The sequence below is a fragment of the Amphiura filiformis genome, chromosome 3 (genome assembly GCF_039555335.1).
Source record: "Amphiura filiformis chromosome 3, Afil_fr2py, whole genome shotgun sequence".
NCBI lineage: Eukaryota > Metazoa > Echinodermata > Ophiuroidea > Amphilepidida > Amphiuridae > Amphiura > Amphiura filiformis.
Window position 1 is genome coordinate 64931639 of NC_092630.1, and position 138815 is coordinate 65070453.

At 37.1% G+C, this 138815-nt stretch overlaps 3 protein-coding genes across 4 annotated transcripts in view; 1 reads left to right on the forward strand and 2 right to left on the reverse strand.

Moving 5' to 3' along the window:
• Positions 1 to 398, reverse strand: part of LOC140148974 (A disintegrin and metalloproteinase with thrombospondin motifs 9-like) — a 226981-nt gene extending 226583 nt beyond the window's left edge. For both annotated transcript variants that reach the window (XM_072171087.1, XM_072171086.1), the window contains exon 1: positions 49 to 398. In XM_072171087.1, coding sequence (XP_072027188.1) covers positions 49 to 175 — 127 coding nt within the window. In that variant the 5' untranslated portion in view covers positions 176 to 398. The remainder of the gene's footprint in view (positions 1 to 48) is intronic.
• A 36893-nt stretch (positions 399 to 37291) lies between these two features.
• Positions 37292 to 46428, reverse strand: LOC140148963 (ribosome-recycling factor, mitochondrial-like). Its single transcript, XM_072171075.1, has 6 exons — positions 46298 to 46428; positions 44431 to 44655; positions 42949 to 43098; positions 42559 to 42677; positions 39498 to 39589; positions 37292 to 37869 (listed from the first exon to the last, which is right to left on the reverse strand). The coding sequence occupies exons 2-6, from the start codon at positions 44648 to 44650 to the stop codon at positions 37629 to 37631; spliced, it is 822 nt and encodes a 273-aa protein (XP_072027176.1). The 5' UTR covers positions 44651 to 44655; positions 46298 to 46428; the 3' UTR covers positions 37292 to 37628.
• A 58-nt stretch (positions 46429 to 46486) lies between these two features.
• LOC140148961 (deoxynucleotidyltransferase terminal-interacting protein 2-like) lies at positions 46487 to 115246 on the forward strand. The gene is made up of 6 exons (XM_072171074.1): positions 46487 to 46989; positions 48260 to 48392; positions 48724 to 48813; positions 49903 to 50067; positions 50449 to 50558; positions 113073 to 115246. The coding sequence occupies exons 1-6, from the start codon at positions 46490 to 46492 to the stop codon at positions 113158 to 113160; spliced, it is 1086 nt and encodes a 361-aa protein (XP_072027175.1). The 5' UTR covers positions 46487 to 46489; the 3' UTR covers positions 113161 to 115246.
• Positions 115247 to 138815: the final 23569 nt, after the last annotated feature.

Consider the following 138815-nt stretch of genomic DNA (forward strand, 5'->3'; position numbering starts at 1 on the left):
ATAACTAATTACACACAAGAATTATTAAATGAAGACATAATAATTTACCTTGATTCTGTCTCATTGAGTCCTGACCAGCGGCCTCGCCACACGGGGCCAAATGGGGCGAATAGAGCACAAAGCTGGCTGCGAAGAGTAGCCACGGCCACGTTATACACAAAGTACTGGAACACATGATGATAAGTTTTCTAGATCTAATATTCCTATAAATGTTATAACAAGATACAAGGCATACTCCGGTATTTTCAGTGAAGATGTTCCACAAAACTGAATGGCCCAAACAACTGAATCAGCTGTGCCGGTTCGGCTGACAGCCAAAATATTCAAGTTGTGGCTCCACTCCAAGTTTTCACTCCCCAATCCAACCGGCCAGTAGTAATTCCCAGCTCCCGGAATACCGGCAGAGTGCACAGTGCAATTTAGACTTATTCACAGTACAGTGCAATGCAATGCATAGACCCGGCTTGTAATTGGCTGCATAGCTGGAGTTCAGAACTTTTGACAGTCTAGATCGAAAGAGGGCTTCAGCGTTGTCGTAAAGTCAGTGGCTGGATAAATAACTTTACCATGCATGCATGTTTTATATAGGCCTATCATGTTTACCATGTTTACAGAACAGGCCTACTTGAGTTGTGAGTCAGGGCCTTTCATTTGCAGCTATTTGAAGATTATATGGAAGAATCCGGGGAAGAATCTCTTTCTTCTTTGATTTTAGGCAGATGATGACATGAACCCAAGTACCCAACATTACAAAATGATCCCAACTTTTAGACAACTTCATGTTTTTATTTTCCTTCTTTCTTTCTTTTCTTTTCTTTTCTTTTCTTTTCTTTCTTTCTTTCTTTCTTTCTTTCTTTCTTTCTTTCTTTCTTTCTTTCTTTCTTTCTTTCTTTCTTTCTTTCTTTCTTTCTTTCTTTCTTTCTTTCTTTCTTTCTTTCTTTCTTTCTTTCTTTCTTTCTTTCTTTCTTTCTTTCTTTCTTTCTTTCTTTCTTTCTTTCTTTCTTTCTTTCTTTCTTTCTTTCTTTCTTTCTTTCTTTCTTTCTTTCTTTCTTTCTTTCTTTCTTTCTTTCTTTCTTTCTTTCTTTCTTTCTTTCTTTCTTTCTTTCTTTCTTTCTTTCTTTCTTTCTTTCTTTCTTTCTTTCTTTTCTTTCTTTCTTTCTTTCTTTCTTTCTTTCTTTCTTTCTTTCTTTCTTTCTTTCTTTCTTTCTTTCTTTCTTTCTTTCTTTCTTTCTTTCTTTCTTTCTTTCTTTCTTTCTTTCTTTCTTTCTTTCTTTCTTTCTTTCTTTCTTTCTTTCTTTCTTTCTTTCTTTCTTTCTTTCTTTCTTTCTTTCTTTCTTTCTTTCTTTCTTTCTTTCTTTCTTTCTTTCTTTCTTTCTTTCTTTCTTTCTTTCTTTCTTTCTTTCTTTCTTTCTTTCTTTCTTTCTTTCTTTCTTTCTTTCTTTCTTTCTTTCTTTCTTTCTTTCTTTCTTTCTTTCTTTCTTTCTTTCTTTCTTTCTTTCTTTCTTTCTTTCTTTCTTTCTTTCTTTCTTTCTTTCTTTCTTTCTTTCTTTCTTTTTTTCTCTTTCTTTCTTTCTTTCTTTCTTTCTTTCTTTTTTTCTTTCTTTCTTTCTTTCTTTCTTTCTTTCTTTTTCTTTCTTTCTTTCTTTCTTTCTTTCTTTCTTTCTTTCTTTCTAATCAGTGGCGGCGCCAGAAATTTTTTTCGGGGGAATTGGGGGGGGGCAAAGTGAATTTCTTTCTTTCTTTCTTTCTTTCTTTCTTTCTTTCTTTCTTTCTTTCTTTCTTTCTTTCTTTCTTTCTTTCTTTCTTTCTTTCTTTCTTTCTTTCTTTCTTTCTTTCTTTTTCTTTCTTTCTTTCTTTCTTTCTTTCTTTCTTTCTTTCTTTCTTTCTTTCTTTCTTTCTTTCTTTCTTTTTTTTCTTTCTTTCTTTTTTTCTTTCTTTCTTTCATTCTTTCTTTCTTTCTTTCTTTCTTTCTTTCTTTCTTTCTTTCTTTCTTTCTTTCTTTCTTTCTTTCTTTCTTTCTTTCTTTCTTTCTTTCTTTCTTTCTTTTTTCTTTCTTTCTTTCTTTTTTCTTTCTTTCTTTCTTTCTTTCTTTCTTTCTTTCTTTCTTTCTTTCTTTCTTTCTTTCTTTCTTTCTTTCTTTCTTTCTTTCTTTCTTTCTTTCTTTCTTTCTTTCTTTCTTTCTTTCTTTCTTTCTTTCTTTCTTTCTTTCTTTCTTTCTTTCTTTCTTTCTTTCTCTCTTTCTTTCTTTCTTTCTTTCTTTCTTTCTTTCTTTCTTTCTAATCAGTGGCGGCGCCAGAAATTTTTTTCAGGGGAATTGGGGGGCAAAGTGAATTTCAGGGGGGCTTTCTTTCTTTCTTTCTTTCTTCCTATTTTCTTTCTTTCTTTTAATTTCCATTTTTAATATAAACAAAACCACATTTATAATAACTCAGTGTGAACTTTTCATGGGGTTAGGGGTTGAACCCCACTGAATTGATCCCCCAAAACCACCCCCTAATTAACGTAAAACACACGATTTTACCCCTGTTTTAGGCAAAAATAGTGTAAAATTGAAAATTGGCCTGGTAAACACAAAAAATCACCTTCAAGTTTTGGGCTAAAATATTGTACAATTGAAAATATTTTTTCGCTTCACGCGCAATTGATGTTTGTGGCTCAAAATCACAAGTTGCATGTAGGCCTAATTTGTGCAAAAACGACTTGGTTTGGTGTAAAGTGACTTGGTTTGGTGTAAAGTGATTGGTTTGGTGTAAAGTGGCGACTTGGTTTGGTGTAAATATAAAAGCAATTAAATATTATAAGAATTAATTTTAAGATAGACCTAATATATAGAGAGAGAATATGCTTGTAAATAGGCCCCCTATTACACATCTATAAACACAGAGATATGCAAATTATAAATTATTAAAGCCATCATGTACGATTTCCATCAAATTTGGCTTTGCTCTCCCTCCATGAATATAGGCCAACACACAAGTTTTATAAGTAAAACACGGTCTGTGGCCGAATTAACTTGTACAACAAAAAAAATTCGGAGTAGCCTATTAGTTCCAACTTTTGTAACGATATTCATTTTCAGTTCTAGGTTCTAGTAAATGTCCAATATTGCAATACTTTTAAAACATATTCTTTGTAAATACACATAAAATAGTGCAGTGACTTATAGGAAGATTTTCAACGGGGGGGAGCTGCTGATGGGTACAGTATTCAAGTCCCGCACCAACATTATATTGAGGGACATGCGGCCCCCTGGATGAAGCTCCCGGTTCCCGGTTACTAGTAAAAGTGAACTAAAAATATATGTTTTCTATAAAATGTTCACGAAACGATTGGTATTTTTTGAAACCCGTCCCTACATGCACTTCTCAGAAATGTTGATATCATTCTGTGATTACACCACTAAATCGGGTCCAATGCTATCTGACTGAAGAAATAAGAACTAGTGTTTCCATTCGCTGACCATACCATTAAGGTGATTATAGGCCTACACCCCTTGATAAATTTGTGAATATTTTTGTATTTTTCTCAACTGTACACACTGGTACCGGTAACAAAAGGGGCAAGGAATCTACTGGATTTTCAGCAGGGGCGTAGCCAGCTTTCTTGGTCAGGGGGGGGGGCAAAATACAATTTTGGGGGCACAGGCGAAAAAAATTGCAGCTTCATCATACAATATACATAGAGACTGTATGTCTTCGAGCTTCCCGAAAAGGGCCTTATTGGGATGATGTGCGCGAGTAGCGCGAAAAAATGGTATTTTACACTATTTTCGCCCATTATCCGGCTAAAACAGGGCTTTATTGTTACAATGTGCGCGCGTACCGCGGAAAATTTTTGTATTTTACACTATTTTGGCCTGAATTTTTGCTAGAAAAGGGCTCCTTGCCCTTTTCTTTTCCTTTGCCCTCCGTGATTTTCTTTCATTTTTTTTGTCAGAGGGCACTTTTTCTTTCATTTTTTTGTCTGGGGGCACTCCGCCCCCTGCCCCCCCCTGCTGGCTACGCTACTGATTTTCAGTGACTCAAGACAAGCGCGCGGTATACGTTATTTATTTATGATAAGAAAAGAGGTACGTATCGCTAGAATGTAGGCTACCTCATTTCTTAACCTACATAATGTGTCTTGAATCATTGAAATTTCAGTGAAGTAATTGGAATCCATTCTTTTTTGAGAAAAATACAAAATTTGTCACAAAATTTATCAGGGGGTGTAGTACCACCTTAAACGGGCAAAAAAGTTTGGAAATGACTACTATAAATGCGCCCATTTTTTTGGTGATAGTTGTGCTTTGTGCATGCTTTTCTCGTCATCTGAGCATAAAAAGATGAAAGATATTACAATTCTGATATTTTAGGAAGGATTTTTTTGATTCCATGCACCAAATGATGTCAGAACATATCGATGCACGACTGCGACAAATCGAGCATCTCAACTATACCCACAAAAATGCTGGTTTTAGAGTAAAATATATCATAAACTTTTGGCAAAATGGTGTTTTGAATGAAAGATGACGTTAACCATGCGAAAATTACGATTTCTTGTGTACCTTTTAATTAACACAAAAAAGAATATGAACTTGATTTAGTGGTGTGATACCTTCTGTTTTGAAATAGTGATAGGCCTACAACTGGACGTCAGATGTAGAATGGTTAATAACCTTTTCCTGAAAAAGTACTACAAATATAAAAACAACGATATGGCTAAACGCCTAACGTGTTTAAAAAAGTGTTTAACACTTCAAGGGGTGGTGTAGGGCCAGGGGTAAAGATAACTTATATAGGGGCAAATTTGGATGAAAATTGTGATGAAAATGGCCAAAATGCATGGCTGAAGTACAAAAAGGCAGGTCTACAAATCTTAAATATCTGGCCGGCCAGCATCACACATGGACATGGAGATGGGGAAAAGAGAGGGACACTTCTCGGGGGGGGGGGGGGGGCGTTATCCCTTCCCCCGGCCACGCCACCGGCTCTACCGGAATAAATGGCTATGATTCGCTTTGGCTGACATTTCCCCATATTTTGGTAAGGTTGGTCTCGTGCTGGCATCAATTAAATCATAGACCATCTAAAAATCCATGCTTTCATGTAATAGAGGGCGCTATATCAAACTAACAGGGACCAGTCTGATTTATATAAATTTTCTAATATCAATTGCCATACAATTCTTTGGGATTCAATTCTGGGTTTCAACAACCTTGCAATAATTATTTAGCAATTCTATGTTATAGGGGCTATACTGTTATTTTTTATCATTTGGGAGATTAAGGCACTCTGAATAAATCATATAAATTTATGGTGTCAAATGAAAGAGAAATATCAGTAAGGAATAATAATAAAAATAATAACACACCTCGGAATACATGAGTCAATATTCATATTTTAGGTCCTTTTCATATCTCGAAATATGCCAAGAAGGTATGACCATCCTTCAAGTGGAGTAACACTTCTCATAAGACCTGGGTCAATATTCATATTTTATGTCCTGTTTATATATCAAAATGACGAGAAGGTATGACCCTCGAGTGGTGTCAAATGAAAGAGAAAGAAGTAAAGAACGTACCGGGTATTTAAACAAAAATTCCCCACCGGGGTGACACTCCTCATAAGACCTGGGCCATTATTCCTATCTTGTGTCCTTTTTATATCTCCCAAATCTCAAGAAGGTATACGGTAACCCCTCGAGTGGTGTCAAATGAAAGAAAAAAAGTAAACAATATAATGCTGGGGCATGTTGGTTACAGATGTCCAGATAATACGATTCTAAGATTTGACCCCAGATGACCTTTGACCTGACCCGTGCATGATGTTCCTTAATGTTCCCCTGATCTTGATGTTTGTTGTCACCAAGTTGGAGCCATGTACTTCTTACAGCTGTCCAGAAAATGAAATTCTAAGATTTGACCCCATATAACCGTTGACATGCCCCTGAAACAGTGTTCCAAAATGTTTTCTTGATCATTATAAGTTTGTTGTCACCAAGTTTGAGCCCCGTACCCTTTACAAATGTCCAGGAAATGCTTTTCTACAGCTTGACCTCTGCATGACCTTTGACCTGACCCTACCAAATGTTCCCCTGGTCATAAGATTTGTTCTCGCCGAGTTTGAGCCCCATACACCTTACAGATGTCCATATAATGCAATTGTAAGATTTTACCCCCTTAATGACCTTTGACCCCAATTCCCCAAGGCATTGGGTAAAGCCAATGCATATGTGCAAGTGACGTCATTGTGAAGCATTTTAAAGGTATTTGATTATATACCGTACCAGAAATACCCCTTTAATTACTTTTAACCCCAATTCTGTTTACTCCCTATGGGCACTGGATATAGGCGATACATTTGTGCAAGTTACATAATTGCAGGGTGTAACATGTAGGAGGAGAAGCATTTTAAAGTTTGTTTCCAGAAGAAGAAGAAAGAATGCAGAATCGGATAGCATTACAGTACCTAGCTGGGGATGTACCCCCTCCCAGCAAGGTAAAAAAGTGAATAGGCCTATACTAAAAAATTTATATGACACTCATAGACTGGAGCTGACTGGTTCTATTTTGGACAAATCGTGTTATAGCGGCAAGTTTGCGTAAAAGATGGCAAACAGCTAATTTTGTTGATTTGGGTATATGATGAATTAGAAACAGCTGCTACCAAGCAATATTTTGAGACCGTAACCCTCAAAAATACACCCAATGACCCCATAAGATCGTACAGGGGTCAAACAATTATTTTATTCCAATAACTCTTTCAAAAATGTCAAATAGTGCGTCTGGCCCCCGGGGATCCCAGAAATGTAATTTTTGTGCGTATCGTAGAGAAGTTACGGGGCACAAAAGGTCGATTGATTTGCTTCTTGTGTGTGGGTTAAAAGTCAAAGTTGCTCCAATTTTTCGTAAAGGTTGACGCAAATTGTTCGCCTAGCTTAGATGTTTCAGAAAAAGAATAGTTTGCACTATCTGCGATGTCCAGTTAGCATGTTATACAGTAAAGAGTCAAAGATATGTAGGATTGCATATGATGCAATAGAATTTGCATTTATTTATCATCTATCTTCAGTCTGAACTTGACATCGCAGATAGTAAATACTATTCTTCTTCTGACTCCCTTGAACTTGAGGAACAGTTTGCATCCATTTTTACAAAAACCGGAGCAACTTTAATCATAGGCCTTCAATCGTAGCCGATTTTGTAATGCGCGCATAGCAGCCGGGCGTATTAGGATTTTTTCGCTATCTACTGAAGATAGCATTAAGAATCTCATCCCGATTCATCACATCTTTCTGCTCTGGGAGTAATGTTTTAAATTATTTTCTCTAAATTTTCACTTCATCACGTAGCGGCTAATTTTGTCTTTCTAGTACATTAATCCCGATTAGAGAGTTGAAAGCAAAATTACGAACTCAACACTTTCCGCATCTACATGTTTCTTTGTTTTTACCTCTTTTATAATAGCGCCGCATTAGGCCGAATGCCGATTTTTTTTTAATGCGCGCAAAGCCGGGCGCGTTTTAGGATTTTGTTCGCTATCTTCTGAAGATAGCATTTAGAATCTCATCCCGATTCATCACATCTTTCTACTCTGGAAGTAATGTTTTACATTATTTTCTCTAAATTTTCACTTCATCACGTAATTTTGTCATTAGTCCCGATTAGAAAGTTTAAAGCGATATTACAGACTCATTAGTTACTCTCCTTTTACCTTTTTTTGTAATAGCAATGCCGATTTTTAAATGCGCGCACAGCAGCCGAGCGTTTTGGATTTTTTCGCTATCTACTGAAGATAGCATTTAGAATCTCATCCCGATTCATCACATCTTTCTACTCTAGAAGTAATGTTTTACATTATTTTCTCTAAATGTTCACTTCATCACGTCTTTCTAGTACAAACCGGTAAGTCATGATCAGAAAGTTTAAAGCGATATTATAGACTCATAACGTTCTGCATCTACATGTTGCTGCTTATGTAAATCTACTGAAGATAGCATTACATTTATAATCTCATCACGTCTTTCTAGTACATTTTTCCTGATCAGAAATTTTAAAGTGATATTATAGACGCATCACTTGCCGCATCTACATGTTTCTGTTTTTACCTTTTTTTTTACTAATAGGAATGCCGATTTTTTAATGCGCGCAGAGCAACCGGGGCGTTTTAGGATTTTTTCGCTAAGTACTGAAGATAGCATTTAGAATCTCATCCCGATCATGCCATGCCGATTCATCACATCTTTCTGCTCTAGAAGTAATGTTTTACATTATTTTCTCTTAATTTTCACTTCATCACGAAGCCGCTATTTTGGTTCTTTCTAGTACATCAATCCCGATCAGAAAGTTTAAAACGATATTACAGACTCATCACTTTCCGCATCTACATGTTGCTCTGTTTTTACCTCTCTTTTTTTCTAATAAAAATGCTGATTTTTTAATGCGCGCAAAGCAGCCGGGGGCGTTTTAAGATTGTTTTTTTTCGCTATCTACTGAAGATAGCATTTAGAATCTCATCCCGATTCATCACATCTTTCAACTCTAGAAGTAATTTTTTACATTATTTTCTCTAAATTTTCACTTCACCACGTCTTTCTAGTACATTTTTAGTCCTGATCAGAAAGTTTAAAGCGATATTTATAGACTCATCACTTTCCGCATCTATGTTGCTATCTATTGACGATAGCATTACATTTAGAATCTCATCACGTCTTTCTAGTTTGTCCTGATCAGAAAGTTTAAAGCGATATTAATTATAGACTCATCACTTTCCGCATATACCGGGTATACATGTTTCTATATTTTTCAAATAGGAATGCCGATTTTTTAATGCGCGCAGAGCAGCCGGGCGTTTTAGGATTTTTTCGCTATCTACTAAAGATAGCCTTTAGAATCTCAACCCGATTCATCACATCTTTCTACTCTCTGAGAAGTAATGTTTTACATTATTTTGTCTAAAGTTTCACTTCATCACGTAGCGGTTTTTTTGGTCTTTTTAGTACATCATTCTCGATCAGAAAGTTTAAAACGATATCACAGACTCGTCACTTTCCGCATCTACATGTTTCTCTGTTTTTGTCTCTTTTTTTTTTTTTTTATCTAAAAGGAATGCTGATTTTTGAATGCGCGCAGAGCAGCCGGTGCGTTTAAGGATATTTTTTCGCTATCTATACTGAAGATAGCATTTATAATCTCATCCCGATTCATCACATTTTTCTACTCTAGAAGTAATGTTTTACATTATTTTCTCTAAATGTTCACTTCATCACATCTTTCTAGTACACTTATAGTCCTGATCAGAAAGTTTAAAAGGATATTATAGACGCGTCACTTTCCGCATCTACATATTGCTATCTTTTGAAGATAGCATACTGAAGATAGCATTTAGAATCTCATCCCGATTCATCACTGATTTCTACTATGGAAGTAATGTTTTACATTATTTTCTCTAAATTTTCACTTCATCACGTCTTTCTAGTACATTAGTCCTGATCAGAAAGTTTAAAGCGATATTATAGACTCATCACTTTCCGCATCTACAAGTTTCTATCTACTGAAGATAGCATTTAAAACCTCATCCCGATTCCTCACATCTTTCTACTCTAGAAGTAATGTTTTACATTATTTTCTCTCAATTTTCACTTTATCACGTTGCGGCTAATTTTGTCTTTCAAGTACATTGGTCTCCATTAGAAAGTTTAAAGCGATATTACAGACTCATCACTTTTCGCCTCTACATGTTTCTCTGTTTTTATCTCTTTTTTTTTCTAATAAGAATGCTGATTTTTTTTAATGCGCGCAGAGCAGCCGGGGCGTTTTAGGATTTTTTCGCTATCCACTGAAGTAAAGTTTTACATTATTTTCTCTAAATGTTCACTTCATCACATCTTTCTAGTACACTTATAGTCCTGATCAGAAAGTTTAAAAGGATATTATAGACGCGTCACTTTCCGCATCTACATATTGCTATCTTTTGAAGATAGCATACTGAAGATAGCATTTAAAATCTCATCCCGATTCAGCACATCTTTCTACTCTAGAAGTAATGTTTTACATTATTTTCTCTCAATTTTCACTTTATCACGTTGCGGCTAATTTTGTCTTTCAAGTACATTGGTCTCCATTAGAAAGTTTAAAGCGATATTACAGACTCATCACTTTTCGCCTCTACATGTTTCTCTGTTTTTATCTCTTTTTTTTCTAATAAGAATGCTGATTTTTTTTAATGCGCGCAGAGCAGCCAGGGCGTTTTAGGATTTTTTCGCTATCCACTGAAGATAGCATTTAGAATATCATCCCGATTCGTCACATCTATCTACTGAAGATAGCATTTAGAATCTCATCCCGATTCATCACATCTTTTTACTCTAGAAGTAATGTTTTTCATAATTTTCTCTTAATTTCCACTTCATCACGTAGCGGCTATTTTGTTCTTTCTAAACATCAATCCCGATCAGAAAGTTTAAAATGATATTAGAGACTCGTAACTTTCCGCATCTACATGTTTCTCTTTTTTTACCTCTTTTTTCTGATAGGAATCCTGATTTTTGAAGGCGCGCTATCTACTGAAGATATAGCATTTAGAATCTCATCCCGATTCATCACATATTTCTACTCTAGAAGTATAATGTTTTACCTTATTTTCTCTGAATTTTCACTTCATCACGTCTTTCTAGTACATTAGTCCTGATCAGAAAGTTTAAAGTGATATTATAGACTCATCACTTTCCCCATCTACAAGTTTCTATCTACTGAAGATAGCATTTAAAATCTCATCCCGATTCATCACATATTTCTACTCTAGAAGTATACATTTTCACTTCATCACGATGCGGCTAATTTTGTCTTTCTCATACATTTATAGTCCCGATTAGAAAGTTTTTAGCGATATTACAGACTCATTACTTTCCGCATCTACATGTATGTTTCTCTGTTTTTGCCTCTTTTTTTCTGATAGGAAACCTGATTTTTGAAGGCGCGCAGAGCAGCCGGGCGTCTAATGATTTTTTTTTCGCTATCTACTGAAGATAGCATTTGGAATCTCATCCCGATTCCTCACATATTTTTACTCTGGAAGTAATGATTTACATCATTTTCTCTAAATTTTCACTTCATCACGTTGCGGCTAATTTTGTCTTTCTAGTACATTAGTCCCGATTAGAAAGTTTAAAACGATATTAGAGACTCGTAACTTTCCGCATCTACATGTTTCTCTGTTTTTACCTCTTTTTTCTGATAGGAATCCTGATTTTTGAAGGCGCGCTATCTACTGAAGATAGCATTTAGAATCTCATCCCGATTCATCACATATTTCTACTCTAGAAGTATAATGCTTTACATTATTTTCTCTGAATTTTCACTTCATCACGTCTTTCTAGTACATAAGTCCTGATCAGAAAGTTTAAAGCGATATTATAGACTCATCACTTTCCGCATCTACAAGTTTCTATCTACTGAAGATAGCATTTAAAATTTCATCCCGATTCATCACATATTTCTACTCTAGAAGTAATGCTTTACATTATTTTCTCTAAATTTTCACTTCATCACGTCTTTCTAGTACATTAGTCCTGATCAGAAAGTTTAAAGTGATATTATAGACTCATCACTTTCCCCATCTACAAGTTTCTATCTACTGAAGATAGCATTTAAAATCTCATCCCGATTCATTACATCTTTCTACTCTAGAAGTAATGTTTTATATTATTTTCTCTAAATGTTCACTTCATCACGATGCGGCTAATTTTGTCTTTCTAATATATTAGTCCCGATTAGAAAGTTTTAAGCGATATTACAGACTCATCATGCACTTTCCGCATCTACATGTTTCTCTGTATTTACCTGCTTTTTTCTAATAGCAATGCCGATTTTTTAATGCGCGCATAGCAGCCGGGCGTTTTAGGATGTTTTTGCTATCTACTGAAGATAGCATTTAGAATCTCATCCCGATTCATCACACATTTTTACTTTGGAAGAATGATTTACATCATTTTGTCTAAATTTTCACTTCATCACGTTGCGGCTAATTTTGTCTTTCTAGTATGCATTAGTCCCGATCAGAAAGTTTAAAGCGATATTACAGACTCCTCACTTTCCGCCTCTACATGTTTTTCTGTTTTTATCTCTTTTTTCCTAATATAATAAGAATGCTGATTTTTGAAGGCGCGCAGAGCAGCCGGGCGTTTTTGGATTTTTTCGCTATCTACTGAAGATAGCATTTAGAATCTCATCCCGATTCATCACATATTTCTGCTCTAGAAGTAATGCTTTACATTATTTTCTCTAAATTTTCACTTCATCATGTCTTTCTAGTACATTAGTCCTGATCAGAAAGTTTAAAGCGATATTATAGACTCATCACTTTCCCCATCTACAAGTTTCTATCTACTGAAGATAGCATTTAAAATCTCATCCCGATTCCTCACACCTTTCTACTCTCGAAGTAATGTTTTACATTATTTTCTCTACATTTTCACTTCATCACGATGCGGATAATTTTGTCTTTCTAATATATTAGTCCCGATTAGAAAGTTTAAAGCGATATTACAGACTCACCACTTTCCGCATCTACATGTTTCTCTGTTTTTACCTGTTTTTTTCTCTAATAGCAATGCCGATTGGTTTTAATGCATGCGCTCATAGCAGCCGGGGCATTTTAGGATTTTGTTGCTATCTACTGAAGATAGCATTTAGAATCTCATCCCGATTCATCACATCTTTCCAGAGTTGTAACGAGTCAAGTAATTTCATGGTCGAGTCGAGTCATTTCTTGCAATATCTCGAGTCGAGTCGAGTCAAATGACTCGAGTCACTGTACAATCTCTATGGGGAATATTTGAAAATCCGAGTCGAGTCATTTCATTTTTGAAAAGTCGAGTCTCGAGTCATGACTCGTTACAAGTCTGCATCTTAGAAAGTTTTAAGAGATATTACAGACTCATCACTTTCCGCATCTACATGTTTCTCTGTATTTACCTGCTTTTTTCTAATAGCAATGCCGATTTTTTAATGCGCGCATTTTGCTATCTACTGAAGATAGCATTTAGAATCTCATCCCGATTCATCACACATTTTTACTTTGGAAGTAATGATTTACATCATTTTGTCTAAATTTTCACTTCATCACGTTACGGCCAATTTTGTCTTTCTAGTACATTAGTCCCGATTAGAAAGTTTAAAGCGATATTACAGACTCCTCACTTTCCGCCTCTACATGTTTTTCTGTTTTTATCTCTTTTTCCCTAATAAGAATGCTGATTTTTGAAGGCGCGCAGAGCAGCCGGGGCGTTTTTGGATTTTTCGCTATCTACTGAAGATAGCATTTAGAATCTCATCCCGATTCATCACATATTTCTGCTCCAGAAGTAATGCTTTACATTATTTTCTCTAAATTTTCACTTCATCACGTCTTTCTAGTACATTAGTCCTGATCAGAAAGTTTAAATCAATCAATCAATCAATCCCTGAAACTTATATAGCGCCTAAAACCAAGAAAACTTGCACTAAGGCGCTGGACACATACTAAAGATCATCAAATGCAAACAAATGAAAAGAAATACATACATAATATCAATTCAAAATATACACAATTACAAAGAAAGTTAATGCTTATACGCAATTCCAAACAGGTGATGTTTAACCAGTTTCTTAAAAATGACAATGGATTCTGCATTTCTGATGTGTTTGGGCAGTTTGTTCCAGATGCGGGGTCCATAGCAAGAGAAAGACCTGTCCGCGAATGTTGAATGTTGAGTTCTTTGTTCAATGAATAGTGTTGCTGATGTTGTGGAGCGAAGGCGTCTGCGACCAGTTTGTTCATGAAGCATATCAGAAATGTAATCCGGAGTTTGTTTGTGAGAAGATTTGTAAACGAGGACCAGGATTTTAAAATCAACTCGTTGCTTAATGGGTAACCAGTGCATGTCAATGAGATAATTTGTGATGGAGTCATACTTGCGTTTCCTGGTAATTAGGCGTGCAGCAGTGCGCTGGATATTTTGAAGACGCTTGAAAAGTGTTTCGCTGATGCCGACAAGTAAACTATTACAATAGTCGAGCCTTGAGGTGACAAGAGTGTGAATGGCGAGTTTGGTAGATTCGGTGGTTAGCATTTTACGAGCACGTCCAATGTTAATCAGCTGGAAATTGGCAGATTTTGCAATATTAGCCACCTGCGCAGACATAGTCATGCTGCGGTCAAACATGACCCCAGGTTCTTTACGGGATTACCCAGAACAGGGATATCAATGCCAGCGATATTCACAGATGAAAGATTGAACTTGGCAAGCTGAGCGTGGAAACCAAACACAATGACTTCGGTTTTTTCGGCATTGAGTTTCAAGAAATTATGAGACATCCATGTCTGAACCTCGTTAACACATTGCTCAAGTGTTGCCACAGCACTTTTCACACCGTCAGCTGATGTAGGACAGATGGAAACATATATCTGAGTGTCGTCAGCGTATATGTGTAGTTTCATGCCATACTTGCGAATGACCGAGCCAATGGGGAGAATGTAAATTAAAAATAGGAGCGGTCCGAGTACCGACCCCTGTGGCACGCCATAGCGGAGGAACTGTAGGTTGGAGAAAGTTCCATTAATGCACACGCGTTGCGTCCTATTTGACAAATATGACTTGAACCAGTCAAAAGTAACATTATTGATACCGAGGATGTCTCGGAGTCTTGTGAGTAACACCATATGATCAATGGTGTCGAATGCACTACTGAGATCGAGCAGCAGAAGTATGGTGACACCTTGCATTTCCATAGCCCACAAGATATCATTGTGGACCTTAATCAAAGCTGTTTCTGTGCTGTGAAACTGTTTGTATGCTGACTGAAGGGGCTCGTGAAGGTGGTGTTTGGACATATGATCAGTCAACTGTTTTGCAATTACACGCTCAAGCACTTTGGAAATGTAAGGAAGGTTACTCACAGGACGGTAGTGTTTAAGTATATTGTGGTCCAGATTGTGTTTCTTGAGCAAAGGTATTACGATAGCAGATTTCAGAGGATCTGGGACCACACCTTCCTCTAAGGACATGTTAATGATGGATGTTATTGCTGGCATAAGAGCATCCAACTGTTGCTTGACCAACCAAGAAGGGAGAGGGTCAAGCAGACAAGAAGGGCATGGAGATTTGATAATTATCTCCTTAACGTGAGCTTCGGACACAGTGGTGAAATTGTTCCACAGTAAGTTCCTCTGCAGCTGATTGGAATTTGCAGCATCTGACCCACCAGATGGTAAATTAGATCTGATAGTCACAATCTTAGACATGACGAAGTCCGCAAATTGGTTTACTAAGACACCAGGACAGTCATGATCAGGAAACTTAGAAGGTTGCTTATTGTGAAGGATGTCACCGATGATTGAGAACATAGTCTTGAAATCATTGCCACAGTCCACAATATTGTTGTTATAGAAAGTGCATTTGGCAAGATAGAGAGAACTGTTGTATTTATTTCGGATTGCTTTGAAGATCTCAAAGTCAACAGTTAAGCCACTTACAATCCACTTTCGTTCAGCCCTTCTTCGATCTCTTTTCATCTGGTGTAGAGAATCCGAAAACCAGGGCTGTTGAATTCTGGGCATCACAGATCGTGTACGGGGTGGTGCATGTTGGTCTAACAAACAGGAAAGTGTTTCATTATACTGGTTAACAGCGTCAGTGACATTGGAAGCAGGAGAGGTAGATAAATCAGATGTGACAATGTCCTCTTTGAAAGCGACCGGGTCAATTGATCTGAATTTCCTGGCTGTTATTAGTTTCTGGGGTGGTTTGGCTTATCAAGGTGCAGGATACAGGAAATGAGCGCATGATCTGATATTAAGTCATGGACGTGAGTGGATCTTACTAGATTGTCCATTTCGCGAGAAATGACAACATCAAGAGTGTGGCCACATCGGTGAGTGGGGCCAACAACAGACTGGATCAGACCCAGACTGTCAGTTAAGTCAACAAATCTCCTCGTATCATGGTCGTCACTCACATCAAGATGAAGGTTCAGGTCTCCAACAAGCACCAATTCGCCCTTGGAGATGGCATAGTCTTGAAGAAATGGTGAAAACTCCTCAAAGAACATTCCAGCAGTAAGACGATTTACGGGGACGGTAGGGTCTATAAATGGTAACCAGAGTGAAACATCTCGATCCACTGGTAAACACGATGTCACAGTACTCAAAACTCTTAATGCGACGATTGCTATTGTCAGATTTAGAAGCAACATTTAAGCCTTTCTTGAACACTACAGCGACCCCTCCATGGGGATCACCCCCTCCTCGGGGTACATTAAATATATCATAGCCAGGTGGAGTAAGTGTGGATACATAAAAGTCATCAGATTCATCACCAGCCATCCAGGTCTCTGTGAGAGCAAATATATCAATGTCATGCTCAACAAGCAAGTCAGTGACGATAACCTTAGTTGATTTAGTTTTGACAGACTGGCAGTTAAGGGAAAAGAGAGACAATCCATTTGAAGATTGAAGATGTATCTATAGGCCTTGATAGTTTATGCCTATACTTTTTGCCACCTTTCTTTCCTCTTCTTGTGGGTGTAAATCTTGAGATTCCCAATGAGAAAATAGTGTCAAACACAGGCTTTGGAAGTGAATGATGAAACACTTTCATTGATTGATAGGAGAAAGTCTCTTGAGTAAGCCATTGAGTTAATAGGTACTTGAGTAGATTGATCCATGATCCATGGGTGATCATTAGCAAGTTCTGTCCAAACAAGTAGTGATGCTATTATATGTAGGCAAATCCAAGCTCCAATACATACCAACACATGCATAGTGTTTAATGATGGTACAGATCAAATACACAGTGATGAAAAATCCAAAATGAAAAATTAAATATTTGAAGCGTGATCACCCAAAACACAACACAAATATAGGTCCATAAAGTCTCTGATGAAACTGAAGCAAGATGATATAACTTTCAAGCAGTGTATGTGTCTTGTGCCTGTTTAAATGATGGTAAAAGACAGAGCACATGAGAGTGCAGCCTCACAGCGCACATCATCAAATCAAACTTAAATCGATATTATCACTTTCCGCATCTACAAGTTTCTATCTACTCATTACAACAAGTTAACATGGGCAAGAGGACAAACTATAATTAGCTGATACCCCAATGCTTAATTTACATATAGCCAATCATAGTGCACTGCTGTTTCAGTAGTAATGAATAAACAACAGTTGTTGGTTGAGCTATCACGCATTGACCTGATGTGACCCCATGCGAGTAATCAATTTCGTATGTAAATGAGATAGAGAGGATCGCAAAGCGCATGCACATCTATCAGACTGCTGTGGCAACGCACAAGCAAATGAGGAGAAACTACAATCATTATTTGGGGAGGGTGATGTAATTCGTGATGCCCTCGTCCCACGCATGTTATTGCAAAAACGCAAATAAATGGAATATTTTTCTTCTTTAATATCTGTTCGTAAATTGTAAAGGCCTACGGAAAAGAAAACCAATAAACAGCATTTCCAAAATACAAAAACTAGGCCTATAAAACCCCGGTATAAAACATCAAGTCCGGCCATTAATAACATTGTATCGTGTATTTACAGTAAATGAATATTTTATTTAGTTTATATTCACAGATTTTATTTCAACGTAATATTTCCCAAATTTTAAAACCTAATTTTGGAATACTGATAATAATTCATTAGTCCTAAAGTAAGTCACGATGCACGGAAAAAGAGAATAAAAACCAGGAAAAAATCGCTTTAAACTATCAGTGAATATTATAGTACCATTAAAAATTGCACGAAAAGCGATATAAAAGAAACCCCAATTGAAAATGCGTTCACCCAGATCCCATTGTGTATATAATGACGTCATGCCATTCATAACGTAACTATCACGCCCTGCACGGTGGGTCATTAGCATGTTATTTGATGGAATGTTTGAGATCGAAAGATGCCTATGAATATTGGACAGGTACCTATGGTAAAAATATGTCGAATGCCTTGATATTTGGCTCGAATGTGCTTTAGGGTCGACAGGAACTATTGGGCGTGTTACTATGACTATAGAGTACATGAGTGACACATAAATCGACTCTGGCCGCTGAGGTCTTGCTTCATCGATGGGTAGTTCTCATAGCATGTGTTTTCAATGGAACTTGACCGGAACAGAGGGTGGCGAGTTGTAAAAGTTATAGGTTTCGAAGCAATGGGTACATGCATATTTTTTTCACAAAAGAATACATGTTTGGTATTGATGGTTAGAGGAAATATTGAATTTACATAGGAAACAGTTACTTTATCAAAATTTTTTTTTTTTTGGAACAGGAGATTCTCAAAAACGGGGTACATGCATTTAGCCCATACCAAGCTATGCATGAAATACGGCGTGTTATTGACAATGTGTTTTGCATTGAAGGATGTCCATTTACTTGTTGTAATGTGAAGATAGCATTTAAAATCTCATCCCGATTCATCACATATTTCTACTCTAGAAGTAATGCTTTACATTATTTTCTCTAAATTTTCACTTCATCACGTCTTTCTAGTACATTAGTCCTGATCAGAAAGTTTAAAGCGATATTATAGACTCATCACTTTCAGCATCTACACACTTAAAACTACGGGGTCAAAAAATGACCCAAACGGGGTCATTTTTGACCCCAGCATAGTTATCAACTAAACACCATACCACTAACGGGGTCATTTTGACCCCATTGGTCGGGGTCATTGCAATGACTACGTATTTGGGTCAAATAGTAACCCCATTGGGGTCAAAATATTACCACATTTTGGGGTCAAATGAAATGACCCTTCAAAAGGGTTGCCTTATTGGGTTACTTAATGACCTCATTTCGGGGTCAAATGAAATGACCCATTTGAAAGGGTTGTTTTATAGGGTTACTCAATAACCACATTTAGGGGTTGTTTGGATTTTTTTAGTAGGCCTATGGTCATGCTGGTCCCACCAGGACATAAGTGTGTTTCTGCACAGAGAAAGCATTACATAAACAGCAAACTGCAAAATGCATCTGTGTATCACACTCACACACAGTCAGTTATCGCCTATGACAGTTCACGTATTATAAGCTTACATGATATAAGCTTATAACAACTGCAACCAAGACACCAGCTACGACAGCATGAAATTGGAATGAATCTGCGTGCATAGACAAGGGTCTATGCATCCTTGCAGTCTCACTTTTCAACTAACTTTTCATATTCCATCATGCAGACAAGCACACACGACAATCCGCTGAGCTGCACAATCAGAACAAATATGGCGCTGATGTGACCATGTGAGCCGATGCACACCGTGTGTGCAAATAGTTCCGAAATGCAAGTCATTATAAAGTTGACAAATTGGGTAACTTCGGTCAAAAAATTAGTTTTATTTATTAATCAACAAACATTAATTGCAGCTCATGTTTAAACTCATTTATGATTGAGATTTTCAAAGCGGAAGATTGAAACTGATATCAATGCGCGACGGTATCGGCAAAATGACCACTAAGTTTTTGACCACGTTCGTCGTGGCTAAAATGACCTCGTGAATGTGGTCAAATTAAAACAGTACAACCCCCTTGAAGGTTCAAAACAACCCCAAACGTGGTCAATTCAAAATGACCACGGAAAATATAACCCCGTAGTTTTTAGTGTGTACAAGTTTCCATCTGCTGAAGATAGCATTTAAAATCTCATCCCGATTCCTCACATCTTTCTACTCTAGAAGTAATGTTTTACATTATTTTCTCTAAATTTTCACTTCATCACGATGCGGCTAATTTTGTCTTTCTCATACATTAGTCCCGATTAGAAAGTTTAAAGCGATATTACAGACTCATTACTTTCCGCATCTACATGTTTCTCTGTTTGTACCTGTTTTTTTTCTAATAGCAATGCCGATTTGTTTTAATGCGCTCATAGCAGCCGGGGCATTTTAGGATTTTATTACAGACTCGTCACTTTCCGCATCTACATGTTTCTCTGTTTTTACCTCTTTTTTCTGATAGGAATCCTGATCTTTGAAGGCGCACAGAGCAGCCGGGGCGTCTAATGATTTTTTGTTCGCTATCTACTGAAGATAGCATTTATAATCTCATCCCGATTCATCACGTATTTTTACTCTGGAAGTAATGATTTACATCATTTTCTCTAAATTTTCACTTCATCACGTTGCGGCTAATTTTGTCTTTCTAGTACATTAGTCCCGATTGAAAGTTTAAAGCGATATTACAGACTCATCACTTTCCGCCTCTACATGTTTTTCTGTTTTTATCTCTTTTTTTTTTCCTTATATGAATGCTGATTTTTGAATGCGCGCAGAGCAGCCGGGGCGTTTTTGGTTTTTTTCGCTATCTACTGAAGATATAGCATTTAGAATCTCATCCCGATTCATCACATCTTTTTACTCTAGAAGTAATGTTTTACATTATTTTCTCTTAATTTCCACTTCATCACGTAGCGGCTATTTTGTTCTTTCTAGTACATCAATCCCGATCAGAAAGTTTAAAACGATATTACAGACTCATCACTTTCCGCATCTACATGTTTCTCTGTTTTTACCTCTTTTGTTCTGATAGGAATCCTGATTTTTGAAGGCGCGCAGAGCAGCCAGGGCGTCTAATGATTTTTTTCGCTATCTACTGAAGATAGCATTTAGAATCTCATCCCGATTCATCACATATTTCTACTCTAGAAGTAATGCTTTACATCATTTTCTCTAAATTTTCACTTCATCACGTTGCGGCTAATTTTGTCATCATTAGTCCCGATTAGAAAGTTTTAAGCGATATTACAGACTCATTACTATCCGCATCTAGGCCTACATGTTTCTCTGTTTTACCTCTTTTTTCTAATATATGAATTATGAATGCTGATTTTATTAATGCGCGCAGAGCAGCCGGAGGTGTTTTAGGATTCTTTTTTGCTATCGACTGAAGATAGCATTTAGAATCTCATCCCGATTCATCACATATTTCTACTCTAGAAGTAATGCTTTACATTATTTTCTCTAAATTTTCACTTCATCACGTCTTTCTAGTACATTAGTCCTGATCAGAAAGTTTAAAGCGATATTATAGACTCATCACTTTTCGCATCTACAAGTTTCTATCTGCTGAAGATAGCATTTAAAATCTCATCCCGATTCATCACATATTTCTACTCTAGAAGTAATGCTTTACATTATTTTCTCTCAATTTTCACTTTATCACGATACGGCTAATTTTGTCTTACATATTAGAAAGTTTTAAGCGATATTACAGACTCATTACTTTCCGCATCTACATGTTTCTCTGTTTTACCTTTTTTTCTAATATATGAATGGTGATTTTTTTTAAATGCGTGCAGAGCAGCCGGAGGTATTTTAGGATTCTTTTTGCTATCTACTGAAGATAGCATTTAGAATCTCATCCCGATTCATCACATATTTCTACTCTAGAAGTAATGCTTTTACAATATTTTCTCTAAATTTTCACTTCATCACGTCTTTCTAGTACATTCGTCCTGATCAGAAAGTTTAAAGCGATATTATAGACTCATCACTTTCCGCATCTACAAGTTTCTATCTACTGAAGATAGCATTTAAAATCTCATCCCGATTCAGCACATCTTTCTACTCTAGAAGTAATGTTTTACATTATTTTCTCTCAACACTTTATCACGATGCGGCTAATTTTGTCTTTTCAATACATTAGTCCCAATTAGAAAGTTTTAAGCGATATTACAGACTCACCACTTTCCGCATCTACATGTTTCTCTGTTTTTACCTGTTTTTTCCCCTAAAAGTAATGCCGATTTGTTTTAATGCGCTCATAGCAGCCGGGCGTTTTAGGATTTTGTCGCTATCTACTGAAGATAGCATTTAGAATCTCATCCCGATTCATCACATCTTTCTATATACTCTAAAAGTAATGTTTTACATTATGTTCTCTACATTTTGACTTCATCACGTCTTTCTAGTACATTCGTCCTGATCAGAAAGTTTAAAGCGATATTATAGACTCATCACTTTCCGCATCTACATGTTTCTATCTACTGAAGATAGCATTATATTTGGAATCTCATCCCGATTCATCACGTCTTTCTACTCTAGAAGTAATGTTTTAGCAGCTAATTTTGTCTTTCTAGTACATTAGTCCTGATCAGAAAGTTTAAAGCGATATTATAGACTCATCACTTTCCCCATCTACAAGTTTCTATCTACTGAAGATAGCATTTAAAATCTCATCCCGATTCATCACATATTTCTACTATAGAAGTAATGCTTTACATTATTTTCTCTAAATTTTCACTTCATCAGGTCTTTCTAGTACATTAGTCCTGATCAGAAAGTTTAAAGCGATATTATAGACTCATCACTTTCCGCATCTACATGTTTCTCTGTTTGTACCTGTTTTTTTTTCTAAAAGTAATGCCGATTTGTTTTAATGCGCTCATAGCAGCCGGGGCATTTTAGGATTTTGTCGCTATCTACTGAAGATAGCATTTAGAATCTCATCCCGATTCATCACATCTTTCTATACTCTAAAAGTAATGTTTTACATTATTTTCTCTACATTTTGACTTCATCACGTCTTTCTAGTACATTAGTCCTGATCAGAAAGTTTAAGGTGATATTATAGACTCATCACTTTCCGCATCTACAAGATTCTATCTACTGAAGATAGCATTTAAAATCTCATCCCGATTCATCACATATTTCTACTCTAGAAGTAATGCTTTACCTTATTTTCTCTGAATTTTCACTTCATCACGTCTTTCTAGTACATTAGTCCTGATCAGAAAGTTTAAGGTGATATTATAGACTCATCACTTTCCGCATCTACAAGATTCTATCTACTGAAGATAGCATTTAAAATCTCATCACGATTCAGCACATCTTTCTACTCTAGAAGTAATGTTTTATATTATTTTCTCTAACTTTCCACTTCATCACGTATAGCGGCTATTTTGTTCTTCGTACATCAATCCCGATCAGAAAGTTTAAAGCGATATTACAGATTCATCACTTTCCGCATCTACATGTTTCTCTGTTTTTACCTCCTTTTTTTCTAATAGCGATGCCGATTTTTAAATTTTTAATGCGTACAGAGCAGCCGGTGGCGTTTTAGGATTTGTTCGCTATCTACTGAAGATAGCATTTAGATTCTCATCCCGATTCATCACATCTTTCTACTCTGGAAGTAATGTTTTACATTATTTTCTCAAAATTTTCACTTCATCACGTAGCGGCTATTTCTTTCTATGACATCAATCCCGATCAGAAAGTTTAAAGCGATATTACAGACTCATTACTTTCCGCATCTACATGTTTCTCTGTTTGTACCTGTTTTTTTTCTAATAGCAATGCCGATTTGTTTTAATGCGCTCATAGCAGCCGGGCATTTTAGGATTTTATTACAGACTCGTCACTTTCCGCATCTACATGTTTCTCTGTTTTTACCTCTTTTTTCTGATAGGAATCCTGATCTTTGAAGGCGCACAGAGCAGCCGGGGCGTCTAATGATTTTTTGTTCGCTATCTACTGAAGATAGCATTTATAATCTCATCCCGATTCATCACGTATTTTTACTCTGGAAGTAATGATTTACATCATTTTCTCTAAATTTTCACTTCATCACGTTGCGGCTAATTTTGTCTTTCTAGTACATTAGTCCCGATTGAAAGTTTAAAGCGATATTACAGACTCATCACTTTCCGCCTCTACATGTTTTTCTGTTTTTATCTCTTTTTTTTTTCCTTATATGAATGCTGATTTTTGAATGTTCGTCCAGGTGATCGGGGGCTTTTTTGATTTTTTTTTCTATCTACTGAAGATATAGCATTTAGAATCTCATCCCGATTCATCACATCTTTTTACTCTAGAAGTAATGTTTTACATTATTTTCTCTTAATTTCCACTTCATCACGTAGCGGCTATTTTGTTCTTTCTAGTACATCAATCCCGATCAGAAAGTTTAAAACGATATTACAGACTCATCACTTTCCGCATCTACATGTTTCTCTGTTTTTACCTCTTTTGTTCTGATAGGAATCCTGATTTTTGAAGGCGCGCAGAGCAGCCGGGGCGTCTAATGATTTTTTTTCGCTATCTACTGAAGATAGCATTTAGAATCTCATCCCGATTCATCACATATTTTTACTCTGGAAGTAATGATTTACATCATTTTCTCTAAATTTTCACTTCATCACGTTGCGGCTAATTTTGTCATCATTAGTCCCGATTAGAAAGTTTTAAGCGATATTACAGACTCATTACTATCCGCATCTAGGCCTACATGTTTCTCTGTTTTACCTCTTTTTTCTAATATATGAATTATGAATGCTGATTTTATTAATGCGCGCAGAGCAGCCGGAGGTGTTTTAGGATTCTTTTTGCTATCGACTGAAGATAGCATTTAGAATCTCATCCCGATTCATCACATATTTCTACTCTAGAAGTAATGCTTTACATTATTTTCTCTAAATTTTCACTTCATCACGTCTTTCTAGTACATTAGTCCTGATCAGAAAGTTTAAAGCGATATTATAGACTCATCACTTTTCGCATCTACAAGTTTCTATCTGCTGAAGATAGCATTTAAAATCTCATCCCGATTCATCACATATTTCTACTCTAGAAGTAATGCTTTACATTATTTTCTCTACATTTTCACTTCATCACGTCTTTCTAGTACATTAGTCCTGATCAGAAAGTTTAAAGCGATATTATAGACTCATCACTTTTCGCATCTACAAGTTTCTATCTGCTGAAGATAGCATTTAAAATCTCATCCCGATTCATCACATATTTCTACTCTAGAAGTAATGCTTTACATTATTTTCTCTCAATTTTCACTTTATCACGATACGGCTAATTTTGTCTTACATATTAGAAAGTTTTAAGCGATATTACAGACTCATTACTTTCCGCATCTACATGTTTCTCTGTTTTACCTTTTTTTCTAATATATGAATGGTGATTTTTTTTTAATGCGTGCAGAGCAGCCGGAGGTATTTTAGGATTCTTTTTTGCTATCTACTGAAGATAGCATTTAGAATCTCATCCCGATTCATCACATATTTCTACTCTAGAAGTAATGCTTTACAATATTTTCTCTAAATTTTCACTTCATCACGTCTTTCTAGTACATTCGTCCTGATCAGAAAGTTTAAAGCGATATTATAGACTCATCACTTTCCGCATCTACAAGTTTCTATCTACTGAAGATAGCATTTAAAATCTCATCCCGATTCAGCACATCTTTCTACTCTAGAAGTAATGTTTTACATTATTTTCTCTCAATTTTCACTTTATCACGATGCGGCTAATTTTGTCTTTTCAATACATTAGTCCCAATTAGAAAGTTTTAAGCGATATTACAGACTCACCACTTTCCGCATCTACATGTTTCTCTGTTTTTACCTGTTTTTTCCCCTAAAAGTAATGCCGATTTGTTTTAATGCGCTCATAGCAGCCGGGCGTTTTAGGATTTTGTCGCTATCTACTGAAGATAGCATTTAGAATCTCATCCCGATTCATCACATCTTTCTATATACTCTAAAAGTAATGTTTTACATTATGTTCTCTACATTTTGACTTCATCACGTCTTTCTAGTACATTCGTCCTGATCAGAAAGTTTAAAGCGATATTATAGACTCGTCACTTTCCGCATCTACATGTTTCTATCTACTGAAGATAGCATTATATTTGGAATCTCATCCCGATTCATCACGTCTTTCTACTCTAGAAGTAATGTTTTAGCAGCTAATTTTGTCTTTCTAGTACATTAGTCCTGATCAGAAAGTTTAAAGCGATATTATAGACTCATCACTTTCCCCATCTACAAGTTTCTATCTACTGAAGATAGCATTTAAAATCTCATCCCGATTCATCACATATTTCTACTATAGAAGTAATGCTTTACATTATTTTCTCTAAATTTTCACTTCATCAGGTCTTTCTAGTACATTAGTCCTGATCAGAAAGTTTAAAGCGATATTATAGACTCATCACTTTCCGCATCTACATGTTTCTCTGTTTGTACCTGTTTTTTTTTCTAAAAGTAATGCCGATTTGTTTTAATGCGCTCATAGCAGCCGGGGCATTTTAGGATTTTGTCGCTATCTACTGAAGATAGCATTTAGAATCTCATCCCGATTCATCACATCTTTCTATACTCTAAAAGTAATGTTTTACATTATTTTCTCTACATTTTGACTTCATCACGTCTTTCTAGTACATTAGTCCTGATCAGAAAGTTTAAGGTGATATTATAGACTCATCACTTTCCGCATCTACAAGATTCTATCTACTGAAGATAGCATTTAAAATCTCATCCCGATTCATCACATATTTCTACTCTAGAAGTAATGCTTTACCTTATTTTCTCTGAATTTTCACTTCATCACGTCTTTCTAGTACATTAGTCCTGATCAGAAAGTTTAAAGCGATATTATAGACTCATCACTTTCCCCATCTACAAGTTTCTATCTACTGAAGATAGCATTTAAAATCTCATCCCGATTCATCACATATTTCTACTATAGAAGTAATGCTTTACATTATTTTCTCTAAATTTTCACTTCATCAGGTCTTTCTAGTACATTAGTCCTGATCAGAAAGTTTAAAGCGATATTATAGACTCATCACTTTCCGCATCTACATGTTTCTCTGTTTGTACCTGTTTTTTTTTCTAAAAGTAATGCCGATTTGTTTTAACTAGCGGGATACCCGCGCTTCGCGCGGGTCCCCGCCAGATGAGTAAATGGGAGCGTTCACTATAACAGGAAAAATTACTGAACAGGTAGAATCATTGAAAAGGTGCATTTTTATTTATCTAAATCTGTCTCTTCTAACATTTTCTTTTTTAGGTTCCTCTGCTTAGCTTGTGATTTTCCGTTTCCATGTTATTTAATTTAACCCAGTTCCCATTATTTCCTAAATCTGTTCTTTCTTACATTTCCCTTTTAGCATCTTTTTTATTTGCTGCTTGTGATTTCCCGTTTCCATGTTTTTTATTTAATTCTGTTCTCGTTATTTTAGCTTCTTTTTTTCTTACATTTCCTGAATAGTTTCTTTCTTCTTTGTTTCGTTCCCGTTTCATTTAGTTACTTTAACCCGTTGGTCTAATTACTCGTACCTCTTTGTCCTCATTTTAATTTAATTTTTTCTTTATAGTACCGCTTCATCCCGTGTCCCGACCATGTACCTTTTTGTCCTTTATTATTTTTTCTTCTTTCCCTATTATCATGTCCACTGGTCTCTGGCTCGCAAATCGTGTGGCTCTGCGCCGTTTACGCGCGCATTGGCGTAATGCGCATTACGCACGCGACGCCGACGCGCTGCCGGCCAGCTGCAGTGACGCGTAGGCTGGTGACCGATTTTCATAACAAAAACCCCGTTTTTACCCATATTTTCACTGTTTTTGCAGCCAATTCTTGACCGTTTTCAACCAAATAAAGTTTAAACACGTCCCCGTATATTCCTCGATCTCCCGTATGAATTTGGCGACATTTGGATCGAAACTGACGGAGCCTTTATAGGCATACATAGATAGATACATAGATACATAGATACATACAACATTCCCTATTTATAGTAAGACTAGCGGGATACCCGCGCTTCGCGCAGGTCCCCGCTAGATGAGTAAATGGGAGCGTTCACTATAACAGGAAGAATTACTGAACAGGTAGAATCATTGAAAAGGTACATTTTATTTATCTAAATCTGTCTCTTCTTACATTTTCTTTTTTTAGTTTCTTCTGCTTAGCTTGTGATTTTCCGTTTCCATATTATTTATATATTTATTTATTTATTTATTTATTTATTTATTTATTTATTTATTTATTTATTTATTTATTTATTTATTTATTTATTTATTTAATTATGTTCTCATTATTTTAGCTTCTTTTTTTCATACATTTCCTGATTAGTTTCTTTCCTTCTTTGTTTCGTTCCCGTTTCATTTAGTTACTTTAACCCGTTGGCCTATTAGGCCTACTCATACCTTTTTTGTCCTCATTTTAATTTAATTTTTCTTTATAGTACCGCTTCATGGTGTTTATACAACAAACATCTTTTTCTCGTATTTATTACGTCCTCTCATAGCGTGTCTGCGGACGTGTTTACCCGTTATCATAATCCCGTGACCCGTCCATGTATACCTTTTTGTCCTTTATTTTTCCTTCTTTCCGTATTATCATGTCCACTGGTCTCTGGCTCACAGCCGCGTGGTTCTGCGCCGTTTACGCGCCCATTGGCGTAGTGCGCATTACGCACGAGGCGCCGACGCGCTGCCGGCCAGCTGCAGTGACTCGTAGGCTGACAACCGATTTTCATAACAAAAAACCCGTTTTTACCCATATTTTCACTGTTTTTGCAGCCAATTCTTGACCGTTTTCAACCAAATAAAGTTTAAACACGTTCCCGTATATTCATCGATCTCCCGTATGAATTTGGCGACATTTGGATCGAAACTGACGGAGCCTTTATAGGCATACATAGATAGATACATAGATACATAGATACATACAACATTTCCCTATTTATAGTAAGACTAGCGGGACACCCGCGCTACGCGCGGGTCCCCGCTAGATGAGTAAATGGGAGCGTTCACTAAAACAGGAGGAATTACTGAACAGGTAGAATCATTGAAAAGGTAAATTTTATTTATCTGAACCTGACCCTCTTTAAGCCTACGTTTCCATTTTAACTTCTTTCTTTCTTTTTAGTTTTTTCTACATGGGCCAATTTTGTTCCATTTAAAAAAAAATTCTGCTGCTAAGCTTCCGATTTTCCGTTACCATGCATGTTTTTATATTTATTCAACCCCGTTCCCGTTATTTTCTAAATCTGTCCTTTCTTACATTTCCATTTTAGCTTCTATTTTATTTGCTGCATAGCTTGTGATTTTCCGTTTTCATGTTATTTATTTAATTCTGTCCTCAGTTTAATAGCTTTTTTATTTAAACTTCCTGATTTAATTATAGCTTTTTTTTCCCTTACATTTCCTGAAGAGTTTCTTTCTTTCCTTCTTTAGCCTATTTTATTCATTTTGTGACTAAGTATAACCCACATACTCGTACAGCCTGTTTGTCCTCATTTTGTTTTCTTTTTTATTTATAGTAGGCCTACCTCTTCATGTTGTTTGTACTTTTTAACACACATCTGTTTCCCGTATTTATTACGCTACGGTCGTTCACCCGTAATATCATTCATTACGTGACTCTGCGTCGTTTACGCGTGCCATGGCGTAGTGCTGCGTTACCCGCGCGGTATCGCTGCGCTACGCGAGCGGATTGGCATTAGATACGCCCGTGCGACGCGCAGGCCTAGCTTAGTAACTGACTGCTTTTTTTGTTTACCTTGGATAGCAACGGACCACATTTTCACTGATTTTGAGGCCAATTCTTGACCGTTTTCAACCAAATAAAGTTTAAACACGTTCCCGTATATTTATCGATCTCCCGTATGAATTTGGCGACATTTGGATCCAAACTGACGGAGCCTTTATAGCATACATAGATAGATACATAGATACATAGATACATACAACATTTCCCTATTTATAGTAAGACTAGCGGGACACCCGCGCTACGCGCGGGTCCCCGCTAGATGAGTAAATGGGAGCGTTCACTAAAACAGGAGGAATTACTGAACAGGTAGAATCATTGCAAAGGTAAATTATATTTATCTGAACCTGACCCTCTTTAAGCCTACGTTTCCATTATAACTTCTTTCGTTCTTTTTAGTTTTTTCTACATGGGCCAATTTTGTTCCATTTAAAAAAAAAATTCTGCTGCTAAGCTTCCGATTTTCCGTTACCATGTTTTTTTATTTATTCAACCCCGTTCCCGTTATTTTCTAAATCTGTCCTTTCTTACATTTCCATTTTAGCTTCTATTTTATTTGCTGCATAGCTTGTGATTTCCCGTTTTCATGTTATTTATTTAATTCTGTCCTCAGTTTAATAGCTTTTTTATTTAAACTTCCTGATTTTTATTTATTATAGCTTTTTTTTTTTCCTTACATTTCCTGAAGAGTTTCTTTCTTTCCTTCTTTAGCCTATTTTATTCCCGGTTTCATTTTGTGACTAAGTATAACCCACATACTCGTACAGCCTGTTTGTCCTCATTTTGTTTTCTTTTTATTTTTAGTAGGCCTACCTCTTCATGTTGTTTGTACTTTTTAACACACATTCTGTTTCCCGTATTTATTACGCTACGGTCGTTCACCCGTAATATCATTCATTACGTGACTCTGCGTCGTTTACGCGTGCCATGGCGTAGTGCTGCGTTACCCGCGCGGTATCGCTGCGCTACGCGAGCGGCTTGGCATTAGATACGCCCGTGCGATGCGCAGGCCTAGCTTAGTAACTGACTGCTTTTTTTGTTTACCTTGGATAGCAACGGACCACATTCTCACTGATTTTGAGGCCAATTCTTGACCGTTTTCAACCAAATAAAGTTTAAACACGTTCCCGTATATTCATCGATCTCCCGTATGAATTTGGCGACATTTGGATCGAAACTGACGGAGCCTTTATAGCATACATAGATAGATACATAGATACATAGATACATACAACATTTCCCTATTTATAGTAAGACTAGCGGGATACCCGCGCTTCGCGCGGGTCCCCGCTAGATGAGTGAATGGGAGCGTTCACTATAACAGGAAGAATTACTGGACAGGTAGAATCATCGAAAAGATACATTTTGATTTTTCGTTTCCATGTTATTTATTTATTTAAACCCGTTCCCATTTTTTTCTAAATCTGTTATTTGTTACATTTCCCTTTAGCTTCATTTTTTATTTGCTGCTTGTGATTTCCCGTTTCCATGTTTTTTATTTAACTCTGTTATCATTATTATAGCTTCTTTTTTTTTTCTTACATTTCCTGATTAGTTTCTTTCCTTCTTTGTTTCGTTCCCGTTTCATTTAGTTAATTTAACCCGTTGGCCTATAATTACTCGTACCTCTTTTGTCATTTTAATTTCATTTTTCTTTATAGTAGGTCTACCGCTTCATTTATACAACACACATATTTTTCCCGTATACGTCCTCTCAGAGCGTGTATGCGGACGTGTTCATCTTTATCATAATCCCGTGACCCGTCCATGTACCTTTTTGTCCTTTAATTTTTATTTATTTTTCCTTCTTTCTGTATTATCATGTCCACTGGTCTCTGGCTCGCAAGTCGCGTGGCTCTGCGCCGTTTACGCGCGCATTGGCGTAGTGCGAATTACGCTCGCGCGCCGACGCGCTGCCTGCCAGCTGCAGTGACGCGCAGGCTGGTAACCGATTTTCATAACAAAAACCCCGTTTTTACCCATATTTTCACTGTTTTTGCAGCCAATTCTTGACCGATTTCAACCAAATAAAGTCCAGGCAATTTCCCGTATATTCCTCGATCTCCCGTATGAATTTGGTGACATTTGGATCGAAACTGACGGAGCCTTTTACATAAACCACATACATACATACATACACACATACAACATTAGCCTATTTATAGTAAGATGCGCTCATAGCAGCCGGGGCATTTTAGGATTTTGTCGCTATCTACTGAAGATAGCATTTAGAATCTCATCCCGATTCATCACATCTTTCTATATTCTAAAAGTAATGTTTTACATTATTTTCTCTACATTTTGACTTCATCACGTCTTTCTAGTACATTAGTCCTGATCAGAAAGTTTAAGGTGATATTATAGACTCATCACTTTCCGCATCTACAAGATTCTATCTACTGAAGATAGCATTTAAAATCTCATCCCGATTCATCACATATTTCTACTCTAGAAGTAATGCTTTACCTTATTTTCTATGAATTTTCACTTCATCACGTCTTTCTAGTACATTAGTCCTGATCAGAAAGTTTAAGGTGATATTATAGACTCATCACTTTCCGCATCTACAAGATTCTATCTACTGAAGATAGCATTTAAAATCTCATCACGATTCAGCACATCTTTCTACTCTAGAAGTAATGTTTTATATTATTTTCTCTAACTTTCCACTTCATCACGTATAGCGGCTATTTTGTTCTTCGTACATCAATCCCGATCAGAAAGTTTAAAGCGATATTACAGATTCATCACTTTCCGCATCTACATGTTTCTCTGTTTTTACCTCCTTTTTTCTAATAGCGATGCCGATTTTTAAATTTTAATGCGTACAGAGCAGCCGGTGGCGTTTTAGGATTTGTTCGCTATCTACTGAAGATAGCATTTAGATTCTCATCCCGATTCATCACATCTTTCTACTCTGGAAGTAATGTTTTACATTATTTTCTCAAAATTTTCACTTCATCACGTAGCGGCTATTTCTTTCTATGACATCAATCCCGATCAGAAAGTTTAAAGCGATATTACAGATTCATCACTTTCCGCATCTACATGAGTTTTGTTTTACCTCTTTTTTTCTAAAAACAATGCCAATTTTTTGAATGCGAGTAGAGCAGCCGAGCGCGTTTTAGGATTTTTTTTCGCTATCTACTGAAGATAGCATTTAAAATCTCATCCCGACTCATCACATCTGTCTATACTCTAGAAGTAATGTTTTACATTATACATTTTCACTTCATCACGTCTTTGTAGTACATTAGTCCTGATCAGAAAGTTTAAAGCGATATTATAGACTCATCACTTTCCCCATCTACATGTTTCTATCTACTGAAGATAGCATTATATTTGGAATCTCATCCCGATTCATCACGTCTTTTTACTCTAGAAGTAATGTTTTAGCAGCTAATTTTGTCTTTCTAGTACATTAGTCCCGATCAGAAAGCCCGGTTAGAAAGTTTGAACAGGAGGGTGAAAGTGCATAGGAACAATGCCGGAAACTACGTCACTCATTTGTTCGACTTAAACTACATCATTTTTAACGCATGCGTGTTCGTTAATACAGCTTTAGTCTCCTCCACCTTCTCAACATGGTACGTGGAATGTCTGGAATCACGCTGACGGCGGAGGAGAATACTAGCTGGTCAGACAGTTTAATTTTATCAAGCATATAATACCTAAACAATCACCGTCATTTGATCGATTTACTACAAAATATAATTGATTATTCAAAATATAATTTTAATATTGTAAACATGTTAACTTATATATTTGTGTACTAAAGTATAAGAACACGTGAATAAAATCATGTCGAAGACAAAATGGCCGCTAATCCGCTTATTGTCTAGACTTAAACTACATCTTCCGGTTTGTTACGTAATACTAGGATGCCCATCCCTTTGTATCGATCCCTGGTTTGAAGCGATATTACAGACTCGTCAGTTTCCGCATCTACATGTTTATCTGTTTTTTTCCTTATCATTTAGAATCTCATCCCGATTCATCACATCTTTCTACTCTAGGTAATGTTTTACATTATTTTCTTTAAATTTTCACTTCATCACGTAGCGGCTATTTTGGTCTTTCTAGTAAATCAATCCCGATCAGAAAGATGCCTTACATTCACGGTTTTCGGTGCTGGCACATCTAGAACAAGGTACCAAAATCTGAAATTTGATGACCTAACTAAATGAAGACAACTCAATCGATTAAAGTGAACTGATGTGTTTTTATGTGTTTGTAAACATCTCAAAAAAAGTAACTCCCTTTAAATAAATTTTTTAAACGTTTTTGAATAATGGCCATTATTTAAGGGTGGTTAGTTACATTTTATGAGATGTTTATTTATCATATATGCAAGAATGACGGGAGAACGGGTATAGTTTACTTTATTTAATGAAATAATTATGATATCTGTACTTTAATTAGGACTGGGTTAGATCCCAAACTTCCTGTTTTTAACAATGGTTATAATTTGACTGCTATTCACAATGAGCTTGGGACAGGGTTTCTGAAGCACAAAATTATTTGGTAAATGAAGCTTTTGCTATGATACTCTTTTCTGGTAATATATTATGACTTTAGCATATTAGAGATACTGTACAACACATCAAAAGCATTGTTTTTCACCTCATGTGAACATGTTTATTTGCATAATTAAAAACAAATCGATACATTCAAAGGCAAAACCCAGGACAGAAGCAGTATACAGTATTGTGAACCAAGAGATATGCAGTATTTATCAATGCACATTGTATTTCATCGTGGATGGCATGTTCATGGTATGAAAAAAGAAAGGGAAAAAGTCTTGGGTTTTTGTCAAAATAAAATTTGTTACAATTATTTAAGAAGTATTATACTAAAAATATAATGTGCAAATCATAACATTACAAACTTGCTTAGGGGAGGAAAAACATCAAAACATTTGTTAACAATATTTCTGCACAAAGGTAAACTTGTTTATTTTATGGTACATATGGCACACCAACCATATGATCCGAGCTTACAATCATCACCAGTGACCACATTTCCCGGTATGGGGGAGGGTGTACTTGAATAGTACATAAGAATCTGGTTACTTTCTACAATACCGACAATCTCTTTCTAAAAGTGATGAATGGGGCTCTTCACTTTTGTATGAATAATTACACTGATTGCGAGTGACCAAACTTGACGTCACTGTACGTGCAGTTTTGCAAATTTGAAACATACTATTGCTGTTAATGTTCATTGCTTTTCAATAAATGTATTGTTATTAGTTATGGAAGAAAATGATCGCTTAAAGGCCTATTCAGTGATCCTAGCGAAAGCAAAAGAAAGAAAAACAACATCTATGCTACTAACAAAGGTGTAAAAAAAACTGAATTAAGACAATTTTCTGAATGAGCAAATCACTGAACGGGCCTTTAAATATCACTTCCAAATGGCAAAGTACACTTTTACATAAATGATTGTTGTTATCTTTTGGTTCAACATTCCCAAGAAATAAGATGCTAATATTGATATGTAGGCCTATGCCTCTGATTTGGCTTGATGCACAGAATGAGTCAGATGGGCAATGGATATTAATGCTGAGATAATGCCATAACAAGCAGGTGTTGTTTTTATTTATGGTACAGATTACAATATATGGCATGATCATATTGATTATTTGTTGAAGAAGTCTGCCAGGAGTATTTCTATGATCAGGAGGGCTATAGTCATTAGTTCCCATGAGTGCTCTCAAGCTTATATACAACTCTATTGTTGCACCACATTTCAATTATTGTGACATAATTTGGGGTAATTGTACCAAAACAGATTCAATTAAGTTGCAACGAATGCAGGCAAGAGCTGCTAGATATATTTGCAACGTTCCTTGGGACACATCAGGGTCTGAAGTTCTTAATCAACTCAGCTGGTTGAAACTTGCTGAAATAAGAAACATTCATTTGGCAGAGTTCATGTTCAGGGTTACAAACAACATACTTCCTGATAATATTTGCATGTTATTTGAGAAAAGGAATATAATTATAATCTCAGGCGTAATCCAAATAATGTTGATGTTCCTTTTCCTTCAAATAACTTTAAGAAACGCAGTCTTTCATACAGGGGTGCTCATCTATGGAACAATCTCTCAGCTGAAGCACAGTTGTGCGATAGATCTGCTGCGTTCAGGAGATTGCTTTACTGTAATTATGAATTTTGCCTAAATGTTTGCTTTTGGTTATTACTTTGTCAATTGTACTTGCTTTGTATGTTATATATTTTATCACTTTGTCATATATAGTTTTTATACTTGTTTTGTATTTCTATTTACTTTTAATATCCTTGATTAATGATGTAATGGAACATGTAAATTTATGTAGCAACACGGCCCCAGGGAAGACCAGCTCAAGGGCTGATCTGGGCTTTTCCGTGGATAAATAAAATTGAAATGAAATGAAACGAAACAATAACATTAGATATCACTGATTAAAAGTTTGCTGTGTTGTTCAACACACAATATTGTTTAAAATGAAAAAATAAAAAAGGTGATCCAATTTCGTCAGCACATGATGTTAGAGGTGGATATGGATTTTGTGATCAAGCAAAATCAGTTGGCAGTCTGAAATATTGCTTTTCAGATATAGCCAAACAAAGGAATTATTTTCGTTGTTGTCTATTGTTTTGGAAGACTGAAACTTGCATTCACCCTTCTTTTTGCTTGATCACGCTACATATATGGCTAATATATATTATGGTTTCCTTACTTAGGAAAAAATGCAATCAATTTATACAAATAGTATAATACATGTAGGAATTAAACTGCAGACCTCTGTATCCCAAAGCATACTTATCTTATTTTGCCTCATTTGGAGGACCAAACTCATTTCAAAGATTTGTGTCAAATACACCTTGTTTTGTTATGTTTACTATAGGTATACAGACAGAATAAATTTCTTTTGCACAAAACCAGAAATTTACTCACGATTGACGATTTTGTCCATCATAGTTGAATCCAGACTGTACAGTGTACAGGGTGTATTACCAGTCAGGAGGGGATAGTATATGTGATGAGGGGTAAACTTCTGAAGTCACATATACGATCCCTCCTGACTGGTAACACAACTATCATCATTCTGAAGATGTCCATTTTCAGCAATATAAATTTGCTGGTTAAAATCATAAATACATAATATTTTGTTAGACAAATGAATTTTCAGACACTACACTCATAATGTGTTAATCTTTGTAATGTTGCTACTTCCCAAATTGGATTAACTTGTCATTAGAATAAGTCATAGCACCAACATGAATATTCACATTAAAAAACAAACAACAACACCCCCCCCAAAAAAAACCAAGAAAAATGCTCTGATCAATAAAGGTATACTACATTTCATATCATAAAGGCCTATAAAGCGGTATGGGTTTGCAACGAGGTCTTATTTATGCTTGTGTGGGTATATATACTGTACATCAAAGAATTTTGATTATGAAGATTGATAGAAAAATATACTATGTGAGACAATCAGGCAAAATGAGTCAGATGAGTGAGATGTTATGAAACTACCCAGCAAACACAAAAACAAACACAAAAACATAAAACATTTAAATGTTGGGTTATATAAAGGGTATAAAACATTTTCATTCAAAAACATTTTTTGACAACCTACTGCAAATACTCTGACATAATGTTATTTAAGTGTTGACGACATATTTGTCAAAAATGTTTGCAAAAATATTTTACAATAACATTTTGAAAACATTTTAAAAATATTGTTGTAGTGTGCTTTCATACAATACGTTTTAAAAAGTTTCCATGACCTTTATATAACCCAACATTTAATGTTATTAAAACGTTTTTATCTAACCCAAAACCAAAAATATAATATGTTAAAACGTTTTAAAAACATTTTTGTGTTTGCTGGGTAATTAATAATTAGGGCCAAGATATATGTAGTTCAGTTTCTCACATTTTCTATTGTTTAAAACAACATTAACAACATTCATATCTCGGAAACAAACTACATAATTAGGTGACTGTTTCAGCATACTGTCATGTTTTCATTTCATTGTTCAATCATGCATGTTAGTGGCCAGTATGATCCATTCTCTTCTTTTTGCTTTGAACTTACACAACTCTGGTATCAGAATGCATAACTTAACATTGTGGTAATGTATAACATCAATTATGGTTTATATCCATCTCATATTGCTTGATCACATCACATATCAAGCAACCATAAAGTCACAATGTTGAATGTCTGTGAAAACATAATGAATATTATGCACTTTTAACCAATACGTGTTGGATTACATTCCATTTCAAGTTCTTATGTCATCTACATCCCAAGTATCTAGGTGTATCATTTTCCTAGTAGTTCCTTAGTTTTTGCAGCTAATATATCAGTAGCACTATTATTACTCTCATCTAAAAGCTGCTGAATTTGTTTTTCTAATTTGAATACAACATCTTTTGATTTCCCCTGGCCATGTTTCTTGATGATGGTGGCATATTTGTTCCGCACATTGCGTATGTTGACCTTGGTCTCATTACACATCGTCTTGGCAACCTTGGCTAGATTCTCACGATGCTCCTTTGTAACCCTGGATGTTTAAAATAAAACAAAACACACAATAAAATCATAAATAATTCATTACTATTTGACAATATTGCTAGTCACTGGTCTACCCATCACTTTGGACAGGCAGTTTCCTCCTAGGATGGGCAAAATTAATGCTAAATCATAATTTATAGCTGATGAAAAGATTGATTGAATTCAGAGTAAATTAAATTTATAAATAAAGGCTATTCGCCGTTGTACTGTGACGTCAAATTGACTGTTGTCAGATCAACTGGTTCACGCTATTTTTGTCGGAACCACAATCAAAATGATCACAACACATAAAGTCATAGAGGAGAGCGTGGCCTAGCGGTTAAGGCATAGGACTGTGAGCCCAAGGGTCAAGGGTTCGAATCCCAGGTCCGGCTCTTTGTGTCCTTGAGCAAGACACTTCACTCTACTTGCTTAGTGCTTCGAGGGCACTTTAAGCTGTCGGTCCTGTACATGCATATTTTCTCACATTAATGTAGTGTGCATGTTAAAGAACGTCACAGGCTATTCGAAAAGAGCAGGGGGTCATCCCGGTCATGTTGACTGTACTTCAAAATACACTCATCTACTCTAGGTTCCAGAGTAAAAATAAGTACAGCTTGTCTGTATGCGCGAGTGCACAATACTCATACATATGAGGGAGGCACTTATAAGGAAGAAGAAGTCAAGTGTGCAAACCAATTGTGTACCAGTAAATAAGGTATAACATATTCACTCGTACTCTTTGAAATCCCAGTGGGTGGCTAGCCTGGCTATAAAGATTTTAAGATTGAATTTAGGAATGTTATTAAAATAGCAGGCAAACCTCAACTTCACCGGTGAGTGGTGACTCTTCAAAACACTTGAAGTAGACTTATTGACAGACAGACATTTTAGGTTCTAACAATTCAGTGTCTTAATATTTAGCAGCAACACAATCATTTAGATGGCATTACAATGAACATATCTTCCTGTTCAGTTGACCAATTCATTGGGGTAAATCAAGGAAGCAACATACACAAGTTATGTCAGACCTATAGCTAAATAAGCTGCTCTAATTTGGATTTGATCCTTACACCAGTACCAAGACACTGGAAGAAACACAACACTGCTATGTTTGATATGTCACCAGAGACAAGAACATAACAGTGAACCGGACATTCTGTAAAATCTCTGCAAATCAGTTGTCGAACTTTGCTTCACCTTGAGTTTGGTAGTGATGTAGGAACATATTTCACTGGTCACAGTCAATGAAACAAACTTATCTTAATGGCAAGATTATCACATCTAAAAACTGAATTAAAGTATACAAAGGCTGTCTCATTATGCAATTGAACTATTCAGTTCTGTCAGGCTAGCGGCACTCTGTACAAATTGCCTATACCGATTCCGAAGACAAAAACAGTAGCATCCCCTGCTTTGTACATGTTTCCCAGGTCACGGTATGTCTACGTGACAAACACTCAGGGTCAGAGAACAGCGCAATCTGTCTGCTGCCAAGAGCGGTAATATATTTCTATTAGTCTCCTTTTTTAACCATTCGCAGAGCGTGACGTCTGCACAACAACAGCGTAATGGCATAATAATAATATTAAAGCACTTTCTTAACCCAAGCAGTGAAGGATATTTATTGTGACTTACTTGGGCACAGGTACTTTGATTGTATGTCCATCAACCTCTGGATTGAGATTCATACCACTCTGTTGGATGGCTTGAGCTGCTGCTTCAGTTGCCTACAAATACAACAAATTCAAAACAACTCATTATTTCCTACACACAGAGACACAGGTCTGTATATGAAAAACTTATGTCATTAAAGTATTGCAATTACCCAAATCTATCAGTTTCTGTCTCTATGTTTTATAAGCAATTAAACATATATCAAAGTGTTATGTTATCCTGAGATATGTCACTGAAAAAATGAAAACATTCAGCAAATTCAGTTGGAACTCAATACATAATGCAACTGGTTACATTGGTCCTGCTTGTTTAAAATGAAATGAAAGTAATTCCACCAAAGTTGGCGATAGTACGACTTTTGCTAGTTGAAGCTGCCGACTCAACCTTATCCAGATCCAGATCCAGATTTATCATATTAAACATTGATGCAGTCCTGGTAATTTAGTTGCTGTATATAATGTTGGAATTCCTCATTTTTATGTGCAAATAACTGTATTATAGTACTGAGCTCCTAGCTTTTTTTTGTAACCATCAACCTGTAGATGCCCAGATCTGAATTTGACTGAATGCATTACAAATTACTTCTTCTGTATAAGAGAATTGTCAACACTGCCCAAAAAACACATTTTGAACGTTAACAATGATATATATAGCTAGAAAAAGGTTTTCATGTTCTCTAACAACATTTCATACACACTCAGAATCACACTGCCAATCAAGAAAAGCCATCAGAAAATACTCATGTACTACATGCTCTGCATTTGCGTCAAGCAGTATTGATTCATTTGTCTTGATGGTTGGTTCATTGATATAAGTCAAATTTTCCGATATATTTAGTATTTTGTTTGTTATAAAAAATATCAGAAATAAAGTTTAACGATGTGCAACAAGTTAAACTCAATTTAACCTGGCTGAGAAAATATTAATCGATCCCATGTTTTGTTCTCTGGGTCAGAGGTCAATTGTTATGGCAGCGTGTTTGTTTACTTGACCCGGACCAATGGGTATTGTCGCCTTTCGCGGGCTTGGGGTGTGTTTCGTTGGTATTTTTCACTGTTGATTGGAAATCGGACATGACAACATCTAAATAATTTTCTTTCCCACCCGCCACTCCCTTTGCGGGCATGTAGGGGAAGCTATGTAAGAAAGTTAATTACATGTATGTGTAGCAGTAAATTAAGTACGTGTCAAATTTAGAAGTATAATTGTCCCTGAAAATAATTAGTTATGAAGGGAGAGCTTTAATTGCTCATCATAAATGGAAAATATGTGCATGTGAATTAAAATTGAATTCGCTTTCCAGATTAACGCTGCACAAGAAAAATATTTCATATCTTCAAAGATGCACAGTACGTGAATATGTTTCCAACATATGTTTTAAATAAGTGCTTATTAATACCAAATTTTCATTAGTATTTTATAGGAAAATCACAGATCTTCAAAGATACACAGTATTTTAGTTCAAATATTCATTGAGGGCAGTGGTGCATCAATATCAAAGCCTTACATGCAGGTACAGGTGTCATCAAAGTTATAATAGAGCATGTCTTCATGTATAAACAACAGAATGCTTCGTACAAGCGACAAAAGATGGGGTTTTGATTTATCTCTGATTTATTGATAATGATATATATGCACATATTATAAAATGTAACATTAATAATTAACAATTTATCCATTGTAACTTGAGGTCACACGCCTGTTGAGTCTTGGGCTATGTCGTCTGGGAGCAGTTGACCTGTATTTACCCTTGTATAGTACCTTTATTTATTGTTAATGTTCCAGCCATGATTTTGTGTGTTAATGATCAAACAGGGGTTTTGGGTCCAACGCCTGGAATTTAAGCTCTGGGTGATGGCCACCTGCGGCAAGTTTTGATCACGTGTTGTCGTATGGAAAAAATTTATTGCGGCATGGCGCTGCGATAAAGTGGATAGTCGGTGCCCACTGGCATCTCAAATTTTCCGATCTAATTTAAATTCTCTTTGCGACTCTGGCCATTGTGCCGCTAGAGTTTTGGGTTGGGGCAGTCACTCAATTTTGAGAATATCTTTTATAACACGGCTGAGTTCATAGGTACGGGTGAGGGTCTGATCAAAGTGAAATAAATTGGTTGTCGTGTTTGATTACCAACATGCAAGCAAAAAGTTGCGTCCTTGTGCTTTTTAAGTTCTCTGTCCAAGGGTAATTGCAGAAATTCTTTGTTGTGTATGAAATAGGTTAAATGCAGATTCCTTGTTGGTGGAGAGATTGGACACAATGGGCTATTCCAGATGTATTCCCCACCCCCCCCCCCCCCCATGGAAGACACTTCCGGAATTTGGGGCTAAATTGACAGCCGGAATTCACATGTCAGGAAAACCCCATGGAAGACCCTGCGGAATTGTGGTAATATGGCCAGCCGGAATTCAAGTAAATGTAAATGTCTTCCATAGGGTTCCAGCTGGAATTAGAACATTTTTTCAGTTTCCAGCCAGAATTCAAGTAAATTGTAAATGTCATTCATAGGTTAATCGAGATGGCGACCATAAGTGAAGATCCTGCGAATTGGAGCATTTTTGACCATTTTCCAGCGAATATTAAGAAATATGAATGTCTTCCATAGGCACATCATGGCCTTTCACAATCCCCACTCTTGTTTTTTGTTAATTTTAGCAGCTGGAATTTCACCTAATCTCAATGTCTTCCATACCCTCCAGCCGGAATCTGTGTTAAAAATGACTGATGGAATTCTAGACACATCTCAATTCCAGCTGGAATTGTATTTTTTTAAATGTTTTCCATGGGGGGGGGGGGGTGCGAATACATCTGGAATGGCCCAATAATACACTTGCGCTAAATGTTGATGCATCCAATGCACTTTCCCATGCATTTGAGGCATCAACATCTCAGCGTGAATGCATTATTGAGTCCATTTCTCTATCAACATGTGATACGCATTTATTAACCTATTAACATGTCAGTGAACATACCATGTAGAACCATCATACTACCAAGAGTGCTTCTTACCATTCATACTAACCTGTGGAAAATTTGACATGTTGACCACCATCATGTTGTTAGACTTAGTTGCTATCTGAGCTAAGTGATTTAATGGGAATTTCCCATCAGATGTCTCTACTTGAATGTGATCAAGTGAACCTATGAATAGAAAAACACAAAACCTTTTATTATTACAAAGGTGTACCTTTCCTCCTGAATTTCAACCAGCCCTGTTCTTTAAAAAAATACAACAACAACAACATACCCATGTTTCCATACCTGCACTTACAGGGGTGGTTAAGAAAAATACATGGGGCATGAATTAGGGTAAGGGAGTGAATCTGGCTGAATATTGATGTAACCTTATTATTAATCAGTGTTCAAAATCTCTGCTTGAATATAATTATGTATATATACATTTAACACTTACCATGTGATGAGCGTATACTGAGGCTTTTGATGTAATCGTGCTTCAGGATTTCCAAGGCTTTATCCATATCACGTTTTACCTCACCAAGGTCTAGAATACTTGTGTCTGCTGAGGTAGTAGTATCAACTTTTGTACCTTTCTTCTTTTTGCCTACAAGCATAATATTGGAAGTGGTTAAATTATACTAATATCAGCTGTACACCACATGCCTGATGTTACACATACAATGAATGATCCGACTGACTTTAACAACTCTTGATTTTAATAAATAACACACAATCTTTATGTCAGTCTGGTTACTCTGTTATTATCAAAAGAAAGTTGAAATTTGGTCTGCTTTTGTACTACAAAGCAATGCAGCAAATTTACAGAAGTCTGAACTACAGTAAGAATTTCAATTCAATTAACACCAACATACACTGTGTGACATGTGAGTGAATACAACCCATTCCTTATTGGGTGGTATTTCTGATGTCTTTTGGTTGGTTTGATCTATATTTTCACCCTGCGAATTGAAATTCTTACTGTATTTATAAGTGTCAACTTAAAGTTTTACTAGCAGACTGACAGGAACAACTTTTTGTCAATCATCCCCAAAAGTAAACAAACACACACACAAAAGCTACGGGGGTAGGGGGGGGGGGGGGGGGTATCAAAAAGTTTTAGAAATCGCCCAGAAGGGAAAGAGCTATATCAATGAAATTATGTCAGTGCAATCACTGGTCCTTATGTACACTATGGTGCAAAAATGCTCTCATAAGTATGTTCACTTTTTTTACATGAGCTAGATGTCACTACCTGCCTATGTAACCGCATAACCAGCAAAATGGAGAAAATTGAGGCATGCAGCATGATTAAGTTCCATTTTAAAGGTTTACAGTGCCCAGAAAATCTGTGATGAAATAAAAATTCCTTTTCCAAAAAGCGACAGTGACATATCACAATCTCCCACCGAAGATAACTTTCATTTCATCATCAATATTCTAGGCACTGCAACCCATCAAAAGCAGGATCTTAATAATGCGGCTTGCCTCAATTTTCTCAATCTTGCAGTTTATGCGCAGTAACTGGGGCAGCGGGGTGTGGGCATCTAGTACCACCTGTAAAAAAAGTAAACATACCTATGAGACTATTTTTGGACCATAATGTACATAAGGACCAGTGATTGCACTGACAAAATTTCATTGATATAGCTCTTTCACTTCTGGGCGATTTTTAAAACTATTTGATACCCCCTCGTATGAGATATTGTTTATCTTGATACATGACATACTTGAATGTTTATTTTATGAATTTAGAAAATACTTGGTAATTAATAAAAAGAAATATTACCCCTAAAATATTGCAAAACTATCCATAGGTCTCAATACTACTTTTTTTGGTATACATTTGCTATGAAGCAAGCATATAGACTGCAATGCATGATGTGCTGCTGTGGACTGACGAGGGGAAAATATCTATCTACAGCAAAAACATATTTACCTTTATCTTTCTTGGCAAGAATCTGTGTGGTATGAATAGCACTACATTGCATTAATTCTACAGTGGTTGGCTGGATGACGCTTATTGGAAGTCTGCTGCATGATTGTCCAATCTGGTGGTTCCATTGTAATCTCTTGCAAGTGTTTGTACCAATTCTACCAATGGGAGAATACATTAGGGGAAACATGGGTTTCATCAATCTAGCTGCATGTCCTGCCATTCTTGCTGTAAAAAAACAACCCAGGATAAAGTTGCATTAAATATACAAACAAAGGCATGCTACTTGAGTATTGAGTTAATACACTCCTTCAGTAAACTAGGCTTAGCTTGTCCTAGGAGGATTGTGCTGTGCATACGTGGCAGAAGGTCATGAAGGTGCTCATAAATTTACAACGTGCAAGTAAAAACCGAAGACCGGCAGGTTACAAGGATTGGTGGGTTGGTGTAGTAGCCATATCCCTGAGGGCTGGCAGGCCCAGGGTCTGGAATTGGCTGACTGCTGTTGCTGTAATGACTGGTTGTGGTAGTCTGTTCCAGATTGGGATGGTGCGAACAAAGAAGGAGTATTACTTGCCAGACAACTTGGCAGGGGCCTACAGTTCAGTTATCAAGAAGATCTCTCAGAGGTTTAAAGCCATAATATGTGATTTGCATAAAGAACAGATTCCTATTTAAATGTTAAATTAGTTTTCACTGAACTCTGAAGAAAACCGGAGATCTCTGGTTTTATTATAAACATTTAAATTTTAAAGGGGCATTTCGTGATCCACAGCCTCATCCCCCCACTTTTCTGAAAAAAAGTTGAGATTTTTATACCACTGGAAACCTCTGGCTACATAATGTTTATTTACAAAATATTTCTTGCAGATTAATCCGTTTAGCAAAGATATCGTGAAATTTGAATTTCGTTCTGGTGCACCAGAACGAAATTACAACGCATTGTCTATGCCATGGTCGGAGCAGTGTAATACACATCACATAATCATGCATAACTCGCAAACGCAAAATCGGAATCAAGTGAAATTTTGGGAATAAGCTTTTTTCGTGGATATGTACTGAAAAATGTCATAAAAGAGGATGCTAGGAGTAGGATCACGAAATACTCCTTTAAATTTTAATGTAATTTTAAATTTATACTTCAGGATTAGTCTTTCTCATGGTATCAGCTCCCATAGGTAGGTTCACTGGGGAGGTAACTTAGGTAGGTTCATCTAGGTCCTGATTCATGATCATTACGTAAGTTCCCTCAGGCAGTTTCACTGGGGAGATGACTTAGGTAGGTTGCTACCACAGAATTAGAGAAGGAGAACCGGGACTCCCTATACCGCCACGTACTATCGTGCCGTCAGCTATGGGGAGAAAATTGGGGGTATTCGGATCCTTGCCGACGGTGCGCTGGAGACGAACGAAAACAATTCTCGTCTCATCTGTAGCGTCTTGGTACTCGCGTGCAGGTCGCATCAAGTGCGTCTCTCAAATGCGCCTATCCTCTATGTCGCTTGCATGACAACGAATGCCTCGGCGCATTCCGAGGGAAACCGAATACCCCCAATTTTTGCTCCATGCCTGTATCAAGATGGCGGTCGAGTCCTGGTTCTCTGGTTTTAATTCTGTGGTTGCTACATACACATGTACAGCTAAAGCTTACCTGATTGCTGTGAACAGTTTCAAAACATAAACAAAATGATTTCAAACTAGAAACTCCAAAAGTTCCCCAGATAATTTTGTAAATAAAATTACACTTCAGGTCTTGTCATATAGAAGATTGGATCAATATTTCCTGTTCTACTACAGAAATGTACTAAAAAATAAGTTTTTACTTATTTACCGAATCTAAATGATAAGAAAAGTTGTGAAATATACTTACTTTTAGGAACTATTTTTCGAAATAAAAGTATCGTAGAGGGCTCACTTCAAAATGGCGCCGACCAGGAGAAAGAACGTGTGTAAAAATCGTACAAATTTAAAAGCTACAAGAAGCAAAAATGAAGAAATTGGAGAAGAAGTAAATAATGAAGATGGAAGAGAATATAGTTATTTAAGTAATAGCGAAAGCGAAATGTCGGACGTTGGTTCAGATATCGAGGAATTGGCCGCTGAATCAGCTAGCGAAATCCTTTCAAAATTAGATGCTGTCAACACACGAGCGACTATGCAAGGCCAAGGAGAGCAACACGTTGAACAAAAACCTGTACGTATGCGTACGCGTAGTGGGCGTGGTATTGGAGGGGAGCCTGGGCAGCGAAGTAGTGATGATGGTGAAGTTAAGTTTTTTATTGACGTACAACCCAGCCATGCCAGCGGAAACAGTGCCGAAAGAACTTCTACAGATTTATTGGAAACTGAAAGTGATGATGCAGATGACAGTCCTGATGACAGTAGTTCTGAAGAAAGTTGTGAAAGTGCAAAAGACAGCATCACAGACGATGATTGTGAGCATAAAAAGAAGTCTGAGAAAAAGAAACAGAAGCAGCGCAGAAAGAAAACTCCAAAGCTGTTATCACTGCGTGATCACATTTCTAAAGAAATTACAAAAATTACACAAGGAAAAGGAGACAGGTAAAATATTACTTGAGAACACTATCATGGAGTCATATAATGCTACATTATATCTCAGCTCTGCCTCTGCATAGGTCTATACTATATGCTACGACCACATCCGTGTTCAAGTCTTAGTCTATGCTAAAGACTCATAAATTTGTTTTCTTGAACTGTTTCTCTTGTTATTTGACTTTTTGTGTACATTTTTGTAAGCGCCATGGATGGTATCTTGGTGAATGGTGCCATAAATGTCTGTAAATATAAATGTAAATATACTACATGTGTGCCTTTTTTAAATTACCGGTACGGTATACATACTTAGGTTAATCAAAAACAAATAAACAATCAATTATTTTTTCTAGCAGGTTTAAAAATATATAATATTTGTTTTCTAAGGAAATAGATTTTGTAACTAAGCAATGTGAATGTTTTCAATTGATAGGTGTTTTTTAAAATAGTTTTAGGCCAATATAAGTTGATGTTATGTTTATCGTAACCCACCCGCATTTTAATTTTTTGGCAGAAGAATGCCAATATCCCAAACAATTCATTATTTTGTACAAAATTAGTTTCCAATGGCCACCCAAGTACACATATGCAAATGATAAATCAGCCTATTCCAAAATAAAACGAGTTCCTGTCATCAAGTTTAAAGCTTTATTTGTCCATTACCCAAGAGGGCTGCTTTGGGACCAATAATGTGGTCAGTCATTTAACGATTTAATATGGCCTTGGGCTTTTTATTAGTGTAGAATAGGCCTAAATATGTGGATGGTGAAATTATTTCATTACAAATCTGTGCAGGCCCTCTACATGTATTTAGGTTGTGTTTTGTGTTGATGATTTTGTTCAGCTGTTTTGTAAATAATGAAATGCTGAAAAAAAAAGAATAATGAAGTGAAATAATTGTTAAAATATCTTTCTCCTTTTAAAATGCACAGTAATATTTATTAAAATAGTTTTAGGATAGGACTCTATATGCAACAAATGATGCTCAACCTATTACCGTCAAGTGATGTTCAAAACAATGAAAATAATAAATTTAATCAAAATCAATTTTTTTAACAATCTATTTTTTAAACCTATTTCATCCAGCATTTTTATTTGTGCTGTCATTATTATGAACTTTATTGACATACTATATCAGTAAACACTCACAGAACACATAGAATATTGCTGCTTGGGGATTATTTTATTGTTAATTAGAACATAGTTTTGAGCTAGAAATTCCATGAATTTCAGCCTCTTGTGTGACAATTTAGTACGGTATGCATTTGTGTTGTTTCAGATTAGAGCTTGCTTCTGAGATGGACCCAGGTCTTGACTGTGGTAGCTATGTGTCTTATGATCTTAGCAGCACTTCTTCTAGTCGGCAACAAGATTCTTTGGAGAAAATATTGCAAAAAAGTCGAAATGATAAGGTAGGTACATACCGCACACGACGCACATGTATAGTTTCAAATGTATTGATGTAAACTATTGCAGTGAAGCCTTTTCATATACAGTTAACCAACATACAATTTACACCTTCAAATGATACTGCTTATAGTGCTTAATATTAATTTCACATACGTGGTTGCCAGCTTTAGAACAGGAATGGCAGATTTAAGAGTAGTAACTTAATTTCGAAGACCCCCCCCAAAAATTTTTTTTACCTTGCATTCTATCTATATTTTTGCAGAAATTGCAAGTGTTGGAAATGAAGTTCAAAGGTGTGATCCTTTTTTTTAATGTATTTCTTTTGATTTACAGCTTATTCAAAAAAGTGTAATAACCTCAGACTTTGAAAAGAAGCACGACCTGCCCAAAGTATCATATAATCAGCAGAAGAAGCTTAGGAAGGTAAGTAGCTGTTGCATTAGCTTAGCTTGTTGAATTAGTTAATACAAAGATTCTTGTCATTTGATTGGCCAATTGATTAGTTTTGCTATTTTTAGTGCAACAGTCCATTTTCCATTGCACTCACACACAGCTACCATAGCGATGTTGTTTAACGCAAGTGTATTGTGTTTGGTGACCACCTCAACTTGCCAATTATAGGTGTTTGTGTTGTGTAAAATAAATATATTTTAAAATTTATTTAATTTTCCCAGTGATTTATAAAATTAAGTGAAAGAAAAAGATTTATATATATGAGTTGTATAAAACAAATACCCCGGTATTGAATGTTTTTTATTCATTTAGTGGAAAGAATATTTTCATTAGAACTGTGAACTATGAACTGTTCCATAACTTCCATTCAACTTGGCACAGCCTTGTTGAGTCAAACAGACCATATATGTTTCACCTCATGAAAATACTCTTACCATTGTCATTCAGTATTTACATACAACATGATATCTGATGACTATGTTTATTAGAGCATCACATGATACAGTACAGAGGTGGTAAAAACTGTTTCAATGTTAACATAATATTAATAAAAGTATAAATGTTATTACTTGAGTTTGATATGCAGATACCATAGTAATGATTCAAAGAGGGCACAGTGGCACAGTGGTTAATGCTTTGATTCATAACTGTGAGATAGCTTGTGGTCGAGGGTTCATAATATTCCTCAGGGTCAACATGTTGTGCACTTTGGATATGCACTTTACCTGGCTTGCCTCACCCTGCCAAGGGTAATGGGGAGCTGTAATCACAATATTTTGGTTGAGCCTTTGTTGAAGCGAAATACATTTTTGCTTGAATTGTGCTGGTGCCTTATGACCAGTGAGGTGCACCAAGTGCACAAGTCACCAAAATCAAATTTTGCAATTGCTTTTTTTTTTTATCTCATGGTCTGTTGTGAAATCTGATAATGAGATGATGGCAGACTAGTTTATTATGCTTATTTGTTTCTCTTTTTATGTTTTCATTATGTTTTGAATATGTTGTTAACAAAATTTTATGTTTTTATAACATTTTGACTATGTTGTTGATAAACACCAGAAATTTAGAACATCCAAGGCTGGTAGTGGTTGGTATGATATGCCCGCACAGGAGATGACAGAGGAACTAAGAAATGACCTTCGCATTCTGAGAATGAGATCTGCTCTTGATCCTAAGAGATTCTACAAACACAGTGACATGAACACACTGCCTAAATTTGTTCAGGTGAGGAGGATATATTTAATTTTGTCATTATAACATTATTAACCTGGACCAAATACAAATTTATAAAGCAAAGAAGGTGTTCAATTGTTATTTAATTTTGAAAGATTAAATGTATGGAAATCTGAATAAATACATACATTCAAATTGTTTAATTTTCATCAATATTAAAAGTAAATATCAGACAAATATTTTCTTTGCACAACTGACTTTAGGATAAATATATAATGTAGTTACAGCAAAGACACTGTTCAAAAGATAACCACCCGAAAGTTACTCTTTTCAGTTTGTTTACATCCATTTGCTTCAATGCTATCCTATAAGCTGTATACAAAGCTAACCTGTCATTAATTTGTAATTGTTATGAATGATATTTATTTTCAGATTGGTACAGTGGTAGATTCACCTGTTGATTTCTACCAGTCAAGGGTTCCCAACAGTCAACGCAAGCAGAATGTGGTAGATGAACTCCTTGCTGATGCTGATATGAGAAGGTTTGCACACAACTCACCATTTGCCCATCACCCATGATTCCTAGCACCAGGGTTGTTACAATGTCATTGCATCCTCTGATGATCTGCTCAACATTTTAAAGTTACAAGAATGTTGATGCACACAAATAATTTATTTAGTTCCTGTTCAATCCCAGTGCTTAGAATTAATGGTTATGGGCAAGTGGTTGATATGTAGGGGAGAAAGTCTGTTTGCAAGCACAATGATCATCCCCAGCTTATGTCCTATGTACAACTCCATACCTCAACTCAATTATCTTAGACAGATCAGATTCATATCCAGAGATATCAGTTGGGAAATAGGTCATAGTGGCTTCAAGCTTTGTGGTTGCAAATAGTTTAATATTGTCATTTAATTTTCAGATAGGATTGATGCTCTATATAAATAGGGTCATCAGTGAATAGCAAAGAAATTGAAGGTAAGGGTATAGCCTGCCCAACATAGAAGGATGGACTGATGTATAAATGCAGTAATGCTGCATTTGTGAAAAAATTAACAGCATTGTGCAATATCATGGCTTGTTTTTATGGGAATGATTTTGTACCATAATCACAAGATCATGTGCTGTTCTCAGTCCATACTTGTAGCTGTTGGGTTGGCTATAAATATTGATATCTGTTCGTGATTTAGAAGAAGAAAGGTGTGCAGGAAACAGCAGACAACATGACTGGTGTGCATTAGCAACACTCCTAGCTCTGCGGTATTTCTAGCAGTGGGTTATCAACATATTTCTTCACAGAAAATAGCTGCTTACCAGACATAAATCAACAGGATCTCCTACTTCTTATTTTATAGGTAGACTCAAGTAGTAGATACTTCTCATCTTGGACATTGCTGCATAGAGCATTTCCTACAGAGTGTAATAAAAACTTTGTATGGCTCATGTCATCATTCTTACTGCCTATAACAAAATTTACCTCTCGAAAGACTAGAAAACCAAGATATTCAAAGGTTCAACACTTTTTTATTTAAATTTAATTTTAATTTTAATTCTTTGGCAGCATAATTTTGTGACATAATTAAGGGGAATTAGTCGGATGTCGCTATTTGTTCTCACTCGATTCAGTCCCTACCCCTTTAAAGCTTGATAGATTTGTCTATGATAATTCATAGCGCCCCCTCTGGTGGCTTGTTGAGACGGCCATATGGCGTTTTGGGTTGCCGTAGTCTATAGATACAAGTTTTTGTACTAGAATGTAGGGTCTACTTTAAAAGGAAATTGATTGCCTCTATATAGTTTCCTATCAGCAGTTGCAGGCTACTTGTATGATTTAGTTTACCAAGTGCTTCCACTGCATTCATCATGTTGAGACATTCTGTGAGGACTGAGGAATAAGGTGACTTCATTTAGGCTACTTGCCAGCTCCTTTACATCAGGCCAATCTTTTATGTTTCTTAAGTACCGCTTGAGCAACATTGTTGTTATTCCTGTACTTTTTCGCTAATAACTGTTTTGCCTTTTCATAACCTTCTTGAGGGTTCTTGTAGTGAAGACAGCTATTGACCAAAGCTTTGGCTTCACCGGCTGTATATTGACAAAGATAAGACAGCCTGTCTCTTCCCACTTCAGTCTTATCCTCAACCCCAAACTCAAAAGGCTTTTGAGTTTGGGGGTTGACTTTTTCATGTACCTTGACATCTTCATGTACTTTGATTACATACTTTGTTTCTTGTTTGTCATCTACAGTATTATACACTGTATTACTTTCAATTCAAACTCACAAGTTTTAGCACCTAAAATGACTTGTGCTGATGGTTCTGGTGGTACATTTACTATATGAAACTGAATTGGGTGCATCACGCTCTTGTATTCACGAACTAATGTCACTTTACCTATGAATTTCAAACTGTGTCCACTGTACGAAAGCAAATTGTTTCTTGCTTTCTTGATTTCTTTGCGCGTGCCTAACTTATAAAATACTTCCTTTGGCATCACATTTAGTTTTGCACCTGTATCCATCTGACAATTGACCTCTTTTGACCTAATGTTCAAGTTTAAATACCAAGAGTCATTTTCATTTTCTTGCATTGACGTTGACTCCTTTACCATTCCAATGGACAGATCGGACTTCCCCATCTCTATTTCGGAGTCCTCCAATGCATTCACACCTTGGCCTTGACATTTCTTGCCACCCAGCCATATTTCCAGCCCCATCATATGTTTGGGATCTGCAGTTGTCCGGGGGTAAACCTTGTGCATTTAGTACATTTACAAGATTATTACATATGGCTTCTCCAGTAATTTCTCACAAGGAACAAATTCAATTTAATATTCAACAGGTATGTCTTCTTTCACATATGTGACCCTCGGCACAACTGAGCCCGGATGTCGCCAGTGCCACTATTGAGATATGCTCCATCGAACTTAACAATAAACAATAGGAAACAAAGGATTTATTGACTGTTTTATTGATTTTTCACTACTTAAATGTCAAGTACTATAGACGTGATATACATCATTTTAAAGCTAATTTCAAGCAGAATATTTTGGTTGAATATCTCAAAAATGATGATTGGCGACTTCAGGGCTCGGTTGTGCTGAGGGGTCACATATCTAAGTACTACTCTTAACTGTTCCCAGTTGATAACATCTGATACCTCATCTGCACTAACCCCATACAGTGGCCCTATTTTTTGTTCTTTATTTCTTGTATTATCACCTCTTGTATTTGATCTTTAATGCAATTAAGATTGTCATTTTGTGATGTTTGTGAAATTTATGTTGCTGTTTGAGCACATGTAGTTAGTAGCTCCTTCAAAGCATTATCATCACCAGCATCTATTTGTTGTTCTAGCAACACCTTAAAATGACCTTGGTTGGGTTCATACCCTCCCAATTTCATGCTGTCATCTCAATGACCTCCTCATGCAATTCCTTGATGGCCACAAAATTCAATACATTTTGATTATGGAAATAAGGAAACTTTTGTTTTCCCTAACATGAACAGAAATTCCAAATGATAATGTAGCATGAATTCTGCTGACTGGGGTTTTTACTTGTCTGGATAAATGAATTTAATTTGATCTGGCATGACATCTTTCCACCATCTCTGTAATTATTAGATTTTCTGCCCTCTTACCACACCTTGATGCAGTTGGAAAAATAATGCATGCCAGACAAAACAACCCATCCTTCTGATATCAGTAACACTAAAAATGGAAATGTCTCTAACCATTAACGTTGGTAGTATCTTTCAACAATTTATCTGCGTACAGTTTCGTTGGAAATTGGAAAGCAGGTGGTGGCATTCTCTCCTTAATTAATCTGGCTTTGATGTCATCTGAAGGGGTTTCTCTAGAAACAGTAACAGAACATATGTCAATGTTATCTTTGTGGAGAACAAGATCCCAATTGACTTCTTTTCCTGAAGTTTTTCTGGTTGATTTTCTTTCTTTACAATAAATATATAAATTATTATCTAATTTTTTAGCTTAAATTATCCAATACAAGACACAGTGCTGTAAAGCAAAACAACTTGCCAAATCCAGTTGGGAGCACTGCCACAACATCTCGCTTTTGAATCACTGATGTAACCACTTGAATTTGTTTTGATGTAATGTGTTGATAATCGAAATGATAGTTGGTGTTAATTTCTTTGATTTGATCCGATATTAATGCTATTTAAATGCTATTAATGTTAAAACTTTCAGAAATCAATTTAAGAAATATTTATTGAATCAAACTTGGTTGTAATTTCATGTACATGCTTCTTTAGAGCGATAAATGTCTTAATTTACAAATTGTGTATGCTAAATTTTATATTTATACATTAATGCTTATGTCATTTCAATGATGTTATATCCATTGTGGTGACATAAACATTATTTAAATCATGTTTGTTTATATTATGTCTTAGGGGATGATCACTTCTGGCCTTCATGGCCTTTTGATCATCTCCTCCATGTCATTTTACTTGTCTTTTTTTGTCTTTTTCGTGTTTTTTTTTATATATTCTTGCTTGTGTTTAATGTTGTTGTTAATGTAGATGATGTGGAAAATAAAGACGTATAATGCTAAGTGAAGCAATGTACAGTTTCCTTGTCCCTTTCTGAAAGATAATGTTAAATCCATAGGTTGGCAAGACCTCTGATACTGCAACTATTTAGTTTGTTGAGAAGTATATCATGGTTGAGGGTATCAAAGGCCTTGCTTAGATCTAGGAATATTCCAAGACTGAAGTTTTTCGTCTAATGCACCAGTAATTTTGCATTAAAGGTCATTAATTGCCATGTATGTGGACCTGTTTGGTCTGAAACCATATTGATGTGAACTTAAGATATTATTTTTAGCAATGAAGTCAAAAAGCTGGGTGTAATTTATTTTTTCAAGTATGTTTGAGACAGCAGGTAATGTTGAAATCGGCCTATAATTACTACAAATCTGGTTATCACCCGATTTAAAAATTGGAATTACTTTAGCGATCTTTAGTAAAGATGGGACAATGCCCGTTAGTAGTGATCTATTGAATATATGTGAGATAACAGGTAGAGCTTCTAGGCAGCAACAGGGCACTGGTCTGTGTCGCATACTTACTTCTCTCCCACTTGTTGTCAGGATCATTTGCTATAATTACCTTAATGATTCTTTGTTGACTCCAAGTGTGACATGGTTGCATATTCAGTGCCTTCGTCATCTTGTCTAAAAATAAATGAATTCCTTCTCGGTGTTGTTAAGCCTTTCTTTTCCCTTCTACAAAAGTGAAGTGTGATAAGTGTATGTTATCACACTTATACATTGGTTACAAACATATATCAACTTGTACCCCCTCATTATCACTGTAATTGATGTTATGTCTTGAAAATCATAACATTAATTCACAGGTGGTCTGACAGTTCTGTGTGTTCCCTGCCGTGTGCACCCAACGGTTATTGCTCTGGAGTGGATGTTATCACAGATATCACAATTATTATCGCTGGAGTGGATGTTATCCCAGATATTGCAACACAATTGCAGTGGATGTTATCATAGATATTGGAAACACAATTGGAGTGGGTGTTAGCACAGATACCTGAAACCATTATCATGTATCACTGGAGTGGATGTTATGCCATGAAAGACATAACATCATCTCATGGGTGAGAGTGCATGGAAATAAAAACAAGATTACGCTCCCATAATGGTGTTACTATATTTGGAATAGTCTTGACTTGAGCAGGGTTAGAGATTAGGAGAATGAGGCCATGGGCAGCGATTGGTAGTAGCCATAGGCCTTCTCATATAAGTGTAAAATAAAGTTCTTTAACATAGTAATCAATGAAGGAAGGAGGCTTGACAACATTATTACGCGTTATAATAATTATATTTAAACACAAGAATATACAATAACTATATACATTATTAACAAGAACTCAGGACTCTAAATATCACCATTAAAAGATACCATTTGTTGCCAGAAGTGTTAGGTTTTGTTTATATTGACCAGAACTTATTGCTTTTTGTAATAATTCCTGAACACAAAGTGACGCAACCGTTTTAAAATTACAAGTATTGATGGGCAGGATCTTTGCTCCTTTAAAATAAGTCCTCAATCTTTACTGTGTTATTGTGAATTTTAAATAGTTTTAATAACATGATCAACAAACCATGTGAACCCCAGCACATGTAGACAATGAAGTACTAAATGTACATGCATCTTTTAATACAACCTACAATTTGTCTGCTCTTGTCAATTTGAACTTTCAATATAATTAGAATGGTTTACACAACAATACAGACTTTAGCCCAAACACTTGCAGACTATTAGTTCTCTAGCCCCAGCTGTGGTAAATCACAGGATCTGTGGGTAGATGTATGTTTTGGTTTTATAAAAAAACAAACTTCTGCTGCAAGGCAATAAATGATGGCAAAGGACATTGCCTTCCTTGTATTTTTTCTATCCATTCTATAGACTGTGATTTTATTCTGAGCTGTTACCAGAAGATGTTTAGTGTTTCCCTCAAGAGTTTACTGCAATGGAATGACTTGGATTTGTACTTGAGTTAACTTGGTTCCATAGAATGGTATTGCAATAGAATTAAAATTAAGTCCATAGTACCAAAACATATACTGTTACATTTGCTATTGTGCTGTACAACCACTCATTTCAAATTAATAATTAAAAGTTGCTTTTTTTTTTTATTGTAAAGGACCTTAGCATGACCATAATGATTATCATGCTGCTAATTAACATGTTAATGAAGATAACAAACATGATGATTATTATTTACACTTTTCCCATAATAACAGCATTGTATCAATATTCACTCCTTTCCAACCTTGGAATAGTCTCATCTTCCATATTTTGATATTGATCTGTTTGTAGGCCTATAAGTTATGTGTTACTTCTTTATATGGAGTGTCATCAACCTGTACTCTTAAGGTGATGTGTTGTGCTCCTCCAATTGTCTCCTCGACAATGAAACTAATACCAGTTACATCCCCAATCGTCCCATTCTCATCTTTTGGAAGTAAATCAAATATGTTTACATGGAAGACTGGACTATTCCACTCGTTGAAATTGGATAATGGTTCTTCATTTTTTTTCGGGTGATACACCTCAATGGCAGTGGAGTTTTGTTCATATGGTGATCAATATGGTTAGCGTTCAACCGTGTAGCAATTGCATGTTTCCCCTCGCGAATTACGGGCCTGCAGTTGAAGTTCATGTCAATGATACAATTGTTTTGAGAAATTTTTTTCACATGCCGCTTCTTGTTGTACTGCGCTCTGGTTAAAAATCTTGCCGTTAATTTGGGTACTTTGGTATGGGGTGCAACGCCGATACTAGTGTCTGTGTCTAATGGAGTTGCTTGTGATTCCAACATACTAGTGTCTGAGGGAGTGGCTGATGAAATTGCTTGCGATTCTAACATACTAGTGTCTGAATGAGAGTCTACTGTCATTGCTTGCGATTCCAACATAGTGCCTGAGGGGGTGTCACATTTTGTTGCTTGTGGTTCCACTGCTGCATCTTCCTATTATTTACAAAACAATGTGATGTTTCACAACAAAACCAGCTTTGGTGGAAAACATGGATGATATCAGAAATTTTCTCTTAATATCAGCACCCTCTTTGACTGATTTTCCTCCGTTCATATCTCATAACACCGCATACCAATGTATAAGAACATATATCATATGCTGCAGGGTTGTCACCAGAGGGATTTTAGAATCCCTCTGCAGTGCTCCCGTAGGGAGCGAAGCGAGCGGAGCTCTCGCCCCTCACGGCCGGGGGTCCAGGGGCCCGCTTAAGGGCCCCTGGTGGGGTCCAGGGGCGAAGCCCCGGTGGAGGTCGAGGGGGCGAAGCCCCCTGAAGCTCCAGGGTTTGTAGGGGGGAAAATCGGGTTTATAGGTCATGTTTTATGCAGCTTATTGGTGTTTATGAAATGTAGAATTATGAACTAATAAACATTAAATAACAACATTTGGTGTAATATGACATTATTTTGTAGTGTAGTCTTACCTGACATAAGTTGAACCTTGTACCGCCTTTCCTTCTTTGATGCCCAATGTTTCACTGCTTTGGTGAAAGGAAATGATTCTATGTCCGGGCCTTCTATTGCAATACGCATCAAGCAGTCTAATGTATCTTGTCCCATCCTGTTTCTTAGTTCGTTTTTTATCAAACCCATTCTGGAAAAATCCCGTTCACAATCTGCCGTGTGTGGCGGCTGTACTTTGTATGCTTTGGCAAGGTTTGATAGGCATGGAAACATGCGAGTGAATTTTGGCAGAACTAGTGCCTGTACTACGGTGGTTTGTTCGAGTACTCTAGACTCCACATACTGAACAAAGTCAAATAATTCTGATTCTACTTCATCACTCACTCCAAATTGTTGGGCCAATTTAGCAACACTAGATGACAACTCATTCTGCTTATCAGCTGTGTAATTGGATTTATCCACAAAAGTTGCGAATGCAGCCATTATATTTGATTGAGAAAATCTTTCAGTTATATTTTCCACAAGCCGCTCAATCAATGGCACTTTGACTTTGGTCATGAATTGTCATCATCGACATTCACATAAACTTTGACTTTTTCTAGATCTGCCACAGTTTTGCTGACATCTACTAGGCTCTTCTTTTTTTGATTGAGTGCTCTAATTGTTCCATCCGAAAAGGTGGCAAGACTGTCAAAGTCTACATGTTCCTCTTGAAATTGCAATGACAGACGGTTTACTGTCGGAAGAATTTCACACAACAGTTCTAGAGTGGCCAGAAAGTCATACTTAATTAACTGAAGGTACAGCCCTCCTGCTAGTACATCTCCTCTTTCCTCGCTGTCACGTTCAAGGCTTATAATCAAACTAGGAAGAATTTTCTTCAGTGCGATGACACATTTCCCAAGGGCTAACCAACGTGTTTCAGAAGGATTTTGGACCTTTCCAGCAGCATCCAGCGTATATCACTTAAGAGTTTCTGCACAACTAGGAGTCCTTTTGTTCTCACTGCGCTTCGAGAGTAAAAGTCATACAACTTATGTAGGATGCTTTTGACCTTCTTAACCACCTCAAAAGCATTCCCTGCTTTTGAAGCTGCCAAATTTAATTTGTGAGCCCCACAATGTTGCCCAATTGCTTGACAAGGGGTCGATGATGATGAAGCAGATTCAGTTTGCTCTTGTAATTGCCTCTCAATTATTTGCTTAACAGCACCGTTTTTCCGGCCAACCATAACAGCGGCACCGTCTGTTCCGATGCCTTTAAGTCTAGCAAAATCCAGATCATTTTTTTCCACAAAATCAGTCACTTTTGTTGCAATTTGTTCCGCATTTAATCTAATGATTGTATCATCGAGTTCATTGTCTCTATCGATTAAATGTTGTTCCACATTGTCCACTAACTCATCTGCGCGTCCATCAACTCCATCCACATTCTCACCAACATCATCTGCAACAGCCGCAGCCGCTTCTGGTGACTTTTCCAAACAATCCATAATTTTCAGGAAGTGGACACGCACATTACCTTCATCGTCTATGAAACGAGCATGGATGACCATTTGTTCCAAAGTTGTGCAATCAGTAGTTTCGTCAAACATCAATGCGTAATGCGTACTCTTTCGCATATCTTCCAGTATTTGATTTTCAATCACTTCACTCATACAAACAATCATTTCTTTGATTGCTGTGGTGGATGTGTAGTTTGCATTTCCTTTGTTTATTTTCTCTTTAATGTCAAGGCCTAGCAAGCTCAGCAAGTCTAATAACTTGGGAAAATTTGTTGTGTGTGCAATCCCATTTTTACATAAAAAGTATAGGCTTTGGAATGCCTTGACCATAGCGTCTTTATTCATTTGTTTTGGTTTAGTTAATAGTTCGCCAACATGCGCCGAAACTTCTGATGCCAAGTCAGCACTTACTGAGTCTTTATGTTCCACTGTCACTTTGTGGTCTTTTATGCTTTCCAATCTAATCCGAATACACGGTTTGGTGTTCCACTTTCCTTTCCCAAATGGTGTCTTATCGTATTTTTTGCATAGTTTGCAAAACATACCCTTGCCTTCACTATATTCCAACCACGGCCGGCCCTTTTTCCAGGCGTTATTGAAACACTCGGCATGTTTTTGCTTCTTGTTCGGGTTCTTGTTTTTTGGTTGTGAATGCGATGATGCAGAGCTCATGCTTTCAGTTTCAAGTTCATGTCCCGCGTAAGCATCACATTCACTTCCATCTTGAGTCTGAGATTCAGCATTTTTATCCTCCTCGACAACAAGATTATCATCAATAGATTCACCTTCCTCTTCTATCGGCCTCTTACTTGAAGACTTTCCAAAGAAAAATTCCAATTTTCTTTGCGCCATGCTGGATTTGTTTACAAACTTTCCGAGAAAAAATTGACACAATGGATTCCACGCTATTTTGCCCCAGGCCAGGCTGCTGTCAAGTGTCAAAACACACGTGCAAAATCTGCCAATCAATTAACCTTTAACCCATATTAGAATTGCACACAGTCAACCTAGTGAATACCGAGTAGCATTACTAGCGTGCTGCATGCGTGAGAGACAATACGGTCAGTCGATCACGTCACAAGCTGGCTTTCGTTTTTCTTGACTAGACTTGACTGCAGTCCTTAACATGTATTCGCAATCTGCTTTACGCGATATGGACTTAGGTACAGACCAGAGGGGGGTTTCCCCAGGTATTTGTTTTACCATGAATAAATTATGATTATGTTTGGTTTTGACGAGTGCTGGAATGTTTAAGCTTACCTCGCCGTTTTGCAGTAAAAAAAACAAGGAATAATCACTCGATTACACAGAAATCTAACAATTTTATTCAGTGAGTGTAAGAAATATGTGCCGGGCGGTAAGGCTGAAATTTATCATGAGTACCGGGCGGAGATTTTGAGAGCCGGGTAGCTCCGCCCGGCGCCGCCCGGAGTGGTGACAACCCTGATATGCTGGAAGGAAACTGGGGTTAAACTACTGTAAACACCTGTGGAAAACATCTTCTTAAGGTCTTGTTGTATTGGTACTTTGTGTTTGGGGACTGATGCCTTGTCTTTGTTTAATTTAAAAATGCCCACATAAGCATTATTTACAGATACGAATTGACGACCTGTTATCACATTGATCTCACGATGATAAGGTGCACTTCTGGGGTGCCGTTGGGATAATAGTGCTGTTTATGCCTGTTTAGTGCTGTTTAAAACAAGGAGTAAGTTAGAGTAAAAAGTAGGTGAAAATAAGCAAGAGTTCAGTGATGACATATATAAGACGCATCCATCTGTTTACAATATTGTATAGAATCATATTCAGCCAATAATGGGCCAATATATTAAATAAAATTATGCAGTCAAATTAATTAATGTTAATGTTTCAAACATTTATTAATAATAACAGATTCTAAAAATGTATTCATTGGTTTTGATACAGATTCACATATGCTTTTCATCAAAAAATTATGCAGTCAAATTAATTGGTGTTAATTCTGTTTTAAACATTTATTAATAATAACAGATTCTAAAAATGTATTCATTGGTTTTGATACAGATTCACACATGCTTTTCATCATTTCTTGCAGGTTTTCATCCCTCTGCTGATTAACACCCATACTATTCTTCAATATAGGGTCAACGAACCTATAGCCTACTCCTAAAACTAGTTTAACTGGCAGAAAAAATGAATTGCTTGCTATTCATATAATTCATATAATTATGACAAGACCCGTGCCTTTCAACTTACTTTTGTACTTGAATACCCTTGTGCGGTCGGAGTATGAGATGAACTTGACAATGACTGGCCTGTTTTTCTGGTTTAGAGATGGATTACTAGTATGTTGTTTAGACCCGAGTCTGTGCGATCTATCGAAATCTTCTGTGGATATTTGTAGGTCAGTACCAAGTTTAGAGTTAATCTTGTTGATAACATCCATTACCTTATCAGACGCGTCTTCTTTAGGAGTTTCTGGTATTCCGTGAAATAACAGGCAGTTCCTCCTGGAGTACTGTTCTTGGTCGTCAATTTTGAACTTGGTTTCCTCCAATTCTTCCTGCAGGTGATTAATTTGCGATTTCGCTGTCTTCAGTTGTGTGTTGATATCAGTGATATCGTGGTTCACCGACTTGTATATTTCACTTGTTACTTCCTCTCTGATATTGTTGCTAATTTCCTGTATCATGCCCTTTCTAAGCTTGTCTGTTTTGAGGATTTGGTCCGCGATGATCTTTGCGAGATTACGTATGATAGTCTGGTCCGACGTCAGCAGAGAATATATTGTGTTCTCTATAGTAGACTCAGTGTTCGCCGACTCGCAAGATGGCGGATCATCATTAGAGATGTTAACAAGCGTGTCAGTTGACAATTGGTGATGATTTTCCTTGATTATAAATATAAATTGTTAGATTCTACTGCATACGGATCGGAGCGTTAAAATTTCGTGACCGTTCCGTCTGCCGCCATAATTGATCTGCCGCCAAAATTGTTCTAAATACCAAGAGTCATTTTCATTTTCTTGCATTGACGTTGACTCCTTTACCATTCTAATGGACAGATCGGACTTCCCCATCTCTATTTCGGAGTCCTCCAATGCATTCGCACCTTGGCCTTGACATTTCTTGCCACCCAGCCATATTTCCAGTCCCATCATATGTTTGGGATCTGCAGTTGTCCGGGGGTAAACCTTGTGCATTTAGTACATTTACAAGATTATTACATATGGCTTCTCCAGTAATTTTCTCACAAGGAACAAATTCAATTTAACATTCAACAGGTTTGAAATCTTTCACATAAGTACTCCTAACTGTTCCTAGTTGCCAACATCTGATACCTCATCTGCACTAACCCCATACAGTGGCCTTATTTTTTGGCTATTTTATTTTTGTGCAATGGGTGTAGTACCCCCTTAAGGTTGGTCTGAACCCTGGAATTATGGAAACTTTCGGACCTCATAACTGCTAAATTATTAGTCTAAAGAATATAAAAGTATACACTTTTAGAATGGAAATGACTTGATAAATTCATCTGTGAGGTCCAATTTGGGCCAAAATGCTCATTTTGGAGAAAATCCCCAAAAACAGGTTTTTGGCCCAAAAATTTTAGTAGTAACGTAACAAAAAATTGTTTGGCCAAAATTTTTTTTTTTTATTATTTTTAAAACTAGATAAAAATATCTGGGACCCGTATTTTATTTTTTAAATTTTGACCAACTTCATCAAAATTATTTGAAATTTGGGCGAAAATCAGGCTTTTTAATGATTTTTTTGACAATTTTGCATTTTTTGACCATTTTTGGTGCAAATTTCTCAAAGTTGGTCGAAATTCAAAAAAATAAAAATACGGGTCCTAGATATTTTTATCTAGTTTTTAAAAATAATTTAAAAATTTTTTGGCCAAATAATTTTTTGTTACGCTATGCTAAAAAAAATTTGGGCCAAAAACCTGTTTTTGGGGATTTTCTCCAAAATGAGCATTTTGGCCCAAATCGGACCTCACAGATGAATTCATCAAGTCATTTCCATTCTAAAAATGTATACTTTTATATTCTTTAGACTAATAATTTAGCAGTTATGAGGTCCGAAAGTTTCCATAATTCCAGGGTTCAGACCAACCTTAAGAATGTCATTTTGTGATGTTTTTGAAATGTATGTTGCTGTTTTAGCACATGTAGCAAGATGCTCCTTCAAATCATCACCAGGATCTATTTGTTGTTCTAGCAACGCCTTAAAATGACCTTGGTTGGGTTCATACCCTCCCAATTTCATGCTGTCATCTCTATGACCCCCTCATGCAATTCCTTCATGGCCACAAAATTCAATATATTTTGATTATAGAAACAAGGAAACTTTTGTTTTCCCTAACATGAACAGAAATTCCAGATGATATTTAAGCATCAATTCTGCTGACTGGGGTTTTTACTTGTCTGGATAAATGAATTTAATTTGGTCTGGCATGACATCTTTCCACCATCTCTGTAATTATTAGATTTTCTGCCCTCTTACCACACCTTGATGCAGTTGGAAAAATAATGCATGCCAGACAAAACAAGCCATCCTTCTGATATCAGTAACACTAAAAATGGAAATGTCTCTAACTATTAACATTGGTAGTATCTTTCAACAAGTCTACTCTTGATTTATCTGCATACGTATTCATTGGCAATTAGAAAGCAGGTGGTGGCATTCTCTCCTGAATTAATCTGGCTTTGATGTCATCTGAAAGGGTTTCTCTAGTAACAGTAACAGAACATATTTCAATGTTATCTTCGTGGAGAACAAGATCCCAATTGACTTCCTTTTCCTGACATCATTTCTGCTCCTAAGTTTTTCTTGTTGATTTTCTTTCTTTACTATAAATATATAAATTATTATCTAATTTTTAGCTTACCTTATCCAATACAAGACACAGTGCTGTGAAGCAAAACAACTTGCCAAATCCAGTTGGGAGCACCGCCACAACATCTTGCTTTTGAATCACTGATGTAACCACTTGAATTTGTTTTGATGTAATGTGTTGATAATCGAAATGATAGTTGATGTTGATTTCTTTGATTTGATCCGATATTAACGCCAAGTGAAGCAATGTACAGTTTCCTTGTCCCCAAAATTGTTTCATATTCTGGTCTTGCTCGGTCCCTATCCACAGTGTCCTCAGGAACAAGGAAGAAGTGCCTAATATGTAATGCAGATTTTGGGGATGGTTCAACTTGTGACAATTCTCACAAGCAAAATTATACAAATCATCTGCATTCCTGATATGAATTTCACCTGCAGCTTTGCTTGTAATTGTTGCTCTTGTAGCTGTCTTAAGAAATCCAGCTGCTGCGTCCACCTCCCCTTTTCCATGACCGGCAGCGCTGAAGTTTGCAATGGTGTGAACGTTCAAATATTCCTGACATCACCAAAGGAATGTTTGCTTTTGTACTGTATTCCACATCCATCTGTTCTTTGATGGACAGTGGAAAATTTACAACCCAATAATTTTAAGTTCAGGAACAATCACTTTAGGGACTATAAATCAAAATCTCGACCGGCGGTCAGTCGTCTGTTCCAGGCAGTTGCGTTCGGTTGCTATTATTCTAAACAATAGAAACTGGACAGAACCACCCGGAACCGGCGGTTGACTGCCGGTCGAGTTTTGATTTCATCCCTTTTATAGTGTACAAAGTTTTAATCATGGCCTAAATCATCTGACAGCAGCAAACAATGTTCTTTCACATGCGTATAAGAGTTTGTACATGTGAAATCTGTGGAATGTCTATATGGTGTCAATATCACTTACGTTTTGCAATGTAACGTATTTGTGAGCTTTAGTGATGCATACAATTCTACCGTCTGTTGACCATACAGCGTCTATGCTGTCAGAAGACTTGGCTTGTCTCAGAATGTTCATCCTTCTTGGTGTAAGGCTCTCAGTTATGACGGTTTTTGACCCTTTCAGCTTTGACGTGGCAATAAAAACTTCAGAACGCTTAGCGTAAGATATGAATTTTGTGATTATTGGTCGCTGTTTATTATTAGACTTGCCTCCAAGATGGTGGGTTCTGTCAAGATCTTCCATACAGAGCTTGATGCCTATCTTCTGGTTCACCAGATTTAGTACCGTATCATCTGTATTTTCCTTGTGTTACTTCTACTTTTTCAATATCTTTATTATCAATCTCAATGTTAAAGTTTTGGTCAGGTTTATTGCTATATTTATGTTTAAAGATCATGAAGTAAGTTTGATCTATATTTAATGAAAGCTTATTTAGTTTAAACCAGTTCAAAATTTATTTATTAATTTTTCAAGTTGTTCAGGGTCTTTGTGGGAAAAAAATATTTGTGTCATCAGCAAAAATAATAAAATGGGAGGAAGGTGATGAGAGTGGGAGGTCGTTTGTATATAAAAGGAATAAAAGTGGTCCAAGGATTGATCCCTGGGAGACACCGCATATTAAATCACCTTCTGCAGATTTCTGATGACATACTGCTTTCTTTCTGAAAGATAATTTTAAATCCATAGGTTGGCAAGACCTCTGATACCGTAACTATTTAGTTTGTTGAGAAGTATATCATGGTTGAGGGTATCAAAGGCCTTGCTTAGATCTAGGAATATTCCAAGACTGAAGTTTTTCGCTGATGCACCAGTAATTTTGCAATAAAGGTCATTAATTGCCATGTATGTGGACCTGTTTGGTCTGAAACCATATTGATGTGAACTTAAGATATTATTTTTTAGCAATGAAGTCAAAAAGCTGGGTGTAAATTATTTTTTCAAGTATGTTTGAGACAGCAGGTAATGTTGAAATCGGCCTATAATTACTACAAATCTGGTTATCACCCGATTTAAAAATTGGAATTACTTTAGCGATCTTTAGTAAAGATGGGACAATGCCCGTTAGTAGTGATCTATTGAATATATGTGAGATAACAGGTAGAGCTTATAGGCAGCAACAGGGTACTGGTCTGTGTCGCATACTTGCTTCTCTCCCACTTGTTGTCAGGATCATTTGCTATAATTACCTTAATGATGCTTTGTTGACTCCAAGTGTGACATGGTTGCATATTCAGTGCCTTCATCATCTTGTCTAAAAATAAATGAATTCCTTCTCGGTGTTATTAAGCCTTTCTTTTCCCTTCTACAAAAGTGAAGTGTGATAAGAACATATATCATATGCTGGAAGGAAACTGGGGTTAAACTACTGTAAACACCTGTGGAAAACATCTTCTTAAGGTCTTGTTGTATTGGTACTTTGTGTTTGGGGACTGATGCCTTGTCTTTGTTTAATTTTAAAATGCCCACATAAGCATTATTTGCAGATATGAATTGACGACCTGTTATCACATTGATCTCACGATGATAAGGTGCACTTCTGGGGTGCCATTGGGATAATAGTGCTGTTTATGCCTGTTTAGTGCTGTTTAAAACAAGGAGTAAGTTAGAGTAAAAAGTAGGTGAAAATAAGCAAGAACATTTAAAGCAGCTGTATTAAGAAATCCGGCTGCTGCGTCCACCTCCCCTTTACCATGACCGGCAGCGCTGAAGTTTGCAATGGTGTGAAAATATTGGTGTTCAAATATTGCTGACATCACCAAAGGAATGTTTGCTTTTGTACTGTATTCCACATCCATCTGTTCTTTGATGGACAGTGGAAAATTTGCAGCCCAATAATTTTAAGTTCAGGAACAATCACTTTAGGGACTATAAATCAAAACTCGACCGGCGGTCAGCCGCTGGTTCCAGGCAGTATTGTTCTAAACAATAGAAACTGGACAGAACCGCCCGGAACCAGCGGTTGATTGCCGGTCGAGTTTTGATTTCATCCCTTAGCAAGTGTATAGTGTACAAAGTTGTAATCATGGCCTAAATCATCTGACAGCAGCAACCAATGTTCTTTCACATGCGTATTGTTTGTGTTGTCTTCAATTGATGGTCGCCAGATGATGCATGAATGGATAGCAACCTGAGGATGAGACCAGTGCATGCTCTGCGCCTCCTCTTGCATAGTACATGAGAAGTTTTCAGAGAAATACATCTCTAAAACATGGCCAGATGGAAGAGTTTCAATTAACTCTCTCCACTGAGTTATTTGGCTGCAAAAATGTGATAAGCATAACCATTTAGTATTGATTTCATGTGGTCAATAACTTGCTTTAGGTGGTGTTTCCTTTTTAACTAAATCTCAGTATCTTGAACCCTTTCTCAATTTGTATTGAAAACAACACCATGTAACAATGTACTCATCTGTTTCACAATTTTTTTTGTCACAAAATAAAAGTTTGTCAATGCCACACTTATTACACTCCTGCTTCAAACAGGTCAATTTGTAATGATCAGAATCTTTCTCCTTTTCACATGAATACTTGTGTCTTCTATTGAAGACCACAAAGGACATGTGAATGATGTGATCAAATTGGAGATTATTCCAAGGGCCTTGCACCTGGCAACATATTCTGGAATGTTTATGTCAAAGCTGATTGCTTTCAGCAGACGATCCAGAGCACCCCTTTCATATATTCCTTTAACAATTCAGTTAAGAAGAGCACGCTGGAAGCGTTTTCAAATAGAATGTTAAACCGGTTTTCTCTAAATCGCTTAAGCGGCAGCATGCGAAAACCATTTGCTTTCAGCATTGGCCGTACATCTCCAAAAATGATGCGTAGCACTCATTCTTGTCATCACCACCTTCCGCAACACCTTTACAAGTTGTTCGGATCAGCCATGTTGTTCCACTCTCTGACGCGTTCTTGAACTGCTTGTCGAAGATTGGGGATTCGTCATTGAAGCAGGCCTTATCCGTCTCCAAAATGATATAATCAGAAAATCAGACCCTAAACCAAGGTAGCATAGCCAACGGAATGTGAAAGTGTGGGAATAGGAACAATGTCACAGACTGTGATGATGAATGAGAGGAGATCGATAGAGCTCACTCTAAGCACAGAAAGAGGTGAAGGCTATTACCACCAGGTTATAGGAATTTACTGAATAGTAACACAAAAACATAACTGTCAATGAGCTGGTCAAAATGTTTAGTACATTATGCATGTACATTATGTATTCTTGAAGATCTTTGGTTAGAGCTGCATCCATTTTAAGTAGATCAACGGCACACTGAATTTGGGGTCTATTGGTACCCGTCGGTGGTTTGGCTTTTTCAACATCATCCTGGCCAGGGTTCTAGCTAGAAGAATTTAAGTGCCGGGCGGAGCCAGGGGGGAGTCTGAGGGGGGATGTGCCCCCCTCAGATGTTAGAGATTTTTGAAAAAATGACCCTCAAATGATGCTATTTGGTGCATCAAAATACATCAATCACCGCAAATGTTCTCTCACGGCCGCCGGGCAATATTTACAAGTGTTGCAACTTACAATAATATGTTCACTCAATGTGAATAAAAATCACTGTCAGAATTAATAATTATCGGGGTTATAGATTCTTAAAAATCCTGTAAATTTGTCAAAACTTACACTCAAAATCGCCATTTAGTTCCACTTTCCAAATCCCGCCATTTCGTCATTTTTCTCTCATTTTATTTCGTTTGGGGAAACAACGTACATTCTAGAAAAACAACATGCTGTCTCATTGTGCTAAGTTACCTGCTAATCTTTCACACAATCATTCATAGTTAACATGCATGCTAGACTTTTCAAAATCAAGGTTTTCTTGTATTAATGCCTGCGTAAGAGGCAAGCACCATTGCCATCCCATAATTTTCATCCGGGCCTGTGATTTACTAGACTCAGTCAACAGCTGAGTAAAGCAATGCTAGCATTCTGTGAATCTGTATGGTGTGTTAGGGCTACATGCGTGGAGTCTAGTAGGGGAATCCCACAAGGTATTCCCCGCTACGTCATTACGAATAAATTATGATATTTCTGCACAGCAACAGCGATCGTGTTTTCATTTTTTGGGGAAACCAAATGAAGCAAACCTTGGTATATTTTCACTCATTGTGAGAAATTATGTGAACATTCAATGTGATGTGTGAAATAAAAAATGTTAGTAATTTATAGTCGTATAAATAATGGGATTGTTATTTTTTTGTTTCAGACTTGTATTACTATTAACATTGTATCAAAGTTAATTTTTGCATGTTTCTGTGAAAGTTAATAAAATAAATTACTACCTACATGAAATGAAAGTGTTAGTGCTTTATATTATTATTATTGTTGAGTGTATTAGCACATAATTAACTTTTATCTAGAAAACTTACCTGTATAATCCTGATTCCTGTATTTAGACAAGAGCGACTTTGTATCTCCTCTCTTTCTTCTGTGCCCATAATTTGACAGCTTCAGCATATGGAATTTTTTCTGGAGCGGGTCCGTTAATGTTCAGTCGCAGCAGACAGTCCAGAGTTTCCTCTTTTAATCTTTTCCTTGTGCTAGTTTTTACTAACTTCATTTGGGAAAAATCCCGCTCGCATTCAGCAGTATGGGGGGGGGGGGGAAGTGTTTTGTAAATGTTTGCAAGCTTTTGCATGTTTGGGAACTCCTTATTATGAATTAGCTGCTGGGAGTAACAGGGTATCTACAAAGCTGCATTCGCTGGATCCAGGAGGATGAGGAGGCAGTAGAATGTTGATATAATGTTTCATATCTTCAATTTCCGTATTAACCGCTTCAGGATCTAGGCCGAACTGAAGACTTAACATGCTTGCCGATTTCTTCACTTGTGCTTGTTTCTCTGGGTTTGACACGTAGCTTGATTTGTCAGAAAACACAGAAAAGGCGGTCATTACCTCTGTTTGCTGGAACCTATCACTAATGTTTTGCACAAGTTTTGCTATGTATGGCTTCTTTTTACTTCTGTCAAAGGTCAGTAACTCGGCTTCCAATTCTGTATCTGTCATGTCAATCTTGATGCCCTTGCTTTTCAAATTGCCTATCATTTCTTTGAATGTTTCATTGTACGATGGTTTCTCCATCTTGCTTTCCAGTGCCTTCAGCGTTGCTTCTTGATTTGATGATATCTGCACAAAGTCTACTGATTGTGTCTGGAATAAGCAACTAAGTCTGTTAATTGTGGGTAGAACATCACACAGTAGCAGCAAAATGGCTATAAAATTGGGTTTTCTCATCATATGGTACAGACCAGCAGCGATGATATCCCCTCTTTCTTCACCCTCTCTCTAGGCTCATCAGGACGCTAGGGATTATTTTTTAAAATCCCAGTACACATTTTCCCAATGCTAGCCATCTGGTAGGACTTGGATTCTGAACTTCCCTGTTGCAGTATCGCCATCTACCTCCTAAGTTTCAGTGAGAAGTTGCTGTACAGCAGTCAGTCCAGAAGTTCTGACAGCACTCCGTGAATAAAATTCGTGGAGTTTGCTTCAGTTTTTCTTAAATCTTACAATAGCAGGAAAAGTGTTACCAGATTTGGAGGCGGCCAGATTTAGTTTATGGGCCGCACAATGTTGCCCTACAGCTTTCACAATCTTGTCACGACCACCTTCAGTTTGCTTCAAAATCTGAGTATCTATGATTTTTTTGACTGCGCCGTCCATCCATGCATATTAATATTCACAAAACAACTAGAGAGAGGTTAGTAGCAAAATATTTATCAAGTACATGGATTATCAAATATCATTATTGAGCATATAATAAGCATATAATAAGCAAACAGTTTTTGAGATCAAAACAAAGTGCATTTGCTGAAATTCATAATTTAATGAAAATATACCATTATGGTAGAGCAAATATACAGTCAACTGATTGATCATGTTTTAGATAAGACACAATATTTAACAATGTATTGATATAACATGAAAATACAAGAAATGTTTGTCATAAAAATTAGGAATCCAGTAGGCCTACTTGCATAAAAAGTAGGTAATGGTGAATCAAACGGACGAGGACACAAAACACATCAAGGATCAATAAATGATACAAGAGGATACCTTGAATAAGAACAACAGGAAAGAAAAAAAGCAAGGTACACCAACTTGATGTGGGGAAACAAGTAAAATGCAGACTAGACAGTATGCAGGGGACAAAAACAGCAAATGTAGGCAGAAGAAGTAGGCAAAGTTCGATAGCCAAAATTTACCAGTTCCAAGGCCCACAGAAGTAAGTGCTGAACCTGCAAAAACAACAAGGATCAATGGTAATACAAAACTGCACTAGAACAAGTGATGAAAATCACTGTGCATATAAACGGACACGCTTAACCAAACATCCAGAGTAGGCACAAAACAGGCAAAGTTCGATGGCCAAAAATTGCCAATTCCAGAGCCCACAAAAGTGTCAGGAAAACAGTACACTGGAAGTGATGAAAATCACTGTGTACATAGCAGTCAAACACTGAACAGACAAAAAACAACCGACGTTTCGAGCAGATAAACTGCTCTTCTTCAGGGACAGACAACAAAATATAAAGCAAACAACAAAAACTACATGCTGTAGGTAAAAACAAATTCAAGTCAAAAATTGAAGGCAAGTTCAAATTGAAATAAGTAGCAAAAAAGACAGCAAACTCAGAGCAAAATAAGTTGTGTCTTCTCTCATTGAGAGCAAATTCACTACCTGCATAATTACTAGCACATTGCATAATGTGTGGTATTAGCATACCAAGAGCAAAGGCAAAGCTACAGTGAACGTAACAAGTAAAGAGCAAGACATGGAGATAAATCGAACGTAGTAAGATTTATATAACACATGAGATCAGTTAACAAGCAAATGGTATTGAAATATAATGTTTATGAGATATAGGCGAATGAAAATCGCGAGTAGAAAAATCCAATGATCGGAGTTTATAATTTCTCCAAGTCACTTACTTTATGTAATACAGTTTTATTTGTTAGGCAGATGATACGGCCATCCATCGACCATGCTGTTTGAACGAGATCTGAGATTTTTGCCTGGCGAAGAATGTCCATTCGTCTTGAAGTGAGACTTTCAGTTATGACAAGACCCGTGCCTTTCAACTTACTTTTGTACGGTCGGAGTACGAGATGAACTTGACAATGACTGGCCTGTTTTTCTGGTTTAGAGATGGATTACTAGTATGTTGTTTAGACCCGAGTCTGTGCGATCTATCGAAATCTTCTGTGGATATTTGTAGGTCAGTACCAAGTTTAAAGTTAATCTTGTTGATAACATCCATTACCTTATCTGACGTGTCTTCTTTAGGAGTTTCTGGTATTCCGTGAAATAACAGGCAGTTCCTCCTAGAATACTGCTCCTGGTCGTCAAGTTTGCAGTGAGTGTCTTCCAGGTCTTCTTGAAGCTTTGTAATCTGTTGATTGGCTGTTTTGAGTTAATCTTTTACATCAGCCATATCAAACTCAATGGACTTGTATATTTCATTGGTCACTTCCTCTTTTATCGAGTCTCTAATTTCACCAATCAGACCCTGTCTTAACTCATCCGTCTTCAGAATTTGCTCGGCTAGAATGCTGGCAAGATTTCTGATGATGGATTGATCAGATGTAAGAAGATTGTATATCTTACTTTCAATGGAGTCATCGCTAGTGGTTGACTCGCAAGATGGCGGATCTCGTTGTTGTTTGGTCAGACTCAATTTTGATGTGTCACCTTTTACCTTATCAGGCATGATGAAGAGTTGAGTGACTGGAATATTACGAGGTATTGGTGAATATATATATGGATGATGATGAGTTTAAAGATGATTTTAACGTTGATATATTGGACTCTGCCGCGTACGGTGAGAAGCTCTAGATGTTCACGTCCGATCCGTACGCTGCCATATATCCTTATGAGCCATGACCAGGTCAGATAAGTTATGGAAACAGCGTGACAGCAATTCAAAGTAACTACAGGGAAATCAACAACACATCAATTGCAAACAGGAGTCTGTCCTGGTATGGTGAGTATTGTTCTTGATATCCAGTTTGTACTTGTTTTCTTCTTCATGCAGATGATTAATTTGCGATTTCGCTATCTTGAGTTGTGTGTTGATATCAGCGATATCATGGTCCACTGACTTGTATATCTCGCTTGTTACTTCTTCTCTGATGTTGTTGCTTATTTCCTGTATTAGGCCCTTCCTAATCTCGTCTGTTTTACGGATTTGATCCGCGATGATCTTTGCGAGATTACGGATGATGGACTCGTCCGACGTCAATAGAGAATATATCGTATACAGAAGACAATTGCGTCTACTATACTGCTCCAGGTCATCAATATGTCGTCCAACTTGTCATTAGCCTCATTCATTGATGTTGTCTCTGATTTGAGATCTCTGATCTTGAGCTTATTGGCATCAGGGTCCATTTTCATGGCTTCGTATACTTCCTGCTTGATGTCTGACAGAGCTGCTTGTTTGATTTTCTTGTATTATGGTGGAGTACAAACCCTCAACAAGAGCTTCAAGCAGGTTTGAATGTCTGCTCTGGTCATGGTTTCAAGGTAAATTGAATGGGTAACATAATGAACGTGTATTACTTGTTGGGAGAGAAATCAGCTATCATTCAGAGCCGTGAGGACGGTAGCGCGAATGTTATGATTCGTGTATATCTTGCTTAGGTTTCCAGACTTTGACAAGTCCCTCATCATGTTGCCGAGGGTGTGTACTCCTAGTGGCACTCTGCTATAGCAGATAGGGTCTTCTGGTTTCCATTTGGTTAGTGGCTTCTGATAGAAAGACTCATTCATAGGATTTAATTTGTTCATGTAAAGCTTCATAGCCTTCAATGGGCAGTCCGAGGCTCAGGTGCCATACATTACTGGATGCTCTTCATTTTCTTCGCCATCACCCTGATGGTTTTTCTGATGATCTTTGTATTTCAAGCTCACATATTCCCGCCCTGAGTCATCTGTCAGGAACTCCCAGTCTCCTTTCTTGAGGTTCCTTTGACCCTCTTGCCCACATCTACAAAACTTATACTGAGTGTTAAACCAAACCAGTTTAACCAAGCCACGTGGCGTACTCATGTTCATGATATTGTTGCTGTGTAAGCGATCCAAATCACCATCTGATATCGGCGGAAACAAGCTTGTGGTGTCTCCACCTGCTTGTTTTTGTCTTTTAAGGTCACCTCGAAAGACGTCGAAAGACCAAGTAGTAAATGATGAAAACAAAAATAGTTTTCCACATAAAGTGGTACCTCCCGTGAGGAACTATGAATTAGAGAGTCATAAATAATAACAATTTACAGTTTGTCTAGATCGTTTACGCTGTGGATGTGGTGCAACCTGAGCAGGTAGACCATGACGATAGCCCCTTGTAAGTTGAGATACAGTTGACATGCGGACTTTGTTTCTGTCAATTCTTGCACCGGGTCTGAGGCTCTTCAGGATGATCATCGTATTCGTGAATTTGACTTTCAACAGTCCAACAGAATCCTTTTCCACCACTTGATGATGCGTTTGTGGTTTAACAGGCTGTACCACATCTGTCGATCTGCCAGGTTGATCTGCCACACCTCTCATGAATTTGGTGTTAACTCTACCATCTTGGATTTGTGTCCCACTTGCAGTCCTGTATCCGAAGCCCTGCACCTCCCTCTTGACCACCTCTGGCATTCCAAATTGATTCCTCTGCAGCATCCTACATGCACCAGTATCGCAGTCAGCCATGTCCTGAAACACTGTTGGACTCGAGAACTGGTTGTCCATGATGAACACATGGTGTCTGTTATATGTTCAAACTCCCATGCGCTTGCGAAGTCTTCATAGTCTTGTGCCACAAACTGTGGGCTATTGTCTGTAGTAACTTTGTCGGGGACTCCATGTCACGCAAAATATGCTTTGCTAGCTTCTATGATTACTTCTGATCTAGTTTCTTCTACAAGGGTCAAGTTCCCAAAAGTCGCTAAAGTGGTCTACTGTAATCAGGTACTCTGCTCCTCTGTATGAGAAAAGGTCCTGTGATACAAGTCACCATGATCTACTGGGTATCTCATATGACATCATTGGTTCAGATTTCTGTTTGTCTTGGTAGGTGTTACAAGCACTGCATTTGGCTATCATGTCTTTGATTTGTCCTGCCATTCCTGGCCAGTATAAATTACATCTCTGGCTCTTAGCAGTGTTGCTTCAATTCCTAAGTGTCTAATGTGTAGCTTTCTCAGCACATTTGGCTGAAGTGCTTTGGGGACTATGACTTGCATCCCTCTGTATAGTATTCCATTCTGCAATGTGATATCTTCTTTGCAGCTGTAGTATTCTCTGACATTTGCTGGCACTTTGTTTCTATCTTCTGGCCATCCTTGGAGCACAACAGTCTTCAATGTCTGCAGTGTTGTGTCTGTCTGTGTTTCTTTCTGTATCTGTAAACTGGTTGCATCAGACACTCTCAGGTACTCCATCTGGTTGATTGCTTCAATGTCTTCATACAGGTGCTGCTCTTGCCGTATCTTGAAAATCTGGTACTCTGGAATCTTCTCCTGAGGCTCTGTTGTCGGGTACGCTCGACTCAGCCAGTCAGCTATGTACTTATGTGCATTTCAGATCCTCTCAGGTACTCTACTTGTACGGCGTATTGCTGCAGTCTCAACAACATTCCTTTCAGTCGCTATTGGACAATATTGGACAATAATCATCAGAAAAGACTTGAGAGCATTGCTAAAGCTCGAGCATCAAACTGAAATGAGAAATAGACATTATTAATGAATACTTATATGGAACTGTGATATGGACACTTAATTAATCACTTTCAGCATGACAGATTGTCATAGCTTATATTGAACTGTGATATGGACACTAAATATTAATCACTTTCAGCATGACAGATAGTCATATCTTATGATTATATTGAAAAACTCTCTCAAGTGAAGAGTTCCAAAATTTTGTTTATTCAAAAGGAAAGAAGAAGATTGTACAGGTTTAAAGCAAATTGTTTTGGAAACCACATTTATTAGAGCATAAGTTGTTTGAAGAAATTACACTCAATACTGCAAAATGCAATATTCACAGCTGATGAGCTTCATCATTATAAAAGAGGGAGATGTTATAGGATATTACATTTAGTGATATGCGCCCTGAAGATATTACGCATGTGCACAGCGTCTATTAAATATTTCGTCTTGAGCCAACATCACGTCTGAATGAGTCCGCTATTTATGAGGTCATTTATACCCCTTTATGGTGCCTTAACCTGGCTAATAGTGTCCTTTATCTAGGATGTCACTGGCTTCTAATAAGTCCATCACAGTCCAATGAATTTGACTGTGATGATCATTTTGGGTATGGTGTTGCAATTTTTCCATTGTAAACTTGCCATTGATACACATACCCAGTTCTTGCTTCTGCAATAGACCAAACTGTCAAGCCCCACATGTGCAGTTTAGCAGGATTGTATTGTTTTAAACCGATTGCCCCTTTATACCCAAGCACAGTTTCATCTATTGACACTTAATAAATAGGTTTATGATTTCACATATCTTGTAGAGTCTATCATAATTTGTGTTACCGCGAGCAGGCATGATCTCATTGTTTGCACAATGCAGAAATGATAAAATCATCAGAAATTTGTCACGGGCCATAACCTCAGTAATTCCCATCCAAGTGGAATTCCAATACATGTCATACGTTGGAAGCTTGACTGTTTCCATGTAAAACACACTGCCCAGAAATGCTCGGATGTTGGCATCTTCTACAGGTTTCCATCTCCTTGCTTGTGCTCCTGATGACAGACTGGCTATCTCTCCTTTGCTCCGAAAGTACTGATTTGCATAGCGATTGGTCTCCACAACAAGCAATTGAATTGTTTGTGCTGGTAGTAAGTCACTGAACTCTGTCCATTCAGTCGCTTCCTCATCATGCAGAAGTGGAACACACCTGTTAAAAAAATCAAAACAGCACCTCGTTAGTAAAGAAGTGGACACTTTTTAGTGTGAAGCTTAAAAACCTTTATTCTCTGTATGCACATTTGATATTTTTAAATATTTTCAGATGAGATAATGGAAATATTGTGTCTACTTTTTAATATTTTTCTGCTCCTCTGGAAACTTGATAATTGTGCAAGTTTTACATACACATCAAATAACTCATCTTATTATGTATGGGACATATTGAGAACTTTAAGAGTGCACACTGACTTCATTTTGGTTCAGTTTGCTACAAAGCAGCGCCAATTAATTTGCCCGGTAATTGTTTGTGTGGCTTATAATAATGACAAAGAAAATGAGACGCAAAACATTTTGTACGGATATAAAATGGTGTGCACATTGTTGCATGATGTATGACTGGTGTGCCCTTATAAATGTGAATTTATGTGAGTGCAAGTTGGAACTTCATTGATGTGCATAGTCACAAAGACAGAACATTTTTGCCAATTGTGATGCGATCAAGCAAAATCAGTCGGAACTTGGAAATATTGAATTTTCAGTTTCTTATAGGATAGTAAACAGCATTTACAAATCTGGATTTTGGAGAAAACCCCATTGAAATTGAAGAACCAGTTCCAAAGATATGAGCAATTAAAGAGTTTCCAAAACAAAAGGAAACAAAGGAAATATTTCTTTTGTATGGCTATATCTCAAAATCAATATGCCCGAGTTCCGACTGATTTTGCTTGATCGCATCACAGTTATAAGCCAAACAAACTTGTAAACTTGCCACTGATACACATACCCAGTTCTTGCTTCTGCAATAGACCAAACTGTCAAGCCCCACATGTGCAGTTTAGCAGGATTGTATTGTTTTAAACCGATTGCCCCTTTATACCCAAGCACAGTTTCATCTATTGACACTTTTCTTTCCATCTGGTATGCAGACTGCCATGCATCAATAAAAAGGTATATGATTTCACATGTCTTGTAGAGTCCATCATAATTCGTGTTACCGCGAACAGGCATGATCTCATTGTTTGCACAATGTAGAAATGATAAAATCATCAGAAATTTGTCACGGGCCATAACCTCAGTAATTCCCAAGTTCATCATCCAAGTGGAATTCCAATACATGTCATACGTTGGAAGCTTGACTGTTTCCATGTAAAACACACTGCCCAGGAATGCTTGGATGTTGGCATCTTCTACAGGTTTCCATCTCCTTGCTTGTGCTCCTGATGACAGACTGGCTATCCCTCCTTTGCTCTGAAAGTACTGATTTGCATAGCGATTGGTCTCCACAACAAGCAATTGAATTGTTTGTGCTGGTAGTAAGTCACTGAACCCTGTCCATTCAGTCGCTTCCTCATCATGCAGAAGTGGAACACACCTGTTAAAAAAATAAAAACAGCACCTCATTAGTAAAGAAGTGGACACTTTTTAGTGTGAAGCTTAAAAACCTTTATTCTCTGTATGCACATTTGATATTTTTAAATATTTTCAGATGAGATAATGGAATATTGTGTCTACTTTTTAGTATTTTTCTGCTCCTCTGGAAACTTGATAATTGTGCAAGTTTTACATACATCAAATAACTCATCTTATTATGTATGGGACATATTGAGAACTTTGAGAGTGCACACTGACCTCATTTTGGGTCAGTTTGCTACAAAGCAGCACCAATTAATTTGCCCTGTTATTCTTTGTATGGGTTATAATTGAGAAAATGAGACTCAAAACATTGTAAACGGATATAAAATGGTGCGCACATTGTTGCATGATGTATGACTGGTGTGCCCTTATAAATGCGAATTTGTGCGAGTGCAAGTTGGAACTTCATTGATGTGCATAGTCACAAAGACTGAACATTTTTTCCAATTATAGCCAAATAAACTTAATGTATTGGACCAGAGCTACATGTATGATGATCTTTTTTACAGAACGAAACAGGGCTTCAATTCTCGCTATTCACAGTAAGGGTGCATGCCAGCGGTTTGCGATGTAATCGTGATGTATCATGGGAAAAGGTCGACATCCAAGTCCGCGCATAATCTGAATATTACCATGCTATTACATAGGAACACGTGACAATATTTTTAGTTTGTCAATATAACGGTGTTACACGCGAATCGATACTCAATAATACTTGAAATGTGCACAATTAATTTTTTCTCTATCGATTTGCGTGTAATACCGTTATATTGACAAACTAAAAAATATTGTCACATGTTCCTATGTAATAGCATGGTAATATTCAGATTGATGGACTTGACGCCGAATTCTTTCCCATGATACATCACGATTACATCGCAAACTGTTGGCGGCGCTATCTATTGTGAATAGCGAGAATTAGTCTCTATGTTCAAATCTATTAGTTTCTCATCCAAACTTTTTTTGAAAAGGAGGATGAGGCACTTTTTCCCCCAAAACAACATTTTTTCCCCAAAGGCGATAGATCTACTGTCTTTTTCGCAAGACTTCCATATGTATGCTTGAGCCTATGACTCGCACAAATATATAGTTAGGGAACAAGCTAGCTGCAAACAAGACTAGAAAAGGTACTAAAAGCGAAAAAAAAAGGTTTTTTGATGCAGCAGCAAAAAAACCCATGTGGGTGGAATGAGAAACTAATACTTTTTTTACTTGGCCTTACTCATTCTAAAAATATGAGTTCTATATCATCTTTCTTTGAAGGCTGAGTCATAAATCATCTTAGGCCCCATCTGCAATGTTGGGTTGCGGTTGAGCAGGAGCAACATTTGGTACTCATTGGCGTGGAGGATTGCTTTGAACAGGAGCAGCTTTGTGGTTGAGCAGGTGCTGCCTGAAGTTGAGCTGGAACAGGTTGACGTTGGACAGGAACAGGTTGACGTTGGACAGGAACAGGTTGACGTTGGACAGGAACAGGTTGATGTTGGACAGGAACAGGTTGACGTTGGACAGGAACAGGTTGGTGTTGGACTGGAACAGGTTGACGTTGGACTGGAGCAGGTTGGCGTTGGACTGGAGCAGGTTGGCGTTGGACTGGAGCAGGTTGGCATTGGACTGGAACAGGTTGGCGTTGGACTGGAGCAGGTTGGCGTTGGACTGGAGCAGGTTGGCATTGGACTGGAACAGGTTGGCGTTGGACTGGAGCAGGTTGACGTTGGACTGGAGCAGGTTGGCGTTGGACAGGAACAGGTTGATGTTGGACAGGAACAGGTTGGCGTTGGACAGGAACAGGTTGGTGTTGGACTGGAACAGGTTGACGTTGGACTGGAGCAGGTTGGCGTTGGACTGGAGCAGGTTGGCGTTGGACTGGAGCAGGTTGGCATTGGACTGGAACAGGTTGGCGTTGGACTGGAGCAGGTTGGCGTTGGACTGGAGCAGGTTGGCAGGACTGGAACAGGTTGGCGTTGGACTGGAGCAGGTTGGCGTTGGACTGGAACAGGTTGGCGTTGGACAAAAGGGAAGACCTATTTCTGACATGGTCATGACACATAGCATACATAAGTCAAAGATAAAGATAAATTAACACAATATAATGTAAAGACATGTATAACTTCAAAATAAGCAAGCATCATGATATTCAGAAACCATACGTTATTAACAGCAATTGACTGATGAGTGACATTTTCTGACAATAAGTCATTTGAACTTGAAATGTGTAATTTGTTCAAAGATTGTCAATGTCATTTAGATTTTGTAGCGTTACTCACTTACCGCTTTGGTTATACAGATTCTACCATCATACGACCATACCGATGTAATTGGATTAGATTGTTTGGCAGCGTGTTAGATCTCCAGTAATGACTACACCTGACCCCTTTAGTTTACTTTTACTGCCATATACATTAGCTCTTTGGGCATATGAGATGAATTTTATGATTATTGGTCCTGGACATACATCTTCATGTGTTCGCACCTTACCGATTTTTGTTGCGTATGAATATTCTTGAAGCCCTCACACATACTTATCGGGCAGTGGCTCATTTAAGAAATTACCAAATTCACACTTGTAACTTAATTATTTAAGTTCAGCTGCAAAGTCTGTCAAACTTTCACCTCCTTTCTGGTCTTGCTACCAGAATTTGAATCTCTCAGCTGTGATCACTGGCTTCAGGTTAAAGTGTTCCGCTAAGACCTGCTTTAGTTGTGCATACGATTTGTCTTCTATCTTGTCATGCGCAACCTGTGTTTTCAGTAACTTGAAAGTCGCATGATCCACATGTGTGATCAGATGCGACTTCTTGTTCTTTTGAATCCTGTGCACTGCAAAATAGTGTTCCAACCTTTCGGCACAAGTTTTGAAATCCTCCACAGTTTTGTTGAAAATCGGGATATCTCCAAGTGCACGTTGGGCAACCATTTCGTCGCCAGTGTTATATCCTGTCAGGAATCAACTATTCCGGCTAAGGAACTATTTACCAGATGAAGACATCTAATTAAAACAAAAACAAATAACTATTTTGGTAACACAAGTCGAAAGTGATTTATTTGGGGCTAAAGGTCATAAAACAAAGCAGTTATTACATCAATCACAGCTGATGGCTTTGCTGCATACTGCTGTACCTTTGCCACAAACAGTGCATGGGTTTTGGGAGATTTATACACAGGTCTTCTGGGCCAGGGTTAGGGCAAATATCACCTAATTTAAGTATCTTATCTTGATGATTGCAGATGTGTTGTTGAAAATGTTTACGCACGTTGAAACACAAATGAAAATCACAAGTAGGAATAACTGAATGTTAGCGTTTATAACTTATCTAAATCACTTACTTTGTGAATGACTGTTTTATTGCCAATATTGGTCAGACAGATAATCCTGCTATCCATAGCCTGTACACATTCAGATGTTGTAGCCTGATGGAGAATGTTCATTCTGCAGGAGTTAGGCTGTCGGTTATATCCATTCCAGATCCTTTCAGGTTGCTTTTGTTTTTCTTTCTTTTGTGCTTGTCCATCACGCTTACTCTGCCTTTGCCGTATTGCACTTCTGATTGACATCATGTACAGAAAGCCTTCCCTGGTTCTGGGAGTTTTCATATGCATTCGCTCAACAGCGTGCCATCAACATTCTCCTCTATCCACTTCTAGTTCTATTTTTCTCGAACACAAGAATCTATAATCCTTGCTTGTCCCATTTCGTTTCTTTCCACAAATTCCTTTCCAAGTGACATCTTGATAATTATTCCTTTCTATTTTTCTTTTTGTCCTGTGGCCGTGATACTTCACAGAACGAACATCTAATAAGTTAAGCTATTGGACTATGCTAATGAAAGTGGCGATTTTCAAGCAATCACATCGCCCAGTTTATCTCGCCATGCTTTGGGCTTATTTTGATGTTGCCAGAATTACCTCACTTGGGGGATATATTTTCAATATCTCCCCACGATAAAGCCCAGTAAATGTGCACACTTTAGGTGCAAAAATGAAGGTTATTTAGATGAGCATTGTTTCCTATATCCCCCAAATTTTGTGGTTCGCGTCTTTAAGTCTCGATGTACCGTTCCGCGAGAGGTGCAGTTTACCACCATTTAGCTTTGTTTCATCTGTCTCATCGTTTTTCACTTAAAGTTAGTTGCTGTCATGGTCCATGAAAACACATCCTTTATCGTTGTGTTACACCTAATTTTGCATTAAACTTGTCCACTCACCTCTGTTTTGTTGCCTTGTCCTTGTCTGCGCGAGGAAGCACTACAGAAATAATCTTTGTGTTTGGTACGCGGCATTTGAGGTCTTCTACCATAACGGCGTACTTAGAGACCCCTTTCTCCATATCGGATTCCGAATGACAACAGTCATTTGTCCCTTCATGTATGATAACCGCGTCATAATCAGCAATGTGAGTATCAGTGTTTGGATCATTGTGTTTGGATCATTGCTCTGTTGAATAATCTTCCTGGTGACAAAAATGGCAGTTTTGGCAATGCAGCTTATAGATTCTCCTCATGGCAAATCGTTTTCATGTGTTTCTGTCTGATATCATCACATTCATAACCAATAGTCACATTGTCGGACACTCACGTCAGGAGTTCTTTCCTTACAGTCATTGCAAGCTGCTGAGCCAGATATGATGATGGTAAGACAATCAAATCAAAAATAATAGAACTTGTGTCCATAAAATATCAAATCAGCGAATATAGATGGTATAGATTTAGCGAATATAGAAGTGAATATAGATGATAAATAATGATGCAAAATATAAAATCCAATTCACAATATATATTCACATGTGATAATAACAATTAAGAGTATCCTGCTACTGCGTTGCTACCAGCAAATATATGCTTGACTGATTATAAGCAAAGTAAAAATACGTCTGCACTGCACTTCACTTGTGTCACTTGTCGTCATCCTATGTTATCAACTTATCATCATCCTATCCTTCATTAACTGACAACATGACCTCCTTTTTCTCATCCCCCATGGACTCGCTTTTTGCCAACATTACCCTAAAATCCACATACTCCCAATTCACTATTTTGGTTGTGATAGTTTGTGGCATGCCCACCCCCAGGGGGCTGCAAACAGATGGTAATGATTGGAAAGGACATTATTGGTGGCTCTAAACCTATGCCCGTCATACCTGAACCACTACTCGCCGTTACCATAGGAAAGGAACTGGCATAAACCCAACCTCAGTACACCATTTATGTTTGCTGTCGTATCTGGTGGTACCGGCAACCTGCTAGCGCTAGCGTGACTCATATTCATACTATTTATAAGCCTCATATAAGTACAAGGACCCGTGGTGAGTGAGTCCTTGAAGATGTGACAAAGGATGTGAGAAAAGAAACCAGGCCAAAACGGCAACCGTAGCCATTGGACAGATGACATTGTAATATCATCATCACACTGCAGCCACCTGTTCATGCAAATCTCTAGCACTGATAGCCATTGTCAAGTGAGTTACTGATTGTCCATCCTCAGCAATAGGGTCATGGCATTTCACCAAAAATGCTGTGGACGCCCAGAATTTGTTGGTCTTAAGTCCCAAATCAGATCAGGATCCTCGTCATCAAGTATCTGACGTATTCTTTCGTCAACTTCAGCTTCTGGTAAGTAGCTCACAGCTGATGAATCCCCTGTCAGATGACGATATGCCTCTTGCAGTAGTAATACTCTTGATCCAGTTACTCATCTAATAATGATGAAGCAACAATTGATGCAGTATTATGTAACTAATAATGGCTTATACATTTGTAATGACAGGAGCCAGTCATTGAGATTGTTAAAGAGAGTGTTGCATATAAACAATAAAACCATGTGGGCGTGAGATAGAAGAAAACATGCTATGGGATGTGTTTGACTGGTCGATGAAAGGTGTCATTATAATGTTCATTATTAGAATTACTGTGAAGATTAAAATCAATTTGAACAGAGAAAATATCAATAAAGGGCATTATTGCAGAAAAATACATTAAGTCATGATCTAAACGTATATGTGAGACATTAATTTAGATCTTGTATGATACAACATGAATAAGTATCAAAAGAAGAGAATAGAATGACTTTATGCTTACAAAAACAATTATTAAGAAAACACTGGTTGAAAAGATTTGAGCAAGTGAAGTACATGTAAAGCAAGCAAATGTAATTTTATGATTAAATGATGTCAAGATGTGGTGATCAACCATAAGGAGGAGAGGGATGTAAAGTGAGTAGTACAAGACTGATGTAATAATCCACAAACCATTGGATAATTCAAACACCAGAAATCAAGCTAAGAACTTCATTAGGCCTACTTACATAATAACAAGCACTGTGCTTTAGGTCTAGTATAGGCATACTGAAGGCAAATGGGAAAAAGCCACAGTGAACATGTTGGGTGAGAAATGAAACAGAGAGGTTACATGCAATCAGGACTACTGTTGCATGGTGAATAAACTATAACATTATAGGAATTGGCAATGAAATCCTGTCGCATCTTACGGCTATGGTACACTGGTAACTCTGTCTTAATCTGTACTTTGTTGTTATCATTGTGTTGTTGTATTTGTGTTGTGGAATCTGTGATGTCAATTTTCCATTATATGCAAATATGCACATATGATGATGCTCCAGTATACGTGTACCGTGCAATTAAGCAAGGAAATAAAAGTTTATTCAAATATTCATTTCTTCGTCTCCTATCAGAGGGCGTATACTCATTTATGAAAGTGGGTACATAGGGCTTAGCTTGTTGCAATACTTTCCACTCATCGATGTCTGTTCGGGCTGTCTTTCTTGCATACGTTTCTTGCGACGAATCTAGTCTTATCATCAGTGTACTGAACTTTCCATATGTGGTCAATGTGTCAAAGCGGAATCCAGGAATCATCACGGTTGATGTACACAGTAATTGTGTGATCCCTCTTCTACAAACCGTCCAGACGCTTCAAACCACTTCTCATCAGGATTGATCTTGATGTCAAACCCTTTGCATGCTCTTTTGCTGATGATATTTGCAGCACATTTATAGCAAAGACTGGACCTTTTGCACCTCGTCAGTAGTATTAGTTTTGTCAAGCCGATGGGAACAATCTATATCAGGCCAAAAAAAAAAAGATTGTTTTTTAGGAAATTAGGAATCCAGTAGGCCTACTTGCATAATTACTAGCACTGTACATAGGTGTTGTATTAGCATACCAAGAGCAAAGACAAGGATACTGTGAACGTAACAAGTAAAGAGCAAGACATGGAGGATTATGCATGCAAGTAGTACTACTGATCCTTGAAAATAAATCTGAGGCATACACACCGCATGAATTTACCATAGTGTGTGATAAGAGCAAAATGGTCAAACCAGAGAAGTGATTATGATAATCATGCGGGGTGTTTACAAACATTGGGAAATAAATAACAGGAATACAATGAAACTACATAATAGGAATACATTTAACATTTATAAATGCAATGAGACAGTGTATTGAAATAACGAGATCCCGAGAAAAGAATTTCATGGGAAGATACAATCATTGATTGACAAAAAGTTATAGATCTCAGTAGGCCTACTTGCATAATTTCTAGCACTGTACATAAGATATGGTATCAGCATATCGAGAGCAAAATACATGACGATTAAAAAACAAGATATTGAAAATTATGCATGCGAGTAGTTCTACTGGTTCAGGAAAAGCAAAATTATATTTAAAAAAATACATAATAGAAAAAGCAAGGTTAATCAGAAACATAAATTATCAGATCAGAGAAACATATGCATGACTGGTGCAAGAAGGGTCATATTATGAAGCACATCGGGGCAGAGAGAACGTTGACCAATGATGCACCAGACATATGTTCTGAAGACAACAATTTATAAATACAAGGAAAATATCATTAGAATGGGGGGGGTGGAGAACATCAATAAAGCATTTGCAAGTCAACGACCTAAATTATAGATCGGAGACAACAATAGTCAAAGGAAACATGGAGGGAAAATCAATCTGGAGGGATACACACCGCATGGAAATATCATAATATGGGATGAGAGCAAAGTAGAGAACAAACTAATAAATGGAAATATGAGGATCATGTGGGTGTTTACAAACATAGGGGAAACAAAATATGAGTTCAATATAATTACAAAGGTTTGTAAATACTATCAAGGCAAAACAAATCACAAACTAGATATAACTGCGGTCGCCTGCGACCGCGAGCATGCACAACCGCCAGGTATTTTAGAAGGTATTTTGTTTAACACCGGAAGTGACCCCTCATAACCTTTGACCCTAAATAAAATCAATAATGTAAGCGAGATCTGATTATGTTAAGCCTGCGATCATGAGGATGCACAGCCAGCAGTGACAAATGAGTTATGACTCGAATCTGTGAGAACCGGAAGTGATCCCTTAATTACCTTTGACCCATAAAAATATTACATAGTGCTTAGGATGTCATAAGGAATATTCCTGGTGAATTTTCAGCTTTATCGGAACTTATACATGGATTATGATTTTTTTAAATTTATGATTGACCTTTTGACCCCTTTAATGACCTTTGACCTCAATGAAAATAAAACCTTATATACAACGACAAAATGCATTGTTCCACTTTTAATTAAAAATTCTACTATGTTTAGTTGTTGAGATAAAAATTCTTGAAGTTATTTAGCTAAAACAGGAAGTTACCCTTAATGACCTTTGACCCCAAAATAAAAAATACCATGCATACACCATGTAACACTAATTCATGTATGATGGGTATATTACTCTGGTTTGTTTACATTTTGAGATAAAAAAAATGTACACTTTTATGATAATTTTGGTTTTTGACCGGAAGTAACCCCTTAATGACCTTTGACCCCAAAACTGTAGGCATCCTAAAGACCCTAGATAATAGCGATGCATGTGTGCTAATGGCGACTCTCTGCTATGTAATTTGTAAAGACAGTGATTTTTTGAATATTTTTACAAATTTTCAGACTTTTACCGAAGTGACCCTTAATGACCTTTGATTCCAATTTTGTGGTATAACTTTTAGACACTGGCTATAGATGATGCATGTGTGTAAGTGACGTCCACGGTGCTATGTAATATGTGGGAGGAGTAGCATTTTAGTGAAAATCCAAGTTTTGGCCATTGACCGGAAGTGGATGACATTTGACCGGAAGTTGATCATGTGACATCTGTGGCACCACCAAACGGTTATACTGACCAAGTATGGTCAACATGCCTGAAAGCATGTGGCTACGATGGCTGATCATAGTGTTGACAGAAGAAGAAGAAAGAAAGAAAGAAGAAGAACGCGGTAAAAAGAATGCACATCGCCGATGGCGGATGTGCAAATACAGTAGATACATTTAATATCAACTTCAAGTGGCTTAGATAGTCTGTAAACATGACTAGATGATGTTTTGTGGGTTTCATCGCGAGTGAGGAAACGTGTGTATAAAATTAGAGTAAATGTTCAGCGATTGAAGATCATTCAAGTCACTTACATGGCGGTTTTACTGCCATTATCTGTCAAACAGATGATTCTGCCATCCATCGTCCAAGCCGTGTGGACACCTTCAGCTGATTTTGCCTGTTTAAGTAGGCTCATTCTGTGTGGGGTTAAGCTTTCTGTAATGACAAGTCCGGTTCCCTTCAACTTACTCTTGCTTTGGAATATCTTGGCCCGGTCTGAATAAGAAACAAGCTTCACAATGATGGGTCTAGGTTTTGCTTCACCGTCTGTATTTTGGGTTTTAGAGCCCAGTCTGTGAGATCTGTCAAAGTTTGCAGCTGTGATATTCAGGTTTGTGTCTAGCTTGGCGTTTATTTTATTGATAACGTCTACAGCCTTGGCTGATGTATCCTCTTTGATTGATTCTGGGATTCCATGAAACAACAAGCAATTGCGTCTGGAGTATTGTTCTTGTTCGTCGAGCTTGTAGTTAAATTCCAGGATTTCTTGTTGCAGTTTGGTAACTTGGGTATTGGCCGACTTTAGCTGGTTCCGTATGTCTACCAAGTCATGGTCGATCGCCTTGTAGACATCTTCCGTAATTTCCTCTTTCACTGCTTCTCCCAATTCGTTGATAAGTTCTTGCCTGAAGTCGTCCGTTTGTAAGATTAGTTTAGCTATTAACTTGGCAAGGTTTCTAATGATTGAGTCATCAGAAGTAAGAAGTTCGTAAACTCTCCTCTCAACGGCATCGCCCGTGCCGGCTGATTTGCAAGATGGCGGCTGCGGCTCATGGCTGGCCTCTTGTTGTCTCGTACTGCTCAGTTTGGATGGAATCTTGTCCTTTTTGTCAGGCATAATGATGATTTAGATTCCAAGATACTAGTCTTTCTAACTAAAGAGATGTTTACAGTTGAGGATTATCATTCGATTTTGATTTTCATTCGACTTTCATAGGATTCTGCTGCGTACGGCTGGAGCTCAGAATTTATGCGTCCGTACCGTCCGCTGCCATGTATAAATATATGAATCATCAATGACTAATGGGGCACCACATCTTCATCCAGTTCATGACCACTCTCAAGGACATCTAGGTTCTCATATTGTTTTCATCTTTGGTCTCTATTTATTTACCTTTTGGTTGATTCAATTTGAATTCCCATAATGCTTATAATGAATATGGCCTAATCTGTTGAGCGACTTAGAACTTCATATGCAGAGTGTGCATCTTTGGATTCCTCTAAAGCTTTTGAAGTTTGCTGGCCATGTTGCTTCTGTGGTTAGTCATCACAGACAACTCTTTTACTCTTCCTGCTGAAAGGTGGCTTGTGGCAACATATAGTTGATAATATTCAGATTCAGATTGTTTTATTTTCACATATAAAATCACATCTTCACATACAGAAATAAATGAAATTAATGTTACATGGATTGAATTTATATAAATATTAAAATTAACACAGAGACCATCATTGTCATAACTATTTATAATAGTAATACTGATAATAATAGCAATGACAAAGGAGGTTGTAGGAATAATAAATGCAGTACTACCACAATAATAGTGTTTAAATTAAGTTAGATTTGAGTGGGTTCCAGATTTTTGGCCCTGGAAATTTGACTGAGTATCTAATTAAGTCTGAGTTTGCTTTGATTATAACAAAATTATCAGCATATCTAGTATTATATTTATGGAAGTCTTTATTTTTATAAAAGAAATTGGCAAATGAATTAGGGAGGTTATTATTAAGGAAGCGATGCATGAAGATTGCTGTTTGAAGCTTATTGATGTCAAATATGTTTAGGGTATTTGAATTATGAAATATATTTTTAGTGTGAGAGGAAAATTCTGAATTAGTGCAAATACAAAGGGCTCTTTTTTGTAATTTCAATAACTCATCTAGTTTGATTGAATTATTTGAGGTCCAAGGGCAGTGATTATAATCAAAAGTGTGGGTCGAGATAGCACAGGCAATATTGCTATATGATATATAGGGGAGAATTAGGGTATTGTAAAGTGTGAAAAGGATATTTGATGGAATTGAGTGACAGAGTCTTTTGAGAATACCAATACTTCTTGAAATCTGATTGGTGATCTTGATGATATGATTTTTCCAGTTAAGATTCTTGTCGATTATGACTCCAAGGAATTTAGTATTATCAGTAGGGTTGATGGTTGTGCCGTCAATTTTGATATTTAAAGTGGATGATCTGGTTTTCTTTCTTCGTTTTGAAAAATGAATATAATTGGTTTTACTGACGTTAAGAGAAAGTTTATTTGCTTTGAACCAGTTGGATACATGGGTGATCTCTTTATTGAAAGTGTTTGTTAGAGTATCTAGGTGAGGATGAGATAGAAAAATATTGGTATCGTGAGCAAAAAGGACAAAGGAGAGTTGGTCTGAGGAATGTGGGATGTCATTAACATATAACAGAAAGAGCAGAGGGCCGAGTATTGAGCCTTGAGGGAAGCCGCAAGACACTGGGAGGAGATCAGAAGAGTGAGAATTAAAAGAAGTAAACTGTTGCCTGTCACCGAGATAGTTGAAGAGTAGTGCTAAGGGGGTTCCGCGGATACCATAGTGATAAAGTTTAGTGAGAAGGATGTTATGGTTTGTGTGGTGGCCATTGGAGAGGGCAGAGGAAATTTTATTATAAATGTCAAGAAGAGCCAGATCTGTAGAGTGTTGTTTCCTGAAGAGTGAAGAATATTATGACGTGAAAGAAAATTGTCAAGCAGATAAGAAGTACAAGAATTTTTGAGAAGCAAGGAAGGATCGAGATTGGGCGGTAATTGGAAAAAGTATGAGGGTCGTCCTTTTTGAAGATAGGAATAACTTTGGCAGTTTTCAAGGCAGAAGGAAAAATACCTGTGGACAGGGGGAGGTTGAAGATATGAGCAAGTGGTTTGGAGATGAAGGGATATCATCAAAACCAGAGATCTTACCATTCTTAAATTTGTCAGTGATGTCTAGGATTTCCTTCGGAGATGCTGAAGTCTACAAGTTTAATATAATAGTCCAGGTGAGTCAAGTTTGGCTATGTCGGCATAGCTGCGAATGGTGCGAATATTGTCATTCCCATGTTGAATTGTGAATATCTTACCATCCCATGACCAGGCCTTAGCTGTGTTTTCATGTTCTTGAGTGGCCTGTAGCAGTTTGTAGTTTTCCTTGGTTAGTTCTTCCTTAATAACCATTTTCTTGCCTTTCAAAGCATGTCTTGCTTTCATAACTTCTTCTTTAATATCGTGCCTTGTAAATTAAACTATTATTGCTCGCTTACCCGGTTGCTTACTGTTGCTTCAATACCGACACTGTGCGATCTGTCAATATCATCTTCTGTGAGTTCAATATCTAGATATTCCGAAGTAAATTTCATGATGATGGCGTTGGTATCTTCTTTTTCTGTTTGTGGTATACCAAAGACTCTGATGTTGTTTCTTCTTGAGTATTGTTCCAGGTTATTCAAATCATGGAATTTATTATAAGAGGTTTCCAGGTCAGATTCATGGCGAGCAAAATCCCAGTTAACAACATTTTTTAAACCATTGATGTTATTGGGCTTAAATTGACGTTTAAATTGATAGCTCGTGCTAGAGGTTGTATAGTTTCCTCTGGAAGTTTTGGCGGTGAACATGAAAATTGGGAAGTGGTCTGAAAGGTCAGTGATGAAGATTCCAGAAGTAATTTTCATTGTAATATCATGAGTGAAAACATTATCAATTAAAGACGCGCAGGCGACACCAGATTTGTTAATTTGGATATGAGTAGGTCAATCTATACAAGGAAATAAATTGTTTGAGTACATCAAGTTGATAAAGTTGTTAACTTCTGACCTAGAATCTTTAGAATGCTTTAGGAGATCTAGATTAAAGTCCCCCAGGATGTAACAAAGTTTCTTTTCTTTAGTGATGATATCCAGCGAGTGCTCAAGTTCGGCCATGAAATTTTCCGTGATGACGTACTCGGGTTTATAAATGATACCGACAATGAAATTTGGTTTATCATTGTTTATTACCTCAATGAAAATGGAATCGCAATTGGTGCAGTTTAATTTTAAATCAGGCCTATCAATATTGTTAAATTTGGAGTTGACGAATAGCGAAGCTTCGCCGAGAGTTGATAATTGAATAACCTCTCAGATCGATAATATCAACATCTGCTTTCATCACTTCTTCTTTCATATCATGCCTTGTAAATTTAACAATGATAGCTCGCTTACCATCTTCAGTCCCTACGCGGTGCGATCTGTCAATGTCTTCTTCTGCCAGATCAATATCAAGATGTTCAGAGGCAAATTTGATGATTTTGTCGTTGGTATCTTCTATTTCTGTCTGTGGGATGCCAAACACTCGGATGTTATTCCTTCTTGAATATTGTTCAAGGTTGTTCAGGTCTCTCTCTACCTTCTCTTTATGATCAAGAAGTTGGGCGATCTTGGAAGTGTGTTTCTCCAACTCCTTGGTCGACTTATCGTATTTCATAGATAGGTTGATTATGTCCCCTTTGTTGGTCTCCACCTGTTTCTCAAGTTTTTCCAGAGGGTCCGTAATTTTTTTATTAATGATAGATACAAAATCCTTGTTGCTAAGGAGATTTTTCAGGATATCTTCAAGGAGTTGAGAACCTGGTTCGGTAAATGCAGAAGAGGCGCCTTTACCTGCTGTCAGGCTGAGTTTGTTTTTACCCGACATCGTGAATATTCCAAGAAATTCCAAGATGGCGGCCCTGAGGCGGGAAATCCAACAAGTGTCCGGATAATACAAAATGAAGTATGAAGAATAAAAATTTCAATTATTCTTACATCTGGAATGCCAAATTTGCAGAAATTTGTAGTATAATGTTGTCAATGTATTAAACAATCATATGATGGTAGTTGGCCCTTCAACTCGCCTGAAATAGATGTAGATTTATAACATTTTTTTCGGAAAGCGATGTGGACACGTCCACACTGCTCGCTAGCTATCAATACCAAGCTAGCTATCGATAACATTGAATGGACATGATACAAAATAAGTAAACAAATTCCTACAGAAGCAAAAGCTTGTAGGAAAACACACAATACACTAGTGTATTATATGCAATTATACACACTTACGTTTCAAAACTTAATTTACGAAACTTAACGCGGCTGTGTACTCTAGACATTGTTTCTTTCGCGAAATTGAGTTTTTTTTATATGTTTGTACTTTGTTATGTTTTTTTATAAATACAAGGAATGAAAATCCAGATTTATAAACTCCAACTGCAATATTTTAAGGATTTTATTTCACTATTCCACTCGTGTTTGAAATTTAAAAGGAAAGAAAATCTTTGTTGTATCAGCAGGGTACACGCGCGCAACAGCGCATCGCGCAATTTGGTAACGCACAGATACGCTAGGCATATGCGACGCTTATCTGCATGCGTGGCGCATCTTATGGAAACACCGCGAAGCACTGATTTCACAAAACCTAGCGGTCAAATGGCTCCGTTTTAGCTGATAAAATGTAATTTTTTCAAGTTCTTTCCCCGATTTAAACATCAAGATATGAATAGATTTCGCCCAAACTTCTCAAGGGGCTAGCGTGGATTTACCCGATGTTCACGTAATGCAAGGTAGAAAACGAGAACTGACGCGCATTCTCCTGTAAGCTTCGATCAAAGTGCAAAATGTGACCACTTTAAACTTCAACGGCCTTTATTTCAATGTTCATTTTCTCGGTAAAATGACGATTTAGGTACACGATAACTCAATAAATACAGCATCTATAGGTAAGCAATTACGCTCATCATAAAAAGCATGATTGACTTAAGAAACGTTTTTCTCATTTTTTTATATTTTGGTCTAGTTCCAATTTTAGGCATCATTTTGTGCAAATAGGCAGTTGTGAATTTTAAAAAGTTCATTTTGATGCCTTATATGATCAATATCTCCAAAAATAAGGCCAATATCAAAAAACTGAAAAAAAACGTTTTTGGAATGGTGCCTCAAGATTAAGAAAAAAGCAAAACAAAACATTTTGGAAAGAGTGTTTTTTTGTTATGATGTACCGAACAAAATTGGCCAAAAATTCACTTTTTTTTGTTTTTCTTCATAATTGTTGTTTTACACCAAAACTGTACTTATATTCAGATTCATTGATGTCTTGCCTTTATAAAAATGTATATTTTTACATGTCTTGTGTGAATAATTACAAAGTTATGGCACTTTTACTACATGCGTATCTGAGAGTACACAGCTACCTTAATCTACTATTTATGGATGGTGCAGTTACTTGGTGCAAAGTAACAAGCGCATACAGCTGACTCTGTAACTGATGCAGTTACCGGGTACGAACAGAGCAAAACAAAAATCATCAAAAGAAAAGTTAATTACAATCGGGGGCTAAAGGGGGATGGTATAGTGCTAGATAACAAGGCATCCAAACATGTATGTCCCCGGGTGTATATGTTCATTCATTCATTCAAATTTTATTCATCAAACAATATCATCAAATATACAAATATCATCAAATACAATATAAAACATAAACATAAAAATATATATTACAAAACAATTGTTGTATTCAGTAAATAGCAAGATTATTTATAGCAATTATTAATGCGAAAATTAATACAAGTTGTATACAAGAAGTAATGTACTATATAATAATATCTCAATTTCCAGTTTTGCTGGAAAGTACAATATGAATTTATGATCTGATCTACGCATGAGTACGCAGATCAAGCGAAGTAAATTCATGGTATGCATCAACATAAGGATGTGATACAAACATAATGGGTGAAGATTAAAACGAGATTATACAACTAGTATCATCAATAGATTAAGTCAATATAACATACTACCGTAATTATATGTGAATGTAGGAGGAGGCCTACAATAAATCTTACATTTTACAAGTTGAATGTAGGTATCAGCATATAAATGAGATATAAACATGAATATGCATGAATACAGTATAATTTTTTTTTTTTTTTAAATAGTATATATATCGTATTTACATAAAAATGTAGGTATAGGCCTACAATAAATCTTACATTTACAAAGTCAAGCGGGAAGCAAAACATAACGGTGAGCATCAAGCAGCGATGGAAACAAAAGCATGGAAATGGATAGGCATCACGATGCATGAATGGAGTGAGGGGACAAGGATGAATCATTCCTAACCATGCCTTCTGTCAGACCCTTGATAGATGTTGGGTCTTCCAACAGCTTTGTTGCTAGTTTGCCAGCAACAGTGTGACATATCTGGTTCAACATCTTGGTCAGTCTGTATCAGTGACTTGATCGATTCATGTAGACCTCCTTTCAAAGCTGCTGAATTTTGATCCATTTCGGTTGGTTGTGATGGTCCAAGATTATCCTCTTTCTTGTAAAAACGGGATAGCTTTAGTCCACCTGACATTGATGGTTCTAGATGGGGATTACAGTTGAATTAGTTCTTGATGATGATGTTAATAATTGTAAATTGTGAGATTATCTGTGTTTTATCACTAGCCGATCTACGACGGTGTTTATAAGATGGGCACCAATTTGATTTTGTTTGAGACCTAGCTTATCATGCCTGCTAGATGAGCCATTTTGTTGGCAAAACTAGTTGGCTGCCCTGACAATACTGGCTGGTTGGCTACCTCTCTAGGTCCAAGCAGTTGATCACAGAAGCATGTGTAAATAATGAAACATCATTGTTTTGATTTGGACCAAAGCTGAGGCATGGGATTTCCCCAGAATGTAATATGATGAGCTAATTAGCTTATGACACACATGTTGAGTTGGGCAATTATGTCCAGCAGGTGTTGTCCCCATTTGTGCAGCTATAATGCTGTTTTTAACTAGGATAGCAATGCCTCCTCTAGTCTGCTCTGTCAGCGCTGGGGTACAATAGGCCCTGAAGATATTTGCTGACCAGGCTTCGGGAATGTTTCGTTTAGAGTGATGAGAGTCTTGGAGCTATTCTGATAGTTGCGTTTTGGATTTGCTGCTGTGTTTGATCCAATATTCGAGTATTGGTCTAATGAAGGCCCTGTAGAATAAACTTTTCGGGTTGGCTTCCAATGTTTTGCCGGTTACTCTTCGGAGCATGTTCAGTCTTCGCCACGCTTTGTCCTTGATTTTGGCGATGTGTTTGTTCCATGCTAGACTTGGCTGAAAAGTGAGTCCTAGAAAGGTAGCCTCTTATACTCGCTGAACTGGCTGTATCTTGATGCAAATGTTTGGTTTAATTTGTTTCTGGTATCTTCTGCTAAAGACGATGTAGTTTGTCTTCTTCAGGTTTAGTTTGATCTGTCATGTGTTGCACCATGTTTCTAGTTCAGTGAGTGCTATCTCTAGGTATTTTGCAGTTAACCAGGGTTTTAGGCTGGTAGACCATATTACAATGTCGTATGCATATTGCGATATGTGGACTTTGTCAGCTGTGGAGGCAGTGAACTCAATGTTGACATACAAGATGAATAAGATCAGGCTAAGGACCGATCCCTGGGGCAATCCTGCTTATGGTTGGTGGATGATCAGTGGCTTGTGTAGTACTCTGGTCATGTACTTGGTGCAGAGGGTGGCTAGGCACTGCTTGATTGGGGAGAGTCCAGATAGGCTGTGTAGTTGGTCAATGCTGATATATCCCGGCAGTCTCAGCGCAATCCTGATGGCTGCGTTTTGTATTTGCTGAAGCATAGTGATGTCTGCATTGGAACCAATGATGGTAGCCATGTGCCCGTATTCTAGTATCGGTCGAATGAAGGCCTTGTAGATCTTGAGAACATGTTTCGGGTTGGCTCCCCATGTTTTACCGGATATTCGACGAAGCAGGTTGAGTCTGAGTTTTTGCCCTATACCGTGGAGGCTGTTGTAGCTCATCTTCTACCAGGCTGAAGATTAGTGGCTTGTGTAGTACTCTGGTCATGTACTTGGTTCGGAGCATGTTCAATCTTCGCCAAGCTTTGTCCTTAATTTTGGTGATGTGTTTGTTCTACTCTAAAGTATTATTCAGATTTCCTTTTACAAATTAAGCGTACTGCTAGCCGTCCAGCGCATATTATTTTGCACATGGTCCAATGCACACGTGTGACATGGTGTACGTATACGTGATGGTTAATTTGTAAAAGGAAATCTGAATAATACTTTAGACTTTGTTTCTAGTTCAGCGAGTGCTTTCTCTAGGTATTTTGCAATGTCGTCGGCATATTGCGAGATGTGGACTTTGTTAGCTGTGGAGGCAGTGAACTCAATGTTGTTGACATACAGGATGAATAAGAGCGGGCACTACTGCTTCTGGTTGGAAGATGTCTGATGTTTGCCCTTTTAGGTAGATGTAAACTTCTCTGTTGTAGAAGAAGTTGGAGATCCAGCTGCAAAGTTTGTTTGTCATGCCTGGTAGGTGGGCGATTTTGTATCAGATGCCGTTGTACCTCGGCAGTCTTAGCGCAATCATGATTGCTGCGTTCTGTATTTGCTGTAGCATGGTGAGGTCCGCTTTGGAGCCAATGATGGTTGCCATGTGCCCGTATTCTAGTATAGGTCTGATGAAGGCTTTGTAGATCTTGAGAACATTTTTCGGGTTGGCTCCCCATATTCGTCGTAGCAGGTTTAGTCTCAGCCAGGCTTTGTCTTTGATTTTCTTGCTTGTTCCATTCAAGACTTGGCTGGAAAGTGAGACCTAGGAAGGTTGCTTCATAGACAAGTTCAAGTTCAAGTTCAAATTTATTCATCAATCAATATCATACATATCATATATAATAATAATAATAATAACATTGAATGCGATGAACATAGTTTAATAAATGTATTAACAATTAATAATAAAAGTAAATTGCAATAATATTAACAAAATCATATATTAATAATAATTTGTAATAGTTAATACAACTTGAATACATAATCTATGTAATATATAATATTACAGTTCATGATGTTAATATACAAGATATAATATAATATGTTTATATGTGGATATAGGCATATAATTTACAAATCAGATAATTTATCTTATACAATAATTAATATGATTAATACAGCATTGACTGACGAGGACCCTGCTAAACGCATAGCGTGGAGCTGCAGGGACCTCAATATTTAGTCAAATATAATTTATCATGCAAATAAACTGGTGTAGGTATAGGGGACAAAACAATACAATACAAATTATCCGACTAGATTATAGAAAGCAAAGAAGAGAAGAAAGAAGAAGGAAGGAGGTTAATTGAGTGTGACAATAGAGCCAGAATAGGGACAGCTGGATGATTAGGAGACCATGTTATGGGGCAGTAACATAGCTATAACAACCGAGGAGGTTTTGTTTCATACAATATTTAAATGAGGCTAGAGAACAGGAATCTTTTATATTTGAAGTTAGACTATTCCAAACCAATGGACCTTGTGAACGGGTTGTAGACTCGTTGGACTGGTTTGCCATTCTTGATGTCATGATGTGTAAATTTCACGATGACAGAGCATCTTCCATCTTCAGTGGAGGATCCAACGGGATGAGGCCTGTCATGTCCGCATCACTTAGGTTGATCACTTAACCATCTGTATTTGCATAAATGCTAATGCAAATATCGTAAAAGCTCGATAGTTAGCATATATGCTTACTAACTTACTTACTTATGCGCTTTTGAAAACATGAAATTGTACCAAAGTCTGGTGCTTTACCCACTGAGCTAATGGGGTTGAGATACACATTTGCAGGTTTACTTGTTCATATATAACTATTGATGATTTACTCAAAACCCTTTACAATTTTGTGGATGGGGCTCTTCATGTTTGCATATATTTTTATGCAAATTAGAGGGTAACTAGCCTTTATAATATATTAGAACATACAAGAAACACTTGTACTAGTTTCAGGGCAAAAATATGCAAAATAAAAGTACCCTGAACATTTATGCATAGATTTTTAGCAAAATATTAGCAAAAGAATTGTATTAATGAGCTTTTCCAGTCATTCTTTCATATCTGACAAACTCTCATGGATTATTCATCTACCACAAACACTTTCCTTCCATGAAACATTCTGGATTTCAATTAATCCAAGTAATCTTTGTATATTAGGCTTGATCTGTTTTTGATACCTTCTGCTGAAAACGATGAAGTTGGATTTCTTTGGGTTAAGCTTGACCTGCCATATTACACCAAGATTCGAGTTCAGCGAGTGCTGTCTCCAAATATTTTGCTGTGAGCCAGGGACTTAAGCTGGTGGACCAGATGGCTATGTCGTCAGCATATTGTGAGATATGGACTTTGTCGGCAGTTGGGGCTGTGAATTCAATGTCGTTGACATATAAGATGAACAAGAGCGGGCTGAGGACAGATCCTTGGGGCACTCCTGCCTCTGGTTGGTATTTATCTGATGCTTGCCCTTTGAGATGGATACCATTGTGCCATACCGAGTCGAAGGCTTTTTCCACATCAAGAAAGACGGCTGTTGTGCGTTTCTTGTGATTGAAGCCTCTAGTAATTTCCTCTGTGAGTCTCAAAAGGTGGTCAGTGGTAGAGTGGTGTTTCCTGAAACCAGCTTGGACTCATTAATTTGGTAAAATGATCTATCTTGAGATAGGTCTGAAGATGGATTCTGCTGTTTTGACCCCAGTCTATGTGATCTATCAAAATCTTCAGCAGATATTTGTAGGTCGGTACCGAGTTTTGTGCTGATCTTGTTTATGACATCCATTGCCTTGTCCGATGTATCTTCTTTCAGGGTTTCCGGAATTCCGTGAAATAGAAGGTAATTCCGTCTCGAATACTGGCAGCCCCTTGTCTACTGATGGCTCTGAAAAGAGTCATTCACAAAAATCTGCCTATTGTCAACAGAGAACGAGCAGACCTTGCCTATCTGCTAATGTGAAACTTTCACATTGGGGTTTGTTACCTTGAGTTAGAGATGTTGCCACTGAAAAGGGTGCTATGACCTCGCAAATGTTGGTAAGTTATAGCCACTAAGAACTAATAATTGACTTCAGCTGATGATATGTTAAAACATGTTGCATTTTCGTCTGGGATTTTACTTTAAAACTGAGGGCGATTATTGATAATAAACAAGTATAGTATTAATGTTAATGTTTAGTGGGTCTTTACATTTATGCAGTAAACTTCAATGTTCAGCAGTAGAGTATGTCCAATACAAATTTAACACACCAAGCAAACCATTTTGAGCTCTTCATTATCAACTTGAAAGCGGCCATTTTGGACCAACCCATTTTAATTCGCTTTCTTAGTACAATTATACAATATAATTCACTTTCTTCATTTAAAAATTTAAAAAAAAAAATCCCCTTTCTTTAAGCGTGGTACTCCTGTGCAGCAGGGTTGACAGTTTGAACGCTTTTACAATTGCTTTTACACTTGGCGTCTGTCATGCCATAATTAACTACCAACTGCAAAGTATGTGCTAAACATGAAAGTTTGGAGCTAATACCAAGTGTATTGTCCACAGGTGGCTCATCTTCATCCACCCCGATCTTCATCATCATCAACTTCATCCTCAACATTAGGATCGTTCACTTTGTCATTCTCATCGGAGCGAAACCACACCTTAAAAGCAGCTTTCATGTTTACTGCATTGTCAGTGATTATTACAACAGCTTCTGTCTTTCTTTTGAACTCATCCATGATTTCATCAAACTGCAGAGCTATTCGTTCACCAGTGTAAGATCCAGTGAATTTGTGACAGACCAATTCTGATGAGTGTAACTTGACAACTGATAAAACAAACATTTACATTTTATTTGGCAAAATGTTGCTTTTACAGATAGTTACAAATAAGAATGAACCTGTTTCTTAGTCTTAAAATTTATGATGCATGCCTTCCTAGTGGTGTACACTCGTGATCAAGTCTTTCCAAATTTTAACACTAAATCAACTTCAATATTAAGTAAAGAAACAAGAAATGAAACAAACCTTCATATGTGTTCATTGTTGTTACTTTATTTGGTAATAATCAGTGATTTATTCACCTTTATGGTTGCATTTTTGAATAAAATTGAAAGAAAACGATAGTATCATTCTGTAACGGGACCGAGTGGCTGGTGCTGATGTTATGTGGCTAGCAAATGGTTTTAGGGGGTGGGTTGGCCAGAGCCAGAATCTGGTGGAGCACTGAGGAGTTGTGATGGACCACTGGAAAGGGGACACAGTGACGATACCAAGATATTCCTTTATAAATACTGCCTTATTTCTTTATAGTACTTCAGCGTAGTTAACATGGTTCATACATAGCTGATAATCATTACTTCTTAGCAATATCTTACTCTGCCTTGCTTCCTATAAAATCTTAAGACAATCATCTCATCACAATTTGGGCCTGAATCTCAATTCACTTCATTTTGAATGAAACTTTTACCACTTGCCCAGAATGAAGCCTGGATGTAACTGGACTTCGAGATTTGAATGCAACCCGGTCGAACTAATTAATGAATGCTCATGCTCAAGATATGAGGAATGAATTTGATCCTCGAATTTGGAAAAATGAAACCGGTCGAATGGAATGCTCAATCAAGTTGAATGAAGAAATTGAAACTCAACAACCTCTCTTGCTCTAGGAATCTAAATTGAAGTTGTAATGGCTTGACTCCAAATTAAAACGGTATACTTTACTTCGAAGTTTGAATGAAGGATTTGAAGTTGAAACTGGAAACCTCCCATTTCAACCTCGATTTCTCTCTCGTAATGCACAAAAATATCTTTCTGAAAACTCTTCAAAATTCTCCACCATAACAATGCTCAATTACTGGCCAACTGCACAATCGCCGATATGCGCAGTCGTAAAGTGCGCCATCACAGAACTAGGACATCGATTAACGGGTGTCAGACATGATTTGTCTTCTCCCTTTTATGACCATTTGTGGCAATTTCGAACCCCCGCTACAATTGTCAAGTTTTTTGCACAGTAAGATGTCCATAGTCTGAATGGCTGCACTGTTTTAATGAGCTCATTGGCATATCGCTTCAAGCGGAGAATGTTCAACATATGTCTCAGGTTGTCTTTTGTTAAATCTTCCTTTATGACCAGTTTTGTGCCCTTAAGATCGCGTCTTGCTTTGATTACCTTGGTTTTAACGTGATGGTGAGTGAACTTGACAATGATACAGCGTTTACCATCTTCCGAGGTGAGTCCGACTGGGTGAGACCTGTCTATATCATCATCACTTAGTTCGATGTTGAGCCTGTCACCTATCATCTGCTTGATGGTGGAATTAGTGTCTTTGGATTCTGGCAATCCATGTACTCTAATACTACTACGTCTTATGTATTGTTCAAGATCGTTGATTTCTCTAGATATCTTCTTTTTGTGTTCTAGAAGTAGGGCTCTGCTGTACTTGTCTAGATCTTTAGCATGTTGGTCGACCTTGTTGCTAAGGTCAACAATGTCGCCAGTGTTGATATCAATTGCTTTGTTGACCTTTTCCAATGAAGCGTTGATATGCTTGGTTACTATGCTTATGAATTCAGGACTTGATAGTAAGTTGTTGACTACCGTCTTGACGAAGTCGTCAGCCATAGTTAAATCAGTTGTAGGTTTCTTCTTTAGACTGAGTTTTGATTTTTCCTGAGAACTCATCAGTAAATCCAACATGGTGTATACACAAAATGGTGGTAAGGCTTACCGATGAGGAACACTGTCAGATCAAGATTTCAAAGTCCTCTGGAGTTAGGTGATATACCCTTGGATTAATAACATCGGATTGTAGCTGGTGGTAAAAGCTATAACATGGCCCACCTTCCTTCCAACAAATCAACGTTTTACCTGGTATTTAGTCCATAATTTTGATATATATTTCAGGAGGCGACAACAAGTACGTCATCTACGTCATGCGCCCTCAATTTTGATTCCGGGTTGATACCGTTCCCAATTTCTTCAACTCGCTTTGTGAGACCATTGAGACCACCTCGCGGAGCCTCATCACATTTTAGCTTGGGTTCACTATGATCCCACAGATGTTCTATAGGGTTTTAATCTGGCGATTGAGCAGGCCAAGTCATCAGTTCAAAGTTCCAGTTTTCACCTTCAGCTGCAAGAAACTCCAGAAGTTTATTTATGTCAAAAATATTTAATGTATTTAACTTGTAAAAAGAATTTTCAGTATGAGAGGAATAATCTGAATTAGTACAAATGCGGATGGCCCTTTTTTGAAGTCTAAATGGGGGACTATAATGTGCAAGAGATAAATATCAAGTAGCAGACCAGGCTGCTTGTACGTATTCCGACAGTTAGGGGCTAGGCTTTCAGTGATGACTTTTCCGGTTCCTTTGAGTTTGCTTTTACCTTGGCATGGTCTGCATATGAAATAAATAATTGGTCTTGGCTTCTGCTCAGTAGATTGGTCTTGGGTTTTTGACCCCAGTCTATGTGATCTATCAAAACACTCTGTGGAGATATCTAGGTCATTGCCGAGCTTTGCACTAATTAAATTAATAGTGTCAATTACCTTAGTTGATGTGTCCTCTTTTGTTGACTCAGGAATGCCATGGAATAGAAGGCAATTTCTCCACGAGTATTGTTCTTGATCATCAAGTTTGTATTTGGTCTCTTCCAGTTCTTGTTGGAGATGATTTATTTGCGTTTTCGCTGACTTGAGCTGTTTATTGATGTCAGCCATATCGCGATCCACTGACTTTTTTTACAGTTCTTCTGGGGTGAACCAAACTTGCCTGGTTATCAAATTAATCATTGACAATGGTATATCTGAATTTGACCGGTGCTAATTGTTGCAATAGTATTAAAACATCAATTAGCACCTGTCAAATTCAGATATAACCTTGTCACTGATTAATTTGATAACCAGGCAGGCTTGGTTCACCCCAGAAGAACTGCTTTGACGGGGCTTCCTCTTTAAGTAGTATATTTAGATAGTTTCTATATTTAGTGTATTTAATTTGATTTTCTAGGGAAGGTTTTAGGATGTCAAGGGTCAGATCAGGTCTGTTGGAATAATTGATATCAGAATTGACAAATAATGAAACTTCTCTGCCACGACGATTCTCTCTGACAGAATTCTCAACAGAGAATTCACCAATGTCAATTAGTAGAGAATCTTCATCAGATGAAAACCATGTTTCTGAAAAACCATAAATATCAAAATGTTGGTTTAGAGTAGCCAATTAATCGGTGAGGTCATTTGAATGTTTTGAGAGGCTTCTAGCATTTAGGTGAAGTAGGGAGAGATTGCAATTACCAATGTTTGGATGGTGGTTGTGGATAGTGCTAGAGTCATAATATGTACAATGAACTTCATTAGAATTAGTGATATTAACTTCATCAGAAAAACCATTTGAAGGATTCAGTGAGGTCAATGGGCGTGCATCTGCCTGTTTCTTCACCTTGCCGATTCTATGGGTCCGATCAATGTCTGCTTCAACAAGAGACGTGTGTAATTTGTCATTAAGGGTTTTCACCAGGATGTTAGCAGATGTTTTATTGTCAGCCTCAATTTTGTTCTCTTCAATTCCATGAAGCAGCAGGCAATTGCGGTGACTGTACTGTTCCATGTCATCCATCCGCATCTCCAAGTCTTCCTTTCCTCTTCCAACTCTTGGATTTTACCTTCAAGCCTTTAGATGGCAGAATGGTTTGTCTGGGTGTCCATTTGTACTGACTGGTATATATCTTGCTTAATGTCATCCAGTAGACGGCTCTGGAGTTGCTGGAATACCCCCTCCACTAAAGCATCCATAACTGGCTTGTTCTTAAAGAGTGCCTCTATTATGGTAGTCGTAAGAGGCTCTAGGACGTCTTTTTTCTTCATCACCTCTGTTATTGAAGATTTTAGCTACTCGGTTGCACCACATGCCAGGGGTGGCGAATTAGGCATGTTTGCCATGTCTTCCATATCTGCTAGCTCTCTCTGTGATTTCAGAGTTAGTTTGTTCAATTTTGTCGGCATAATGCTTTGTAGTGATCCAGAGAGATGGAAAACACTCTTAAATGGATTGGTTGATGTCGATTGATGATTTTAAGATGTTAAATTGAAAATAAGTTATGATTTTTGAGGAGCTCTAAATTTTCCGTCAGTCACATATCGGTGTTTCTAGTTTGTTTCTAGTTTGTAGATCTCGCTAGTTACATCTTCTCTGATGTTGTGACTTATTTCCTCTATTAGGCCCTTCCTAATCTCATCTGTTTTTAGAATTTGATACTTGATGGTCTTCGTGAGGTTACGGATGATGGATTCGTCTGACGTTAATAGAGAGTATATTGTATTCTCTATAGTGGTGTTGACTCACAAGATGGCGGATCACTCTTGGTCATAGCTGGTTTTGATCTGCTCAGTTTAGATGGCCCTTTTGCTAGTGTATCCGGCATATTGGTGAACATAGATGATTCCAGGAAGACCAGAAATGTTTGGAAACTTGTCAGTTAACAATTGGTGATCGTAATCTTTGATATTGGATTTAAATTATCCGATTCTGCTGCGTACGGTTCGGAGCACTAAGTTTGTGATCGTTCCGTCTGTCGCCATATTGAACTTCTTGTTTTTTAACCAGTCTCTAGGCTTGGCGTATAGTTCATGCGTAGAGTTCATGCGTTTTTTAAGCTTTCGGTAATCAGCTTGCCCTTGTTCTTCAGATCTTTCTTGTTGAGATACACCTGGGATCGTTGAACATAGGACACAAACTTGAGAATAATAGGTATGTACTTTGGTTTGTCAGAATTATCGTCATATTGTGGATGACCAACAAGGTGGGAGCGATCAAAATGATCTTCTGTCAGCTTGAGTTCCGAGTTGGAGTTCAGGATATCTATTGACTTAAGAGTGGTGTTCTCATTCTTACCCTCTGGAACGCCATGTAGGAGCAGACAGTTTCTTCTGCTATATTGTTCAGCGTTGTCAATCATTACTTCAGGACGTCGGTTCTCAGCAGTCCGGTAATTTGGTACGCCTGTTTCTACCTAAAAGATTATTTAACGTGTTCCAAGTTTCTTTCATGTTAAATTTATTTGATTCAAGTTGGGTGGTAATATCAGTGCTGTACGGTGCAAAAACTGATTGAGGTGCCAATGGCTCCTAACTTTATAAATTTGTGCGCCCACATTTTGCTCCCAGGTAAAAAATCTGAGGCGCCAAGTTAACTGAACAGCCACGTGTGTTGAATGTTCATAGCTGCTGTACTCAATCTACATATTTCCATTGAATGCTACATACTTTATACACAGCATGTACAGTGTAGGCCTGTATGTTTTCCAGGAAGTCCCCATCGAGACATCATGATAAATGCATATTCATAGCATACATTCGTACTCTTGAATGCTACGTTACAAGTGTACATACATGTTTTGCATTTGCTGGCGATTAAAAGCTTCAACAGTTGGGCGCCAATGGCGCCAGGGATTGAATATTTAGTCGCATCAGAAAATATCTAGTCGCCAATGCGCCTAAAATGGTCGCACCGTATAGCACTGGGTAATATGGGATTTTTTGGCTGTACGTAGTAAGTTATTTAGTATATTTCTATATTTAGTATATTTTAGTTTATTTACAGAGCATGTTAAAATGACATTTTTTCAAAAATATGAACTTTGCAATTGGCAATGATTGATGATATATTTCGATTATACACCCTTTAAAGTTAACAAAAAAGAAATTTTCAACTGAATATCAGCTGCAGATTTTTTTTCATCGATTTGAAAGATTTAATGTATTTTCCTATATTTTGTTAATAGTAGATAGTAAAAGTAATTTTTTTTCTCATTAAAGGGGCATTTCGTGATCCACAGCCTCATCCCCCACTTTTCCCAAAAAAGTTGAGATTTTTACACCACTGGATACCTCTGGCTACATAATGTTTATGTACCAAATATTCCTTGCAGATTAATTCGTTTAGCAAAAATATCTCCAAATTTGAATTTCGTCCTGGTGCACTCCCACCAGAACGAAATTACAACACATTGTCTATGGAGCAGTGTAATACACATAATCATGTATAACTCGCAAACACAAAATCGGAATCAACTGAAATTTTGGAAATAAGCTTTTTTCGTGGATATCTACTGAAAAATGTCATAAAAAGAGGATGCTAGGATCACAAAATCCTCCTTTAATATGTGGAACAAAACAATTCTTTTTTTGTGATAGGGTTGTTTGATACATAATTTGTCAAAATAAAAAATGAAAAATTGGGAAGCTGTGTTGGTAAATGGCCAGGATGACACAGCAAGTTGGATAATGTTAAGCTTGTAACGCGAGTCACAAAAAGAACAACTTTTTAATGCAGTAAAAAATCTAAAGGGTTATAAATGTTCCCTTTCATTTTTCTCCTGGTTTAGACCATATCTCTTATTTATTTCATAAGGTTTTTGGTTTGCTGCAATTGTACCACCAGAGACAGACTATTAAAAATTGTAACACGAGTCATAATGTAACGTGAGTCACGATATTGTAACACGAGTCACACATATTTTACAACTCTCTGTACAGTGGGGCTGGCAAATAATCCCTAAATAATCACCAAAACTTTCCCCCTCCCAATTTTACTCATCCCAGGGCTCATAATTATTGTACCGCGCATCACTTAACAAGTTGCAGGACTGGAAACCATTTTTGTCCCCATCTGTGAATTCAAATTCACAATTTGAATTTCCGTTATTAACACCCACCATTCCAGCCCAGTTTCCCCACCCCAGAACAGAAGGTCATGTTTAAAGGTGAATTCCACAATGGAAATGATATTGAGCATGTTTAAAGCTCTCAAAGTGGGGGCCATGTAATCAAATAGAGAGCGTAACGCGAGTCACATAACACGAGTCACACACTAAGTAGGCCATTTTAAAAATACCAAACTCAAATGTACAGGGTGTAACAATAAAATTTGTACAATTTTGAAAATAGAATGACACAAGTATGCCGCTTATTTTTTGGTTTGATATTTATATGTCTATTAAGATAATTTCTTTAGCCACCAGATAAGCTTTGTTCCAATAAAACCGATGGTATACAAGTGAAGATATGGCCGATTATGTAACCTAGTCTTAAAACCGCTTGGGCCACTTTTGTCTAACAAAAGTGACTGAATAGATTTGTACCATGGATCAGTTGGACGATGCTCTTATGATAGGTAGTTTAAAACAATGGGCTATTCGAAGTGTTAGAAATGATTACATAATAGAATATCTCCTTGAGTTCTTGAAAGTCACAACTAAGCACTGACATAACAACCTCATTTACTAGAATTCGTGGCAACAGCTCAACAACTTCAACCCCAATTCACGTAGGAAGAGCGTATTTTTATGGTTGTGACATTCGGTAGCATATGGAGTCAAGCAGAAACCATACGATTGTTTATAACTCTTCCATCTTCCATCAAGGCAAACAATTTCATATAACTGTGAGAAGTATGTAGAATTTGTTAACAGAAATGCTGGTAATAGTGGTCGCCCCAGAACAGCTAGAAGCCCAGCTGAACTTAATTTCAAAATGTTATTGTTTTGTACTTAATATGGATGCAAACACTGTTCTCAGTTTTACCAATGATATCTCAGGGATATGAAAATTACTTTATTTATAAGGTTATTTGAAAGAAATTTAATGACTTCATTTGAAGATTTTAAAGAAATATCATAATATTATAAAATTCATGTTAATTATAGGAAGAAACACTACTTATAATTCTTTTGTGTCAGTTCTTTGATGTTTACTGCACGATAAGCATATCTACGCGGTTCAAACTTGATATGCGCAAACATGGCAAAAGTGGCCCAACACGTTTTCTGGACGATTTGATTATTTGGATATAACTTTTGAACCCAAGCTAGTAAAGAAACAAACTAAACGTCTTCTTTTAGCCATGATATTACTGATTGTATTGCATATAACATTTGTGCCATAGCTCTTATAGTTTTTTCCTGAGAAGTCAAAATGCAATTGTATAAATTTTATTGTTACACCCTGTACTTTTAAAATGTTTGCTTCTGCCATGTAGTATAGCTGTAGTAAAAGGTTATTAAGTGGTATCAACTTTTGTGTGCAGCTTCTTGTTTGAGGAGAAATATTGAAATAATAAAAAAGCCCAATTTGGAAGGGGTAATTTTTAGTAACACAAGTCACAACCACATTTTTTTGCCAATAAATGTTACATAGTTACATAGAGTTATTCATAAATTACAAGTTTACGTGATTTGATACATGTAAAGAGAAGATGAATAAATCAATACTTGGGGCTCTGCTATAATTAAGAGCCCCCCCCCTCAGCCTGCCATAAATTGCTTGCTCCCCTTCTCAGCCTGTCAACAACTCCTTACCCTTTACCTCCTTGCACGATGGTGTAGTTCCTAGCCAAAAATCCAGTTCAAAGTTCACAAAGGCAGAGACACTCAGGAGTTCAAAAAAACATCCACTGAAATCCAAGTGATGATATATGATCCACAGTCAAGAACCAATGTCTTGATTTGGGAAAAATAGATCCAAAAAGTTGGAGAAGTTGAGAGATGCAGCCTGCAGCCAGGCGCAATCAGAATCTTGAATCACGTAAGGCACCTTTTCAGGAACCCATTTTGCAAACCTTAAATGGTCTATATCAGTTTTGAATAAATATATGAATGTTTCCATACAGTTTTTCAATGCATTTTATTGAAAAGATGCGCTAAATGTGTGCCCAAAATTGATTGCCTCTCTCTTGACTTGCCAAAAATGGCTTATTCCTTGCCCTCTCCATTTTTGGCTAGCCAGCCTCCCCAATTTATATAATTTATTGTTAGTTCTAATTGATTTAACAAGGCCTATGGTGATCCAGGGCTTACATGGTGATTTACGTTTAGACATTTTAGTTGATTTTATTGGACTGTGGATATCTAATAGGCTAGTGGTTTTATTAATGAATTTCATGTAAGAGTTTTCAGGATTATCATCGTGGAGTACAAAATCCCAATTCACGATGGATAGGGAGTTTTAAAGCCTTTAATATTGTTTGGTCTTAATTGCCTGGTTTGTTTTGTGGTGGGTTGAGAACTGTTATCAAAACGAGAGCCTTTTACAGAAACAAAATTTGGGAAATGGTCCGAGAGGTCTGTCACCAGATGTTATTTGGTTATCGCCATCATTTGTGAAAATATTATCGATTAGCGAGATTGTGGTACCGTTCTGGGTTGTGTAAACTCGGGTGGGTCGATCAATGCAGGGGAAAAATGAATAGGCGTACATTAGATTAACGAATGTATTGACCTGATGGCTTTGGTCAAATTTTAAAAGATCAATATTAAAATCGCTTATTATAAAACTTTTTTTTTCTTTTCATTTGAAATAGTGTTCAGGGATGATTCTAGGTCAGAAATGAATTGATGGTAATTGACATAGTCTGGTTTATACTATAAACATGAAAGACTCTATTGCTGTGACTTGTATGAAGTTTAATTTCAATGTATGCATTCTAATTTTTATAACCAATAACTAAATAAATAAAAGTTACACAAGAAAGGGAAATTGACAGTGGCGTAGCTAGGGCTTGTGGCCCATGGGCTAAGGATAGGTGTCGATCCCGATTCTTAAAATAATTATTGCGCGCGGAGCATATATTTGGTTATAATAAAGTTGAATATCGGTCTTAAATTGATCTTTCAAATGAATTTGTCTTGAAATGCGTGCGAAGCGCGCGAAAATTTTGACTTTCATCGCTTAGAGGGGCGCAGAATCGATGCTAAATTGGCCAATTTATCGCCCCCTAAGAGTGGCGCCCAGGGCACATGCCCCCACCTGCCCCGCCCCGTCTTTATGCCACTGAAAATTGAGAGCAACATCCGGGCACATACTCAAGAATTTTAATACTTAAGACTTGTTTATCAGGGGGCGTAGCCAGCTTTCTTGGTCAGGGGGCAAAATATAAATTTTGTGGCAAAGACAAAAAAAAATGGTTGCATCATTTTGACCCGGTATTATCAGTGGGATACATACATATACCCTTTTTTTGTAGCGACTGTAGAATACATGTAAAGTCTTTGATATTCCAAAAAGGCTTTTACATCTTTTATGGGATATCGGTAATGAGCAAAAATGTATTGTACACTATTTTTTGCCATAATCGGGTAAAAGGGCTTTATTGGTATCTTGTGCAGCAGCCTTTAAAATTTTTGTATGCTCTTGTTCTTTTTGGTATTTTCTTGTTTAAAACTTTTTGACCCCCTCCTTTAGTAACCAACACTTTTGGTCCCCCCTTTGTGCAACTCAAAACTTTTGTGTCCCCCACACTTTGCCCAGTCCCCCCACCAAAGTATTTATGAACGGTCCCTAAAGCTTCTTGTTTATTTTCTTGTAGATGGTGGTGTAAGTATACATCCTGGCCAAGAGCATCCAGAAGGTTAGGGCTTTGGATAATCCCTTCAATCAGGTTTTCAAGCAGAGGTTTTATGGCATCGTCTTTCTTGAGTAGGTCACGGATAGTAGATTTTATATCACTATCGACATCACTGGTGGTGGTGGTGGTGTCGCCGCTGCCCGTTGGCATGGGTGCAGAATTCGACAGGTTGTCAGTAATGGCAGATTTCTCGCTGTGTAGGGACAGTTTATTTCCCCTTCTTTCTCCCTTTCCAGACATAATTCTTGAGTGTTGTATGCGTCTTGGTAGTATACTTGATAGTATGCTGATGTAAAATATGAGGTTTTCGGTGAAATAATAGTAGAAAATGAGGATTAAATATGATATTTTCCGGCTGCTCAAAAGCTCACGTCCTCTCTCTACATATCAATCGTGATAAACCCATCTGTAGACCATACAGCGTCTATACTTTCTGAAGTTTTGGCTTGTCTGAGAATGTTCATCCTTCTTGGTGTTAGGCTCTCGGTTATGATGGTTTTAGACCCTTTGAGTTTAGACTTGGCACTGAAAACTTCAGAACGCTTAGCATAGGAGATGAATTTCACGATTATTGGTCACGGTTTATCATTTGGCTTGCCTCCAAGATGATGGGTTCTGTCAAGGTCATTCTTGCAGAGCTTGACGCCAATCTTCTGGTTAACCAGGTTGATTACAGTATCATCTGTGTTTTCCTTTTCTACCTCGCAGAGTCCATGAATTAAAATGCAGTTTCTTCTTGAATACTGTTCAAGGTCGTCCATCTCGGTTTCTAGGTGATTAATTTGTTGTTTCAGCTTGTTGTTCTCAGCTGGCAAGATGGCGACTGGTCTGAGTGTTGAGATTTTTGTTTCCCCAGACTCAGCTTTGATGTAGATTTATCGCCTTTATCGCCCATCGTAGATGACTGAAGATGTGATGATGGTGAAAATAAGGCGATTTAGTTGATTGTGCTCAGACAGAGGACTATGTGTATACGTCCTGCCTCATCGGTGTCGTTATTCAGTTTTGTGGAGTGTAATATGCTCAACTAGAAAATATGTGAACTCTGATGCAAAATTCCTCTTTATTCAAGGCATGCTGATTTTAATAGAAATGAAATCCAAAGTTTGTTATAATCAGATTCCAATTATTGTTCTGTGTTTTTGATTGAAGTAGGAGTGTGGTGAAGGCAGTAGACTGAAAAGAGCAGTTTTTGTAGATTGTTATGCTATGTGTTGCAGGTCCACCAATATCCCTTACTCCAAGTGCCGAGGCCGTGTGGTGTGGTGTACACAAGTGTTTAAGGATGTCAATGAGGTGTAATTGTATTATTATTGCATTCATTTAATAATCAATTGTTGAGAGTGAATGAAGTGTTTGGAACAAAGAAGGAAATAAATGAATCTGTTTCAGTGATTTCATACAGTCTTTCAGTATTAATTGAATTGAATGACTGAATGTTGGTCTTGTATCATGCATCATTATTGGTCATATCAGAATGGAGTCGACCACATTCTGATTACCCAGTGGAGATGATGGTAGAAGCCATTAACCTGTTTGGACAATGTAAAAATACTGTTTGCTGAAACAGGCCTTTTTCCATTTTGTAGAAGGTATCAGTTGATTCAACAGTGAAGTCTCACAGCTTGTTTATTCAATTACCTTATTGGTACGACTAAATTTGCTAGCTGATATATTTGGTAGCTCATTCATCCATTCTCAACTCCAATTGTGTACAAACTTTAATGTTTTTTTATCTTTTCCCCATTTGTCCCCAGGTACAATAAGCGTAAATATTTGGAGCTGCAGGAGCGATCAAGAAGAAGAGTTGAAGGGCGATTTCAGGAAAAAACTCAAGAAGTTTAAGAAAGGGAAAGATGTCTGATGATATAGAGTGATCTTTTTTGTGGCTGGTAATGATCAAGTAATATAGGCACATGACTTGCAGTTTAAAGTGATCACTGGTTTGGTACACTCCGTTTTATTATTGGGTTCACCTCAAGTTTGGTAGTGATGTCAATGCTTATTTTCGATTCACTGCAAGCGTACCAACAAACCTCCTTTGTCCGTGTGCGTTTAGGCTCTGTGCAATTAACACTACGTGTGTGATTTAATTATGCAACCAGTAAAGTACGCACCTATGTCACTACCGAACTTGAAGCAAACCAATGTATAGACGAATCCAATTTCATGCATTCCTATACCTTAATGGCTGCCAAAGTTGGGTCCCCGTCGGCTCAATCTTACCTAAAATGTGACATAATGCGGCCTTGGAGGGTATTTTAAACTGCATTCTATCACCTGTGTTACACATAGACAAAAGAATGATGACAGTTTACACCACAAAAGAATCTAACATCGATTTTTAAGCGGCTTTTTGGTGTTGCGGGGACCCAAAGATGGCCGACCAAATCCTGACCATGACTTGGCTCGTTGGATTCGTCTATACAAATTTGAAGTAAAGTAAAGTCACACATTAAAAGTTGAGGTTCAAACCCTTGAGTACTTGGAAGCCATAATGTATAATTTTCATTTTGTTATTAACCCAAAATACTGAAATTAGTAATACATGCCAAGGAGGGTTTCTTTTCATTTTAAGCTGAAAAATCAAGGTAAAGTGAAAGAAACCCTACTGGCTATTTTTAGCCGTTTAAGATGGCGTTCTATGGACAACAAATTTGGCTGATTCCATGTTTAATAGTTGTAATTTGGTTTGAAAAAAATTAACTAATTTCATATTATAAGATCAAACATTATGGCTTTAACATGAAATTTGAATATAGTGTATAGGTGTTACAATTTAGATGAAGCTGAATGGATATTGAAATTCAGCAACATACAGTGATGTATTGCCATGAAAACTATGCACGTGGTGTTAATAGATAGTGATGGGGATGTAAAAATGAAGAAATGTAATTTAAGTCCTGCATAAATTTAATGATACATGTATGACCACAAATGGGATAAGGCAAAGAAAAGAAAGCTGGTCTCAGCATACTGTAGCTTTTAAATCTGTCTTTTTGAGATTCAATTGTTGTTTTTAATCATCACAAGTAAGTGGAAAGAGGAAATTTCAGTCGTAAAGAGACTGGAAAAAAAGTGAGCCAAAATGCAAACTAACTTGGGCATTGTCACCCAGTCAAAACCAAAATTCACAGAAAATCCAATATTTCTGGCAAAAAATGCTGAATGTTTGGTATTTTGCTTTCCCTATTCTTTTAGGCTATGAATAGGCATATTGTGAATTGATGTAGAATGACGTTCACACAGCTTGGAGCAGCACTTACTTAAGTGCACTGGAATGACTAGCACATGCTTTTGTTTGAATTTATATGGACGCATGTTGGACTTGTGTAGCAAAAACTGATTGTTAGCAACTGCAAATATCTGCCCCAGGACCAGGTGATAGTCATATATTTCATACTGAATTATTCTATTTTATTGAACTCTTTACCAAATGCATTGACACTGACAGTCAATAATTTATATCCAGCGTTCAAAGCGCTTGTAACTTTTTCTCCGGGCCAGCACGACTGGCCTGTAACTTTTAAAGCTCAAAGTAACTTTTTAAATGTTCATGAATGCATCATCAATCTGTTATTATTTATTAAATCACTTTAACCTGGGGTATAACATAAGTTTCAATCCGAAAAAAAATCCTGAGAGTGCAAGAAACATTTCAACAGTTCATCCCGAATCATACTCCCGGTTTAATTTCCTGTTTAAAAGCTCTAGAAAGTTTGGGCCGGTAACTTTTCATTCATTCCTGTAACTTTCCAGGGACTGCCTTTTGAGGAGAGTGAGAGTAATCGCTCTCTACTGCTTTCCTTAAATCTGATATAGGAGAGTGATTTTTAGCTCTCCTTAGTTGACCATTCTCTCCTTCCATTCTATTTTAAGTGCTCTAAACAGTTCTTGTTGAAGGCACTAGAAGAGCTATTATTGGTCTCCTGCAAAAGACAGTGCAGTCCTGCTTTTCAGAGTTACAGGTCTGGCTGGCCTGTAACTTTTTGATGCATATTTCTAGCACTGTTTATATCATTATCTGCTTTAAGCGTAAAACAAGAAACTACCAGTATGTGTTTATAACTTTTAAGCTATGAATAAGACAGAGTGATGGCATTTGGGGAAATTTATATTGTAGACTGCTACTGCCTTCTTTCATGTCATGTTTTCAATGGTGAAATATGTACATTTTGTTGTTTGTTGACAATTTACGCCCAAAAAAGAGGTCACTTGTTACTCAATCTTTTTGCAAAAAAGGTATGTGCTATGCTTTTTTTCAGTGTCATGAGAAAATGTGGATGAAAAAAATACAACATTATAATCATTTTCTTCATTCAAAATTCATACTTCACAGCTATTAATTAAAAATATAAACCCAGTACCCCGGGCCCAGTACACAATGTACATATATCAATATTTTATAATAATTTCTTTAATAGCACATAGTTAGGGCTACATGTTAGGATAGTTTTCACATACTTAGCGTGCAAGGATGAGAGACAAACCTCTTTTTTTACCAGGTGTGACTGAAACCCACAAATTGGGGGGGGGGGGGGGCTGGCTTTGAGACAAACCATGTTTGTTAGATGTGGCCTAGTCTAATCCACTTGACTTCAATATAATTAGGTTCATTTGGTGTTGTTGCGAGTTGTGAATAAATTATGTGAACAATTTGAACATAGGCGCAGAAAGTTACTAAAATCATTAATGTGCATCGTCACAGAGCAGGAAAAACCTCATATGTACTTTTTTGCCCTTGAACATGGATGAAGCAAACCATTCAGTATAAAGTCTACACCTTCAAAGCTTTATCCATTTTCAAGGGCCAAAAGTAAATATGAGGTGTTTCTTGCATGTACTTTTGGCCCTTGAACATGGATGAAGCAACCTCTTCAATATAAAGTCTACGCCTACATTTTGTAAACGGCTTTATCCATGTTCAAGGGCCAAAAGTACATATGGGGTTTTTCCCACCCAGTGACGGCATGTATCTATACAGATAGTTTTATTTTTATGTTTATAATATAGAATTTTCAGCTTTTAAAAATGAGAAATTATGCAAGTGCTGGACAACTATGGGAACTTTCTAGTGTTTTGAGTTCAATATGGTTGTATAAAGATAGGTTGTATACCCAGCGGTTAATTGAACTTTCTTGGAAGTTTCCTAGGTTGTCTTGGTCGACCATCAGTTGCTTAATTTGTTTCATTAAATGCCTATTCATTGACTTGCTCATCCGAAGGATTGTAAAATTCATCAAAATTCTGATTTCTGCACCTTTGTTAGTGTCATCGATGTGCTAACATAGCTTGCTAGTGGTTAAGCCAGAAGCCATGCATTAAAGGTTGGTAACCTGGTTGACAGCCTCGTCCCCCCACTTTACCCCATCAAAATGTAGATTTTGGTATCAAGTGAAAGTTTATATTGAAATTAGGCATTCCAAATCGGTATATTTCCGAAGAAATCATCAAAAACCAGTTGAATTAGTCTTAACATGGTATACCTCGTTTGAAACTAATTTTGACAGTTTTTTGATGATATCTTTGGAAATGCGATTTGGAACTTCAATATGTTCATGAGAAAAATAAGGTCTCTCATTTGATATCAATTGATTAAATGAATATCATTAATAGAAACACTGTAGCCTATCATGATTCTCATGCTGTGTAAATGTCAGTAATTCCATAAGAAAGTAGTCCCATTTGCAAGAAACATTTACATGTTCTTTTTGCATGAATGCTTGAATTTTTTATTATACGTCAATTTTAAAGAATTCCATTTTCCAAATATTTCAGGTTACCTTCCTTTAAAGACAAAATAAGACATTTATGATTTTACATGATTCTGTATTCCCTACAAAGTGCCCCTTTTAAAAAAGGGCATTTCGTGATCCACAACCTCATCCCCTACTTTTCTCAAAAAAGTTGAGATTATTATACCACTGGAAACCTGTAGCTACATAATGTTTATGTACAAAAAATATCTTGCAGATTAATTTGTTAAGCAAAAATATTGTCAAATTTGAATTACGTTCTGATGTATCAGAACCAAATTACAACACTGGCTTATATAGCAGTGTAATACACATAATCATGCATAACTCGCAAAATCGGAATCAACTGACATTTTGGGAAATAAGTTTTTTTCATGGACATCTACTGGAAAATGATGTAAGAAGAGAATGCTAGGATCACAAAATACTCCTTTAAGTAGAGAAATTTATTTGAATGGGATTCAATTTTTGACAATATTGCTGTTTTCCTAATTTTTTGCCAATTTTTATTTTAATATTTTATATGAATATTTTAATGACTTATCTGTAATTTGTAGGCAATTTATATACAATTTTTAAATTCACACTTTTGCTGGGATCACTGAATGGGCCTTTAAGCTGTCACTCTGAATGATTGAACCAAGTCTATAATCAAAAGTATTGCTATTTTATTTATTTCCTAAATATTGTGAACATTTGTAAAAGTAGTTGTGTACAATTTAAGCATGGCAGATAAACATAAATATAGAATGGAAAGAAACATGAAGAATATCTTGAGAATTCATACATGTATGTGTGCATGTAAATCAATGTATCACCTGTTGGGGAACAAACCAAAATCTGGATGACATGACATCCTATAAAAAAAGTCCCTTTGTTAGGGAGAGGGGGTAAAAAGTCTGATTATGTTTGTAAAAAAACTTTTCAGGGAGGGTTCAGCTTCCTAACAAAGGCACTTTGTTCATAGGATGTCATGAAATTTTTGGTATGTCTCCATAAATTTTGGAACTTAAAGAAACTCTGAATGACAAATTGGTATGACCCATAGATATGGAGGTGAATCTGGACTTAAAGGGGCATTTCGTGATCCACAGCCTCATCCCCCACTTTTCTCAAAAAAGTTGAGATTTTTATATCACTGGAAACCTCTGGCTACATAATGTTTATGTACAAAAATTTCTTGCAGATTAATTCGTTTTGCAAAGATATCGTGAAATTTGAATTTCGTTCTGGTGCACCAGAACGAAATTACAACGCATTGTCTATGGAGCAGTGTAATACACATAATCATGCATAACTTCATGAACGCAAAGTCGGAATCAACTGAAATTTTGGGAATAGGTTTTTTTCGTGGATATCTAATGAAAAATTACATAAATAGAGGATGCTAGGATCACGAAATACTCCTTTAATACAGTATTGTGGGAACAACAAAAACAAATTCTGCATGGAGAAATCTAAATAAGATTATGTTGTGTGTTGCTCCTACAACATAATATGTGCGTATTGCTGGATTTGAATTCTAATTTGGGTATTCAGCTGATAACAAAGTTAGTTGATGGGACCATCCTGAGCCCCTTAGCTTCAAGGTAAAAAAATCAAGACACCTCAGCAATAGAGGTTGTGCAATATGAAGTATCATACCGTAAATATGGCAGACTTCTCAAATGCATTCAACAAAAGCATGATTGCAATTTACTGTGACAGTTCGTCTCACACACATAACAAATGCACTACGATCAAATAGGTTGATGACAATATTTGATTGAATGGACTGCACTGCGCCATGATTATGGTGAAGGACAATGGTTCAAATCCTTTGTTTGGAGCCAATCAATAAAAGCATGCAGAGCCTCTATAGATGAGTTGACCTCAAATCCTCAATGTTTATCAACAAAGGCAATGGACTGGTATTATCGATATGCTCAAGCGAACTGCCTACAACCTCTAAACTGTTGTGATGTGGTATGAGTTTTAGAAGCATGGGGCCTAAACAAATTACAATGCGTGCACAAGATACTGCCAGACAAAACACAATGGAAATTGTAATTTGTAATGTTAAAAGCAACTCAAGATACTACCAGGCAATGACATTAGAAGTCAACTCATCTATACAAAGGAGACAAATGATCATGTGTATCGATTTTGTAAGTTTATTTTAAAATTGTAAACAAATGTTTGTACCATTCAAACAAAGAGTATCTGAATATCAGCAAATAAAATAATACACAACCATGTACAGTTCAACAACTTAATTTTGTGATTGTGTTGCTTATTTTTTAGTATCCATTGAATTGGTTTATTTCCTTGTTTTAAATATGGTATTTGTTGATCTTAAGAACTACTTTTGAATTAGCAGCATTATGTTTTTTAAATTAATGGTAAATAATAATAGAATCTTACATCTATAGATCAAAGGTCTGTATCAAATTATGATGTGAGAAATAGCAATTTTCTCACATCACCTAATGCCTCAACAGATCCAATTTCATTACAAGACTACCTGTACTTTTTTGACACTCCAGTAGGGTTGCAGGACTGGGCTGCCTATTATAAATAATTGTAGTCAAAACTATTAGTGATTAGTCACAACTTTTGACACCATGTATCATGACTTGGTGATAGTAGACCCTTTTTTTGTGTGCTCACAAGCCTCGCATTAAATGCTGCTAAATTTGCACTGTTTTGCATTTTGATCTTATGTTTTTTAAGGGGGGGGGGAACTTGTATTCCGAGGTGGATATCATGCTAATTGACTTGCCTGTGCAAATCTTCTCTTTTAACAATTTTTTTTTACACAAGTACAATGTATGATATCCACCTTGGAATACAAGTGCCGGATAATTATGTTGCTTGCTTTTTGACAATAAAATACCTTATTATTTTGGCACAGCAAGTTACAGGTTTAAGTTTGACCACGGGGATAGTTGGGACTATTTGGTACCGGCTAGTAATATAAAAAAGTTAAGTTGAAGCTGAAGTTGTCCAGTCACAAAGGCAATGTTAAAAACTTCCAAACCCAACTATAAAACAAGTGAGGTGCTTCTGAAAGTTTGACAGCAAATTTACTCATTCACAGCTACATGTAAAGGTACAAGTTACAGCCCTACAATGTACTTTCCACCCAAGTACAAATTATGAAAAATCAAATGTCCCAAAATAGCACCAAATTTGATGAACATTTACAAATTAAGTTAAAATGTTCAAGTGACTTTTTCCAGACTGTGGTAAAAGTCCACTTTTTACATTCACATCAAATTTATGATATTACTGTCTGAATTGACCTTTTCGGTAAATACAAGCCTTTACAAGTACACCTAAGAACTCATTTGACGTCACGCCGACTTGCAATGCGCAGTAACAATGTATTATGTTTGATAAACGAGCGCAGATCGGCGTGACGTAAAATGACGAGTTCTCAGGTGTACTTGCAAAGGCTATTAAAATGGGATTTATAGAAAAGGTCAGTTAAATTTTGCATTGGTCCTGATGAAGTGGTACATGTAGCTTTACAATGTACAATACATGTCATGTTTCTTCAGGTTTTGACAAACATGATTGTAACAGTTAAGCCTAATGAAAATTGACTCCTTGGTTCCCATTTTATATAGCAGGTGACTATTTAGAGGCTAATGACTGCGCATCAGTTGTTTTGAGGGTGAAATATCTAAACATTGTGCTTTGGAACTGAGGAATATCCCTCGGGGCTGTATACCCGAAATATAACTGATGCAAAGTCATTAACCTCATTCATAACCATCACTTTTCACTTTTAAAAGTTAATTTATGTCACATTTTCTTCTTTTAATTTGAAAACAGAACACAATTTTAACTTTTAAAAATCGAATAGCCCATTAAGAAAATACCGCTAGCGACCCATCACACTAGCACGCAATCATGCAATGTCCAAATACGGCGGCCAGCGTCCGCGTAAATTGTTAGAACGCGTAACACATCACATAACACGGTCATTATTGTAGAGCGTACTTTTAGCTACGTCACGAGATGCGGTCATTATACTTTTTCAATGACCTGCATTTGCATCCGCATATTTTAAAGTTATTATCTATGATTGGATTGCACTTGCTGCGTATATTAATGAGGTTATGAATACATTATTTTCCTTAAATTTTTGCAAATTGTATCAATGGTGGAAGTGAGCACTGCAACCTAGATTCATGGATAAAACATGTTATTATTAATAAACGCATAATATTTAAGCAAAATGTGAAATTTGAATATATAATTTGTTTTCCACAAAATGTTTTCACTGATCACATTATGTCCCCTTTTAATTTTGAGCCAAACAAGTGAAGGTAAAAGAAGAAAATTGCTATTTTCATTCAAATTGCTATTTTATTTTATTGCTATAATGATCATCAATGCATGTATAACCTTCAGAGCTGGGATGTATAAATAAGACGTATAATTAAAGATATACCGTACATATCAGTCATCACTCAGTCGGTAACTCGGAATAAAACCAGAGATCTAGGGTTATTAAAGCACTTCAGGCAGTCAGGCTTCTTTCACATGGTATTTTAGTACACCATTGGCATTCAAATCAAGCAAAAAGTAGATGAAAAATTGAGCAAATCACACATGGCTTGGATTGACAGTAGCCTACTTCCAGCATTGGCAATATTTTTTTAAGGATTTGTTTGGAAAATTAGTTGGCTTCAGGATTGAAACTGTAAAAAAACATGCTGTGGGAATGCTTAATTGATTTGATTATTAACTCCTGTGTAATGCCCCACTGATATGAAATTGTTATATTTTTTGTGATATTTTTATTAAAAAGTATTCTCTTGGTCGGGCTGACGTCACAAAGGGGAAATAGCCTTTTAAAACCTGTGTGCGCATGTGCAATGTTCCCGGATGTCCGACCGAGTGAATGGTACCGGTACACTTTCCTTCAAGAATAATGGAATGACAAAATTGAAAATATTGGGTTGATCCATCAATTATTTTGTGTATCTAATCCTAACCCTAATTCTGTGTAAAATTACATGGTGTAACCAAATGTTGGTTAAAAATGAAAAATAGGGAACGATGAAGTGACAATTAATATGTTCATTGGCAAGCCTACCACTCCCCGCAACTGATTAGCCCATTTTGTATAATGCCCAAGTTCCAGTTGAACAAGAAATTTGAGTGATTTTTATTCTTTCTCCTTTTATAAACAATGATAACTAAACTTGTTCATGTGGTCATTTTACATCAGAGCCAGTGGCACAACTGCTGCCCTCTGTGTGACATCTTCTCCCCTCTCTGGAATGCTGGCTGTCCTGATATTTAGCATTTTCAGGGCTCATATTTGAAAATTGTAATTAAATTTTGCTCCCCTTGAAAGTTGCCTGTTCCTCTTTACAAAATGTTGGGCTATGTCACTATTCAGCAGAGGTCTTGTGCCAAGTAAACAAAGAAAATAAAAATTTTACAATAATAATTATGTTGAAAACTACATTGTACATGTACATAATTATTATTTTATGCTCAAATATGATACCAGAGCTCCATATAAAATGAGTACATAAAAACTACAACTGAACACTTCTCATATGAATTCATGATATTGAAAACAATGTCCGACTACACACTGACTACATACGTGTACTACACTATTTTGCAAAGACCTATCACAATGCCAACCGATCACGTAAAATCACACCTGTGTCATGTGATGTCCCGCAGACTGATCAGCGAATGAGGTGCTGACGTGATGATGATGTGATTTAATTAGCCAATCAGAACTCGACTCAGAACCGGGCAGTGTGAAAGATCTTTGCAAAATGCTGAAGACTGACGACAATGAATTGTTCAAAAGTCATTTCACTTCTCTCCAAAGTCCTTTTCAAAAGTCATCTCACTTCTCTCATTAAAGTTCTCTTAAATTTTGAAGTTGGTGGGTGGCTTCACTTCTTGCCCTTCCGTGCACCTTTCTTGGCCTTGCCCTTACTTTTAGCTGGTCTCTTTTCGGTTGCCTTCTTGGCTGCAGGTGCAGGCTTCTTCTTCATGCTGGATTTCTTTGTTGATTTTCTTGCTGCAGGTTTTTGAACAACTTGTTTCTTCTTTTTTTGGCCTTTTGCTAGTTTTGCTGCCCTTTTTTTTTTTTTTTTTTCCTTGGCTGCTTTCCTAGCTGCAGCATCAGCAGACGCTATCTGTCTTTTAGTTGGTTTGGATAGCATAGTTTGAACAACATTTCCTATCTTGAATGATCCACTTGCTCCTTTCCCTTTCATCTGAACAAGTTTACCACTTGCTACTCCAGATTTGAGTGCTTTTTTAATGTGCGGCATAAATTTTGTGTCCATATCACAATCAAAGCTTTCAACGATGTACTTTTTGATGGCTTGAAATGAAGAACCATTTTTGTCAGCAAGGTTGCTAACAGCCTCAATAATCATGTCAATACAAGGAGGATGGGCAGCAACAGAGTACGACGACTTTCGTTTCTTTGGCTTCGCAGGAGCACCATTCTTTTCTGGTGAAACGTCCTTCTTTTCTGCTGCCTGAACAGCGTTTGCAGTTGCATCGGCAATTTCAGTCTGTCCTTCCGCCATAGTAATTACGAAAAAAGAAATTAGATGAGGAATAATTTCAGATGTACAGCATTCATGTAAATTGTAATCACGAAGAGTCGAGGGTTTCAGTATTGAGCTACAGTGTACATGTATGTACGCTATCACTGCACTGACCTCGGACCTTTAAATTATGATAATGAGGTGCAAAAAAGAAGACGGAAACATGTATTGCGGACGTGATTGTAATCATAAGATGGTAGCCAGCGTCCCGATAGCATAGCATAGGAAATAAATAAAGTTTGTGAAACCCCGGCTTTTGTGGCACTATTCCTCTGATTTTGCAAGTTTCAATCTTAATTATTGAACATTTTGGATAATATCTGATTTAATTATACTATAATATAGCTCCAATCAGAGGTGTACTCGACGCGCGCGGGTTTATGATTTGAAAGCTGTTCCGCAAATCCTACTCAAATATTTATATTTTCTTGGAACAGGGAGCGGAATTCGGAACAGTTTTCATGTTTTAAATGAATTTGCTAGCCAATTATTTATTTTTTGATGATGATTTAAAAATTAAATGTGCATTGATATTAATATTAAAACCTTTGATACAATTCCGGGGATACAAACATCCATTCCACCACCCAATCATGCCAGTAAAACACAAGCCATGACATTTAATGAAATTAAGTTGCCAATCAGGATAGGCCCTACAGAGAAGATTTCTTCTCATCTTCTCTGCTATAACGAATAAACAATCAGGCTTTAATTATCTTGCGGATGCCGGATGGCACCAATCAGCAACATCATGCTTATCATGAACTTGATAAAAACTAGGAAAACGGTTCAAAAATATTATCAGCAAGCAATAGTGCGGTACCAATCGATATCCCCGGTCAATATCGATGTGTCATTGATCAATGACTTCCCTGTCTGGTACCGGAAACTAATAAGCTCCATGCATTCATTTACACGTGTGGTGAATAATGGGTATCAGCTGATGTGACCCATAAATGACCTCGCACGTTTTAAAATTTCATTACACGTGCAGTTGGCATAGAAGGAGGACCGGTACAGTTATTCGCGACATTGTGTTAAATATAGTTGCTACAAAAAGAAGAAAATCGAAGTACATAAAAACATCATGGCTTCTCATCCACCTAAAGCAATCGACATGGTAGTGACAGCAATCGTGGGGCTGAAAGAGAGAGACGGCGCCAGCCAAGAAGCAATCATAAAATACATCGGTGCAAATTACACCATTGATATGGCCAAGGTAGGGCCTCATATTCGTCGCGCTCTCAAAACTGGTGCTACAGCAGGAAAGCTCATCTCCACTAAAAAGGGCCTTTATAAAGTCAGTTCTTCTGTAGCTTCGGCTTCCCTGATGAAGCAAGAGAAGACCAAGGCAAGCAAGAAAGTTGCAGCAAAGAAGACGACGGTTTCATCCTCTAAGTTAGTGAAGCCGAAACATCCTACTCCAAAGAAAGCCACTACCGGGAAGGCGAAAAGAAGGGACCCGTGAGCTCCAAACCAAAGAAGAAGAGCAAAGGAGGCAAAAAGGCGGGCAAGAAACAGACAGCAGGCAAAAAAGCAGGCGGCAAGAAGGGAGGAAAGAAGAAGTAGTAGCCTTATTTGATATCATCTTCATCACGTTGAAACCCAACGGTCCTTTTCAGGGCCACCCATGTTTTCTAAAAAGAGATTATGTACGTGTTTGTTAATTGTAGCTTAATAAATTAATACAAATTCCAGAGATGCAACTTCTCTGGAAATATCAAATTTTTTATCTCGAAACAAAATGTGATGGAATGTAATTGAGAGTTGTAATTTTTATACTACATGTAGGTCTATGACGTAGTTCTATTCGTCTCAGGACAGGTCCTACACTGTTGCAAAAATTGCGTTTCGACAGTATTTTTTGTGGGACATGAGAGCACCTCAGACCTATCGAATTGCATTCTGAATACGAAGCATGTCTTTCTGATATCAAATAATTTTCATTTTTTTAAAATCACAATATAAAAAATAATACAAATTTTATGACAAATTATAAAAATTTGATATTTTTCAAATTTTGATATATAACAGTCCTCGAAGTAAATTTTATAAATCTAATGATATATTCTTAAAGTGTATGTAGCAGGGAGGAAAAGCCGACGGTCAATTGAAAATTTGGACCTTTCATATTGAAGATATGGATTTTTTCCCAAAAAGACCTAATTTTTTTGGTGTTTTGGGAAAAAAATCCATATCTTCAATACGAAAGGTCAAAATTTTCAATTGATCGTCGGCTTTTCATCCCACCTACATACACGTTAAGTATAAATCATCAGATTTATAAAGTTTACTTCAAGTACTGTTAAATATCAAAAATATCAATTTTAATGATTTGCCATAAAATGTGTATTAAATTGCGAATTTCAAAAATCAAAATTATTTGATATCAGAATGACATTCTTCGTATTCAGAATGCAATTCGATATCAGGCATTGAGTTTTGCAATGTGACAGGTGTGCTGTAAATCGCACGCCTGGATAACCCGAGGTGTGCTTTTAGGTGTGCTGCAAATCGCACACCTAAATAAACCAAGGTGTGCTTTTTTCAAAACTGGTGTATGACTATGATTTCATTTTCAGCTAAAACTTAGCAAAATTTTGTGACAACATATGTCCTTTTTTTACTGGCCATGGTTAAGCTCTGGGGTAATGAATGGTGTATACTGCATAGATGTCCCTGGACTTTGGACTTATTGCTAGTGTCATTTGTAATTAATTAATTTTTTTTTAAGGTTTCTTTTTTGTTTTGGATTTAGAATGTCCCTAGAATGTCCCTGGAACTTTAGAATGTCCCTGGATTTTTTTAAATAATTTTTTTTAACAAAATTACAAAAAGATTTAAAAAAATTATAAATTCTTGTTTAAAATGGGCAAATTTGTAACTTATGTTCACATAATAATCTATGAATGATTTTAAAATGCATTTGTTTTGTATGCTTCTTTACTTCACAAATAGGTTATAATGTGAACATCAATTATAAATTTGCCTATTTTGAACATGAATTTATAATTTTTAAAATCTTTTGTAATTTTTTTTTTTAATTTTAAAATATTTCCAGGGACATTCTTAAGTTCCAGGACATTCTAAATCCAAAAAAAAACTTTAAAAAAAAAATAAATTTTTTTTTTTTTTTTAATTTTTTTTTTTTAGGTGTGCGAAAAATCGCACCCTCGGCGTATTTTCAGGCGTGCGGCGCGTGCGAATCGCACTCGCACGCCTTAAAACTCAATCCCTGCGATATGTCTGATGTGCTCTAATTTCCCAAAATAAATACTGTCCAAACGTTCATACCCCAGCCCTTAAAGCCCATTCAGTGATCCCAGCACAAGTTAAAAAAAAAAGTGTTTATAAATTGCTTTAATGAATTTATAAATGGGTAAGTGTAGGAATAGGATAAATCATTCAAATTGTCATTGGTATTTTTAAAATGAAACATTTGGCAAAAAACGAAGAAAACAGCAGCAGTACTATCCCCATTCAAATACTTGTAGGTAGCATGTAAAATGTCTGATTTGTGATACACGGCTTTAGACTGAACCACTAGCAGCCTAGCATATGTTTTACATCCAAAAGGTTCCAAAATCTGAATTTTGATGATTTTTACGATCGTCCGGATGAGCAAATCACTGAATTGATCAAAATGACCCTCTGCTCTGGCATGCTATAAACGAACAAGCTAAAAGTCAACATGACAAAAATAATTTATACCCTTGCCCTGGCCTGCGGACTACGGTACATGTCAAAGTGCACACAGAGTGCACCAGTAACAGTTTCCTCTCACGTCCGCAATGACCTGGTAAATTGTCTCATTTTATATGTTAATAAAAATCCCTCTAAAAGGGAGAGCTTGGTCATAGAAAACACATAATGAAATATCAAACAGTGAATACAAAAAAGCTCAAAAACATGTACACTACAGGGCAGCGGCGTAGCGTGGGTCCAGGAAATGCCACTGGGGGTCATCATACGGGGTGGCACTGACCATGATTGGGGAGAGGGCACCGGGTATGATTGGGGTCAAAAACAATCGATACTGAACTCGACATTTATTGAAACTCATCTTCCCCAGGTCAAAAAACAATCAATACTAAACACTCCTTTATGAGAGAAATGAGGTTGTTGGGAGGTTACTATTTCATGCCTGGGTCAACGTGGTCAAGTCACTGCTGAATATATAGCTATCTGAATTTTGTCATGGGGGAGTGAGGCTACTTTTTAGCCTGCAAATCCACCACTTGAACTTTAAGCATAATCCGGGGCATAATCCTCCAAAATCATTTTACTGAGGACGACGCAAATGCATGTTAAGAAATCTCAATTTGACTAATTTTCGACTAAGTCAAATTAGCAGCGGCGTAGCCAGGTTTTCGGAACGGGGGGGCACAACTTGTAAATGTACAGACGATTTTTTGTTTTTTGCCGAAGGTAGCAGTGAATTGTTGACCCAATTTTTTTGGCCAGTGCGGTCCTCGAAATTCTAAAATGTGTGTGTGTGTGTGGGGGGGGTTAGGGCAAAATTTTCCAAAAATTTCACAGCGTTTTTTCGTTTATATTAATTATATATCAATGTCCTGGCTACGCCACTGAAAATTAGTCGTACAATTTTTTTATTCCAGGAAAATAATGCTGAAATTATGTATTTATATTTTAAAAGAACAGTGTAATATCATTTCACATTAATTTGCATCATTTCAACATATTTTCTTGATTTATATAATATTGAATTTGTAAAGAATAAGAAATTGCATGACGAATTTATGATTTTGTGATTTATCGTGATTTAATTATTCATTTACGTGCATTTCTAATTGATTACTAATTGAATTACTATAATACTATTAAATGACTAATCATTTATCGAAAATCAGATTTTTGACAAATATGTTTTTTGGGTTGCCAGGTCAAAAAAAAAAGGGGGCACATATCTTATATTTGGGCACTGTTTTGATATTAGGCGTATATTCAAATATGCAATCGCATCACATGATTAGACTTTCAGGTTTTATATTGGGATGTGTGTGAGATTATTCGGCATGTTGATATGGGTGGGCAGCCACTATTTTATTTGGCATTTAAAAACCAAACTTTGTGTAAAAATTCATTGTACCTGAGATTTTCATACCCTCAGAAATCTAAAGGACTAATAATAATAACCAGACTTATATATAGTGCCAAAGCAAAGGCATCAAGTCGCTTTGCAGAACAATATTAAAAACATACCTTAAAAAGAATGCAACAGAATTAATATACAAAACTTATACACTACCTTAAAAGTACAACATTAAAAAGCATGTAAATAAAAAACATGATAAAAATCACCATAAACAGATATATATACATAATGTGAAAAGGTAATTATAAAACAATGCGATATAATGTTTGTAGGTCAATGTCTATTCTTTCAGACCTTGTCGTTTGACAACACATCGTCCAATAATTTGTATTCTGTCTGTCGACAGACAAAAATTACAACCCATATTTAATTGCATTGCAAAAACTCGGGTGTTAAAAGTACCACCGTCGGTTTTGAGGACCGTGCCCAAGGGTGTTGCTTTTAAACATTTTTTTGTGTGATTTTTATACCTTCCGTGTTCAAAAATGACACCAAGAGTATAAGTAACCATCGTAACACCCAAAAGTATTAAAAACAACACCCCTGGGTGCGGTCCTTTATTGACTCCAACCGGTGTTACTTTATCACCCGAGTTTTTGCAGTGTAATGCCTTGTAATATTTGTCTATCGACAGACAGAAAATACAAATTGGACGATGTCTTATCAAACGACCACGGGGGTGTGGAAAATTAAGATTAGTAAATAGGGAAAAACCCCACAGTTGTCCTCAGTAAGAACTCGAAATAACACTTTTTGCAGCAACTGTATACGTACAATTTGTTGATCCCCCGAAATTCGCTTTTCCTTACGGCCCGCAATAAATCCTGGCGCGCCGCATATATTAACAGCAAAAACAGTACACTGCAAAACCAGTGTTTAGAAATTAAACACAATTTTGCTTTCACTTTGTAAACACGTTTAGAAGCTAAACATCATGTGTCAATTTTCTGAACATTGGTCAGTGATAGTCAGTGATAGTCAGTGATAGTGTTCAATTTCTAAACATCTGACATCCATATTCTAAACATAATGTTTCTAAACACATTCTTGCCTTCACTTTCTAAACACTGTTTTGCAGTGCTAGATATATTAAACACTATACCACACATTGTCCTCGATTTGTAAACATATGTTTAAATAATCTAAAAAGAGGATGCTAAAGTCATGACATTATTGCTGCAAATATTTTGATAACGCCTGCCCCCCCATGGATCCAGTGGAAGGAATGCGCAGGAAACCATCATTTATACCAAGCACGTGTAGTTGATGATACCTCCCTAGCTTATTGGTATTTTGTTTTTTTGACTTGATTACGATTTTTCTGAGCTTGGACTATTCATTTATAATAATAACATATAATCAAATTATTATTTTTTATTAATGAAAGATACCATGCTAAAAATTTAAAGAAATTATCAAATTGATGAACTTTTTGTGATATTTTACTGTTATAATTAACATGATTAGGGGCTGTGCAATAAAATATCAGCCCTCGGGGTGGCGTAAAATTTCTAAACGGCGTGCCAGAAAATGCTTTCACCCCTCTTGGCCCCGCCAAATATCGATTGTCCCCCATTCGGCCAAAACATCTCCTTTGCACCATAGATTTAAAGGCCCATTCAATGATTTGCTCATCCGGACGATCGTAAAAATCATCAAAATTCAGATTTTGGTACCTTTGTAATTGATTTAAAATATGTTTGCACGTGTCAAATTTTTAGGATCCCAGTTTGCAAACCTTAAATGGTCTATATAGGCTTATATATTGCGAGCGCAGCAAGCAGGAAAATTTGCATATTAAGCTTTTCATTTCTGTACTCTTTTTCCATGCAAACCTTTTTAGAACGACGTGTCATGCATTAAAAGGCGTCCCATGAATGTGTGCCAAAAATTGCTTGCCACCCCTCGGCTTGTGCCCCATACTGCAAAAACTCCGGTGTTGAATATGCAACACTGAGCTGGTGTTGAAGCTTCTGGTGTTAATTTACGGTGTTAGATTGTTAGGGGTGGTGCAATAATTATGTGTACCCCGGGGTGAATTCTCAAAATGGTCTGCCAAAATCGCTTGCCCCCCTTGGCCGTGTCAAAAATCTTTGCCCCCCCTCTTTCGACGTGCCAAAAACCTTTTCCCCCCTTTGGCGTGCCAAAAAATCTTTGCCCCCTCCCCTTACACATGCAAGATTTTGGTGAGCTCGAATTTAAAACCTTCAATTGTCTTATCATATAATGCGAGCGCAGCGAGCAGGAAATTTTGCATATTTGAACGTGTTTCTAACGTTTTCCTACGCCTTTTTAGGGCGTAATATACGCCGTAGAAGTGACGTAGTTAATCGGATTAACTACCATAGCAATAGATGAATACAATTTTGACTATACCGCCCTGCACTACAACTTTCACGCGGTACCGATGCATTGAACCATAGATGTCAAAGCAAGGCTGATCACTCGCACCTGTATCATAAGTATTTTTGAAAAGAGCGGTATTGTATTCATTCTATGTTTGCTGACATACACAGGTGATTAGTGCAATCTGCTTGTAGTGCAGGGCGGTCTCTTCAAAAATTGTATTCATCTATTGCTATGGTAGTTAATCCGATTATGACGTCACTTCTACGGCGTATAGAAATGGTGCCCAAAATATCTGTGCCAAAAATTGCTTGCCCCCCCCTTTCGACCTGCCAAAATCGCTTGACCCCCCTTTCGACCTGCCAAAAATGCTTGCCCCCCTTTTGGCCTGCCAAAAATCTTTGCCCCCTATAATTCACCCCCGGGGTACACATATTGCACTACCCTTAGATTAACACCACATGGTGTCAATACAAAATATTAAATGTGCACTGCGTGGACTTCTTTTGTAGATCTAAATGATCTATTATTTGGGTGGAAACCAACAGAAGCAACAGAAACAATCCACGCTCATTGATTTAAGATGCTAACAATGATTAAAGATGCTAATTTCAACACCCGTTCCAATGTCACTTCTACACCAAAGAGTGTGGACCTCTCAGAACACCGCCACAGTGTTAAATATGTTCCATCAACACCCAGTGGTGTTAAATTTACACCACAGTGGTGTTGAATATAGACAATTCAGGCCCGGGATTCAGGCAAAAGGATCAAATCAGCACCCAACGGTGTTGAATTGGAAATTAACATCGGAAAAATGATCAAATTAACACCAGGATACAGTGTCAAAATAACACTTCGTAGTGTCAAAATACAGTGTTTCATTAACACCGAACGAAAAGTGTGGACCTCTCAGAACACCACCCCGGTGTTAAAATCAACACCCTCGGTGTTACCTTTAACACCGGCATTTTTACAGTGCATTTCACCCTCCCCCAGGGCCCATAATTATTGCACAGCCCCTTATACATTTTGCATTAATGTCAAAGGTGACAAAAGTTCCCGCAAAAGTTACATGCAATAATATGGCGACTACGGAAGAGGATCTCGTTGCAAGAAAGCTGAAGAAAATATTATCAAAGGCTAAATTTCGTGAGAGTACTGGTGGACCTACATGCTTAGAGTATGGTGTGGGAACGACGAAGGGGAATTACGGGCGGTATCACATGACCTACCCCCCTCTTGTACCGGGAGGGTCAAGCTTCAAGGCACAGATGACGGCTTCTAGGGCGGTGTATATTTTGCACAAGCGCCGTCCAGACATGGTCGGGGAACCTGGTACTGGCCATGTCTCGCATCTGTGTCACAACTCCAGGTGCGTCAACATTGATCACCTGCATCTGGAATTCCCAGCATCCAATGAAAGGAGGAAAGAGTGTAAGGACAAGCAGGAGTGCCAGGGGTCATGTGAACCTCCTTGTATTTTCCTCAAGTCTTCCCCAAGTTCCCCAACTGATCAGGCTACATCTACATTTTATGCATCTGGTGGATCAAGTCTGATGATTCCATTGCTATTTGAGCCAGTATATATATAATTAGTAGTGAACTGATTACTTACTCAATTCCTTTTCAGGACCAACTTATCTGATCCAAGTCGCCATCAGACAGATATACTACACCAACGGCTCTTTTCAGAGCCCCCATACTCCAAAAAGAGACTAGATAACTTGTCAACTCTTGTCAACTCAATTTTATTTTATTTTTATTATATACGATTAAATTAAATACTAAATTGATATTAAATACGAAGGGTGGTCAATAAGTTCGTAGAACAAGGTACTTGAAAGAGGACTACCTATATATTCTCACTCTTGAACATGGTCACTGCATACCTCAATGCACCTGTCGCAATTTTTCTTGATCTTTTATGACTGCTCCATGAGCCACTCTTCAGTGAAGGCTCAACTACATTGATGATCAACACCAAACCTGATAATGAAGGTAGGACCTAGAGGACATGACTGGACCACAATATGGTTGATTTAGTTAACTGACCCCTCTGTCGTGAATGGCAGCTTGACAAACTGAGATAAGAGTACAGGACACAATTCGAGAACAGCCATATTCCTGCTACCAATCTTCTTTACCAGATGACTTGCCTCAATTTTGCTATCAAAATTGTATGATATATAATATATATGATACCTATATACCTATAGGTATATATCATACAATTTTGATAGCATCATATGTGATTGTACTTTCATTTGACAAATGAACTGTTATCAAGACTATCCCTGAATCTCAGAAAATAGCGATGAAGAACTTCTACTATGGTGACCGAGTGATAATCTTCTTATGTAGGAGATCCAGGTGCTTCCACTGAATGGACTCATAATTTCAGTGATTAATGTATATCTTATGACTTTTAGATGATAGATGATAGAATATAGATTAAACTTGTCTCGGTCCTCATTCTAAGTGTATAGAACATGTAGAAGGTGTGGATCTGATGATGTCAACTGGTATCAGTGTTACTCTGGGACCCCATGTAGAAGATGCACTGGAATCCCCAAATGTTAATGGATTTATGTTGAAAATACTTTCATCAGAGATGTTATATTTTGTGGCTATCTCATCTTTCTGGTTTGGTTCTTTATTTATTTTCAATGCCACTATACCACCACTACCAAGACATCAGCATGTCTTTTGGATCTTGGATGATCTTCAAGGAAGCTCATTCCATCCTTGAACTCTCAGGACCATTTCGTTTCTGTTAAATATCAAGGACTTCATCACCATTCAGCAACTGTATATTGTTAAATTTCATTTGAGTTCATCACCGTTGGGAGCAATTTCCATGATGGCCCCGTATTCACTTCTGGTATAGTACCTGTGAATTCATGGAGGTAGGCTTCCTTTGAAGAGTGTCCTCTTCATAAACAGTGATGCAAAACTCATTTTTGTGGTAATGTTCTGAAGGAACAAGCTTTCAAGCCCCCATGTCACAAGGGAAAAAGCGGTAAATCGCACATTATTTCACATTATTTGCACATTATTTGCAGAATCTCTCCTCTTTTTTCACATTATAAGCTTACTTAACAGAAATTGTGGAAAATTTTGGCGATCTTAGCGTTTTTGAGCGATTTTGCTCGTTTTACCGCTTTTTCCCTTGTGTCATGGGGCCTGTATCACCCGCCATACACCAAATTTTTGAAGGGAAAAAATGCATTTGGGGGGGGTGTTGGGGGGTTCAAAAAATAAAATGTTTGAAATTGCCCATACTTTCAACCCCTGCAATTTTAAGGCAGTCAATATATAGAATATTGGCCAATTTGAATTCCAAAATGTGGCTTTACCACAGGGTTCAATGGGAGAATTCAAACTTTAAATGGCTTTTTCCAGAATTTCAAGTGCATTTTTCCTCTGGCGTCAAAAAATTAGAATTGATTCCGCATCAAAGTTTCGCAACGAGAACGCGCATATTACTTAGGGCTTTCGAAAGAAGCGGGAAATTTAAATCAAATTTGCTCCACAGGTTCCAAAGTACACAATGTGCTTACACTCAGTGATTTACCAGCCTACCTTGTATGTCCGATGTGTTAAATGCAGCCAATGCTTAATGGGCTGTTCCAGTTTAAATCCTTACACCCTCTAGATGGAGGTCATGACGTCAATCTTGCACACAGGAGTGTAGATATCAAATATGGTCACCCATTCAGGCAACTCCATTTGATATTCACACTCCCTGTGTGGAAGATGTCTTGCCGGGTGGGGAGTATGGAATTCAAATGGAATAGCCCAGCATTTCTTCTTTTGTAGGATTTGAAGGATTTCAATATTTAAGTCTGTTCCAGATCATGATTTTACATTTGAAATCACTCGCCTTTAAAAAAAAAAAAAAAAAAAAGGGGGGTAGGTTGGGGGGGGGGGCTGAAAATTTGAAACGTTCAAAATCACTCATATTTTTAACCACTGGAATCTTAAGGCAGCCAATGTGTAGCATATAGCTCAATTTGGACTCCAACTTGTATATTTTGCATAGGGTTCCATGTAAAATTAAAACTTCAAATGCATTTTTCTGGAATTCCAAGTGCTTTTTTCCTCTGGCGTCAAAAAATTAGAATTCGTTCCGGATCAAAGTTTCGCAACGAGAACGCGCCTATTACTTAGGGCTTTCGAGATAAAAAAAAAAAAAAAAAAAAAAAAAAAAAAAGCCGCAAAAATTGAAATTGATATTTTGCTCCACAGGCTGGCTGTGTACTGTACATACTGAATGTGTAGCTGATACAGTGAAATTTGACTGCCACACTCTTGCAGCCAATGGGCTATTCCATTTGACATGCATACACCCCCTAGATGGAGATCATGACCTCAATCGCGCACACAGGGGTGTAGATATCAAATGGAATCGCCTATTCAGGTAACTTCATTTGAAATTCACACTCCCTGTGTGGAAGATTAAGGGCATGTCTTCCATAGGGGGGTATGGATTTTAACTGGAATAGCCCAATGTGTTTAATCACCTGTTTGAGTTCTGCATGTAAAATCATCTGCAAGTAAGAAGCTGTATCACCCGCCATACACCAAATTTTTTGAAGGGGAAAAAATGCATTTGGGGGGGGGTGTTTGGGGGGGTTCAAAAAAATAAAATGTTTGAAATTGCCCATACTTTCAACCCCTGCAATTTTAAGGCAGTCAATATATAGAATATTGGCCAATTTGAATTCCAAAATGTGGCTTTACCACAGGGTTCAATGGGAGAATTCAAACTTTAAATGGCTTTTTTCCAGAATTTCAAGTGCATTTTTCCTCTGGCGTCAAAAAAAATTAGAATTGATTCGGATCAAAGTTTCATAACGAGAACGCAGCATATTACTTAGGGCTTTCGAAAGAAGCGGAAATTTAAATCAAATTTGCTCCACAGGTTCCAAAGTACACAATGTGCTTACACTCAGTGATTTACCAGCCTACCTTGTATGTCCGATGTGTTAAATGCAGCCAATGCTTAATGGGCTGTTCCAGCTTAAATCCTTACACCCTCTAGATGGAGGTCATGACGTCAATCTTGCACACAGGAGTGTAGATATCAAATATGGTCACCCATTCAGGCAGCTCCATTTGATATTCACACTCCTGTGTGGAAGATGTCTTGCCGGGTGGGGAGTATGGAATTCAAATGGAATAGCCCAGCATTTCTTCTTTTGTAGGATTTGAAGGATTTCAATATTTAAGTCTGTTCCAGATCATGATTTTACATTTGAAATCACTCGCCTTTAAAAAAAAAAAAAAAAAAATCTGCAGGGGGGTAGGTGTGGGGGGGCTGAAAATTTGAAACGTTCAAAATCACTCATATTTTTAACCACTGGAATCTTAAGGCAGCCAATGTGTAGCATATAGCTCAATTTGGACTCCAACTTGTATATTTTGCATAGGGTTCCATGTAAAATTAAAACTTCAAATGCATTTTTCTGAATTCCAAGTGCTTTTTTCCTCTGGCGTCAAAAAATTAGAATTGGTTCCGGATCAAAGTTTCGCAACGAGAACGCGCCTATTACTTAGGGCTTTCGAGATAAAAAAAAAAAAAAAAAAAAAAAAAAAAAAAAAAGCCGCAAAAAATTGAAATCGATATTTTGCTCCACAGGCTGGCTGTGTACTGTACATACTGAATGTGTAGCTGATACAGTGAAATTTGACTGCCACACTCTTGCAGCCAATGGGCTATTCCATTTGACATGCATACACCCCCTAGATGGAGGTCATGACCTCAATCGCGCACACAGGGGTGTAGATATCAAATGGAATCGCCTATCCAGGTAACTTCATTTGAAATTCACACTCCCTGTGTGGAAGATTAAGAGCATGTCTTCCATAGGGGTGTATGGATTTTAACTGGAATAGCCCAATGGTTTAATCACCTGTTTGAGTTCTGCATGTAAAATCATCTGCAAGTAAGAAGCCCCCATGTCACAAGGGAAAAAGCGGTAAATCGCACATTATTTCACATTATTTGCACATTATTTGCAGAATCTCTCCTCTTTTTTCACATTATAAGCTTACTTAACAGAAATTGTGGAAAATTTTGGCGATCTTAGCGTTTTTTGAGCGATTTTGCTCGTTTTACCGCTTTTTCCCTTGTGTCATGGGGCCTCTTTCAAATGAGACCAAATTCAATACCGTGTGACAAAGTAGCATATCTTGTTCTACGAATTTTTGACCGCCCCTCGGACATGATCAAGCAAAATCGGAAGTCAGAAATATTGATTTTAAAAGAGATAACATGATTACCTACAATCATGAAACCATTCCATTATGAAACATATCAATCATAATATTAGTGGAAGAGTATGTGGCATATAATTATATTAAATTTGAGTTTCATTTTTTGTCAGGGTGAACTCTGCCCTCCTACCCATACTGGCTAAGCTACTGGATTTATCCCACCCCCTGGATTTACGCCTATGACAGTAAGTTTAGATCAAAAAGGTAAAATTGTTCATGTTATAGTGGTAAATAAAAACCGGAAAACACAACAGTTTTCCATCGAACGAATGAATCAACGAATGAGTGAATGAATAATGATACGAATAAAATATTACGTATTTTGATTCAGTACATCAAGTTTTATGCTTTTTCAGGTATATGCTAAATAGGTCAAAATTGGGTTAATTGTGGGTCTAAAGTAGACCAAAATGAAGATACAAATCGTAAATTTTGTCGCAACATATCTGTCGACTGAGCAGGGGACCGGTAGGGGACTGATTTGCCACCCTGTCTTTATGGCTAATCTCAATTGGTGCTAATCAACAATGGCATAGATTTCTTTTTGACATTGTGGGGGATGTGGTTGGAAAAAAATCTTGAAGTAAGTGAATCCAGCCCCTTTTGGCGACAGAATAAAATGGCCAAATATGAGGTTAATTTGATCAGAAACCCACAGGCGTCAACATTGGGCGTATGATTATAAATATTAGGGATAGTGGCGTAGATTTCTTTTTGACATGGGGGGGGGGGGTGGAGTTGAAAAAAATTCTTGAAGTATAATAGTGAATCCAACAAACACCTTTTAGCGACAAAGTAAGTGTATGGTACAAATCATCGCGAGCGAAGCGCGCGAAAAGTTTTGCTATTTTGAAGCTAAAATGATTGAAATATGGTGCAAAAGTGGAATGAATGCGAGCGAAGCGCGCGAAAATTTGCACTTTTGGGGCTAAAATTGGCAAATATGAGGTTAATTTGATCATAAACCCATATTCAGGCGTCAACATTGGGGGGGTGATTGTATGGACTATCCCCGGCAAAATATTGGGGGGGTCCCCATCCCCTGGGATCTATACGCCTATGATTTGAGGGATTTATCCCTTCCATCCCCTGGGATCTACGCCCGGGATCTCCGCGGTGCGGAGAGGTGATGGGATGTGCACTTATTTTGTAGATCTTGCAAAATCATTAGTATCTCAACGCGGCTCATGGCCAACGTCATTGTAGGCCCAATACTGGCCCAACCGGCCCAATATTAAAAGGGCTATACTAATTACTGTAGTTTTTCCCCCCCTCTTTTGTGATGTAAGAGACACATCTCATATCTCATCCTCTTCCACCTGTCCCCCTGTCTTTCCCTTTCTCTTTCTCTCTCTTCTCTCCCCCTTTCTCTCCTAGGCTTTCTTTCCTTTTTCAGGGATCACCAGGGGTGTCGCA

Excerpts from the sequence above, each read along its gene's own strand:
- LOC140148961 (XM_072171074.1), top strand. The coding sequence starts at position 46,490 with ATGTCGGACGTTGGTTCAGATATCGAGGAATTGGCCGCTGAATCAGCT. Across the intron at positions 48,393-48,723 it reads AAAAAAGTCGAAATGATAAG|CTTATTCAAAAAAGTGTAAT; the intron begins GTAGGTACATAC and ends TTTGATTTACAG. Across the intron at positions 50,559-113,072 it reads GCTGATGCTGATATGAGAAG|GTACAATAAGCGTAAATATT; the intron begins GTTTGCACACAA and ends ATTTGTCCCCAG.
- LOC140148963 (XM_072171075.1), bottom strand. The coding sequence starts at position 44,650 with ATGGCAGGACATGCAGCTAGATTGATGAAACCCATGTTTCCCCTAATG. Across the intron at positions 43,099-44,430 it reads TCTTGCCAAGAAAGATAAAG|GCAAAAAGAAGAAAGGTACA; the intron begins GTAAATATGTTT and ends TTATGCTTGTAG. Across the intron at positions 39,590-42,558 it reads ACATGTCAAATTTTCCACAG|GCAACTGAAGCAGCAGCTCA; the intron begins GTTAGTATGAAT and ends TTGTATTTGTAG.